General features: G+C 38.7%; 1 protein-coding gene and 1 long non-coding RNA gene across 4 annotated transcripts; one reads left to right on the forward strand and one right to left on the reverse strand.

Annotated features, from left to right (window-relative positions):
• Positions 1–1,131: 1,131 nt before the first annotated feature.
• On the reverse strand, positions 1,132–87,482 carry LOC127021048 (uncharacterized). 3 transcript variants are annotated; one of them, XR_007767154.1, is made up of 5 exons: positions 87,363–87,482; positions 66,089–66,217; positions 65,081–65,225; positions 61,064–61,232; positions 1,132–1,226 (listed from the first exon to the last, which is right to left on the reverse strand). It is a non-coding gene; the product is annotated as an uncharacterized LOC127021048 (long non-coding RNA). The 3 variants fall into 3 exon arrangements; XR_007767155.1 differs by lacking the exon at positions 1,132–1,226 and adding an exon at positions 57,650–57,768 and having other exon boundaries at positions 65,186–65,225; XR_007767153.1 differs by lacking the exon at positions 1,132–1,226 and adding an exon at positions 57,650–57,768.
• On the forward strand, positions 76,191–79,404 carry LOC127021047 (cytochrome b-c1 complex subunit Rieske, mitochondrial). The gene is given in 3 exon segments (XM_050903965.1): positions 76,191–76,371; positions 76,374–76,403; positions 78,598–79,404. Coding segments are annotated over 3 exon segments (819 nt in total). The 5' UTR covers positions 76,191–76,193; the 3' UTR covers positions 79,209–79,404.
• Positions 87,483–144,179: the final 56,697 nt, after the last annotated feature.

Raw genomic sequence — 144,179 nt, forward strand, 5'->3', positions numbered from 1 at the left:
CGTTAACATTTATGCTACTCCTATATGACCATACAACGAATGGAAGAAGAATATGATTATTCATCATGATATGTATTTTTCAGATCTCTGACATAGAATTTATAAGCATGAAGGAAAATGCAGTTTGCAAACTGATTAGGTCAAATTAAAGTGTTTACATAATTTTACAAACAGGAGACTGTATCATATTAAAACATTAATATGCACATGTGTTCTTTAAATTTATATATGCAGCCAGTGCTCTGGCAACTAGTGATACAAGATTTCTGTATTCCATGAATTGCTGTGAAATGTTCTACATGAAAGAATAACATCTCTAATTTTACTCTGAGGATGAATGATTTGTCATGCAGAAATGTCCATTAGATTTAACCATTACTAAAAAACAGGGTAATAAATCATCATTTTGCATCAAATGAAGAAGCAGCACCTTTCTTAGTTTGGTTGTTCAGTCATAATCATGATAAATGGACATTCTAAGACAGGTGAATTTTAACAAGCATCCAATACGCTTAGATTAATTAGATTTTGTTTTCTAGTTTTTGTTCTCTCTTACTCTATGAATGAGGGACTAGAGTTAAAAGTAACTTTGAATATACAAGTATTCATTGTTGCATTAAAAAGCTGTCTGTTCTCACAAGGAGTCCTACTGAAGTCAATGGGACTTCACAAAAGTGCCGGTAGGAGAACATGACTGAGCAGTTCAGAATAGTTACTGCACCTTCCTTTAAGTTTGTACATCTCTGCCAGTGATTCTCCACACAAGGAAACATGGACACACAGAGCATATAGAGAACACAAATGCATCTAATATGTCTGAGTAGTCTAATTTGTACAAGAGGATTAGCCCTTGGTCTAAGACTTCCAAATATCAAACATTCAGTTCCTCTAGTTCTGATCATTCTAATTTTTCTTATAGAAAAAAAGGACTTGCTGAGAGAAACCTGCATTTCAGTTTACCTGTGGGGTCTGTCTCCATACGTTCTGTGAAATGAAACATAAGTAAACCACAAAAAATACCCAGCACCGTCATAAAGAATATCATCAGCACTACACAGTTGCAGCTAAGAAAGTGTAAGTACTTTCAAAATACAGCTGTCCTACCTTCCAACAAGGGCTTTCTGATACTGACATCAGCTGCTGCTAACTGGTAGCAGATATGTGATCCTTGCTGGAAATCATTAATCCAGATTCTTATATATTCTGCTTATACACATGTATTGGTCCTGTTATAGAAACAAAAAAGACAATTATTTCCCTTTTCAAAAAACGTCTCCATCTAAACATAACCATAAATCTTTTGCAGGTCTACTTTATTTCACAACTTGTTTCCAAATGGGGTTGGGGAGAGTCCAAGGTCTCCCATATCCTCCACAGTATCTTCCAGAGTATCACTGCACAAAAACTGACACCAGAACCCACTGTCTCAAAAAACCCTTGTTTGCATGCTCTGGAAGAAAAACTGTGGGGGTCCTCATACCATAAGCATCTTCAGTAATGATCCAAAATGTAGTATTTAAAGTTGCTATAGTAGTTAAGATTGGCTTTTATCCAAAGCATTCTAAATTCATCCCCCCATATCCATGCATAATGATTGTTTTAACAAGTGCAGCAAAACTGACTGGTGGCTTGCAACTTGGTCAGACTAGGAATGTTGGTTTGTTGGGTTTTTTTTTTTTTTTTTCAATGAAACACACATGCCAAATACAACTGAGACCTTGTTACCAAAGTTCAAGCATCTGCTCCAATATAAGTAGGAGCCAAAGGTTTTCAGAAAGAGAAGAAAGAAACTTAACACAGGAAAAAAATAGCATATTCCTGTAATCTTGAAAACAAATCATACCAACTTTTATGAAACTTCCCATAAGAAACAAAAAATCATCCCGAAACATACATATGGAAGTTTTCACTATGAAAAACTAAATTCTGGCAGGTTTCTACACAAGTGAAGCCAGAAAATTCTCATTTTACTCCTAGTGGGCAATGACCTGTGACCAGAACTCCTGATCACTACAACACATACTAAATAAATAACAAACGGAGTGTCAATTAACCTTATCTACCTACAATAAGCATGAGTATTCTGTAGCTCTATTGTTATGCTTCAGCACATATGTGAAATAAGGGGAAAATCTTTGGCTCTACAACATACCACTTTGAAAGCAAGCTTAGTGTTTGAGTCTGAATGAATTCTATTAAGAGGGCAATATTCTATTAGGAGGTCCGAGTGTTTCAGCAGTAGTGGGAGAAACAGTTAAGAGGGTATTAGAACAAAGTAAAAGAATTTGCATGATCAGGCAGACCCATCTGAGCTGAAAAAACATGGAAACAGAATCAGCTTAAGGCCCTCATTCTCAACAGTGCTCCAGGAAAGCAATTTGTGGGGACAACCCCATTTGTTTCTCCTGGACATGGCAACTCATTGCTCATTACTTTTTTATCAGAATGTGTACTCTGATTTGAGTGGAATAATAATTTAAAAAAATAATCGTATTTTATAACCATACTTTTAACATTTAACATACATATTAAGTTCTTTAGAATTTTTTGTTGGGCTCAAATTTGATTAGCAGTTCATAAGGATATACAGTTCTTACTTTTTGAAGGCTAATTATGTTTTCTTGTGGGGGAAAAAAAAAGAAAGAAAAACCCATGGAAACATACAGCCTTGGGTGAAGGATAAAGTTAGGGAAACCTATGATTCAACAGGAAGATAATGAGTGCAGAACATGTGAGTTGCTTCAGATTGTACAGGGATACTGAAAGGGCACTAGGGTAGTAAGAAGCAGAAGAGATCAGAAATTGGAAAAATTCATTTAATGCTAAGCATAGTAATGTCTAAATTGGAAAGCAATATACCAAGGCCAGCATTGCACAGAGAAGCAAAAGACTTAAAGAATTATGAAGGCTGAAAAGACCTCACAGGAAGCCCTGTGTAGTAGGGTAACACTACGTCTGTGGCTTTATGTGCCTTCCTGCTATCCTGCTTCTTTTCTCTCCTCCCCTGGCTCTTCCCTTGCCATTTGTAATATATTTGCTCCCTTCCCGCTGGAAGAAGCTTCATTCAAGGCAGTCAATGTTTTAATTTGTACTGGGATGACTGGTGCAATCCACTGTGACACTCAACCACAATCTGAGTGGGATGCATTGCTACTGCAATGGGTTAATGACAGCTTTACAGAGCCATCCATTGATACAAAAGATAGAAGTGTTTATAGCTGCTGGTTCTCCTAACCAGCTGTTTCAACAGGTTGCTGGAGACCTCTAAAACTTTCCTTCCAGTCTTCCCATTTTTAACCAAAATCCACTGGGCTTTTCCTATTCTTCATCCAGGTCACTTACACCCTGAACATGCCTAAAAATTTTGGAATCTATGATATATTGTATTCCAAAGCCACCTCCCTATAGGCAGACACCACAGACATTTATTTCATACAAGCAGATAAACATTTTTTTCCCCTTCAATATTGTAGAGTCTTATTGGTACTCACTGCATCATTGAATCACTGTGGGATGGGAAAGAAGAACAGGAACAGTAAGTAAAAGAAAGCTATGGGTGAAGTATCTTAACATTAAATCCAATTTCTTACAATGAAGGGATATACAGGACAGCAGCTCAATAAATCAGTGAGTGAGCAAACACATCCTTGCATATTTGGCCACTCAGAGTTTTTTTCCAGGAGCTGAGGAATGACAGTCAGCAGGTATGACAACAAGTATGATGACATGAAAGCCTGAATGAGCTACTGTTGGGGAATTTTATTTTAAATGTGATAATAAGTAACAGTTGTGATCTCCCAAGTGAGATGTTCAAAAGAGTTCATTGGGAAGGAAAAAAAGCAAAACCAAAACAAACAAAAAAAGCCCCACTGAGCTATCTTCAAAAAGTTACATCTGCCGAGCCTGGATAAAATGTGGAAGGGGCCTGGCATTGATATGGGAATTGAATTATTTGTTTTATTTGAGCTTTATGGAAGAAAATGGAATCTAATGCTTCTTTCTATCTACCAGGCGATCTGTCAGTACAGGAAGAGCAGAGTCAAACTACTGGCTTTGCTGACAAAATGTTCTGTGTATTAGTAGCAAGGAAGAAAAAACTAATATCATGCCAACAAATGTTCTGACTTGAAATCACCAGTCACAGAAAAGACTATCTTGGAATACTAATTATCCAACAGAAGAACAGAGATTGTCCTATTAAATACAGTGTTATATACTGAACAAACGTGAACGGAGCTAATTTAGGACTATGCCAAAGGAGCAGCCAAGCAAAATCCCTCAGGCACTATTGAAGATTAACGTGGTCAGCTGAGTCAGAAAATGTCCAACAGAAACAAAATGGAAGAGAAGGAGAAATAGATAAGTTATTAAAGAACACTGATGAGGAACGCATTGTCCTGGACCATAAGGAAAAACACTGTTAAGCTTCACTTATAATGAGAATGCGTTTAATCACTTATACAGATATATAATCACCACCTATTCCAGAACATTGGCTAGAGAAAAACATGCTGGAAGCAGGCCAGCTGCTGAAGTTCCTGGAAAGCACTACATAGCTTTTATTGCACACACAACATAAATATTAAATAAAGAAAGAAGAGAGCAGGTCAGACACCATTTACAGAATTTCCTTTTGAAATTCGTTTCATACATGGATTTCAAGGGTTTTACAAAAATTGCTTCATTTCAATGTGAATTCAAAAATAATTAATAAATAAAGTGTACATACAAAAAGATTGCTGTAGGAACTTCACCTTACAAAACTAGCTCCAGAGAACTCCATGATCTACAATCACACTTTTGTAGTACCCTGATGTTCCCTTTTTTCACATATACTACATGATCCACACTGGATGCCTAAAAATCCAGAAAACAACCCTGACAAAGAAGAACAGTTCTTGATTGCAGTAGCTTAACTCCTTAGGAGAGGGACCTCGAACCCCTTTCTTATAAACACAGGTCAAGGAAATAATTTCAAGGGTAAATCCCGACTAAAACTGCCCTCTTCCCAAACTTGTGTTTTCTTTTCAATTATACTGATTCTATGATATTTTATATATATTCTCTAGGATATATTAGCCAGAAGAAACACTTAATGAAGTCTGCCTTCCCCATATTCGCTTATTCAGATGATGATGTTTATTAAAAATATTCTGACTAGGAGTTAATACTGAAAAGCCTACCAGCTCTTCCAAAGAGCTTCTTACAAAGGACTTAATAGCCATGACCTTCAGCAGAGTCAAACTCATGAGCAACCTGAATGGCAGGACCCTAACAGGGGACTGATAAAACAGGCTTTCATTTTGCAGAAAGCTTTAAGGGAGGGAACTGCCCATTCTGACACCAGTTTACCATGGTGTCACTTAAAAAAAGTTTAAGACTACAAATCTAAAATACAGAAACTCAGTAGTTCATACTTTTTATACAGGAAAGATGTGAATTAAGGTCAGCAAAGTGGTACTGCCACTGGAAGAGCAAAAATAACAACAGTTTTAAAAATATAAAATTAAAAAAAAGCAAATCCTCCCAAAACCTAGACTCTCCGGTCAGCTTCCGTCAGTTCTTTCAGTATCAACTGATGATACACTGAGATGAGCAAGAACACTTGGGAAACACCTACTATACAATAAACTTGTTTAGACACCTGCTCAGCCCTTGGCTTGCAGCTCAGGGTAACAACAGAATTCACATTACCCCAATGCCACAAGACAACTGATTTAAACAAATCTTCTACCACTGATGGAGCAATTAATGAGGGCAGACTTGGCTGGGTACATAGTTAAACTCAAGTTATTGGGGGGAAAAAAACCTTCCCCCTTAATAAAAAGTTATATATTACTAAGAGACAATACTAGTATTACTTTAGGATAAACAACTATACAAGAATCATGTTATCAGGGCATGTAACATACACAAACACTAGGATTTGTACATGTTATAACTACCAACTTGTATTAGAGATTAACCAATGCTTTCTTCATCCACTTCCATTTAACCCACACACTTCATCTAAAACATTCTAGATGAAATAAGTCAGGTATGTAGCATATTTTTAGACATATTTATATTAACTTTTTTCCTCAAATTAACCTTCTGATGAAGCAGACAAAACCGTTTGTAATTCATTCTTATATATATATACACACACATATGCACAAATACGCATGTATACACATATGAAATGTCTATAAAATGTCTTTGACAACAAATGGTAGGGTCAAGCATGAGATGAGACCTCATGGCAGAAGCAAATTCCTGCAGAAAGTCAAGATCCTTTTATTTTTTCCATGAAGATCTGAATGCTAGTCTAACAGCACTGCATCAAAGAAACTCCTCCCATTTAGTTCTTTTATCTCTCAGAAAGGTAGGAGATGTCCTTGGGCCTGGTGCAGGTCTGACCCTGCTGCAAACACGCAACAGAGCAGGGCCTGTGAAGCAGCCATTCCCCCGGCAAGGCAGAGCCCTGGCTCCCGCAGTGTGACTGTGGCCAGTTGCTGGCCTTGGTGGTGGAGGTGAACACACACAGGTGAAGAGCTTTCTGGAGTGCAGCACACAGACTCTCATCAAAATAAGTGTTACTGGTGCTTCTCTAGGGACTAAAAGAACTTTTCTCCAAGCACAGGTCTAGGTCTACAAAGCTCACCTTTATACATCCATTTTAAAAATAGAGGGGGTTAAAAATTTCACCATCAACAAGGCTCAGATATGCCATTTTCAGGATTTCTTGATTTCTTAAACTGGTCCATTTTTAGCATCTATATAACACACTGATTTTTTAATCTTTAGAGTCCCAGAACCATTTGAATAAAGCAATACTTCTGCCACTCCAACTAACATCTAAGACCTCAAAGTAATATATTCCATGTCATTCAGGAAAAATAAATATATATAAATCCACCAGATATGAAATTCCTGATGCTAACATTAAACCAGAAAAAAATGCTGTAACTTGACAAAGCTAAATGAAAACCAAAGCATCCCTCTCCAAGGCAGCTAACAAAAAGGCAAAAGTCCTCTGCAATTGACCTTAACGAAGTTACAGTGCTGGTGTATTAAAACAGACAAATCTATCTGAATAGAGTTTCATGGTTCAGAGTTACATGTGCAAAAGTCATGAAAATAAGAGTTATTCCCACAATTGTTTAACATGGTTCAGTGACTTCCTCACACAGAGGGTATCTTTTCCTCTCCTTCAGCTAGTGCTATATCAACTGTACACACACGTATATATGAGCAATGATAAGCAATTATGTAGACTTTATAGTGACGACTATTAAATGAGAATTCTGACTTCAGTTCAGCAAAGTAATATTGCTTTGCTAATTAACAGTACAAAAGGCTTAGAGATTTCTTCTGAAGGGAATGCTGAGAAATGAAGCACATGCTGTTGTCGTAGTATTTAACACTGCTGTTGGTCTTAACCAAGGACATGTAAGTTTATTTTATCTATGTTAATTATTATGAAGCTAAAAAAATCAACCTGAGATCCTGCCCTTATGCAAGACAGCCTGTATCATAAATAGGACACTTATGTCAGCCTAGATATTTTATGGCACTTTTCTAACCCCAATTATCTATAGCAAACTAGTTTGAGAAAATATCAGGATCAAGGGTATTGGACTGTTCCTTAATGATGAGAAATTTCACGAATTATGACATTTTAGGGTACATATTTACTGCAGAGTTCTCCTGTATAATAAGGGCTAGAGCTTTTCTCCTCTAATTCCCTTCCATCTATAAATAAAACCCTTCCACCCAAACTTAATGATGCTTTAAACCCCGATAGCAGCTTGACTGGGACTTTCACTAAAACTAGAGGATATTTGCAAGTCAACAAGTTGAGTGAAAAGAGGAGCGAGAATAAACATTTCTACCCTGATGCCTCCCAAACGCTGTCAGTTTAGCGCCTCAAGCACAGACCTGGGCTGACTGCTCAGACCTTGTCTACGTTAACCTACGTGGCACTCTCTCATGTTTGCTCTGTCATAAAACCAGAAAAATGTCCTGAAAAATTTCAAAAAATGTTTACCCCACAACCCACAGAAGCTGCAGTCCAAGAGTCAGGGCTCTCTGAACTTCACACCCTCAGCCACCACAGGCAAAACTCTTACAAATAGTGTTCTCCACGGATGAATACAGATGTATTTGTGCATAAAGCCCCCCAATGCAAACTTTTTCTTTTATGAAGACATGTTCCAAAATAGAGTAAAAAGCCACACGCTGGGTATAATCAGAAGATACTATTTCCACTGAAGACATCAATAACTACATTTTACCACTAGACAGTCTTTTGTAAAAAAAAAAAAAACCAAACAAAACCAAAACCAACCAAACAATTGAGGCACACGTCACTCCTTCTCCCCAAATAAAAATATCGCCTTAAAATTTCACCTATGCATTTTAAGTCTGTGTCAGCGTGAATGTAAAAGAATCTGAAAGTCACAAAAATCTACAGCTTCCAACATCCCAAAACAAAACAAGCTTTTGAGATATCTCAGTATATTAAGGCTAAGGAAAGGCAGCAGCAAAACATAAAGAATGTCATGCACTTGCCACTTAATGTAGTATTAAAGTTGTATATTTATTCACATACAGGAACTGTAGAGATGGGAAAAGGCTATTTGCTAATCCCAATTAGGCCAGTGTGAACCTGACAGCACACATATTTGTGATTTACATCAATGCAAGTGCTATCAATAAGTGATAAAGTGATTTATTATTGGGATGCTCAGATAATTCCCCAAATATCAACTAATAAAAGTATATGTATTCATGAGGCTTCTATTAGTAATGTTTCACTGTACTTTACATGAATTAGATTAAAAGCCTCTCCTTCAAACCTTTTCTGAGTAAATGCTCTCTTTCCCTCCATCACAAGAAGTAATAGATGGAACAAAAAACCCAGACAAAGTCTCCAGAGCCAAAGTTTGCAAGTACAAAAACCAACCAAGCAAAAAAACCCCACCTCACTGGACTATTCTTGTATTTCCTCTGCAGCTTCTCTTGTACACCCAATTTAGAGCGACTATAAACTAGATAAATCCAAAGAAGAAAACGCAAAACAAACCACCCAAAGCCTACATGTTCATTTCAAAGATCTATATAGAAGTGTCTTGTTTCACACCACTACTAGAGCTGGCAGCATTAATAATACTTTATGCTCATGTTTGCTTTGGTGTCCCATCCCCCCAGCACACACAAACACACTCCTCACCCCTGGGAGCAGTCAGTTCACTTTGGCAATTCAGTGATACATGGATACGTTTCTAGAATCCTGAGCCTGCTGACAACAAACTAGAAAAATTGATTACTTTGATCACAATAGGTGCATTTGCATGACTGAATTTTTGATTGTAGCGACAACTGTTAAGTCAGGATCCACGAAGCAGAGCAAAGTAATGGATTAGTCACCACAGCTTCAATTAATGGTTTTGGTTCCCAGTGGCAAATCAATGTCCATCAACTCTGATTTTCTTGTCAAAAGCAGGCAGGCAGGCAACACCATCTATAGCACTTAATTTACAGATCTTGTAAAATCTTGGAAGCAAGAATTGACAGAAACATCTGATTTTACCTCAGGACAACACATAAATTATATTCTGCTCTTCTGCTTCATCTTGAAAGGTTTTGGCTAGAAGGGTAGAATAATTCAGTATTGCTGAGTGCAGAAACAAGCTCTGGGTAATCATTATCTGAAATACCAGCTCTAAAAGAAATACATCAGCTTCCTCTTTGATTTGGACTAATGTCTACTAAACAATTTTAGTCCAGTAAAATTAGGATACACATGGCCTAAAAAAGATTTGCATGAAAGAAACTGGGGGCTGGAGAAAGCATTGCACACGGAATCTGCAGTGATGGTCAGTTGTTTTAAGGAGCTTCTCAAGTAAAAAGTACCAGAGAACAAGAAGAAATAAGACAAAAACTCACACGTCACATTTTATTTCCACATTAAAAAGAGAAGAGCAGAAATATAACAGAGGCTAGAGGAAGCTTTAGGGAAAAAATATTAAGTGCTAGATATGGTGTCATATAATGTAATTGAGCAACTTGTTCATTGGTAATAGTAGTTGGAGTGAGTCATCTTACTACAGCATACTTCCGCATAACAACTCATTTGTGTACAGTAACAGAATGGTCCATGAACCAGAAAATTATGAAGGACTGTTTTCTCTTTGGCAGTTGCTTAAGTTAACTGTAAAAACATCCAAAGACCTCACACAAATTTTGTGGAAAGCAAGAGGAACGGAACTCAACACTAAAGAGCAGGCAATGAACAAGCTGAAGGGCACATCTCAGAATTCTGGAGCTTCCCCAAATGGGAAAGCACAGCAAACTCTGCACAGTTTCTAGTGGTGCAGCTCTCAGTCTAAACACGCTTCAAATATACTTGACACAAATTTCTTATTACACTAACATGACAGAAAACCACCTCAGCTTTCTCACATGCACATTTACCATAAGCATCTCCTCTCTGACTGATGCAAGTGGCCAGTGCAATCTTCTCCTTAAGCAAAACTAATGCACAGTGGCTTGCTGGGTTTTTCCTCTTAACTATAACAGAAACAGGACATGGAACTGCTTTACAGTCAGGATAAGGCAGAAAGAGGAAGAACTATGGGAGCAAGGTCATGTTTTAAATTATTTTTTAACCAAGCAATGCACAATTCCTAATAGGTTGCAACAAACATTAAAATCATTCTTTATCCAAATAAAGCCATAAGTAACACTGCTAATAAAGAACTGCTGAGCTAAATCTGCAACGATAAATAGTAAGAAATATCAAACCCCCTCTGGTTCTAAGGTAAGACAACAACAAAACTTGATTTGCTTTGAAAAGGACTAACTCAAATCCATAAACTTCCATTTTAAGGAGTTCATATCTATAGTGTCTCAGAAGTCCTTGAAATAAGTGAGTTTACAGTGATAAACTTGGAGTACTAGAGTTCTGCAACAATGAAAACTAAAGTGCAGTGACTAAAAAGGATTTTTTTTTTAGCTCTGCTAGAAAACTTCTAGCCCTGACGGTAAAGCCATTTATATCCCATTTTCATAAGTGAAGTGTCAGCAGAGTTGTTCTGGTAGAAAAATATGCCATTTTTGCCACATCAGTACACTTCTATTTGTATGAAGTCCCTACTGAACTCAATGGGATACTTGCCTAAAAAAATATATGGGAAAAATCACACTTTTCTGTGTCCTAGTGGTCAAATTTGTCTTTTCTTAGGAATACTTTTTTTTTTTCTATTCTCTCCTGGTTAGCACCAGTAGCGTACCAGCTTTGCTCTTCCATCTTTCCAGGTCAACCTTTATAATCTCTTGGATCTTTCACACAACCAACCTTTTTTCCTATTTTCATAACAACAGTAAAGAGATGTGCCTTAGGCAGTCATCACTTCCAGGCTGAAAGTTTACCAGCAGAGAAATGCTTGAGCTGGCAACAACAAGCAACATCTGTAATTAGATATATACTTCTGCAGCCTTTTGCAATGGAGAATATGTGAGTCCATGAGATCACAGTGAATCCTGCCTAAGTGGACCTTGGCTCAGAAGCAAGCCTTGGAGGTGTATGTGGCCATCGCAAATGGCAGACAGCCATATCAGAATGCAGGTCCACTGAAATAAAGCACACAATGTTTTTATGGTGTGGCTCTCACTCTAAAGCAATTTCTTTTTTCTTCTTTTTTTGTCCTTTTTTTTTTTTTTTAATTTCCAATGGCCCATGCACAGTAAGAGTGATGCATTGCTGATCTAACAAAATAACGACTCCTGAATTAGACAAGTTTTTTTCATTGCTCAGTCCTCCCTTAGACTTGGCTTAAAGTATTCATGTAACAGCATGTTTTACCTCCAAAGTACAAAAAGAGGAACAAACCCTACTCTGTTCTGGGCTTTTTTTGTTTTGCTTAAACTAGACAAAATAATCTTACTCCAACAGACTGAGAAGACCATCTCATCACCTACTCTATAGTGACAGACAAGGATATAGACTGCACAGAGTCCTGTAGGATGGTGTTTGTTGATCTTTGTAAAATCCATACAAAATTTCTTGACTAGTCTTGCCATGGTAGCTTATCATGGATGTCATGCATAACGAACAGCAGTTACGCAAGTGCCTAACTGGTGTTTTTACAGAATGCTTCCTGCTATTTACATCTGTTTCCTTTCTTCTATTTTAGCCCATTACTGTTTATTGTATCTGCATTGTGTACTGCAAATAATCTTATTTCACTAATTCCTCTCAGATATGCCCTGGGCTATTGTCATACTGTGCACTCACTTTTCTTCTGGGCTGTACTAATTCTGTTCTCCTGATAATACAGTGTGACCCCATAATTCATTGCTTAGGTGGATTTCATTACTCTATACCTTTTCAATCAAACGCTGTTCTTACAGCACCTCATTTCAAGCCTCTTTAACAGCTCTCTACTCCAAACACTCCGATCTTAACGATAAAGGAATAATACATCAATTCTGAAAAAATCTTACCTGTGCTAGAAAGGCTCACACAGTACAGGCAGAATTCCTACAATTCACGGATGATCTCATTTTGCTTCTCTGTGATAATCAACCACTTTTTAGTTGTTGAAAACAATGAACTCCTGAACAGTTGAGAAAGACTGATAACAACAAGCTACTTTGCTACATAACAGTGTCATGAATCAGGTCCTGAGTCTGCAAACTCCACATGACTCCTGCAAAGTCAGGCTCAGGACTGGAACTTTTGTTAAAAGTACTTTGAGAGTGAACAGGAAATAAATAAGGAACTTCTAGGGGAAATGTCTTTTGATCTATGCATATTAAATAAATAAAAAAGATTGAAGGATTTGCCTCCATTCTTTTCTGTTCAGTGCTTAAATTTGGTTTATAACGTACTTAAGATTTGAGCACATATCTAAAACTAAGCACATGCTTAAGTATACTGCTGAGTCAGAATCATAAGAAACTATTTTTACTTGTATTAGAAATCATCCATTAGTCTGAGTCACTATACATTGTGCTAAGTTTATAGAACTGCAGAACAAGAAGGTGTTTCCAATTCCCTTTGCAATAAGAGAAATGACAGATGACAGAAAAATACATCAGGAAGTACAAGAAAATAATAAGAAATTTCATAATTACTTGTATCATCTTAAAGTCTCCTAAAAAAAAAAAATATTGTCTATTTGGTTTTTTTTTTAATTGCAATCAGTAGCGCCTGTTCCAATAACTTGTTTCTCAGTCTCTATAGCAAGCATTTTCTAATTAATGAGAAATACATTATCATCAGGACTAAAACTATCATTTATCCAGAGGTGAAACATGTTAAATACGAATTGCCCACAGGAGTTCTATATTCATGGAGTTTAAATGGTGTGGAAATGCATTTTAAGATAAATCTAAACCAAGACTTTAAAAATTATTTATTCCATCAAATAAAATGGCAAGAAGACCTGTATTAAAACAATTATTGGACTGTTATGTTTGCAAACTTGATCATATACTTCTTAACACAATCTGAAAGATTTGCCTCTCAGAAACTAGCACTCCTACAAATACTCAAAAATGTGCTTAGAAAGGAAGAGAATTGCAAAAATAGAATAAATTTGTTAATGATACAGAAGATCCAATATTTCACTGATGCAAATAAATGCATCAATAAGAATGTATCCATATATATAAGCACGCACATACACACACATATAACTCTTAGATGGTATGTGAAGATATACTAGCTCTTGAACATGACTGTGTTTCTATGTCATCATCAGAAACCTTTTTGTCACCAGCGCTGACGTTGTTGATAAATTAAAGCAAGTCAAGGTCAGACCAGATAATCTAAAAGGCCCCTTTTGACCTTAAGAAAAAGAAAGTTTAAAAAAAATTTTTAAAAGAAAATCTATGAATGTCAGCTTTTTGTATTTAAAATTGAATTGAGGGTTGTTTTGTTTCTTGTTTTGTCTGCTCTGGCTCTCTCCCTTTCTAGAGTAGACAGAATAAGCTGAAATGGCAAAAGCATGTCTACGTTGCTACGTAAAGAAATATATTCAGGCTGGACTTTAAAAAAAAAAAACCACAAAAACAAAAACAACAAAAACAAACCACAAAAAACAACAAAACTGTAGCCTGACAAACTAGCAAGTTTGGAAAACGCCACTCTGAGAACTTCCAAACTCATAATTCCATTATTTCAAGGCACAATACCCCCTGCTCTGTTATGAGATGTACACCTGCTCTATGGCACATAAAAAGAATTTCCTGCAATATCCACCACACTTCTCATTGTGAGATCTTATTACAGCCCTCGGAAGAGCTCTGTTGAACTATTTCCATTTTGTATCATAGCAATCAAAATACAGTAAAAATGAGAGGCTACAGTCTATGGCACGGAACACACAAATAGTCTGAAGAAAATCTCAATACATCACCTGCTCCATCTCCTGTGCTATGGGGAAAATCAAGAATACCGAAGACAACCCATGACACATGTTTTCTTAATATCCCCTTAAGAAAAACTCTCTAAGGATTCCCTACCACATACCTAGGTGCCTGCTTCTACTGCTCCACTATTTTCACAGTGGAAAAGGTTTTTTTTTTTTAAATACCTGCATTATATCTTCTTTCTTATAATTAAAGCTGATTACTTCTTGTTCTACCCTCAGAGAATACAGAAAAAAAGAAATCACAGTCTTCTTTGTAGCATCTTTTACAGACTAGATATTTGTTACTGTGGTCTCCTTTAGCCGCCTTTTTTTCCTAAGAGCAAAATAATCTAATTTCCTCAAGCTTCCCTCAGAGGTTAAATCTGCTGAACTTCTCATTTCTATTTTTTACTTTCATATTTCTCTCATTTTTGTATGTCTGTCTTAATGGGTAAAGCTCAGGATTGCACCCATGTTCTAGCTGAAGGATCAAAAATCCCAGGAAAGACAAAGCAATGTCCTCCATGTTAGATACAAAACTCCAGTTAAGACATCCCAAACTAAAATTAGCTTTTTTTCTCTTTGGTAACAGCACTGCATTTTTGCCACATATTCCATATATTCAGTTTACAATATGCTACAAACACCAGATCTGTTTTTGCTGACCAGCTGTCAGGCCAAATATTCTCTGTTATCTGTGTGTTTCCTTCCTTGCACTTACCTGTTTGATGCTTGAGTCCAGTTCTCCACTTTAAGATCATTTTGAGTTCCAATTTCTTTCCTCCAAAATACTTGTGAAAGAGCCTCCCATCCACAGGTCATTGTGACCCTCTGCATTTTTAAGTTTATTCTTGACTCCATCAACAAAGTCAGTGATGCAGCAATCATAACAGCACGGCAAAGCTTAGAAGATCCTGACAAACAGAGATAAGCCCTAGAGATTCTCAGCAACGTAGGAGCAATACCAAAAATTTTGCTATGCTTACATCCTTAATTTTGCCTTCAGAGCAACAAACTAGGTCCTCTAGTTTTATCAAAGGAGCTCACTATACACAGTTGCTTTTTCTTGATTAGAATACTGGGAACAGCCTCACAGCTGGTCTGAGTTATGAAAGCCTCTTTAGCTGTAAATGGATGCCACCTGAAAGTCTGCCCTGTCCCTGCTCTCCTTAACAGGTAGGAACTTTGCCTACTCCCCACATCCAAAATATATGAAAATTGAACTTAATATCAGGAAAAAAATCTCTTGCTTCTACAAGCTTGGTAACTTGTTGGTGTTTTTCTCACTAAATTTGTAGTCACCCAGAAGAACTGTTTCTATAAAAACAAAGCAACCTTTACTTAAATGTACTGATTTCAATGGGAATTACATGTGTAATGATTGGCCTACTGTGTATACCTGTTCCAAACACTTTTGTTAGCATAGCATGAACTTAAAAAAATACACATATCACAAAACTGAACAATTCATGGGCTGGTTATTCTCTCCTGGTTTACACCAGAATGTCATTAGCTGGCTTACACTGGAAGTAGGCCTCTAATTCATCCTCATCAGAGGTTACTCTGGTTTCCAGCTTTTCTAGGAGCCTCCTGTTCATTCCTGTGCCTCTCTGTAAAAGCTGCCCAGAAGGATACCATTGCTTTCTGAAAGCCTGATTAAAATTCTACCCTCATTTTGCATATATTGGCAAAGAACCTTCTGATTTAACCGACTTTTACTGCTAAACAAGGTCAAACCCGTGCTGATTTACATGAAGAGTTGCATGCCCACTGTCACCTCCCAAACTATCCACTCCTTCTCACAAGGTAGTTAAACAATTCTTTTGCATTAAAAAGCACTCTGTATAGATAGGGAACAAGACAATTCCACAAAAGCACACATGTATGGACATCGTGTAAATATTAGTTAGCTTCACTCTGAATGTTATAACTGCTGATTGGCTTAAGATGTTGTCACAGATGGCACTTAAGCTTTCTGAAACTGGTACATTTAACCACTGCCCTTTACTTTAAAAAGTGTACAAGGACATGCTTCCACCAAAACCAGAAGCAAACATAAGGATGAGGCTTGTATGTGTGAGTTCTGGGCAGGGACGGGTAAGAAAGAGCTGAGGTGGAGAAGAATAAGAGACTAAGGTCCATCACATCTTTAAAGAGCGTCAGCCAGAGGATGCCTTGAGAGAGGACTATAAAGACAGAGCAGGTGTTGCAAGGCTCTAAACCTCTGTTGCTGCTTCTCTAGTTCCCTCTCTCGATCTCCTTTAGCCTTCTTTTTTCTAGATCAAATGTATCTAATTGTCTTGAACTTCCCTCTGAAGCTGCATTTTCTGAACCTCTTTTCTGTTGTTTCCCTTTCATATTTCTCTCCTTTGGTATTTCAGTATTGTGCATTTGTGTTCATTCCTTCTCCTGTACATGCTATAATCCACAGATGCTATTAGAAATTACAAACTCCATCATCAATTTTTCTTCCTAACTGGAATAATCTACAAAACTGTGCATAGCTATCAAAGTGGGACTCCTGATAGTATTAGAAGCAAACATAATTAAGACATTGTTTATACAAGCACTGAACTGCAGGAGTAATTTTACCTGCACAAGAGCTACGAACTTGTCCATTTTAATAGGTACACTTTTATTGTACTTCATCTGTTATTCTAATTACTAACCATATGGCTAAAGATGAAACACACTTGGTTAATGACAGAGCTGTAAAGAGATTTTCTGTTTCTTACTCAGGAGCCTGGATTCGTAGTTCATTCTTAGGGGCAAGGGTAAAACTGAGTTTTGCTTTTGCATCCATATATAATGCCTTTGAAATGGCTCTTCAAACTTTTGGTTATTATTTAGCCCTGTGAATTATACACTAATCGGATGGGATGCACATGCAATCGCGTTTTATTCATTCACTTTGTTTTAGAAATAACAAAGTAAGTTTAAGCCTTTATGCTACACTCATCCAATAGCTGTAAGAAAAACTGAGGTCAATTGTTCATCACACTGTTCCTCAGACAGCAAATACGTTATTGACAGAGTCAGCAAAAACTCTGTCCCCTCAGATACTGGGAGAGAGACTGAGCACACACCCTATTATTTATTCCTTTATCAAAAAAGAAAAACCTTCAGAGATTTCCCACTACATGCAACATGGAGAACAGCATTGGCATCAGTAACCATTAGAAGAGGAGTGAACTTTTCAATATAGCTATTCTATATACTGGCTGTATATGACAGTGAATGACATTTGCTTCTTTTCTATGTCTGAATTCAGGCAATTTTAATGTACTATTGTATTGTATATTTTAATATATATTGTTTTAAAAAAATCTCTTAAAAACTTTTGAAATTTTTAAAGCTATATGGGCAAATTAAGAAAAAAAATTATTTTAACAAATATACATACACCTGAAGAAGAACTCACAATGTTGACTTTACCAGATTTCACTGTACCCCATTATGCTGTTGGTCTATTTCATTCACCTGTTATTTAAAATGTAACATCCATCTATTCTTATAGATAATAATACAACATTAAAATGTCCAGATTTGATGTACATCTATTGCCAAATGCACTATATCAAGAAATAACATGTAATATGTGTTTCATTATTGTGGAAAGTGCAGCAATTTCCTTATGAATATTTATGTATTATTGAATAGCTGGACCAAGATGGATCAAGATTTTTATTAAAATTTTTCCTGTTGGTTGCTTGGGGGAGAACCATAGTTCCTAATGGCAGGACTCCTTGTGCTAAGTGCGGTACAAAAACAGTGTAAAGAATTATGTCTTTTCCCCAATCTTGATACCAAAACAAGAAAACACGAGGTGAAGGCTGAGGACCATAAGACAAAACATACTGGTTCAAAATTACTTCAATAGTATAAACAAGATTACTGGTGAGAGAAGACAATTTCATAGGTTTTATGGTTTCATTTGGGGAAGGTGATCCAAAAAAATGTCAGCAGAGACAACAGCATTTGAAAGCGCTTAGGAAGAAACAAATGGCTGATCAAGGTAGCAACATCAGTGGGGTGGAAAAGACACATGGGTAAGCTGCATCAACAGGTATGTCAGCAGAACATGGGTTAAGATGCAGAAGATATTAAACAAGCTTCTATTTGGTGTAGGATCAAAGCAGAACAAGGGAAAAGACTCATGGAGTTTCCCAGTCCAGCTAAACAGTGGGGACCAAGTTTATGGAGCTCAACAAACGGGGCAGGGGCAACACGGATGAGGAAAATGGCAGAACTGAACAAAGAAAAGTCCTTCTAAGCACAGGATATGAAATAAGATTGTTGTTGTAAGCAAAACTCTGGTCACTGGATACATAGGAAGAAGAAAAAAAAGGACCAAAGGTAAAGGAGTAAAAGAAACTGAGCTAATACACAGAAAAATAGCCCAATAATCCTTTACACCTGTGCAGAGGGTGCAGGTGGTGTCCATCACTCAGCAGTGAGGGAATTCAGCACAGGTATAAGCAGCTACCCCAGACACAGATTATGGCCAATCAGGCATACGGCAATTACAAGGCCAGTCCATCCCCACTTGCTTTTTACCTTCACAGGTATGCTTACAGTAAGACTGATATAAAAAAAATTGTAAAAACTATCTGCACTTAGGTAAAGAACTCTTGTAATGAAAAAAGTAGGAACCTCCATATTATTATCTGGAATACTTTCAAAGCTGTCAAAACACATGCTTTTGACCTGTAAGGTTTGCTGAGAAACACTTCACAGAACAGTACCAGTTCTCCGTAAACAGGCTTTTTATTGCAGCTATACTGCAGGACAACTGAAGAAGAGAATATGGCAACAATCGGGGGCTCTTAAGGGCATTGCAACTGTTATGTAAAAGAAAAACTGTAAATGGATTTCCTTGCTGCAGTACACTTTTAGTAGCAGAGATGTGTACTAAGGTAGAAAACTATTTGTCTCTGACTGCAAAAGCTCTGTATTATTTTTCTCCTCTATGCCAGGGTGGTGACCTTTTGGATACAGCCTTAAAGAAAGCACTTTCTAGAAACAGACTATATCAGTCTAGAAAAGTCTTAGTGTGTTACCCGTATTATCGATCTCATAAAGGACGAAGAGAATTTGATTACTGTTTAGAAAGACTCAAAATTCATTCATCAGACGTGTGTATGCATATATAGATGCATCTCTATAGGCATACGCATACTCAGCATATATACTTTTAAAATTAATCTTACCATTTCTACATTTCAGTTTAATTTCTCAACACTGATATATTTGATCTTGTGACTACACCTAAAGAGTGTTCTTTTGCACAATAATTTACATGAGGTGACAAGCAAAAAACCTGTCAAAATCTTCACCATCACTTCAAGTGACACACATAGAACTTGCCTCCTTTTGCAGAACTGGAGTGATTTCATCTGCTAACCATCATTATATTATAAGCCCTTATTAGGTCTTGGGCTAAACATAGACAATGTGCATTGCCAAGCCATTGTGCCAGCTCTTTGTAAAAGAAAAGTCTCTAAAAGCTGATCCTGTTACTGTAAATGCATGAGCTTCTAGATGTATTATAACACAAATTTAATATAGTATAAGAAATAAATACCACCTTAAGTTACAGCCAATTTACCCTGTGTTCTGCCATCCTGCTCGACATGGCAAGTCAGCAGGATGTGGTGAAGTCGATATTTTATGGAAGACCTCTGAAGAACTGCTTGCATCAGAAACACAGTGCTCAAATATTGAGCGTTTCAAGATTTCATTTTTGTCTGTGAGAGATAAGGGTGAACAAAAACTTTTTTTCATCTTCAAGTGGAGGGTAATAATGATACCAGGCACTTTCTCAGGCTCTTCTGTTCATTGGAATTTGGTCTAAATTAAATGCTTCCAGTAGCAGACATGCTCCAGCAGCATACTGAAGTGACAACCTCTGGATGAGAACCTGAGCCTAAGCATTTCTCTCTCTACAGTGCCTGGCACGTAATGTTACTGCATCATGCCAAATTCTGTCCTGGTTAATTATGTTTTGATTTCCAAACGTTCTCTCCACTGCTCCCTCACTGGACACCACTCTGTTCCCCATCTCAGAGGGCTATGTAATGTCACTGGATTTCTAGCCAGTTCCTGTATTTCATTCCAGAATTAGTCACATCAAAAAGTTACTTACACACTGGGCTACAGTAAAACTAGGAATTACAGACATGTGAAATATTACTATTCTGTAGGATTACAGGTTTGGAAGTGGAGTGAAAAAATACAGCCACATTTGAGTGGCATGTCATAGACTAAATAACCCAAGATTAAACACAGTACAACAGATACTGAATCCACATAATCTGTATGTATCTGTATCTAAGCACAGGATGTGCCAAGTTTCTTTTGCTTATCGCACAGAAGAGTCAAATAGTCCCTTGAGAAGTAAATTTGATGCAGTATGATTTGGTTATAGTAAAAGGATTAATCTGGGCACCCCCCTGCTGATCATTAAATCCAATTTATCACAGCAGATACAGATCTATAAAAGAGTTAGTTTTCCATATCAAATGTGTGCACATAAGCAAAATTCCCACCTTGTGAGGACAGAGTACATTTTTCTAGGCATTGCAAAGTTCCTAGATCAATCTGATTGCCAAAGTAGGTCAATCAAGTTATAATTGACTCTAACCAGTACTCCCTTATCCTGCCAAATATTTCACCTGCATCCAAGTCAGCCTCAAAGTAAATACAAATTTTTTTCTCCTTCATGTGAAAAAAACCTCACCCCAAAATCACAGAAAATCACTTCCATTCACATGGCTACAACAAGAAAAAAAAAAGCCCAGTCAGTACAAATGAAAGAAAAGCCTGACAACTCCCATACAGCAAGGTTTGAGTCGAATGATCGCAGTGAGCATGACTGTAACTACGCTGGTTATGGAAGTGGACAATGGAAAAGCCACTAAGGGGTAGGTGCTTCTCCACGTAACCAGGCAGCCACGCTCACTTGACACCAAAGGAGTTCAGCATTGACGGAGTGAAGAAAAATGCAACTCTTTACGTTTTAGTTCAGTGAAAAATAGTCCTGCTTTCTCTTTCCTTCACCACCTGTCACTTTGCTATGTGATCACCCATGACATTAAAAAGCAGAGGAAGAGCTACATTCTCAAAGCCAACTGCTAAATTTAGCTACTTCTGTTAACATGCCACATGCTCGCAGAGAGAAAAAAGTTTATAGTGATGACAGGTGGAAATAACTCCAGCAAAGAGTAAATAAACCCAGCATCAGGCACAGTTCTCCCTCTTGACTTCGCCTCCAAAATCAGCTGCATCTACAAGGAGGAAATGCCAAACCACCCACCATTCTGCGAATGTCTTTCATCTGCTTTGCAACACGGGCAGACTCCAGCTCTTTCCTGCCAACGAGGAAAGAGAAGAAATAGCATTGCTACACATACGGCAACAGCGTCTGTCAGAGACCAGTGCAAGAAGAAAAAGCAGAGACCTTGGCCAATTCCCCGCAGGGTATAACCACACTGCTGTTGCAGAGGTACAACAAGCTTGCCTGGACCAAAGCGAGCCTCAGGGTTGTAACTGTATCTGGAATCATTGGAAGGAAATCCACACTCTCCCATGGAAGTCATTCCTCCCCTCTGGTCATTCAGGGTTTGCCCAGAGCTGTACCTGGGGTAACGTGTCCTTCCACGTCTCTGTGGTACAGAAGCTGCCACAGCCTTCGCCTGCTGAAGAAAAGTCCTTCCCCAAATCGGGTACTTTGCTCCAGCGTGGTTGCCATGATGGGGAACACTTTACGGTCCCCAAGAGCCTTACGTATACCTTGGGGACAAGTTCTTTTGCAGGCTTACATTTTCTGCTTTGTTTGGCTTTGTTACCTCCAAAGAAATAAACAGCACCCAATTTTTCAGCTTCCAACTACTAGATTTTGAAAATACCAGTATAAACATTATAGTAAATCAATGAGTTATTCTTGTCAAGCTCCCATTTACAAAAATGCTTGATTAGTATGTGTCGGGTGTCCGTGCCCAGGTGCTGGCAGCGGGGGCTGTAGGAGGGGCTCTCTGAGGAGAGTCCAGGGCTGCCCCGTGTTGGACAGGGCCAGTTCCAGCCGGTTCTGCAGCCGCCCCAGCGCCGGGCACAGCCGAGCCCATCAGCAACGCTGGGGGCGCCTCTGTGGAAATGTATTTGAGAAAGGGCAAAACGCTGCCCGGCAGTGAGGGGAAAGTGTGAGGAAAAGCGTGAGGAAAAGTTAGAGGCAAAGTGTGAGGAACAGCCCTGCGAGCACTGAGGTCAGAGGAGAAGTGGGTGGAGGAGGGGCTCCAGGCCCCAGAGCAGGGATTCCCCTGCAGCCTGTGGGGAGACCACGGGGGAGCAGATACCCACACTGCAGCCCGTGGAGGGCCTCACGCTGGAGCAGGCTTGTCCTGAAGGACTGCAGCCCTTGGGAAGGACCCAAGCTGGAGCAGGGGAAAAGTATGAGGAGAAAGGAGCAGCGGAGAGGAACTGTTAAGGACTGACCACAACCCGCCATTCCCCATCCCCGCTGCACTGCTCAGCAGGGAGGAGTTGGGAATGAAGAAGCGGATTTGAGCTGGGGAAAAAAAGGGGGTGGGGAAACAGTGGTGTTGCAATTTGCCTTTGTTTCTCATTATCCAAATCTATTTTAATTGGCAATAAATTAAATTAATTTTCCTGAAGTCGAGTCTGTTTTGCCCATGATACCATAGAATCATATCATAGAATGGTTTGGGTTGGAAGGGACCTTAAAGATCATCTAGTTCCAACCCCCCTGCCATGGGCAGGGACACCTTCCACCAGACCAGGTTGCTCAAGCCCCATCCAACCTGGCCTTGAACACTTCCAGGGACGGAGCATCCACAACCTGTCTGGGCAACCTGTTCCAGTGCCTCACCACCCTCACAGTAAAGAACTTCTTCCTTACATCTAATCTAAATCTAAAACTCTTTCAGTTTAAAGTCATTGCCCCTTGTCCCATCACTACATGCCCTTGTAAAAAGTCCCTCTCTGGCTGTCTTGTAGGCCGCCTTTAGGTACTAGAAGGCTGCTATAAGGTCTCCCCGGAGCCTCCTCTTCTCCAGGCTGAACAACCCCAACTCTCTCAGCCTGTCTTTACAGGAGAGATGCTCCAGCCCTCTGATCATCTTCGTGGCCCTCCTCTGGACTTGCTCCAACAGGTCCATGTCCTTCTTATGTTGGGGGCCCCAGAGCTGAACGCAGTACTCCAGGTGGGGTCTCACGAGAGCGGAGCAGAGAGGGAGAATCACCTCCCTCAACCTGCTGGTCATGCTTCTTTTGATGCAGCCCAGGATACAGTTGGCTTTCTGGGCTGCAAGCACACATTGCCAGATCATGTTGAGCTTCTCGTCAACCAACATCCCCAAGTCCTTCTTCCTCAGAGCTGCTCTCAATCCATTCTCCGCCCAGCCTGCATTTGTGCTTGGGATTGCCCATGTGCAGGACCTTGCACTTGTTCTTGATGAACTTCATGAGGTTGGCACGGGCCCACCTCTCAAGCCAATCAAGGTCCCTCTGGGTGGCATCCCTTCCCTCCAGTGTGTTGACCACACCACACAGCTTGGTGTCATCGGCAAACTTGTGAGGGTGCACTCAATCCCACCGTCCATGTTGCCAACAAAGATGTTAAACAGTACCGGTCCCAATAGTGACTCCTGGGGGATGCCACTCATCACTGCTCTCCACTCAGACATCCAGCCGTTGATCACAACTCTTTGAGTGAGACCATCCAGCCAATTCCTTATCCACCGATTGGTCCATGGTACCGTGATGGTACCTGGCAAGTGATCTCCCTGTCTTTACCTTGATCCATGAGCTTTTCCATCTTATTTTCTCCCCTATCCTGTTGAGGGAGTGAGAGAGCAGCTGGGTGGGCATCTGGCAGCTGGCCAAGGTCAACCCACCACATAGTATTAGGTGGAAAAAGTATGATTACAAGAGTGTAGGGCCCTCTCTGTCAATATTACATGAAGTTTTTCTGGTCAACTTTGTTTCATTTAAGCCTCACAGAAGGAAACTACATAGAAGAGATCCTCCAAGAAATAAACCAATAACGTTTGGTATCTTTAAGTGTCAGAATGCTGATGGGGCTGGTAGCTGTCATCGTAACTGACTTTTTGAATTCAGATGTAAGTAAAGAACTTAAAGCCTTCTACTGTACAAAACTCCATGGCCAAGACAACATAGTGCCCATGATGGCATTGGCATATACTGATTTCTGGAATTCACTTCTCTATATGATGTGGTAAGAAGGCAAGAAAGCATCAGTTTTACCAAAACTTAATGATTAATAGTTAAAAAAAAAATGCTGAAAATTATGCAGCAAAAATTATTAAAAGGAAGCAATTTCATCATACTGCTTTGCTTCTTAGCTTAACTTTGGATGTGGAAGAGAGCCAAAGGAGAGTCATTAGTCTCTGTACTAATCTGATACATTTTTTTACCTTCCTGGCCAAGGCCAACTCTGCATGATAGAACTTTGCCTTTAAAAACTAGAGGAGTTAATTTTCAATCTTGATGGCTGCTAAGATAAACGTTCTAAAATAAGAGATGTTGCTCCTGGCTGAGCTACTGCGTTAACATATCTAATATGTGAATTACCCTATTCATCTCAATAGGGAGTTAACTCTGGGGACTAATGATGATAAGCAAAGAATACAAACAACAATGCATCAACACTGCATTTATGTACCTTTTCTCTCTCTGCAATACATCTCTCTGCTTTTGAAACGCTGAGCACCTGTGATGCAGCTCAGGAGGAAGCCAGGCTCCAAGGGGTCCAGTTCATCCCCAGCACAATGGCAAGCACTGTTTTTTTACTTCCCTTCACAAATTCAGTTGACATTTAGGAGGATGGAATGACGGTTTGAGCCCGTTTCTGTCTCTGCCTAGTGACTTGCACTCTCCCTGGGCCCCCGTTCCAGGTAGCTCTAACAGGAGGCTCTCTGTCTTGCATGACAGTGTAAGAAGTGAGAACTTTTCTGTTCCAAACAATGAGGTATCTTTGCAGGGCCACACTAGACTCCAGCCTTTGTCATCAGCAGGAATGCATGTGGACTATGTTTGCAGTCCTTCCTGCAGTGTCAATGACATGAAAAGTGTCATTCTGTCTTCTTGCAGAGAATGAGTCTGACACACCAGTGAGAGCCAGAAGCATACAGATCAGCAAAGGAAAACATCTGAGGGTCTACGTTGTAACTCCTGCTCTATATGAATTCCAGGATGGATATATGCAAAATAAAAAGCAATGAGATGTGCATTTGATAGACAAGAAGAAGGGAACAAACATCTGCCACTTATCTAATTAGCAACTGGATGTGACTGTTGTTTCAGAGATCTGTAGCTGAAAAGCCCTTTTTATTGGTGTAAGAAATGCCTGTATGTGCATTAGAGAAAGCAGTTATATCATGAAAGATTTTGGAAAAACTGGCACTTTTCTGCTGAAAGCATCTGCACTATAAGTAAAAGTATCATATATTTGTTTAACTAGCTGGGTAAGAAGGTAATATATAACATCCCTGAGATCATCATTAGAAAACTTAGCATTTCCTGAGGTACAGACGGCATTTAGAGCATAAGGGAGAGTGACACTGGCCACCTCTTCTCCAGGCAGGATGCAAGCAGGATGAGACAGCCCTGCAGAAATTAGCAAAGTCCAAGTGTTATCTTCCCCTGTTCTCAAAAGCCTGCAGAGTTCACGTGGGTCAACATCACTCAGTAATGCCAGCTGCCACAGCTTGGGGGGCCAAGGCAGACTCTGATACAGCACACAAACCAGGGGCAGGTAGACAGGGCTGTCTGATGCAAGACTCCTGCTCCTGCAGACAAAGCAATAAAGTAAAAAATCATTGCTATCACACCCAGGGAAAATTTTAAGGGATTATGAAGAATAAAGACATTTTAATGTTATGCTTTGAAGGCTCACATGTATTGTGGAGGATTGGAGACATCTGGAAGCAGATTGGAGCCCATTATTCAAGACTAGGAGAGTATTTGACCATGCATACCACCACCCCAAATCTTATCTGCATAGTATGCGCCTTATCTGCAAGTGACATCCAGTCTCATCCAGCACCAAACCCAACATCATCACTGAAAAGAACCCTCAAATCCAACAATTTAGTGCAGAAAACTTTGCAATCAGCTGCACTTATGGGTTTCCCTCTAATGCAATCAGCAGATATGGGCATATTGCAGTGTACTCTGCAAGAGTATTAGGCAGAAAGTTACTGCATTTGCAATGGCTCTCAGAGGAAAAACAAGGTGGTAAAAGCCAAGTGGTAGCATGGGAGTCTGTTCTCTTTAATTAGTTAAACAAACTGTTTGAAAAGCTTCAGGGAAATAAAGACTTCTTTGCTGTTATGCTTCAGGCACTACCTTCACCATTATTGTCCAGAACCTATTGCATCATTCTATTAAAGCAACATAAAAAATTATTTTAAAAATCCATAAGAAAATCCCCAAGCCAAATTGAAAAGAAATCTTTCCTTCTGACCACTTCTTTCCCAGACACATCTATCAATTGCCTGGAAAAAATGGCCTTGCAATTCAATCCAAAAACTAACAAACCTAATCTAAATGCTACCAGACTTGGTTGCCCCATCAGGATAAAGATATACCAGGGGTCTTTCATTAGAATGGCCAGCCACCTGCCCTCTCTAACAGAAGTACTAACACAAGCTGAAAGTACCACCCAATCAATCATATCACATCCACTCTTGTATACAGTAGTTCTTTTTAAAGTAATGACAGCCATAATCCATAGGAATTATCAAAAAAAATAAATCAAAACCAAGCTCTTTATGGTGTATCTGAAAAGTAATAGAAGGCAACAGAAATTTGAATCACAAAGCATGTGTGAAGCAGATTTCTTGCAAGACATGCTGCCTAATAAAAGGGTTATCACAGTTGCCCTGGCTGGGTTCTCCCAGTGGCTCTCAGCTGTCGGCTCTGTCCCCAGTGGAGCATGTTGCAGCACTCCAGCCTCATGACCTGGAACACTGTGACAACCTCCACATCTCCAACACAAAGGTCTTAAAAGCAATACCAAGTGAAGGAAAAACTGCACCTGCTGCCAGCCCCCCTTGAGCATTGAACAAGGCCACTCATACGCTGCATGTCTCTGACAGATTCTCTCCACTCAGGAGATCAGAAACCCTCACTGCCATTTAGTCTAGGTGCTATTAGCATCCTGTCAACTGCCTTGCTCAGCCAGCCTTCAACCAAGTAGAAATCTCCTTCAGACACTATTTAAATCCAGATTACCATCAAAGGCAGTGGATAAGTAACTGCTTGGAGTTTCAGTTTACTTTGTTTACTAGGTCTGGCAAAAAATATGAGCAGGCGTAACATTTGACATGCAGTACATACTTATGTTCATCTGTTAATGGCTCAGTCACTTAAAAATCTTTGTATATGCAACATGGTTTACAACTACTTATATAAAGATTAATACAGAGCTATACATAGAGTACACTAAATTATTTCCTCTAATATTTTCTTCAGATATTAAGTGCAATCAAGAAAATACTTTCAAGATAAATTGGCATTTGACAGGGGAAAAAATTACTCTTGAATCATTAATAAAAAAGAAAGGATATTATTAAGAAAGAATTGCTTTCAACCCTTCTAATTATGACCAAGCAAATACTTCATAGCCCTGAAATATTTTGGATCTGTAGCAAGCCATGAGAACGATCATTCTGCCAAGACTGATCATCTGCTGAAATCTGAGACATAATTATGGTCAGTGAAACTCCTAATCTTGAAAGACCTTAGATTTAATTCTTTACACTATCAATCTCTCTCTCTGGATTTCTCCATGTTACATTTGGCATGATTAACTCTAAGTGGGGGATAGGTCCGCAGAATTAGGTGCCTTCTGAACTGGGACAAGGAAGGATTATTCAGTGCCTCATATAAGAGAGACATCTTCAGCGTTAACCTTAACCTCTTGTGTGCTGGGATGTGAAGCAATGATAGAGACAAAAATCCATTTCAGGTAGCTTACTAAATACATAAGGCAGGCAGGGGACTGAGCAGATGCCTGAAAACTCTGTACAGTCCTGTGCATGCACTACACATTGCTGCCATTAAGTCTGTACTGGATGTTGGACCAGTTTCATCAGAGGGAGCAAGATAGGCCAAGCCAAGAAAGGGCAACTTTTCTAACCATGTCATTGGGATCCAGCCACCGCAAGAGATGACAGAATAGTGCAAAAATGACTGGATATAGCTGTGCTACCACCAGTAAGCCACGCTGACATTCTAGGTAGACCACTTTAAGCACACCAAATATATATAGATAAAAACATTATTTTTGGAGGACGTTGCTGGCAGCAAGGACTAAACAGAAGATTTGAGCTAAATTATCCAGATCTGGTAACTCAAACACTGTAGCAGACTCACAGCTCCATGTGGCTGGGCACCAGAGGGAGAAAGAACTACCATGTCTTCATGAGTTACTATCTCTCTAACACTATGAGAAGCTGACGTGCGATAAATTATATTCCTAAACCCCATGGTTACAAACTAGAAGCCTGAAGCAGTATCTTTGATTTTGGGAAATCAGTCTAGAATGCAGGTGGACTCATATTCTCCATTCCAGATCAATCCATGAAGTCTGAACCCTACATCACTCAAAGTGAAATGCAGCCTTTTCTGGTAACGATTACCTCCTCTTGCAGATTTCGAACTATAATGGAAAAAAATAATCCTATTGTGACATTATCTCATCTGGCAAAACATTTCAGCTTTGTCTGGCAGGCATGACAGAAACAGTTTTTGCAAGCCTATAGTGCTCCCTAATTAGAGTCTGAATCAAAATCTGGTTTTATCACTTAATGACCCTTGGGACCATCCCTGATTTTTGCATCATTTTGGAAAGTGTTTTTATGTTGTTTTCACAGAACCATCCAACACATATTGCACAAACAGCTAAGATGACAGAGTATTCTCATGACAGAGAATTTAAGATGACAGAGCATCTTGGAGCATACAAGTATATTCCAAACTGTTGCCGTATGGTTTTTTCCTAATAGCAAGTGTCCTGGTTTTGGCTGGGATAGAGTTAATTTTCTTCTTAGTAGCTGGTACAGTGCTGTGTTTTGGATTTAGTGTGAGAATAATGTTGATAACACACTGATGTTTTAGTTGTTGCTAAGTAGAGCTTATCTTAAGGATTTTTCAGTTTCCCATGCTCTGCCAGCAAGCAGGTGTGCAAGAAGCTGGGAGGGAGCACAGCCAGGACAGCTGACCCCAACTAGCCAAAGGGATATTCCATACCATAGAACGTCACGCTCAGTATATAAACTGGGGGGAGTTGGCCAGGAGGGGCGGATCGCTGCTCGGGCATCGGTCAGCGGGTGGTGAGCAATTGCATTGTGCATCACTGGGTTTTTTTCTTTTTTTTCCCCTCTTCCTTTTTTGTTATATTCCTTTTCATCACAATTATTATTACTATTATATTTCATTATTATTATTGTTAGTATTATATTTTACTTTAGTCATTAAACTGTTCTTATCTCAACCCATGAGTTTTACTTTTTTTTCCTCGATCCTCCTCCCCATCGCACTGGGAGCAGGGGGGAGTGAGGGAGCGGCTGCGTGGTGCTTAGCTGCTGGATGGGGTTAAACCATGACAGCAAGAAAAGGAGGCAAGGGCTTCTTTATAAGAAGGATCCCTCTATAAGTGGGTTATAGTTCTAGCGAAGCACTTCCGCAAACCTGATTTAAAACATGAACTAAATCTTAAATGAAAGTAATTAGCTTGTCTCCATCTAGCTCTAGTGCACATTTAACAATACTAAAGCTAGAAAGACAGTGCACAGGGTACTTGGACTGTCTGATAGATGCTTTTCACCAGAGCAGCAAGGGAGAATAATTTTGGGGTACTCTTTCTGTGTTTCTTCCTATTATTATTAGTCTCTGCAACTGTATTCTAGTGGGTCCTATTATTTTTTCCATCTCAAATACCACAAATTATTACATTTACAAATTTAAAAAATAATTTTTAAAAGTCCTCACACGTTCTACTTCCTAATTTAAAACACTGCATGGGTGGTTGGACGTCTGAAATTTTGTTCTAGTTGTAAAAAATGTACTGGTCTTTTCTCTTTTTGTTGGGAGTCACAGAGTGTCTGCAATCTGCACTGGATTGATTTGATATTGACAAACGCTGAATTATGAAACCCTATAGGTAAAAAGAGGTTCAACATCAATGTAATTTAGTAGCTGCTACAAGTGTGTGCCAGTATGAAAATACTCATTTTGGCAATCATGCAGTAAAATAATCAATATTTAATATTATTACTAAAAAATATTGGCAAGTTATATCTTCCAGCCATTTTATACATTCAGGTAATTCCCACACTTATTTCTGATAGGAGAGAAAAAAATTATAAATAAATCTATTTCATTCCAAATACCCATTTGAGGAAATTCATTTTGCAGAACAATATAGTGTAGCATTTCTGAAATTTTCTCCCCAAAAGTAGAAATTGAGATCTTAGCTACACTACAGGGCTAACTATTTTGCATCAGAAGAAAAAATGGCTCATTTGTAGTAGGAAGGTTATGATCATTAATCGGCATAAATATGTAGAAAGCTGTGTTATATATGCCTGCGCTGCACTGGAGAGAAAAAAAACCCACAAAACTTCATATCCCAGTGTTATGGGTCATTAATTTTTGAGAGCAACTATCTCCGTCTATTAAACCCCAACCTATCCCCTTTTCTCCTCCCTCCCTTCAATTCATCTAACACGTGATGTCCTTCATGTAAATCTTAATGGATTTATTGACAAAAACGTTTTGGACTATTGGTGAACTCTGTTATTTGCTGTGGGAGACGATTTATTACCTTGCAGGTGCTCCAGGGGGAACTCCATTGTTTGGTGTGAGAGGGGAGCAAATGGAAATTACGGTGTTCGTTAAAATGGATCACACAACCAAGAATCAACCTCTACCTCACTCATGTGGATGCTGATTTTTTGCATTTCTGCTACACTGAGCTTATCACAAGAGAGTGTGCCAGCAGCTGCATCTATGATATTCAGATTCCTTACCAGAGCTGATGAAATGTCTCAGTAATTCAGTATTTGCTTTTTGCTTCCAAGTGACAAGAAAAAAATGTATTGTCTGCACTCACCGCTTCTAACCACTGAAAGCTTATGTTCACAAAGAACAATTAATTTCTTCTCCTTTCTCACCCAAAGACATATTAGCTGTTTTTTCTTTACAATAAATTTAAATTGAATTTAATAGAAATTTCTTATTAACTTTTATTTACTTTTCCTACTAAAATACAAAACAAAAACCCAGCTATTGATTCTTTACTGTTTTGAAATAAAACTGTATAAGCTTTTTTCTTTGGTTTCAACAAACAATTCCAAGCAGGGACTTTTGATGAAGAGTTAGTAATTCACTATCTTATTGTTAAGTACTATACATATTTTAGCTCTTGCCTGCAGAAATGTTAAGAGATCTGTCAGATTCTAATTCTGAAAAAGAAGTCCCAATATTTCCGAAGTATTTCAGCCTGGACTGAAGCTCAATGCTGAGGTTAGCTCATCAAATCAGCCAACTAAAAGAGTAACATCCCTGACAAAGCAAAAACATTGGATGGTCACAAACAAGCTTCAGGTCTAGAAACAAAGGAAAAACACAGTGAGACTAAAAGCTGGGATTTTCCACAGAAGAGAGGCAGGATCCTGTGGGAGACACGTACAAAACTGGTGGCGACCAATTATGGTTCTGCAACTCCAGACTGTACATCACACATCCCAGTGTGGGAATGTCACAGCCAGTGCCTCCACACTGGGGCCTCTCACTGCATGCAGTCAGGACTGAATGCCTTCAAAACCATCACCCGTCCCCTTCACAGAAGCAACAGCAGTGCAGCACAGAGGCATCATCGTCATTTACAAACAGGTTTAGATGTATCATCAGTCTAGCCCTCTCAGGCCACAGCTTGATATTAGTTAATTTTCCCTACTGAAAACTTTGCCAGAAGGGTTTTCGATGATGCTACAGATGAATCCCAGTGGCAGCCCAAGTATTCAGCCAAGTGAGAAATCCTTAAAGCACAATGGTGTCACTCCTGCGAGCCTAAGGTAAACACAGCTCTCAACTCTGGACAATGGGGCAAACGTCTCCTGGAATTTGGTTTCCGAATTGCCTGGTTGGCTGATTTGCTTAATATTAATGCAAGCCCAAAGGAAAACTTGACACCAAGGCTCTCTAGCAAAGGCTGCAAGGTATCCGATAGCTGGGCTGTCAACCGTAGAGACAGGAGCATGCAGTCATGCTCCTTCATTCTTCCATCTCTTGGCCAGACAGACCCATCCCTTCTCTTGCACTAGCTCTCATGTTCATTGGGACTGAATTTAGTAAGCAAGAACACTTTTCTTTATTTTTGCTGGGTTAGTCAGCTGAATCATTTCAAAAACATTCAATTAACATCAGAATGAGAACAAGACAGGCAGGAGGAATAAGAAGGAAAAGGTTTTTTTTCTTCCAGTGTTGATAAAGCTGTTCGACCATCTTAAGTTCTGTCATGTAACTTCACTCACCCCCAAACTATATAAAGCCAGACACACTTCAGTGTTTTTCCAGTGCTTTCAGCCATTTTCCAAAATGCCTTTTTGCTGCTAAAAGGCTCTTCATCACTGAAAACTGCTGGTAAAAGAGAAGAAATGCAGGTATCCAGCTAGATGTGCATGATGATAAGCAAGCGAGTTAAAGGTAAAATTTGCATCCAGATTCTGCATAGGAACAAGCTCCACATGATTGCTCCTGGTGGGAGTAGTGTTTTTACTCACTTCAAATCATGGCCTGTATGAAGGGTGCTATTTTCAAACACACTTTCACTCATTAGTTGGTCCTGGGTTCAGGCTTGATAGATAATACTCTCTGAAAATAGTCACAGAAGGTACAAACTAACAGCTCTATTTATGCTTTTGCTGGACACCTTAGAAGTGGATACAAGCCATTAAAAAAAACCCCACACCCAAAAAACCCACTTTTGGTGTTCCTTAAGAGGTTAGGCTGCCCACACAGACACTGACAATGAGAGAACAGCTGAGTCCCACCCCGGGAAGAAAAGATGACATAGCACTCAAATGTCATGGGGAGGGATGCCAGAAAAAGGACAAAAAGGTGGCTATAACCTTCTAACAAGTTTAAGGTCTGCTAAAAAAATTCAAGTCCTGTACCTGGTAACTGCATGAGAACAGGGCATCCAATATCTGTTCAGTGACATGGTGACTGACATGAACATCATGACTGGCAGCAGAAAGCAAGTGCTGAAAGTACCTCTCCCCCAAGAGAAGTTTGCATCTTGCTCCTGAGCAGGACTGTGCTGAGCTAAGCTGTACCATCCCACCCAGCACAGCTCAAGAGAAGGAGGTCACAGCCCCAGCAATATTTTTTGATCATATTTCTCTGTGGAGTTATCGAGTCCCACCTTTTAAATCATGGCACTGAGAGCATAAGAGCTTATCATATTCATATTAATGGCATATTTAGTGCTGCCACCAGCTCTTTCCTATTGAACAAGAGCCTCTAAACTCACAAGCCTTTTGCCATTTATCTGTTTGACTCTCAATGAACAGCAAATTAAAAATTGCACCACTAGGATACCAAGATACCAGAAACTTCCCTCCAGGCACATCGTCAACAAAACTGCTGAAAGTAGTGCAATGAACAGAGAAAAGCTTCAGACTCCTGTTTGAATCAGCTTTGTGTCTACGTAACCAGATCAGAAGGAAGCAACCACATGAGCAGTTAGTCCTCAGTCCTGAGCTGATCTCAGTGCTACCTTGACAAAGATCTTGTTGACAAAGCAGAATAAATGGCTGCTATTCGAAGTAGCTCCCTGAGGGAATGGGTACAGTCCCAATTCTCATACCTGTCTGCTGATATTTTACTACAGGATATGTTGGCATCTAGCAAAGGTTAGAATCATTTTCAGAATACTCAGCTCGTGCTCATCTGCAAAAGACAGATTAACATGCTATACATATTCAGTGAAAGAATATTTTGACATGTCTATTTGTGTATTCAGGAGAAAGGCTAGAATAGAAATTTTCATGCTCTTCTCCCTTAACAACACATTTTCCAGGGTCCCCTGCGCTACAAGTTCACATGACTCAGACAGAGGAGTAACCCTTCATCCCAGCTCTGACAATGGCTAGATGCATGGGCTGCAGGCCACAAAGCCTGCACCACAGCACTCTTGTCATATAATACTAAATCCAGAACAAGTTTGCCAAGTCAAAATGGACATCCTTTAAAATGATACCATATAAAGTGTTTAGTGTCATTAATGGAAAGGACCACAAAATAAATTCAGAGATGTATATATCACCTATTGTACTTAAACAGAGTAGAGGTATCTGCCCACTTAACAGCAGAATTTCAAAAGGTTACTATTGCACGACATATGCTAAGATACAACAGGGATTAAACTACACACTGCTACTGAAAAGTTTGGGATGTGTTTTTAAATTAAAAAATGTGATTGTTCACCTATGAAGCCTTAAGTTTTGCATTTTCAAGTGTCAATTCAGATTTTATGTTCCGTCATAAATCTAAGCCATTTGTTCAGCTACATGGCCTCGTGCACAGGTTTTAAAACATCTTTTTATGCAAGTGTCCAGCACATGGACTCCAGCTAGCCTGAAAGACAGGAGTTAAGTAACACTCATAATGAGGTCATGAAGGTTTTATAATTCTTACAGCTACTCCTCCTTTGAATGAAACTATTAATGAAATTATAAAAAATTAAAAAGCATTCAGCTCACCAGTTGCTGCACTTGTCCAAATGACAGCTTAGTATTCATCTATTATCCTTCACAGGTTGCACAAAATTCAGGAGGTAGTCAGATAGAGATCTAGAAAACTTGGAAAGTAAAGTGTTTTAACAGCTTCAAGCTATTTCTACATTGCCATGCTATATAGATATTGCTGATAAAAAGAATGCCATATCAGTCTTTCAGCTAATATGAAGTTATACAACTGAATTGAATATAAAAATGAAAGTCTTAGTATCTGTCAGTTAAGCATTAGCCTGAGTTAGTCTCAGAAGAAGATTAAAGTCTAATGGACTGTCTTGATCACGCAGATGTAACGTGAGCCCAACTCAAGCTTGCTTTGCTATAGGATTTTTTTTACTTTTTTTTTTTTTTTAAGCCTATCCTGGGGATTTGTTGTCCTGATATGAATTGCTGGTTGAGGAAACCATGTTCCTGGTCTCAGCTATAAGACTGTATTGCTCCTACAAAATCTAGGAACAATGTTACACGTTCTTGAACACCATTAATGGCACTTTAGAAGCTTGTTCACAGGCTGACAAAGAAAGAATCAAGATTGAGCCTTTTTTCTGAATCAGAAGAGAGCAGAATCTTCAAATGCAGTGGCAGCCAAGAAACTGATGACTCTAATCCTGCTCAGTTTTATTTCAGGAGCTGTTAATATAATTGTAGTACAAATATTTGATGTATGTAAAATAGTGTAAAGTATTACCTAGTTGATTTAATATTTCTGTGAAATCTCTCAAGTCACGAACTGATAGAACATCAGCAAACAAAGACAGCAATGATAGAAAATGAGGAGATGGCAGAGAATAAAACAGTTTCTTTGCCTCAGTGTTGATCATACAGCTGTCCAGCATGTAAGTCTCCTCAATGGATTCTTTTTACAGTATACCTGCAGAGCCACTGATACACAATTGTGGTGCATCTGCTGATAAAGTTGGTTGATTAGCCTCAGTTAACTTCAGGTAAAAGAATTAGTGAAGACATGCAAAGAGGGAACTGACACCCAGACTGACACACAACTATGCAAAGGCTAAAGATATATTCTGCTTCTTCATCTGCACTTGATCCTTTGTCATTCCAACTTCATCACATTTATTATCTATGCTAGCTAGATGCTATCAATACATTCATGCTTTCAATTTACTCTCAAGACAAACCTCCCACAAAACAAATGTCTGGGGGAGATAATACTACTAAGTGTAGTGTATGGGAAAGTAGGTAGCCAGAAGATCAATTACTGGGTTTAAAAACAGATCAAGAAAAGAAAGAACAAAATATAGGAATAAGCTTTCAACAGTCTGGTGAAAAAACACTCTGTTACAGAACCTCTGTATATTCCATAATCATCAGTTATCTGGGAAATGGAACAAACATTCAAGTGTTAAATGAAGGTGCCAATGGCAGATAAACACGAATATAAGTCCTTCTTAAACAATAATACAGCATATAAATCCTCAAGAGGAACATAGGAAAATGAACAGTGAAATCAGTCACTTGGTGAAAACCCAGGCTGGCAAACTTGTATCATGCACAAAGAGCGAGTGTAGACTCAATTTAGATAATTTCAAGTTTTCTTAGAATCTGTAATCATTCTGAAAAAGTGGTGCAGTGTGACCAATGAAAAAAGCAAAATAAGAGTGGCAAATACTTGCCACTTTTGAAAATGCCACCAACTGGAGAAAGCAGTATTTCTTAAGGATTATATAGCAGATTTTGTGTCAAACAAAATATATTGCTGTACCCTTGAGGGCTTCAGTATACCAAGTTGCTGTATGTGCCCCTTGACATTGTATCAGGACAAGACTAATGCATAGGCTAGCCCTGAACACTGGGTTTTCTTGAAGTACACATAGACATGTTTTTAGGGAACCAGGACCCTGGAGGTGACAACAGACATGCATCAACCCACACCCAGCCTGAGGGATTCTGGCAATATATGTTCCCCAGAGAACATGGCAAGTGGGGAAATCCTAATACCATTTGAAACTATCCTCCCCGTAAAATCACAGTTGTTCTTCAACTGGAGTTAACAAAAGTTCATGTAAAAGTATCCTGAAAGAAAAAGACGTTTCAAGATTAGTAAGGCTGTTAAGCACCTTTAAAAGACTCATGAATATATTAATGAGAGATACTGAAATGGAATAGCACTGTGTTTATTTCCATGAAACACAGCATTATAGCAAAGGGTGATACTCACAAAAGATACCTATCTATCTTTTATAGGTGTGAAAGGCCTACTGTACATTTTATACAGCATGGGCACCTTTTAGAGTAATGCTCAGTTTATGTACCTTTACAATGTCTTTACAGATAAAAATTATATACAGCCATCTTCACAGTTATAAACAAGGCATTTACGGCAAAGCCAGCAAACTTTCTTGGAAGGATTATTCTATTTCCACATATTAAATATCGTCAAAAGAGTATTTAATTTGTACTATTTCTTTACAAACACAGCTTCTTTGGCTAAGCCCTAGATAAACCAATATATTTGTGAAGCAGATAATTTTTTTAAAAGGTCAAATATCAAGGACATATTAAAAATGTATCCCATTTTTCAAAAGGAAGAAAAGTCCTAGCTAAGTGGTTTGTTCATCAGCAGCACAGAAAAAAGTAGGTAATGATATAGCAACACACAATAGTAAAAACCTCTTCTTCAGTTAGTGATGTGATCTCCTACTGATTTATGTATTATTTCCCTATTTATATCTTCCTCCAGAAGATATTATCAGCTAGAAAGATATCGTTGAAGAGCTTCTATGCAGAAGCAGATTCCACACCAAGTATTTGATGTGCCACAGAATTCCGCATTTCCTTTCCATTGCAGGTGCTGCTCCTAACTGACAATACAGAGTGACAGAAAAGACCAGTCCTCCTGTTCCCTTGGCAAGCTGGAGATCTGCTGCTTAGAATCCCTCTGGCCATCCACAATACGTCTACTCACTCCTCAGCTCTGCATTCACAGATTTTAGTATCTCACAGAAGTTACACACAAAGACCAATGCTAATTTCTCTTTCTCACATGTGACAGAAGTGTATGGTTTTAGAATAGCAGACCTTGTGCATGCAAACAAATAGCTTCTTACTCATTTAGTCATAGCGGTAATTCAATTATCTGTTTCCTTCCTTACCTAGCTTGTGTAAGGTCCCCAGCATAAGGGCCCAGGCATTGCCAACGACTGCACTGGTAGTGTAGTATTTTTAATGCTGTGTTTGTTATCCATTCAAAGCAAGTACTAACCTCAAAAGTTGGATGTACTGGGGCAGATTCCAATGCACACCATTAGCAAGTAAACTGTTAATGAACTTACTTTCAGAGCTGTTACCTCCTAATAAAGCAGCTCCTCTTTTAGGGCACAAAACAGTATCGCATTGTCAGGCCTAAGACAGGCTACTATGACCAGCTGTGACCCTTGCTGCAGTTAATGTCACTTCCAACCATGATTATACCAGCACAACAATGGCAAAATACATGAGCACAATGGAGACTTCAGTATGAGCTGTCGAACCCCAATGAAGAAATCTACCTAATGCAAATACGACCTGATTAAATGATACAGAACTTGCTTATTCATCCAAAAGCTCATGTATTTGAATTAGACTTTGTACACGACTACCATCTCAAAATAAGCCTTGGGATAATACTCAATGTTCAAGTCACTGCACAACAAGACTTAATAACATACACATTATTTCATGTAACTTTCTGCTTTTTAGTAGTACAGACATGGCAAACTTAACTTCATCAGACAAAATACTGTTGTTATCCTTAATACTCTGGTATGCTCCTCTTATCAAGCAGTCTGAACTCCCAACAGTATATCAATAAATGAGAAGAAAACATCACTGGCAATTTACTGACATTTGTGACAACATGCTGATTAAGAGTAAAAAAATATCACTGACATCTTAATGTCATTAATGTTTTCAACTAAATGCTTAAAATAGAAGCTCTCTATATAACTCCTACATAGCTTTATCTGAGGATGCCGGGAATTCACTATAAACAATTACAGTTCCAATGAATCTGCTGTAATAAATCTGGACATAGCATGGGATGGTTAACTTTGCTGACTTTCATATTTGAGTGAGTTTCCTTTTGCACTGAAGAACTCACTGGTAGGAGAAACCTGGTTTATAAGCACTGTTGGGGGAAATACCAACATCATAACAGACATACTTGATAATTATGCAGTGAGGGAAAAACAAGAATGAAGGTGCAGTACTGGGCAGAAAAACAAAGTTATGTTTTTACAGAAAGCTGTTGGTGTCTTCCTCTTCTATTACAATTCAAAGCTCATAATTTCTTTGCTGGGGTTTTCCACTCCTCTCTTGTTAACTTACTTCTTGTATCTCAAGGCCTTTCTACTCCCCACCACACCACATGGATAACAACAAAAGTGCTGCAAGTCCCATGGTGGGACAGTTTAGTCTCTGAAATTTGAGTTCATAAGAGAGCAGTTCTACCACTGCAAACTTCCCCAGGCTGCTTCCAGGGCATCCCACGCTACCCAGAACTACTTCTGAAGATGGAATACTAGTTCTGTTATATACAGCTCTTTCCATCTTATGTGTCTGCTGACAATTATTTATTGAGTACTACATTAATAGTCTTCCAGACTCATGTATGCCTCTAAGTAATTATCAGAAGTAACAGAAAGGTTTAGGTCCCCACTATTGAAGCATAACCTATCATGAAATCTCAGAAGAAAGATTTTGAAGTGGGTACAAAATTAGCACAGATCCCTTTTCCCTTCTCAGCTGCTTGGAGGAAAACACTTCACCTGCAGTCACAGAGATGAAAAACATCTCTAGCATTCAGCCAAAGCAAATTATATTTTGAGATATATGTTAATTTGTAAGTAATCTGTTTTTACAAAGGATTAAATTGTTTCAAAATTACCAAAATGAAACATTTTTATTTTCTTAAATAAGATTTTTTTTTTTTCCCTCTCCAGATTATCTTTTTTTCCCCTCTCCAGATTATCTTTTCAAAACCGTCATCAAAATTCTGGTCTTCTACTGATCCAAGAAAAAACAGAACAAAGGAAGGAGATTGTAAACTATTGCCCACCCACCTCTGTTAGATACTGTTCTTAGATACAGTAGCTAAGCATCTTCTTTAATGTTATTACTGTAACTGAAATCTCAGCAAATATGTCAATGATTTCTAAGATACCATCCCAGGACTGTACATTGTAGTTGGATTCATTTGTAATAACGTTTCTTGCTGCCCTTTTACCAATGCCAACAGAACATAAAGTATATTCTGTGTGACAAGAAGGGAATGACTTTGCATAACTCTTTTTCTGCCCAGAAAGTACAATAGATCAAAGGGGTCTTGAATGGATCATCCATTCAAACAGAAGTATTAAACATATTACTAACCCGTCATTCCTTGTTCACGCTTCATGACTTGTTACAATGTTTTTTTACTGACTCTATCCTCTCTTGGGTTTTTTGTGTGGGTTTTTTTTTGGCAGGGGGTGTTGGGTTTTGGGTTATGTTTGCAAAGATATTAAGTACAGAAACATGGTAGAACTGCTTATACGTATACCAAAAGAATTTCACATGCTTGGCATTCTCATTTGACCACTTGTCATATCCACAGTATTGAAAATTTCCAAGGAGAAGCCCATTTGTAATGCTGGAGTCACAAAGAAGTTTAAATGTATAAAACAACACATGCTCAGATAAGTAAATTATAGAACAAGAAATAAAACCCTGAAGTCATAGACGATGGCACTCTTCTTCTGACAAGTATACTTAAATAAGACATTAAACTTCCTTATTCTTATAAAATGTATCAGGAACATTGTGATTAGCTTAATGGAAGTAAGCTATGACAGATTTTGGTTAAAAAAGATACAATTTACACTGTGGGGGAAAATTATTTTCTCTATAATATTTTAGTTTAGAGATTCTGTAGAAACATGTAAGTCCAAATGAGGACAATTTGACCAATAATGGTAATCCTGCTATTTTTATAACTCTTACTTCAACTGTATTCAGATATCTAATATCTACAGAAGGAGGTGGACACTGCAGAACTTCAAAAAGGAAATGCAGTTTAAAAGATCCAAAACATTGGTTTCCTTTTCAGTGATTTCCAAACCAGCATTTAAAAAAAAAATAAAAATAAAAATTATTATAAAAACCTTTTGCCCTGCCAATCTAAGAAACTTTATTTCTTGGACAGACTCCAAATACTGTTAAAGTTGTGCATCACTGAGATTAATAGTGATGTAAAGGGAGTTGTGAATTTTATTACGAGAATGTACTGATGTATTGTCTAGGGGCAGCAATTAAGCACTGGCAAGTATTTCTATGTCCTAATTCCTGGTAACAAAAATTCAGAGAGCTTGAAACTAGTACTTGGGTAGAATATAAGGCTTGATACCATGCACTTATTTGACCTGGAAATCAAGAGCCCAGTACACAATCCTAAGTCCTTATACGCACAACCGGTCTCTCCAATCATAGTACACTGAAGTTATTTCTGTGCACTCGAGTTTTACCTAGAAGAGAATCCTGCTGACATTAAAGTTCCTTTGCACAATTTGACATATTACTTTGATTTTGAAAACTCATTTTGCTGTCATTTCATCTCTTACTCCAAAACTTCTTTGGGACTTAAATCCTTTGCAAAAGCCAACCAGCTGGAAAAAGGATTTCATATCTTAAGAGCCACAGCCACACATAGGCCTGCCATGCCAGATGCCTTATATAGGGCATATATATTCCTCACCCTTCTGCAATAACATTTCTCTTTTCTGACATCCACCTCCTCCTTCACTAATAGTACAATATCACTAGGCAGGGAACCAGGGAGGAGAAATAAGGACTACTGTCCACTTTAAATTCATTGCTTGCTCATTGCGTGTTACCTAGTAAATGAAGCATAAATACACCCTTCACACAAGAACTTTTGAGGATTCCCTATGCTCTTCTGTAGATACCAATGCAATCTGTAAGAATCTGGCTGGTACTGGGCAAGAGTGAGGAGAGAGTCTGGGACATCACAGGGATGTTGCACAAATCGGAGACATGCAGTGCTACTACCTACTGCAAGACAGAAGCACAGACAGCTTCCATGGGGCAGCACACAATAACCAATATTTATTTTGTTTGTTTTGGATCATTAACAGAGAAGTCAACATATCCCGCACACACCAGCTGTCGGGGGCTATCTAGAGAATGCTTCACAGGACACAGAACTGTAGCACTTAGAGATAAAAATGAGCCAGTCCAGGCCTTTTCAGAATAAAATTGTTTCTTACACAGCCCCTGCCTACGGCTTGTGCAGCTTAGTTTTAAAAGCCCCTGATAGTAACAAAGTACCTGATATTCAAGCTTACCTTTCCCTTTTTCTTAATTTCAACTTGATTCTCCTAATTATATTACCATGTACCACACTAATTGATGTTCACACATGGCCAACTCAGCTACAGCTGGTCAAATTTACTATGTCACACACCTACCACAATTTGGGATTCCTTAAAATTCCAGTTGTGTTAGTTAAGCATTGCCTATAAATGGGAAAATACAACTACACTATTTTCACAGTTCTTTTCCTTTTTCCAATGATTTGTGCTAAAGGAAAGACAGGATCTCAATTTGCATTTACCTGTTTCCACCTCTTCCCCCCACGTCAATTAGCTCAAACTACCACAGATGTATTTAGGCACCATCATAAGAGAAAATCCCCATGAGTGGAGAGAAGCCTTCCACTCACATCCCAAACACCCCCACACCCCCCACCCTACCTCCAGGCATCTGGGATAAATCTACTAGCAGTTTTGTTTGTGACACTGTTATCAGATAATGATAGTGCATTTCACCAAGAAAAGAGCAGTCTGCAAATTAAAAAAACCCACATAAATATCTGCATTACAGTCACGGTAATGTATTCTAAAATGAGCTACAATAATTCTATGGTACTAACATCTCCCTCACTACCAATATAATTGTTTCACAAATTTAATGTATGATTGTGAGCTTATGTGACATACCTGCAATGCAGGGAATTGCTAGTAACCAGGGTTATATGGACAATCTGTATTAAAGCACAAACCTATCTCATGCTAATACCAAGCCACAGAAAATTTCTTCCTCTGAAAATTAAGTTACAAAATTCTTGTAAATTGTACAAAGTGATAGGGTTTAAACAGATGACCACTTACATTCAATACAAATACCTTGCAACTATACTACCAAGCCAGCACCTTTCTTTCTCCCTTCGTCTAATTAGGAAGAACACAGTAATCTCCATTTTAGTATGCCAAAGGACACAGCACATCTCGGAGAGGTGCAGATTGAGATAAGGTCTATTCCACCTACACCAGGAGACAGGGAGTAACCAATATAGGTTAACACAGAGCAATCTTTGGAAAAAATCTCTAAGCATGCTGACAAGAAAATGACTTTTGCCTGAGGCAAGCAGGTGGTTTGTGGGATCTCCCCAATCACTTCTTCACCTCTCCATATTTTCCTGTGAAAATATGTCTGATCAGAAAATTTTCTGATGTCTCCTCCGTCAGAACAGCTGTACACAACAGGAGACTGGTTTAGAAATTCAAGGCATATCAAATGAGAGCAGCAAGGCCATGCTGATTTGGTGAGTACTGCATCTATCTTAGCGCCATGCAAATTCACAAAATAGGTCATGATCTAACCCAGGTTACACAGGTTTCTACAGACTCAAAATCAGGCAGAAGAATCACAAGGCAGAAAGCCCACAGGAGGGAAAGGTGCAGCATGACGCAGTGCTACTGCCAAGGAAAACCAGAAGGTACCAGAGGATAGATTTTCTTCACTACAAATATGTTGGTCTTCTTCGGTAACAAAAAAGTAAATAAAATTTATTTTTGTTTACCACAAAAGGCTTGTATTGAACCAAAAATGAATGAAAAACATTATTAATGGTTCAGTGGGGTGGCATTCATCTGATAGGAACTGTAAGTGCACTTGTAAGCAGGCTTTATTCATCCCAGTACTCACCAGGCTACTCGTACAAAGCCATGCAGCCACTGTGTCTTTCCTGGAAAGCTGTAAGGCTTTCTCTTGCCCTCGGTGGCAGGCAGGCAGCATGGCCTCCTCCAGAGCACTCCTGAGCTCCCCTCCCCAGCAGCCATGTGAATTCAGTTAGCACAGGGAGGACCAGAAGACCATCTCCTTGTACAAGAAAACTCTCCTGCCACCCTCTCTGAGACATTACCATGTAGCACAGGTTCCTTCAAAGGCACTTAATAAGAACACATTAATCTCGTTTACGTCACCAGCAATTACTAAGATTTAGATGGCAGCACTTGAGCACAGACACCAAAGTGCGTCCACTGTTCACACCTCGGAAGGACAATGCCCTGTGGGGTAATCTCTATCTGCACACCCACACCCTCACCCTGGGTTTTGGGTGTCCGTGCCCAGGTGCTGGCAGCGGGGGCTGTAGGAGGGGCTCTCTGAGGAGAGTCCAGGGCTGCCCCGTGTTGGACAGGGCCAGTTCCAGCCGGTTCTGCAGCCGCCCCAGCGCCGGGCACAGCTGAGCCCATCAGCAACGCTGGGGGCGCCTCTGTGGAAATGTATTTGAGAAAGGGCAAAACGCTGCCCGGCAGTGAGGGGAAAGTGTGAGGAAAAATGTGAGGAAAAGTTAGAGGCAAAGTGTGACGAACAGCCCTGCGAGCACCCCACCTTAGGAGGGCGGGAGGCGAGCTTTGTGGCCCTCCTTTGCCCTCCTGACTGCACCCCCTGGAGCCCCACTGAAACCAGAGGTAAGATGACACCAGAGAGGAGACAAATGAGTCTTGCAAATGTAACAGAGCAGCAGGCTCCATTTTACTGGGGAAGAAGGGAGACAAAACTTCTCCTCTCCCTCTGACAGGAGCTGACGCCTGGCATGACACTATTGCAGGTCCTCTGCCTGGTCCTGCCGCCTTCCACCACAGCTGCTGCCAGCCACGGGGACACTGCCAGTCCAGACATATGGACAGAGCGCTGGTGACATTCAAACCCATCTCTTATATGGTAAGCTCCCTAAATTGTCACACTCTTCAATTTCCGCATCTTTCTGAAAGTAATGCATCCAAGAAGCAGACAAATGAGCACATCTTAATTTAAGATCACCAAATAATTTAGTAAGTAATCACGAATACCTAAGGAAAGAAAAAGCAGTGCCCAAGCAAATTCCAGCACTCAAACACACCGAGTACTGTATTACACCACACATCACACCCCAGCAGTAAGAAAAAAAATGACAAAATCCAGATTCAAAGGACTTTGCGACAGTGTCTGTGAGTACAGCTAAATAAATAATTCTGCTAATCAAACACTTTTAGCATACTCACTCCCCTAGAACTATTTGCAGAGCTCTGAACTGCTTGGGTGCTGGTCAAATGGTTTTGAACACACAAAAACCAATCTTTTTTTTTTTTTTTCTTTCATTTTTCCAAAATGCTTAAGAGATTATGTTAATATTTAATAAACTACACCTAAGACTCAGTAATATACCACTCATCTTTTGCATTATATGGCACCATTTTTATTGTGCATGCAATATTTTTAATTTACTTTTTCATTAAAAATGGCAATTGATATTATACATTATTACAACAGAGGAAATATTCACTATTTTTCCTTCATGCAAATGAGATTTCTAAGTATTAAAGAAATTTGAAATTTCTTTATAGATTTCTGATTACTAGTAGTATTCATTGCCATTGAATTGTATGGAGAACAAAAAAGGAAGAAACCAATTCACCCTATTGAACATGTCCATAAATCTACTATATTGAAATTAAATTCAAGCTGTAAAACACAAATATATTTCGCTTCAGGGAAAAAAAAACCCCGGGAGGCTGAGAAGCAGGATGAAATTTTTAAAAATCATGTAAGAAAAGAAGTGATAATGAAATGAATAAAAACATAATAATAATAAGCATACTGGCCTGTACTCATTGACACAGGGAATACCTTAAATCTGCACAGAACTGCATGGGTCATGATATAGTTCCCATCTATACAGACTATACTTGGGAAATTGGGATGCCAAGGGAAAGTAGGGCGCTTATTGGGAGGACATGAAGACAGAGCAGGCAGTTAAACCGCACAGTCACCCCATGAAGAAAGGTGGAACTGGGGGTTCCAATTTCAATTTTGTAGCAGGATCCCAAGACTTAAACAAGGAAAGTGGTGCAAAGCAGATTTTGCCTCTTGAACCGCTCTAAGCTCACTGAATCCCAAAAGAGATGGACACCAGGAAAATGTGTAAACATGTGAGTCTCATGCAGTTAGGTATTTTTGGTATTTCTGGGGTGGCAATACTGCCTTCAACTACAGATTCTTATTTAATACACCGATTGCCAAACATATTGGGCTTTGATTTATCAGAGATGATCTCACAATTCTGCTGGGGTGGGTTCTTGTGCTGTGGGTGTTACAGTTGACACAATGAAATTGCATTTGCATCTGAATCATCCACATTTAAAGTATTTTTTGCGGCTCCGCTTCCCTAGGTTGTGTCTCTAAACAAGAGCAGTTCCAAGTGTAAAGTTTGGTTTGGATATCTCTGAAGTTCAGAGCTGCCCTGAACATTTAGATTCAAGACAGCTAACATTTGCCTAATATATCTTGATAAAATGTTTTAGTAAACTCAAATTCAAGTTTTTGTAAAGGTCTATTGGCCTTTGTGTTGGTCCATTCCTATTTTCAAGGCCCAGCCCATTCACTTGTTTTTCATGTGCAGTTCAGACACCAAAGTAGACTGATAACAGTTTCTGACTTTCAACACAGTGTTGCTTTAAAAAAAAAAAAAAAAAAGAAAAGGGCAATTTTAATTTTAAAATGCAATCTATCATTTGTGTAGAACTGGCAACAGCATGGATGTAAAGCTAAAAGAAAATGATCAGACCACATAAACTTAATAATGTGGTGCTAGCAAGAACATTTAATTGATTTACAGTGCAGCTCAATATATAATCACTATGCTATGAGTAAAGCTATAAGGTAGCCCATCAGTTCTTAGTGGACTTCCTCAAGAGCTTCATTCACAAGCCTATTAATTAGCTTGGGTCCTTCAGTGGCCACCATTCAGATTTAAATCACTTGTTTCCCATTATGCTGTGTACTATACACTGCAGGCCCATAAAATCAGGTATTAATACTTCTATCAGCAGGGCTTCTGGAAGTCAACTTTAATTATTATAGGTGAAATCTTCCTAATCCTTGAAACCAAAAGCAATTAAAATACAATGTAGTAGTAATTCAGGGATAGTGTTAAACACTGGAGTATGTTATGGTCAAATACCATAAAGTTTATTCCTCTTAGTAGGAAAGAACATTTAAGATTTTAGGAATTTAATATTTTTAAAAATGCCAGAAAATGACATGTTTTTTCAAGCAAATTCAGACAGTGAATTGATAAATTTAAGAGCCTTTCAAGTTCTTTAAATGCTGCATTCTTCATCATATACCTTCTAGACTTCGTGATTCAGTTCACATGAAAAATAAGCCAGCACAGGGCTAAAACTCACAGGCATCTTTGCTAAGTGTGTTACATGCACAAAATAATTATATAAAATTATATTTAATTATTTTTAATATTTAGTTGTTCATTGAAATTGAATACTTCCATATAAAATGAATTATTGCATTACTTAATGCCATGTTCCTCACTTATATTTGAGCATGGCTTTGATTTACATTGCAAACTAAGATCTACAGATTGTCAAAGTCAGCTTCAACAAATAAAAAAAAGCAGACAGGACAGGATTAAACAATAATATACCAGTCATAAATCAAATGCTCTCTACACTCCTGTGAAACATAAACAGCTGTTTCCTGGGTTTTTAAAAACATACTATGATTTAAAGCTCCTTAACAATTTGACAAAATAATTTTATAGCACTTTAAAATATTGCCTGCAAATGAATCTGACAAGCAATGAAGAAAAAATATGTTCTCAGTACCATTTCAAATCATATTTGTTGTGCCACACAAACAACAAAATTTAGAATTTCACTTTTAAACTAGAGCTACATCATCATCTGTGACTTGTGATACCTAAAAGAATACCAAAGAACAGCAATCTTTCAGACTCGCATCCAGCTCTGACTGAGGTTCACATTTTTTTCACTCACATTCCCTTGTCTAGTGTTTAGCTGTTACTTATTTTTTCAGTGAAAACACTACCACAATAGCAAAATCCCCCTTTTCATCAGCCATGCTAACCAAAAAATATTAAAAATCAACAACATGGAATCCCATACCTCCAATACACATACAATAGCTTGTGTAGGGATTCAACCTTGCAAATTATCCATCAGATTAGGATTTAGAAAAAAATTAATAATTGATGTTGTTAATAAGAACTTCCTTATTACACTACATAAGATAGAAAAATATAAACAAACATCTCCAATGGTTTACATTATGGTATAAACCTTCCAACAGTCAGAGTTAAAATTGAAACTGAAGCAAACAGGCACTGTCAAGCTACCCCACTTGGCTATTACTAGACTTCTTGCACTGTCCTGTGAAGCAGCTGGTGCTTGCTGCTCTTGGGGCAAGGACATTGCCCCTCCACTACCATTGTTCTGATTGCCTCCCATTCTATATTCTTTAAATCTATCTTACTGGGGAATGGTATGCAACAGCTAGAGAAATAATTTAATTTTATCACTTACATGAAAACAGAATTTTTATCACTTAACTAAAAACTGGATTTCAGTTGCAGTGAAAACAACAATTCATTGAGTCAGCACTGTGGTAAAGAGAGTAAACCTTACAGATGAGAGGGAGGAAAATGCTTATTGCAATACCTCTGACTTATAGAGGCTGTATTGCATTAAAACACACTGCTGAGTAGCATTTAGGAAACGCTAAAGAGAGACAAATTGAAAGAGATAAAAATCCATATCCTGTTATCCACATATCTGTTATCCACAGATAACTCTCTATCACAGTGTGGCAGGTTTGGGGCCAAAGGCAGAACTGTTAAAGATACTTTGAAGATTACACCAGATTTTGAGATTCCAAAATTAAAACACTTCACAGTACTGACTACCATGAAAAGTTTGGTTACATTTTGCAAACCATGTATAATAAAGCTTTGTAAATTAATGTATAGAAGTACATTATCCTCCTTAAAGTCAATGAAAAGCTGTTGAGAAAAGCCTGACAGTTTCATTCTACCTACAGCATTATTAAGCAAAACACTTAGCAGATGTAGTAAATAAAAACCACATTTCAGTAGCTGACAAACCTCCCTTACACTGTGTACTAGTGCCACAGCTTTGTCCGCGTACATATTTTTTTGGTTTCTTTCACGTGTAATTGTAGTTCCTGTTCACTAAGAGCTTTGAAAATCTCTGGGAGTCTTAGAAAGCATAAAGTTATTAACTGGGTTGTCATGTCAGGATTGAGACTGAAGGGTAACTCCATCTTTCCGTATGCCATGTCCTATAATAGAAATATGCAATTCTCTATTTCAGTAATTGCTTTGTTCAGGGACGTTGAAGAACAGTTGTATTGAATATGCATCTATTTACAATATGTCAGTCAAAGCCTCCAAATATAATAACATTAAGCTCCAGCAAGATTCTCACAGGGCAATACTTCTTAGTAAACACTCATGGATGGATTTTGGAGGCTGTTTCTCTTTGCAATAAAGAGCCAAGGCTATATATATTATCACTGTTCACAAGTAAGGTCTAGGACAGCTGATGTTCCTTTTTAGGTGACTGCATGAGCTCTATTTCAGAGCTTTGAAGAAAAAGCCACAGACCTTGAATTAGCTCACATAATCATTTTGACACTGCTGAAATCTATATAACACTGCCGAGATATTTCACTTGTCCTGTTCAGGTGGAAGAATCCTGAAGCCTGGAGTAGTTCATATACCATTTCACATGCTTTCCATCATCACCTTCCACCTTCAGCAAAATAATTTACTGTCTTTCACTCTAAAGGTTTATTAATTTGATCAAGGGCAAAGGAAAGGTAGTATGTTCCACCAGTTAATAAAGTTTATAAAGCACTAGGGGATCTACTTGGATGAGAATCATCACAGAAATGCAAGACTTAATCAGACCAAAAACAGCTGCTAATGCCAGAGAGATGTAAAACTCATTTAGAAATTAGAAGGGGTGGCTGAGCAAGCAGACAAAATTGAGAAGTTCTATTATGAGACACAGGTGCAAAGACTTTTAACCTAAGTTAAGGTTACGCTTTTAAGGCTTAAAAAGAAAGTACTGTGAAATGCACCTGAGGTGAGTAGTTGAAAGGATACTGAGACACAATGGATGTGCTGATCATAAGAATTTACAAATGAGGGAGTAGGAGGTTCCAGCAGAGGAAAAATATTTAAAAAAAAAAAAAAAATGTTTAAACACTGAAGCTCTATCAACATTATAAGCTAGGAATTACAATAGAAGTGACAAAATTAGAGAGCTTTAGAACACCACTGTATAATGCAACGATGATTGAAAGAGTAACCTGCAAGCCAGTCTGAGCAGACGCATCAGAGGTATGGTTGTGTGTTCAGAATGGTTCTGGACTACTAGTCACATGCAGACTTAATAACAACATATCCATATGTATAACAGCATTCATTTGTCAATAATGCACTAGTATTCAAAAGGAGCAAATGAATGAAAACACTAACTTTACTGCACTTCAAGATAACTCCACTGGGTTAGGTGGGGGGTTTTTTGTAAATAAATTGGGTGATGTAACAAGTGTTATTGCAGTGCCATCTAGTGCGAACGAGGCGTTTGAATGAAGATGGCAGATGGGTGAAATCTCTGCAGCCCACAGCACCACCACTGCCTGCCCAGGAAGGGGAAAGCCTCTTCACTGGGGCCATGGTAGCTAGAGGCCATCCTGCTTCTTGCTAGGAGTGAGGGGATCTGGCTCAGACAGCAATTAGAAAAATATTTCCATTCTTGCTTTTGGGTGAATTGTCACTCTGACTATCAGTGTCACACATTTAGCATTTTTAATTATCTGGACTATGTGCTGGGCTACTTTTCTCCATCATAGTCGCTTGCTCCTCCCTCAGTCACACAACTGAGAAGAGCTTTGTGCTGACAAACAGAAAATGCTCTGAACGTGAGAAAATATAACTCTGATTTACCTGAATGAGAAAAGGCTATCATCAGCTTAACAAGTAATAGTCTGTGAAATACTCGCAACAATTCCCAGTTCATACAGACTGGTACTTGGGCTCTGGCCAGCTTTGTACCTGCAAATGCTCACAGATATAGGAAGCCTGTTTCTCTCATGATACCTTAAATATTGATGAGGTGGTCGATGCATCAGGTGACAAGCTGAGAACAACAATAAGAGAAACAGTGGTTAACTGTGAGTGTTGCATCCGTTAAATTCTAAAGTGAACCTCTTAGGCATACCCCATGGGAGTTTTGCAAATTCTTTGAGGAGGAGATACAAATTCCAGCTGCTCACAAAGCAAGCCTGGTTAGTTACTGCGCATGCAGGTGACCTTGGGGCATCTCAATCAGATCCACAGGGGAACTTCATGAAGGAAGAACCGCTCCAAAATGCTGGCTTCGTTACAGAATCTTCTATTCCATCTTTTGTAAAGACAGATTTGGGTCCAAAATGAGAATGTCTGTTCATATCTTTGCCATGCAAATGACAAATACTCATTAAATTCACAGTAGCTTCCATGTGAACCCTGGAGACAAAGTAGTTCTAAGGCACAGCTGCCATAGAAGTTTCAGAGCAGTTTTGTTCATTTAACTTCCTTCAAAATTATACAGTCTTGTATAAATTTTGTAGGCAATACAGAAAAGCGTACTTCCTATAAAAATTCTGAGAGAACTGCTTTGTGACACATGGGCTGTCCCTGCTGCTTCACAGGGAAGGGCACCCAAAACGCATGTCTTGAGCAAGTACAGGAAGTGCAATTCCACTAAGAGTGCAATGAAAACACCTCCTAGCAGGACTGTATGAACAAGCTTCACTCTCTTGCTATACCCACTGCTGCTCACTTTTTGATGTCAGAGCTCTGCAGCCTGAGAGATACAGGCAATGAATCAAACCTGCTTTACACGAAATGAGAAAATTCCTCTTGAAATCACAAACCACAAATCAGGAGCAGTACACTTGTCTCCTCTCGTGCCTACACACAAACATGCACCCATACACGTCCACTTTATTTTATAAGAGAAGTAAATGATACAATTACTACCTGCCTAACAATCACAATGCATGCAGAAATGTTTTCTATATTGCTTTACTTCCTTAAGGTCTTTCATGGAATGATCATTCATAAAAATAACATATCACCCCAACATGGTTTTGTTGGATGGTCTCAATGTCCAAAAGCCAAAATAAAAAGAGAAGACATGTTTGTTTGGATCTCTCTGATCCTGAGCTGGCCAGAAACTTGCTTTAGGCCCTGCTCAAACTACACTTGAAACTATCCTTCCTGGACGCAGGGAAGAAATCCAGCATTTTTGTTCTTCCCTAGCTCCTTCCACTTAGAGATGCTGTATACAGAGGTCCCACATAAATCCCAAACCCTTTGTTTTGCCATTTATGGTTCCCTAGAGTCATATTACAATAGCTTTGATTAAAATACAAACCAAGTGAGTAATTGCAGGCTTTTTAATTTTAAAGTGTCAGTTTGTCATTGTAATGGATATGTTGGAACATGAAAGTCTCTTAATGAATTAAAGGAAATGCATATTTAGAAGGACTTAAAACTGCCCATGACCAGCAACCTCATACACTCACACAAAAATCAGAGAGGGAGAACAACTTTTCTTGTCGGTGATACAAACCCCAAATAAAAATGATGAACTGTATGTCCTCCTGACTGCAGCTCTCAAAGTGCCCTGTGGCTTCACTGAATATCATTAGGCAGAAATCTTGCACACTTATTTTGAACAGGCCCTTCCATCTATATGTATCCATAATGCTGGAAAAAAGTTATTTTTACAACAGAGTTAAATAGAAAATAAAAAGGAAATCACTCAGTTAATATTGTTTGTCCCCGCCAATCTGTAACATCTCATCTTAAAAGAAGTAATACTTACATTTCAGGGATGTTTGTTTCCAGGAAGCAGATGCTTGTTTTCCCTTCTGCATGTTGTTCATTATTCAGTGTGTGTTTCACAACAGACACAGTGAGAAGCATATTGTAGTGGAAGTGCTGGAATACCATTTTTATTGTGAAGATCTAATGAGTAGATCTAATCGCTCTTGGACTACCCCTCTCATAAGCAGAATAAACCCAAGTATCGTTAAGGAAACTGATAAATTTTTCCTGATGCACACTCCAAACATGTAGGAAATCCATTTTGACAGCTGTTGTAAATAGCAAAATACAGTGTTGAATATTTTCTGTTATTTAAAGGACAGCAGAGTAAAATAATCATTAGGGATGTGCACACATATTACAAAAGTAATATTGGCTGGTAGAGAGCATTTCATAACGGAAGGACCTGCTCCCATTCCATCTCTGCTACCAATCTTTTAAAGCAACAATAGGGAACAGCAGAACTACAATGTCACTGCTGCAGTCATGCCACAGAGTATTTATGCATCATTGTCAATACCGCTAGCTATTATTCTTCAAATAACATGTACTAGATTAAACTGAATTGTAAAATAGAACACCACTTTTTCCTTCCACTTTATGCATGAAAATTACATACACATGTGTGCACACAGAGTGGCAAATGCAGAAATGAATGCAAATTTTATCCCTTTCAGGGAAGGCATTTCTGGGCATTGGAAAAGGAACAGAGCTTTTAAAAAAAAAAAAAAAAAAAAAAAGAGAGAGAGAAGAAGAAGAAGAAAAAAGACCAGAAACAAAATATGTTTTCCCACATATTCCAGAGCTACCAAGACAGGAGTAGAGCTTTCTTCATGGCCCATTGCTCCCCTCCCAGTGTCTCTTGGTGTATGCACATGACTTGTAAAGATTTCTGGGTTTGGTGGTCTCTGCTTTCCATGGCAAAGCAATTTCTCCAGCTGAAAAAAGCAGAAGATAACACCACACTAAGCTGTTTAATGCAGCTGTAACTCTTGCTTAGACTTCCTTGGCAATTTGCCAGGTTGTGCTGTCAGAATGACTCAATTTTTTTGCTGATTTTTAACTTAAATCCTCAGACGTGACAAGCACCTGCAATTTGTAATGATTAGAAAGTGGGAAGTATTCAGTAACTCTTCTATTCCAGCCCTGAGATCATAAGCTTACTCCACACTCTAAAGATTTTAATAGCTTTTCCTTAGCATTTATGCATCAGCCTTTTAGGAAAGCATTTTCCATTTCTGAGAGATGCACCTCTGGCTGGACCTAGGCAAACAGAGTGGCAGGGCAGGGTGGCACTGGATTTAGAAATGGGAAATACACATTTATACTCTGCATCTTCTTTCCACAGGGCTCCTCCCAACCCTACTAAGCATACTGCAAGATGATGACATTCTGCTACATTCTACCCACATCCCAAACCCTTCTTTTTGGATTTGCAGCTCTTTAATAGTGTCAACACCACTCCACTGTAGCCCCCAAGTTTTACTGAAATTGCTATTTACTCACATTGATGACTACATCGAATAAGACTTCAATTCAGCAAACACTTGTGCACCCACTTGATTTGAAGTATGCACATGGTCCAATTGACTTCAGTGAAGTAAAGCATATGGATAAGTGCAGGGTGAGGACTAAGACTGAACGCAAAGTATGTTTACTGGATACTGCCATACAATCATACTTAGTATTGCTTTACTTATGGTGACTAAACTTAACTAGATTTTTGTCCACAGGAACATCCACATCCACACCTCTTACACCAATTACTCTGAGCAAAACTATTAAATACAGTGTCTGTTAAAATGATCCCTTCACAACCACTAATTTCATAACTCTTGCAAAAATATCCCAGTCCCGCAATCACTTTTATTTGGCAAACAATTTCTAATACATAAAGGAAATAAATATACTTTAACAAATTTACCTCCCTTCACTTGCATATGTTTTTTTGCTAAAAATCAGCCCTTTTCCCAAAACCAGTATGTGTTTGATAAGCATAAATTGACTCTGCTTCCATTTTTTAGCAGAGGGATGTATGTTAAGAAATAAAGATGCAAGCAATTGTTCCTCTTGCTTGCTATTCATTGCTCAAATACTGAAAGTCTCTTTATGAATAGCATGAATTGATGTTCTTGTCAGTAGCAGTGGTATTTACAGAATGTATGTTACATTAAAGAGGAAATTGAAAGTAAAGATGTGATTCCACTAAGAGAGACATTGAAACATGCAGACTATCTCACCCTTGCAAAGTCTGCTCACCTTTTGTCAAGATGTTTTGCTTAGTATTCATAAACCTTTTGTATTTGATGTTGACTATTTAAATCAGTTATTATCTGTCAAAGTGGGTCTCTGCAAACATCTGTGAGATCAGAAAGAAATAAACAGCAAGTTGTTATAAAGCATAACAAAACCCTGGGATTTTTCATAAGCTACAGAAAGTTTCCACCATTCAGCTAAGGATGTTCCTTGTGGGAAACACAGAGAAAATGTTCTGAAAGTGAAATACAGAACTAAAACAGCTAGTCTAATTCACTAAAGTCTTTCAGTGTACCTAAGGAACTACTATAGGCTCCATTAGCATAGCAGCTTAGTGCCAAATGCCATCATTAAAATTGACGTAGAGCTGATCATAGTGCACACTACAAAGGTCCCATCAATACCAGTGAGCACAAGAGGAAATCTCATCTGAATAAATGTATCTCCACGATTTTCAAGCTGGTGGAACTATGGTGGTTAATTCCTTCCCAATATTCTTTAAAAAAAAAAAAAAAAAAAAAGAGTTCATTTTCCTTAAAGTAATTCCTGAACTCATGAAAGGAGAAGAATGATGCATTCAGCACATAGTTCTTAGGGTGCATAGAAAATGATCACATTTTATTATTTACTTGGAGGTCAATAAACACTTCTAGTTTTACACCCCCACAGCTACTGAAAGTACAACCAAAACTCACAACTCATAAAATCCAAATTACATTTCCTTTTCTCCATACACAGAAGCACAAAGCACCAAAACATACCACAAAAAAACAGCTGGAATCTAGCTTTCTTTACATTATCCAAAACATCTTTTTGAGGTGCTCTTTGACCAAGGGAACACGGGAGAGAATTCCAGAGCCAGACACCTCAGAGCAGTGTATTTTGTCAGCAGTGCCCTCTCCACTCTCAAGGAGAAACCAACACCCTTCCCAAAGGAAGGAGGGAATCAGTTAGTTCAGGAGATTGCTGAGGAGCCTTGCACAGACTCACCATAGAGAAAAAGAAGTGTAAAATAGGCCCTTTTAAACATATATTTTGAAATTATGGACTTGCTGACACAGACCACTTAACAGAATTTACACAGTAGATGTTAACAAAATACATCTCTGGGTAACCAACTCCCTCCACCCCAAAATACCTAAGTAACAGAGTATAATCAGTAAAAGAAATGAATTAGGGAAAAAAAACAAAAACCAAAACAAACAAAAACAAAACCAACCAACCAACCAAAACTCAAACCAAAAAAAACCAACAAAAAAAACCCAAAAGAACAAAACAGGACACCGGAGAAAGAGAGAAGGTGTAGTTATTATTTTACCACACTGTATTTCATCCCAAAAAAGCTATTTCGAAGGACTGCTGCAAATTTAAAAAAAACCCCAACCTAATGATGCTGAATATATGCAGCAGGGGCCATGCACAAATGGAGAGATGATGCCTTTAACAGGTTTTTCTGTTATGGTTACATTCAAAGCAGACAATTATGCAAATAAAAAGAAGGAAAACTCTGTAGAGGAAAATACTTCTCTTTCACAGGAATGAAAATGAAAACAGTATTAATCATATGGCTCTGGAGAATTTGGTATTAAGCACTACTACTGACAAAAGATAAAAAACAATAATTCAAATGCATTTCAAGTGTCATAATACATCCATTAATATTCTTTTCTCTCAAATTTTACATTTCCCATTTCTTTCCTCAATGAAATGGGAAAATGGCTTATGAGGAGGGATGGAAGGCAAAGAAAGCAAATCAAATGGAATAGCAACAGGTAGGTAAAAAGCAAGCCATGCTTCAAGCCAAGACAGCTTCTTGAATGGATTTATATTATTGAATAACTGAAGTACTGTGCCATGATTTTGGATAGATTTGCTGAGGAGTATACTCCCAAAGCCAAATGGAAAATGCACAGTTACCCAGAAAATATCATAAGAAATTGTCCTAATTTGTCCATAATAATGAAGTTATCACGCTACAAATGCAAAAATTTGTATTTTTCAATGAAAACACACTTTTTTCTTTTCTTTTTTTTTTTTTAAGTATGCCTCAAAACTTCATACTTTTCAGCAGACAGTTTCCAAAATTGGCACTGGCAGGCTCATACATCTCATGGCAATACTTGGTAAACCGGACTGATGCCTAAGACACACTCCCTTTTGGTTGAGAAAAAGAACATAATTTTCTTCTAACTGGACAGCGAAACGATGCACAAGTCAAATGGTAGGATACCTGCAGTCAGTGCAAGAAACAAGAGAGCAACAGTAGAAAAATCATGCTACTTTTTTAATAATAAATCTGAAATGGAGGCTCAAACTGCCCTTAACTAGAGGGTTAATTACAATATCATCCAGAGGTGAAGGTTCAAACCCCCTTTTGTATGAAATGGTTGACAAATATACTCCAGTAAAAATGCTGTTCTGTTCCTACCAGCACTTCTGACAATGCTGTTATGGAATTCTACCTTTTTCCTCCTCAGTTCCTCAAGCAAGGTGTTCTGTCTCAAAATCAAGACAGGTATCTATACATATTCTCTCTCGCCATCAGCCCTGCCGATACACCTAGACATGTGCATCAGTAGCATTCATTCTGCACACCGAATCCGGCCCTTGTTCACATCTCGTCTTCAAATTGTGCACTCATTACTCCTCCGATACCTTATCCCTTTCGCTGTACCCATATCGATACATGTGACTGAACCTATTTTCTCCTTCATACACTGCTCTTCAAGTTACACTGTAAATTGGAACAGTTTGTTTATATAGCCATCTCCCTTTCATATGCTGCTCGCTGGCCCTTATATTTCAATAAACTACTTATCCAACAGAAATGGTACAATGGCCTTTCTCAAAACTTACCTGAAATCCCCAATGACCAGAAATCTGTACAGCGACATGTATTTGGAAAAGAGGTTTTCCAGGACTTTTCATACAGCCCAAGTAAAAATTGGACATTGTCCAAGAACAGTTCTTGCAACAGAGAACACAACCACTAATTTAGGAATGTGTTTTTGTTTTATCAAACCCAATATCTGCTTTATAAAAATATGATTCCCCTCCTACCAAGCTGCTGACCGACATATTCTGTTTCTTTTCACTGAAACTTAGTATCATGCTGTGTTTTCATGTTGAGATGAAAATTGGAAAATAGGTATACAGGTTTATTCTGTCATCTTGACAATCTTTTTTTCTTGTGATATTTTAATCCACTTTCCATACTTCCAACATTAACAACTTCTGACAAACTTTTCTTTACCCATGAAGATAACATCCTCATAAATGACCTTACACTATGTCTGAGGCTTGGAACATGAATTTATTTCCTTTCATCACTTTGTACTAAAAAGGAAGAAAATGAACCATTATTAAAAAGGGCTTTCCTCCCCTCCTTTTTAATTCTCCTTAGGAATAACAGTTTCTTTCCCTTTTATCTTTTCATTCGGAACTACAGGTACAGTCCTATTATATCACTTGCTGATGCCTTTAAGCATAATATTTCAGCTCAAATGCATTCCTTAAATCAATGAAAATGAATTAAATTAGTACCTGCAGGCAGAATAAATTAAATAAAATGTACAATAATACAATTCTTACACATTTTTCTCTGTGCAAAAACATTAATATTCTGTGCCTGACATTCAAATAAACAATTTATCTGACTAAAATGAAATATCCATATTTTCAATTTTTTTTACTAACATTTAAGATTTTTTTGAATTACAGTATTCCAAGAGAAAATATAATAATCTATTTTCCCACAGAGAAAAGGAAGGCAGAGGATTCTCATTTACATTTTAAAGAATTGTACCACTTACAAAAAATACTGGTTTTCTAGGACTGAAAAGTTAATTTCTTTCTTTACCCACAGGACATTTTTAGTAGCAAAAAGTTTGTACACATCCTGGTCTCTGCCTGAAACATGATTAAGGATTTGAATTTCTGATAAATAGAGTTATCCAGAAGAAGCAAGGCAGAGCACACATACACATTTAAAATGAGACACTGAATATTGAGTAACATTGTCATCTGCAATTATTCTAGATAAAATTGGGATTTGCATCAGTTCTTATTGTTGTGTTCAGCATCACCTCCAACATCCTTGCTTACAGATTCTGAACTATGTGTTATGAACTTCTCAGTTGACCCACAACAACAAAAAAAGCATCTTGATTCAGAATAAAGGTCAAACTGCATTAGAAATTCCTTAGTCAGATAAATAAATTGTGAAAATGAACTTTTTCATTTTCAGTAGTCCCAAGGGATACTCCACTGTTCCCTCTTTCTTCCTCCAAATTATCTAAAGGGAAAGGGGTTTATGCATCTCCCAGAATTCATTTTTCCTTGGAAAGACAGAGAATACAGAACAAAAATAAGAAAAGCTTTCAGACTTGCTTTCCTTTGCTCCTTTCTGCCTGAAGTCTACCTAATTGCCTTATTTAGCCCCAGCCTCTAAGCACCTCATGATTTTTCATGTATTAACAAGGCACATTCCTGATGAGGCACGGAGGCAAAGCAATTTGCCCAAGCTGCCCATGGATTTCTCAAACTTCAGCCTAATGTCATAGCCAACAGGCCATCCCCTGGCTTTGCAATAACTAAGAACCCAGAACGTTTTTCAAATGTTCATTTTAAGTTTCATTTTAGCATGGCTAATGTTGCCTACAAGAGGACTTATCCTATGCGAGAGTGCGAGGAATCTTTTGCTGACAAACTCAGTTGATGACAGCTCTCCAGAGTCCACCGATAATACGTCTGTGGACAGCCAGAGACTCCCTGCTGGGTATCAATGCACAGCATTCATCACCCTGCTGCCAAACAGGGCCTGGTGTAGTGAAAGAAATCAGAAACTACATCCTGGCCAAAATGAAATCAATGGCAAACACCTGTTCACTGGCAGGCCCCCGACTAAACCTCACACCTGGAAGACCTTCCTTTTGAATAGAAAAAAGACAGTGTTTGTGGTAAGCTATTTTTTAAATTTTGGTGGTGGTACTCTTTTCAAAGACCTGTGGAAGCATCTACTAATTTCAGATGATGTCACATACAGAAAGTGAGCACACTTTTTTCCCCTAGGATTTGAAACAGACTAAAAAGAAAAATTATTTCCTCTTATTTTTTAATTAGAATTGCCTGCCCCCCAGCAGGTGGAAGGACACTGCCTGCAGGAGCTTTTTTGTTGGCTAAAAACTTGGTTTATATAATCAGCATGGTAATTAGTGAGCTCTTTGCTATTAAAAGGAACTCATTACTGCTATATTTTGCTGATTGATCCATACTCATGAAGCAATTTAAAAATGTAAAAAGCATTTTGTGAACCACTTAAAATAAAATCTTCAGTATGAATATTGAGAAAATGTAACTGACAGTTGTCTTTGACTAAACTCCAATCTATAATTCTCTAGCAGTTCAAGCAAATCTATGTGGAACTGGAAAATGAAAATAATTACCTTAAGTCATATATTGTTCTCTGCTACTTGTCAGATTTCCTTTGCAAGGGATGGGGCCTGTTAGATCAAGTAAATACTCACCTCAGATTCTGTGACACTTTCACAGGTGATCTTGCAATCAGATAAAGCAACCAAGTTCCTACACAAGTAGTTGTAGAGTCATTGGATTCCCCTGGATGATGCCACAACTTGCAGCCATGCTGCTCTTTTCCCTGAGGGCTCCCAGGAGGCTTGCCATGTCCATGAAATCCTATTAGTCACATGGAGAGATAGCCTTCTGAGAAGCAGCTTGAAAAGAAAATCACCTTTACTCAAAATTAATGATTAGCATGGATCTGAAACAGTTATAGAATGAGTTACTTTCAACTTTGTCCTCTCTGCCAAATTTTCTCATGCTTCAAAAAGAATTGATAAATTATCCAACAATTTCTAATATTGAAATGTAAGAAGGAGGGAAAAGAATGAGGGAGAGATGACAAGAGGGTGGACACATGTCAACTGTTCAAAGGATTTCCATTATTCAGGAAAATCTCAAGTGAAATTCTGCCTCCAATGAAGTCAACATACAATTCAGTGAGCTCAAAAGTGCCAGTATTTCAGCCTTGACCTACTGCTTTGGACTCCATCCCCTAGTGCTTCTAATAAGCAGTCTGTTCCTTTCCCCCTGACCAGCTCAGGTGCCACTTCATTTCCAAGCTAGCTGTGGCTCTGAGGTTGACCCCATTCTTTTAGGCATAAAAAAAAAAAAAAAAAAGGGTTCTTCCATCGCCACGGCAATCCAATCTGGTATTTACAGGCTCCACTACAGCGCCAAATACTTTTACAAACTGAAAGGACATCACTAGTAACTAAATGAATACTTTTTTTGACAGGGATCATAAGTAACTATGGCTGGCCCAATTCACCCGCTATTAAATTAAAAAGCAGACTTCGGTGAGAGCTGGGTCAGGCCCTAAAATCATGCAGCATGGTCACACAGTACTTACAATGGGAAGGGAATATGGATTTCAGCTCAGACATTCATGAGAATCAAGGTAGGTCACTGTCCTGGAGGGCACGAGGACAACCATATCACTGTTCATGTACTTCTGGGCACTTTACGTGGACAAGTGATCTCCACGACTTACTCAGATAATTTTCATTCTATGCTCCCACAGACACACTCTCCTGCCAGCATTAATACTACCGATGTGCTGTTTCAGAGCAATTCCCTTAAGATAATGAATTTCAATATTTAAAAGTCTATTTCTCTACTCTGTTCCTTCCCGTTTCCGTATTTTGAAGAGGAAAGGATTATGCTATTTCAGCCTTTGCTCTTGTTTTTTTAGTGCATTAAGTATTTTAGGCTCTTTTTTCCTTCCACAAAGATGAGTGCTTATAACATTCATTTTGCTTTAAGAAATTTATTCTCGCTTTCAAGCTGCGGAAACAACTCTTACCGAATATTATTTTTATCTTTCTTGGAGATGGGTGATTTATTTTTAATTGCTTCTTTCGGTCAGGATGCTGCTTACCAGTATGCCTACATTTACTGTGTTAATTAATTTAAGCTTTTTTAAAAAGTAATATGCCAAATCACTTTTTTCTCCTGGAAAGGGAAGTCATGGTAGAGAGAGAGATCAATTATTAATCAGCATTAACCGAAAGTAAAAAAAAAACAAGAAGCATCTTAAAGACTCAAGTGCTCTTGAGTGAATGAATTTAAACCAGATTATACTTTTCCAGCAGAAGCTCTCCTAGGAAATTAAAGCACAGGGAGATGGAGGTCTAAGTCCTCAGAGCTATTGAGGTCCTCTATTTTTATTTCAAGGCAAAAAAACCCCCACTTAAATTTAAAAAAAAAAAAAAGAAGGAAAAAAGAAAAGAAAACAAGGAAAAGAGAAAGAAAAAGAACAATCTCCAAGGTTACACAAAGATGTACATGAAAACAAAGACCACAGCCAGCTCTTCCAAATATTAAACTCCAGTTAATCCAACTCCAGCTGTCCATCCCCTCAAAGTTAATAATATATTCATAGAAGTACAGGATCCTAAACCCAGCAGAATAAATTGTATCATCTACAGATTTCAGTAGATGCAAGTAAATACACCTTTCGTTATTTCCTGCATTTTAATTTAACAAATATGAAAAAAGTACATGCAAAAACCCTGGAAAAACCCCACTGCTTCTCAATCCTACATATTTATTACATGGATCATAGGGGAGAGGTCATAAACACCCATAAACCGATTTATAGCCTCTTCTGCTAAGAAACAGTGTATTGAAAAAAAGCCAGTCCAGAACTGCCTTGAAAATGTGATTCAGTGATCTTGTATTTACTATTTTTTATGTAAAGCATAAAACTAGCTTTTAACTCTAACTAATAACATTACTTTTGTCTTTTTATCCTGTATTTGGGAAAGTAAATTTAGACATAATACTATAACTATCACGCTACCACTGAACTTTCTACCAGAGAATAAAGTCAGTATACAGATAAGAGTTCATCCATTTCTATAAATAAATAAATAAAAATTAGTATAACAAATAACAATTGGGAATTAAACTCTCCTAACAGATTAATTCTAACTTTGCATAACTAATGTTCAAAACCAGATACGCTAACCATCAGCAAACTCTTGAGTGGAGCCACCACGCGTGTACCCTGCGAGGAGTCCTCCCTTTAACACCTGCAGTGAAATCACTGCTCCAGGTGGTGCTGCCTGCGCAGCTCTGCACCCAGCTACGGTCAGGCGGCTTCAGACCAGGGTAATGGTCGATACAACAGCCCATCCCTGATAGCAGACTCTGCGGTGTCAGATGCCCAAGAAAAAAGTGCACAAACCGTGCTGAAACTTTCCTCGATACAGATCATCTTTCACTTTGAAGTACAGCATCAAACCTAGAAATGCAGTCACTTCTAATCCTGGGATATGCTGCTGAGCACCAGCCGTTTCCCATCACTTCCGTTTCCCCAAGATCTGCTTCAGATCAGATCCCTAGAATTCTATGATTTGTCAGTCCTCATCTATCTACTGTTACCTCCTGATTCCTTATGTTTTTAAAACTAAAGTAGTGGGGGGGGTGTTTGTTTTTTTGAACCAAGGAGAAGGCTGTTATGGAATCAGGATGACCACATTTGTAACAATGTAATCAGAATTAATTTCCTCTCTCTTTTCTCTTTTCCTGCCCTTCAAGAGCTTGCCAGGACATGCTTCTGTGCCATATATTGCTTTATTTTCCTTTCCATTTTAGTCAGTTTGACGCCAGAGGCAGTTTTCAACTGGACAAACTGTATTTTCTTATTTTCCTAAGAGATCTGGTCAACTATGTCCTACAGGATCCACAGTTTTATTCCAGTTTCTCAGCGTATCTTCTGTCCCTCTCAGACTATCTTTTTTTGCCTGTTTTAACTGCTGTTTGGCTACTAATAGGCAAGTCCCTTCCTTAGAAAATGTTACTCATGGGCCTTCATTGCTGTATGAACCAAGTATCTGAATGTGAACCAGTCTGGGAAACCCATGGGCTTAGGCCTGTACTAATACTTCCATGACCTACTCATTGCTACAGGCCATAGCCTGTAGGAAAGAAAGGGGATATGGTAAGAAACCTAGGTAAGAGTAATGTAGAAAGAAGAAATCATAAGCTACAGCAGCATCATTGATCTGTGTAAGAAAAAGCAAAGCTGAGAGCACGTGAAATGCATTTTCCTGGAACCACTCTCTCCAAGAACTGAAAGCAGAGAGTGAGACCACAGACCAGAAGAGGAAAATCAGCTGAAGAGTCCTGCTTCTCTGGGAACAACAAGCAGGTCATTCTTCTGAAGATGTTAGGGAGAAGTATGTCAGTCCAGCTGATAAAAGGAGATTAAGGAAAAAGTCAGTAAACGAGAAGTTTTCCGTAAGTCCACACAAAGGAATCAACCAGGAAAAAACATTGTGAAAAATGGCTCATCTCCTAAGTATCACATGTTAACTCTGTGCCAGTCATCTTGGTTTTTAATTAACTAATTTATTCATTACTCCAGACTAAAGTGACTTTTATTACCAAATGAGTCTACACTATCAGCTGAACTGATTTCCTCTTTTATCAAAGAGTTTTTATCTCATGGACCTGACCTTGTGGACAGAAGTCAATCTGTACCAACAGGCTGAGTGTCAGAGCTGTCCCCAGTGTGGCTGACAAAGACAGCACAAATGTGACCACTAGGAGCTGTAGCTTACTTTGGGGAGGTATTCCAGTACGGCAGTACAGTCAATTTTCCTGCAAAGACAAACCCGAGAAAAACATTTCAATGAGGCTTATGTTGCTGTTAAAGAACCAAACAGCATCGCCCTGTTCACACTTTTAAAAGCTTCTCTGCTTATAGTGTCCCCAGAGTGAAATTCTGAAAATATAAAGCAGCATTTTAGAATCCCCAGTTTTTCCTGTAACCAGCATCCTTGCACATACTTGCTGTGTCCGGCAAAACATTGGCTAAAGTGAGCCTAGACAGAATACAAGACAACTTTTTTGCTCTGAAGTATTATTTATTTTAAATTTAGATAAGGAATAAATTATTGCTAGTCCTACTACACTATGCTCATGCTGTTCTTTTCATGCTATTCTTGATACTAAAGAAGGTAGTGCTATTTTTTGAAGATTTTATATGGGGGGCATGAAGGTGCCCCACATAACCTAATGATGGCAAAGGGACCTATCCGTTTGGGATTAGTAGAATTGAGAGCTTTAACCTTACACTGCTTTCATTCTGGACTGTATACTGCCTACCAACATTTCGCCTGCTCCTTTGGCACCTCTTTAAACTCTTAATTTTCAGGACAGGTAGCAATATATTCCTTTGGAAACATGACACAGCTTGTACCATCTACTTTTTGAGAGACCCTTGCAACAGTAGCAACTTCTCTCCTTGCTCCACATAAAACTAATGAAAAATGGGTTCATGATCAATTACTAACATTTCTCTTATATTGTATTATCCATTTTAGAGCAAGGCAGCTTCCAAGGGCATCAGTCTTGTTTTAAGAAAGCCAGCAACTTTTTGCAGGGAAAGGTCATAATACAGAATTAGTGACGTACCTCAGTGAAGGATACTTTGGAAACTAGACCCTTTTATAATGTATTACCTTTTGTCTCTTCAGACTTCAGTACACGAGTGAAAATTTCAGATTTCTTCTCTCCTCAGGAAGTATTTGTCTTCATCGCAATACCATGACACAATTTGTCACCGTTCAGCGTAACTGCAGTAACTAAACCTATTTCAAAAGAAAGAAAAATGAAAGAGACTGTAGCAGTATACAAAGAAAAGAGAACTAACATGAATGGAAAGCCAGTACCAGGCCTCCTTGTTCTAGCTAGTACAATTAGTATTTAATGCTAATAATTCATATCTCAGTAAGACACACATACTTACCACTGACAATAATGCAGGCTCCAATAACACGGGATAAAATTATATGCATGTGTTTACATAAACACTGCAAATGTCACCCTTTTTCACCTCCCTTCACAGATAACCCCACACCAACATCATTAAACTAATTTATATCTCTGGCTAGAGAAAATGAAAAATCCTTCTGCAATTTTCCATTTCCTTTCAATGAGCTTTCAGTCATAGTCTACATTTTTATTCACGTTAACATCCTTTGCTAAATTTATAAGGATATGTGTTTCAATAACTGAAATCAGTGTATTTGCTCTCGATTGCACTGTTCATTTCAGATTAGTTGTTTACTTAACTGAACAAGCATTCCACACAAACTTGTGACAACCAAGATTATCATCCAACCCCCTGAGACTACCCACAGAGACCCACTCACTGAACTGTTCTGAAAGTTGAGTTTAGCAAATTAAGAAAAATATTTGCATATTCAGTGACATAGGAGGTACCTTCTACGTGCATGGACATGCAGTGGCTTTGTATAATAAAATTAATATTTCCTGTATCTACTGAAAAACTCATGTGTCCTCGTATCCCACTGACCTATTTAACAGACACATTGCACAGTTATACTTTGATCACCCACCACATATCTAGATCTTCTTCCTTCTTCTGTCACTTCCTATGATAGACCTATAATTTGTGGTAGAAACCTTTGATATGAATCTGTAAATGACATTGTATGACCTTGGACTTTGTACTACTAAATTTCATCCTAACTTTTAAAGTTTTCTGATTCCTTACATATTACATTCCGATTTTTCCCTGAGTAGAGAATGCTTTGTAAGTTTGCCTCAGCAGATTTCATTAGTGTATGTGTACTTCTTGCACCAAGGGTCACTAAAATATGAAAATATGAAATATAACCAATCTGAAAACTTGGAGGAACTCCACTGGTGACCATTAGGAACAGCCTCAGTAGCATGATTATTCTCCTAACTATGCATAAAAAGACAGGAAAAGGCTCTTATTTCTTCATAGAAGAACAGAAAATAAGGCATCACATAAAAAAACAACAAGCAGAGAATAAAAAAAATAATCTTTTGCATTATAGGCAAGTTTCCACAAGCTACTATTGAAGCAAGTGCTTAGTAATAGTCACAAGAACATTTAGATGATTAAGACTACAGTGTGCAATTAGCTCAGTTCAGGTACTTGTTATACACGTATTGTTCCCGATTCCCTGAGGCACACAGAGATCAATACCACAGTTTGAGACCAGGGCCAGCTTTTTTTTCTCAGCACGATATTTTTAAACTAGATGCTCCTTACAGTAACACAGATTTGCAGCAATCCAGCTGAAACCAAGGGAGATGCATATGTTGCAAACCAGTTACAATTTATTTTAGAATCAAGTCCTACAATTCAACTTAAGCATTCAGATGAGAAAAGGCTACAGGTGAAGTCTCTGCACACCTATTATAAGGGGAGGAAAGGGAAAAAGTTATGACATGTGGACACTTTCATTGCATTAGCTCTTAATGGTATGGCTCTTCATTGCCAACAGCTCCAAGTATTACAAAAAGCTCTTACTTTGCCATTATCTGCTTCATGCTGGTTTTAAGCTGGTTAGAAGCCAAGGTCCAGCAACCTTGCATCAGGGAAAAGCTTACAGGAGAGTCTAATGATGATCAAGATCTGTACTATACACCGTGAAATTGACAAAAAGTTACTTCCTTTGTCACTCTTTATGTTGCCCTTCTTATTCGGCCACTTCACCCAAGACAGGTTTCATAGTGGCATATATATACACATGTAGTAGCAGGTGAGATTTTTTGGCCCTGCATCAAGCAGCATATTTAGCTCTGGTGCTACTATTCCCTTTCCCTACTTCTGCTTGTCTTGGTCCTAGAAAGATCTTTATTCTGACTAATCAATAATTTAAGACACTCTGAAATGTTATAAATGCTCTATTTTTGTAACATTTATGCTTAATTGTGCAACTACGAGAGATCTGTTAGCAATGACAGAAGAGTGAGTTGTTCCAGCATGTACAGCAAAAGCTTGAAACAACACCTGGGTTTTGACCAATAGAAACTGTGGCAGTGCCATTCAGCAGACTGGAGAAGAGACGGTCACTCCTAACCTCTTTCTATCTACAGTTGTGGGGAGAATTTCTCCCTCACCCCACACAAACACTATCAGCTGAGCGTCAGACACAAGGTGGAGTTCTTCAGATGGATTAATTGTAATAAATACGTAAGCAAAGCAAAGGAAGTTTGGATTCTCCTTTGTAAAGCTTTTCAATGTTTAGTCAAAGGTGGTCACGAAGTTGAAAACAGTTTGGTTTTGTTTCCATCTGCAGGTATCATAAAAAGCAAAGAATACGTAGTAGTGGAGGCCAGCTGTGAGACAAACACATGCCCTTCAAGAGGTAAAAGTGTCAGGGATTTTTCAGGAAACGTGAAGACAGAAAGCAAGAGAAAGGGAGAAAATACTTTCCCTGAAGCCGAGGTTTGTACTAGATGTCCTTGGTGATGCTCCAGGCAACTTCATTTAGCCTTCAGCTGCTGCCTTGCCGAGCAGCCTTTGATGTTGCCCCAGGCAATTATCATCTAGCCTTTGGCTTCTGCTTGGTTGGACACCTTTTGTTGCCATTTCTGATTTGTGTGATCAGATCTTATCAATTTCACATATATATGACTCTTTTTGTCCATCTGGACAATTATGTAAATCTTTGATGTAATCTTAGGCTTGGTCTTTTTATTTTTATTTAATTCACTTCACTGGTTTTATTTTCTTTCCTCTCTATAAGAAACTCAGAGAATCTCATTCTTCCTGCCCAGTGGAATGCCTCATCTGCTTTGATTTTTCTACTCGTTTTTTGGGCAGGGAGGAGAAACACACTTTCTTTCTATTTCTCTCATTTTATACTCAAAACGTTGAGTGCATGTCTGCCAGAGCCAGATACTCCATGCCCTTCTGCTCAAGGAAATATATCTTGGCCTTATCAAGCAGGAATGTAAGAGGTTTAGAGTAAGATGGCTGCTAAAGCTGTGAACTCCTACCTATTACTCCTGCATTAATAGAAAGAGTAATAAAAAGCTGCTATCAGATTTCTTCTTTGCTTATGAGACTTTAACTTAATTCTTCCTTGACTGGGAAAAAGCTGAATTTAGATTAGACTGTAGCAGTGAGGTATCATCATTTCAGCTAAGTTGGGGAGTGGGAGAGGAATGTTTGACCAACCAAACGTTAGTAGATTTTTTCTCATTTTTACTACCCATTTTTGATCATCACTTTTCATATACATTCCTTTTGATCACATCTTGTGACTTTTCAAAGCGATAGGCCAACTTCAAAGAACAATAATGTCTACGTATCAAAAGGTCTCCATAATTTTAACCTTAAACAAACTGTATTGCATACACAAATCTATCTTCAAATTTATTTAGCAGCTTCCCTAGTACCACACCACAAAACAGAAATCACTGTAATGAATGCTAATTCTGCAAAGGAACTAACTGCAGACATTTAGAGCCACTCTAGCAGTCAACAAACTGGAAGGCCTCATCTAATGCCTGCAGGCTGCAGACCCCGAAACACACCACTACATTAAAGATACATCCCCTGTTTTGGAAAGTCTACACAAGAAAATTACAACATAGCTATACAAACAAGGATTACCATTAAATAAACAAGTATGAAGTACTCTTGCTAGAAATAGCTTTTAAAGGAAAGGCTATATATAGTGGAAAGAAAGCAGGAAACTCTTCCATTTTAACTTCCAGAAACTTCTCCTTGCTCAGTTCACTCCCAGTTTGTACATTTGTGCTCAGCAATGGCACCATGCAGGCACCAGAGCCGCGTGCTGCCATCACGCCCACTCTACAGGTCACGGCAGCAACGTTTGGACTGTATTTCACAAGAATGCCTAAACACTTCTATACAAGCAGCTTTCCCTGGCTCGTTAATAAACACACTAATATGAAAGTCTGAATGTTACAGAGTCACAGAGTCAATTCAGTTGGAGGGGACATTTTGAGATCATCTAGTCCAAACCCCCTGGCTCAAGCAGGGTCAGCAAGGGCAGACTGTCCAGGACTGCGTCCAGTTGGGTTTTGAGTATCTCCACAGATGGAGACTCCACAACCTCTCTGAGCAACCTGCTCCTGCATAGAGCTGGACTGTGTTACATCATCTGCACTCTCCCATCTTATAGACGTGAGATCATGCAACATGACTAGTGGCAGGGGGGGGAAATCACCTGGGCCACATGGCACTTGTTCTCGGTCATCCTCTACAGCACAGCCTGAAAAACCTCACCTTCCAGCATGATGAAGCAGGGCATACCTGCTTTACTAACAACGCTCCACAAGTGAAGTTCAGTGGTTTGTTTTTTGAATAATCTTATTCAGGGAGAAACAAAATGCTCACCAATGGAAAACCAAAAAGCAAATGCAAACCCTAAAGTCTCAAGTTTAGTAGCACTGACTTTTCAGAGCATAAAAATAACGCAAGATGGCAAAGAACTCAAAGAAAGATAACTTTCTGGTAAGATCAAATTACCCGGGGTGACCAACATTTTAGCAAAAAGCCAGCCAAGTTCTGCAGTTAACATCTGAAGAAAACATAAACACAAGAATAAAATACTATGTAAAGAAAGGCACTGAAGCACCACTGCACATGCCCAAAAGCATTATAACAATATGCTGCAACTATTTCATAATACTGCAACCCTGACATCTTTTAGCTTTTGTATTAATGCAAATGAACTTTTAACTTAATTTAAAATGACAGGAACATTAAGGAGTATAAATTTTCCATGAGGCTAACACTCTTGTGAATGCACAAAAGCAATCGCAGAGGTCTGTTTAGATGGTTTACACAATACTATGTTGGCATTTAACTTTCAGATTTGGCTGGAAAACACGTGCTCAGTATTGATGCTCGGGAACACAAGCCTAACAGCAGTTCTCAAAGAAACACCTACACACTGGAATATGCTTAGTCATTTTAAAATTAAAATTACTCTTTTTCAGACTCTGATAACAGAATGTGGTGCCTTTTTTTGCTGAAATATTTTCATGTTTTAATCATCTTCTGACCACACTGTAATTTAAAATCAGTCTTATGTCTTTAAAAAATTTACAGCCATGTTTTCCAAAAAAATGACGGCTATCTCATTTTGTCAAAAGTCTCTAGAAGTAGCAAGCACATTTTGCCAAACATCTCTGGGAATAGCATCCAGTCAGAAAAATGTATCATTTGGGATGAGGCCACGTCTGCCCCACCCGAAACAGCTGAGCTGGGTTAGCAAATTCGAAACGTACATCACTGTCAAAACTCAGACTCCTTAAAAAAACCCCACAAAACAATAACAACAAAAAATCCCCCAAACCCACAACTGGTAACAAACCCTTCTACAAATACTAGCTCAGATCCTCAGCCTCATGGTGAAACACCAAATATCTACAGCATACCAATATTTGATGGCCCTAGTAGAAACTCCTCTTGTCCTGTTAGAACTTAATTGGTTCTGATCAGATCTTTACCATGACCATAATTTTGTAATCTGTTAAAGAATAGAAAATAAGATCATGTTTCTGTAGCTCTTTTCCTTTTAAATGAAATAAAGTTTGTAAAACTTGTGCTGTTAAAATAGGTCTTCCTAGTTTTCTCTCCCCCTGCTTGAATACTGTTTATTTCCACCCCTACATTGATTCATAGCCCCAGTAGTTTCTACAAATTACCTTTCCTCTAGAACATTATTATGGTGTCCTACAATTACTACATCACTACTAACTACAGTTACCAACAGTACAGTGCGCTGAGTTGGGTAAATCATTATCTACCCAGGCTTAGATATCACAAACTTGCTGGGAAAGAAATAAATTATAGATCAATACTACTGCAACTGGAATGATCCATCCCACTTAATTAGAACTACCCTATTTCAGTACATTTCAGACAACAGTTAAAGAGATTCAGTGAATTACTTACATGAAAAAGTCAAACCCTTAAATAAATCTTAATAAGGCCAGTCCCTAAACTACCACTCCCCAGAGACAGTTTTTTTTAATGCACTATCATAAAGTAATTTAGTAGTAACACCATTAGCAACAGCTGAATTTCAAAACAATAGCTCCTTATACAACCAGTATGAAACACTAAAGCTTCAACAGCCTTGCATGAATGGACTAGGTTGACTAGCTGAGAAATTGTGGTTAGATTTCAAGAAAACGGTTTAGCTCAAATGTCTTCAGAACATACCTCTGCATCAAGTTTATCCCGCATTTTGGGAAAATTTTAGAAGCCTGAACTAGTTAAAAGGCTTGACTGGAGCAGGTATGCACCTACTAGCGTACCCACCTAGTATCGAACTAAATCTTACCTCTGGAAGCTGTGACAAGTCAAGCATGAGACTGATGCTATAAAGTAAAATAAATTTGAAAAAAAACCAAACCAAAACAAAAACCTCACAGATATTTATTTATTCACTCTAGTTGTTAGTGGAAGAATGGATCTGTCCTTTCATCCGGGATTCATCTGTGTGATATATCTATTGTCCTCTTATCCTTGCAATTAACCCAAACAAGTTTTGGGTGAGGATAGCATCCCAAATTGAGTGGTTACTACAGAGAACTGGAACCTTGCCCAGAGGAAGGACTGCGTTAGAGAGCTGGGCTGGCGCTTCCAACAAGAGCCCGAGACACTCGTTCTGTTTTACAGTGCCGCTGCCCGACCAGAAGCCTGTCTGTATGTCAAGGCTGTAGCTCTGTGGAGGCAGCCAACAGCTTCCGTTGCAAAGGGAGGAAAGACTACTATAGCATTCTGCTTTCTTGTCTCTTAAAAGCACTACCCTTCCTCAGTGTGAATGGCCTGTATCTGCCAAGATTCATTTTAGGAACTGAACTACCACCTCCAGAATAGCCCTTGGGAGTGGATTTGGTTTTAATTTGCCTGGAGGATGTCATTTGCTGCTTGTTGCACGGCAGAAGGAGCCGACAGCAGCATTGTTTTGTTTCAGATTATTTTTCAGTGCAGTCAAAAGGGTGAAATCACACATATTATCTAATTAAAGAAACCAAACATACAAATGAATCTATATTTCTTTCTTGCACGCTGCTAGCATATCATCTTGTAAGATGTACTTTTAAAAACGAAAAAACAATTTTATTTCCCTTTGAGAAGCTCCACAAAGTAATACCATCAACCATTTTAGGACTACCCTGGCAGGTCAAGCCAAATCTATTGCTATCTATCAGACCAGATATAGAGTATTCTTAACAAAAGAAATATTTAAATCTACCAAAATATTTTCTTTAGTATTAGTATTTTTAAATACTTTGATTTGCCTGTGTCCACACAGGGACAAGCAGCGTGCATGGCCAGAAAAAAAATAATTCTAGAAACAGAACTTTTTATTTAGCTTTCTGCTGCTCAAGAATACAGCAGGAACTTTTGGAAAACAATCCATTCTATCTTCAGGAAAGCAACTTTGTATGTTCTTCATAAATAATCAAAACACTTCAAAGATACCCAAAAAGTACTGAAATTTCTTCCCTTAATGGAAAAGCATTTAAGGTATGTAGGAGGGGAGGGGCGAGGGTGGGGTTTTTTTTACACTAACCACACAGATCCAAAGGTACAACAGTATGCAAGCCTCCCATACCATTCACACAGCTGAATGAAACTGATCTGAGCGCAGATCGAAATTGGACTCAAGTGCTTGCATCTCTGCCTGTGTTTGTGACTGAGAATGGAAGAAAGACATTTTTGGCAATAATTACAGCTGCTGTGTTCCTTCACTCTCCTAATCACTGATGATGAGAAAGAGTTTCTGGTGAACTATTTGACGTCCCCAGCAGTCTGAGCTCCAGACTGAACGTGCTGATGAGCAATGCAAAAACACTGAAGCTGTGGCAGTTGGAGGCTGCCCACAGAAATGTGGTTATAAACGTATTGTAAAACATGCTTTGCATTTTTCAAACTTGATATAAAACATATCACTCACCAATTGCCTATGACAAGCTGAAAAAATTTAAGTTTTTTCCCACTTTGCAACTGATCCAGCAGGACTACGAAAAGACAAAGAAATAAATAAACTAAGAAAAAAGAAACAAAGAAATAAAAAGGGGCAAAAATGACACACTGCACAAGGAATAAGAGAAATGATAAAGGGCACGTGTTATCCCAGAAGCGGCATAGTTTTCTTTCAAGTAATGTTTCTGAATAGTATTTACACACCTCCAAATCATATAATAACAAGGGAAGAGAACATGTTAACCTCTCCAAGGTGTTTTGGGATCACACTGCTTTGTTTAAATGAATGTGTCCTGCAGAAAAGGCACAGGACCACTCACGTGTCCCTGCAGTGTTTCCTGAACCCTTCTTTGAAATGTTCGAAAGTTCAATAACTTAAATTTGCTCGCAAGTACCATCAGAGGTATTCTAGGATGGGACTTCAATACACTTACTGTCCTTTCAAAATATTAAACAGAAATACCTCAACAAAATAAAGAATTACAGTGAGAGAGAAAAAAAGTATGTTTGTAACAGTGCTTAACTGTTTTGTGTGAAATGAGATAATGCCAAGAAGAGGAAAATCAATAACCAAAGCACTTCACGTGAACAGACCTTCCCGGAGTACCAAACCCAACACTGACTCTGCAGTTAACAGCACTAACAAGACAGCTACAGACTTCCCCAGCCAGTCCCAGACCTGGCAGGAGACAGGCGCGGGTGGGATAAGCCCCATCGCCACCCCTAAGTTACTCTAACTGTACTAGAGAGGAAGCCGGAGATTTGGACCCAGGAACTCTTACAGAGAGCACGAGATGAAACTCATACCTGGGACACAGAGATATTTTCAGACAGTAGCTTCTGAAAAGAAAGTAACTGTCATGTATTTGGGCTAATCCGATACAGAACTTGTTTCCTGATAATGCCTAAAACTCCGCAAAGATCAAGACCCTTTAGTGCTTGACGTTGTACGCAGTTACTGAAAGTACTCTTCACCCTCGAGGTCTAATCGCTGAAGTAAGTAAGGTAGCCACGCTTTTGGAGGAAAAAAAAAGGTACCTTGAGATTAAAAAAAATGTTTGGAAGATGAAAGGTTAAGAACAGAGCAAGGAATTAATTCTTACAGTTCCTGACGAAAAGATAGACAATACTATCTCAGTAAAAGAAAAGTGTCTGTCTCTGCTTGCCTGCCAGCCTCACCACATCAAAACCACACCAGACTTGTTACGCATCACAACCCATGACACCCATTGCGTCACCTACACGCCGTATCCCCCCTTCCACAAACTCCACCAGATCCAGCCTGACGTTAACCCCACAACTTCACGATCCCATTTTGCGTCACTGGACCGGGGCGTTCCCGACCATTCCTCCTGAGCCCCCTCGCCGTCCACATCCGACCCCTCCGCGAGCACAGCACTTTATTAAACAAACACAGCACTTTATTAAGGTGGTTTCCCCACTCCCAGCCCCGCGGCTCAAGGGCTGCTCCAGCCGGGGAGCTCCCGCAGCCCTTATCTTCGCAAGGCTCCCTCTCCCCCGCCGGGCAGGTGCCGTCACAGCAGCACCGAGACGCTCCCCGGGAACGGGAAATCCAGCGCCGCAGCACCACCTCCCCCTCAGGGCTGCAACACCGTCACAGGGAAGGGCAGGCAGGAGCTGCGCCACACCCTGGCGCCGTGACGTATGACGCTCTCACGCAACGGCGCTGCCGTGACGCCACCAGCCGTGCGACAGCGTGCAGGCGTGACGTCGCCGCGCGTGCGCAGTCCCCCGCCGCCGGGAAGGTCGCAGCGGTGACCGGCCCAGCAGCCGCCGCCACCGCCATGTTGTCCGTGGCCGCCCGCTCCGGGCCCTTCGCGCCCTACCTGTCGGCCGCGGCGCACGCCGTGCCCGGCCCGCTGAAGCCGCTGGCGCCGGCGGTGGCGCGTCGGGCCGAGAAGGTGCCGCTGGACCTGAAGCGGCCTCTGCTCTGCCGGGAGTCGATGAGCGGCCGGTCGGCCCGGGGGGCCTCGTCGCCAGCGCCAGCCTCAACGGTGCGGGCCGGGGGTCGGGACGCCGCGGGCCGGGCCCTGGGGAGCCGCTCGGGGCTGAGCGGGCGGGAGCCGGGCCGGGGGCTGAGGCGGCAGGCGCCGGGACACCGCACGAGCTCGGGCAGCGAGCCGGCAGCGCTGCCGCCTCCGTCGGCGCTCCTCGGTCGCCGCTCGGCCTGTGCCCGGCGGGGAGAACAGGGGGCTCACCGCAGCGGCTGGCGACGGTGTCCTCCGAGCTCGAGGTCTCGCCTGGCAGGCTGGGGGAAGCAGAGTCGTGAGTTAGTTGAGAGGTTCTGGCTTTTGCCTTTTTTTTCTTTTTCTTTTTTTTTTTTTTTTTTTTTTTTAAGTATTTGATTGCAAGGTGTCATCGTTACGGTAACGCGCATTTATGACTATAGAGTTAAGGGCATTTGAAAGCCTGCTTCCTTTTGATGACTCGCGGGTGGATATTTATTTTGCAGTTAGGAAGATGCAGGAAAATTCTGTTTAGTTCTATAAGGTATTTAATTGAGGGGCATCAAAGCAGAGATGTGCAGTGAGAACACACGGTGTGTTCTACTGTTGCAGAAAAACAGCTCTAACAGTGAATTCACTCTGTCAAAACCATCACTGTTTCCTTATTTGGAATTCCTGTATTTCTCCCCAGTTCATGTAGTGTTCAGAAAAGCATCAGCCAGGAAAAGTTACCCCCAAGTCGTTCTTGCAGAACCTGACTTCCAGCCAAAGGGCAGTGGTTCTCCATGAAACAGGCTGATTTGCATTTCGTGGAGAACTCCTGCCCTGCTCCGCTGATGCTGGGCATGTAGCAACAGTTCGGTTCATACTGTTACATAGGATGTTCATATAAGTCTTGGAGATGGCAGTGCCTTGTGGAAGATGCTCTGTAGTGATTAGAACTACATACTTCACCTGACCCTCAACTGTAAAGGATATGTTCAGGTGAAAATTCTACAAATCTATAACTAATGTAGCTGACATCTGGTCTTATTCTAGTTTTAATTAACATCAAGCACGCTTTTCACTGAATGTAACAAATTTTTAGAAATTAATCATATTGCTTGTTACTAAATGTGAAATATTTTAAGTTTTGATACTGAAATAAATTAGCATGGTTTACTCCCTCAGAATTTTGCATTTCAGTTTAATTTCTCTGCAATTAAAATCCTACAGCAAATACCTTCTCTATGCTGAGTTACTTGTAAATAAATGTAAATGTTTTCCCCATTATATTGCATATAAATCCATGAAAATTATTTTAAGTACTTTGAGAGAATGGGTTTTATTAACTTCTGTTAACTTTGTGCCATCTGCTAGAAAAAAAAGACTAGTTCTTTTTCAAATAACAGAGGTTGCACTTTGGCAAGTAATATATTCTGTCTTTGGTGTGTTCTTTTCTTTGGCTTATAGATTGTCATTGAGGGAAGCAGATTTCTTTTGCTGGAGAAATGGAAGGCCTCTTAGTAGCCATCACATCTTGTTAGTTGAGTACACAGGTTTGACATGGGGTTCCCACTTGAAAAGCTTGGGAATTGAATAGTTATTAGCTTTATCCCTAAATCCTTCTATGAAGTGAGCCTGGCAAATAGGGGACTGCAGGTTTAAAAATTATTTACTGGGGCAGTTAGCTTTGACAACAGCTTAATATAAAGGGGGATGCCTGATACTGCATTTTTAATCTCAAAAATGCTTAACCACACACTTAAGATTATTAAAGGCATAGAGGTTAAGTCAAAGGAAAGCACAAAAGTGTTAAGCTACAGATGTGCAAACGTTTCTAAATCAAATTTCTTCATAGCAGTTTTTTTCAGGGAAACATTTGAATGGAAAACAGGTCTGTCTTGCCTTAGCTAGTCATGGTATCCTGCAGAAGTTTTTCCTTGAAATCTTCTGAAAAAACAGTTTACTTTAAACCCCGAACTTCTCACAGATTTTTTTGCGCCCTTATCAGGCTTCACGTAATTTTCAAAGAATCGGTAAAACGGTTTCACAAATCACCTGTTCATCTACTAAAAATACCTTCTGGAAACCATTTTCTCACAACTTAAAGTTGAAATGCATAATTAGCGGAATCCTACCCAGACTTTGGAATAACTTTTACCCGTTATTCCAAAAATGCAATTAAAAAAAGTATAACTTAAAATACATCATAATATTTTTTACCTGAAAGTGTTGTCATGTCATATTCTTTTTCTTGCAGCACCTGCCAGTGTTCGTTGCATCCATAATGATGTCGTGGTACCTGACTTCTCTGCCTATCGTCGTCAAGATGTGCTAGATGCCACCACATCTTCTCAAGGCAGCAGTGAAGCTAGAAAAGGGTTTTCCTACCTGGTGACTGCAACAACATGTGTAGCAACTGCATATACTGCTAAGAATGTTGTCACCCAGTTTATTTCCAGCCTGAGTGCCTCTGCTGATGTGCTAGCGTTGTCAAAGATTGAGATCAAGTTATCTGACATTCCAGAAGGCAAGAACATGGCTTTCAAGTGGAGAGGGAAGCCCCTTTTTGTGCGTCACAGAACCCAGGCAGAGATTAATCAGGAAGCTGAAGTTGATTTGTCTAAACTGAGGGATCCGCAGCATGACTTAGACAGAGTAAAGAAACCAGAATGGGTCATATTAGTAGGTGTCTGCACTCATCTTGGGTGTGTACCCATTGCTAACTCTGGAGATTTTGGTGGTTATTACTGCCCTTGCCATGGGTCCCATTATGATGCATCTGGCAGAATCAGGAAAGGTCCCGCTCCCTATAACCTTGAGGTTCCAACTTACCAGTTTCTTGGTGATGATGTAGTGGTTGTTGGCTGAATAATGAGGTGCTTGCTCACTTTCATGTTCCTGTGAATGTACACTCAAAAGGGTTAACTGAGATTCTGGAATACTGTAAAACCAGATGATCCTAAAAACATGTTAGCTGTGTAGAGTCTCAACCAGAAGTATGTTCGAATACTTCCCTGTGTTCAATTTTAATAAAAACTTGGAGTGAGCACTTGTTCCTGACTTACGATAACGTGTATTTATTTGTGTACGGGCTTCTAGTGTGTCTAGTCAAAGAGATACTACAGCAGACCCAGCATATGTTTATGGAGCCCTCCTGAAGGGCTGCTGATTCAAGATAGACGCTGAACTACAAAGCCGTTGTTTCCTTCATACCACATATTTTCCTTATTTGTATTTTGTTGTTGTTGTTTTTACTGCATTATGGGAAGGAACGTCTTCTAAAAAAGATCTTGCTATGAACTTCTATGAACTAAGATCTTATATGAACTCCAAAACAGTGTTTGGAGTAAGTGTCAATATTGAATCCTATGAGATGTAATCCTTTTCCTTCCAATGGTTTTGTTTGTTTGTTTTCAAAGGAAGTGAATGAAGAAGTACATAAAAACCTACCGAGAAAGGAAATTCTTTTACATTGTTCAGAGGCAGCTTATAATTGTTTAGCTAGAATGATAGCAATGTAATTTTATGATGATGTGGACAAAAATAAGCATGTCATGTTTGAATTATAATTTTTTTACTTGCAGATAAGGCTTGATCTTATACATATCTAAACATCAGATCAGGTGCTTAGGACACTGGAAAATTTGTGACACTTTTCCAAAAGAAATGAGTTGAGAAGGAAGTAAAAAAAGAGAAATCTGAGTTTTACAGAGGGTGAAAAATAAGTCTAAGAACCACTTAGTCTGGACTAAACTTTAATGTTAAACATAGCAAAAAGTTGAGATGCCATCAGAGATATTTTAAGACTCAACGATGTGTGTGAAAATTATCGTTTCATATTGCCTATAGGCAAAGCCAAATAAAGGCCAAAACTTTGAAACCTCTCTTACCTTGATGCTGACTCTGAAGGCCTGGAGAAACAAATGCAGCCTGAAATAGATCTTTTAACCAGCATTGGTCCTGCCAGTACAAAACAAAGCTAGCAATTAATTGCCTACAGTACATGAGGAGAAACAAGGTTTGCTGTTTCCAGAAGAACCAAATAAACCAAAACAAAAAGAAACCGAACTATCTTGTACTTCCAGTTTGCTTCCCATTCTTTACTGCTTTTCTGTGAACGCTTCTGTCTTGCCCTGCGTTAATGTGCTCCCTCCAGTTGCAAAATAGAAAATACAATCCTCAGGATTTCCTGGGTCTGGAATGTTTAGCCTCACATATACCTCATTGAAAGCTGTGATGACAGTTGGGTTAAAGCTGAAGTTTTAAATAGGATTAATCAGAATATTGATGCATTTGGCTCACCTGTTCTCAGACAATTCAGTGCAAAAAAGACCATAGATGACTACTACAGTTGTTCTTAGGTATGCATTTTACACTATTTCATAAATTTGAGCTTTACACCTTATTACTATGTCCACAAAAACATTCTCAAGAACTTTTTTTGGTATAATGAATCATGCTAAACCAGTACTGAAAGAGATGTTCCCAAACTTGAATCTAAATAATTGGTATTCATGTACGTGCCTTGTGTTGTAGGGTTGATCTTTCCTCAAATTTTCCATTTCAAGGAAAAAAGCTTAGTAACTCCTGAAGTAGCATTAGAGCATTGCTTATCTGCTCTCAAGTGGCTACTCTTACTTCATCCTAAAAATGTTTTTTAGCCCACAAGTACATTATTTAGGCCTAATCTTTGTTTACATAATCACTAAGTAACTGCGGCACCAGTAAATTTGCCCCCTGTAAAGCAAGGAATGGCCAGGCCAGTTTCTGAGTTGACAAGTGAACACAGTGAAAGCTAGAGTAGTTATGTCACAGCTGGGCTTAAAGGGTCATGCATAAAATTACTTGCACAGAATAAGCTTTTACTTAAATTACATCAAACTGACTGGACCAAATCTTAACAATTACAGCTAATGCAGCACCATGACACTGAACACGTTTGAGAACAAACCGGCAGCTTTTACTGTAAACATGAGACACCAGCACTACCTTTTTTCACCAGACTGATGACATTAACAGTTGGAGAAGCTGAAGTATTGCTTATTAGGTAGTGCAGATCTGATAGTGTCCATCCTCTCTTCGGTTCAAGACTTTGTTCTCTTTATAGTGGCAAAAAGATTAAAAGCTCATTCCTAATGGGCCAAGCGTGCCTTAGAAAAGAATCAGGTTTTACTAGAATTTGAAAATCAAGGTAAATAGTTAACAGCCTCAAATCTCCACTCAGTTTGGTATTACAGGTATGGGCGCAAATTAAAAACCATGAAATTTCATGCAAACGCATTGTAATAGTTCTTTTACTGTGAAGGTTGCCAAACACTGGAAGTTGCCTGGAGAGGTTGTGGAGTATCCATGGACATACTCAAATCCAACTGGACAGAGTCCTGAGCCACCCTGCTTGTACAAGGGAGTTGGACTAGATCATCTCAAGAGGTCCCTTCCAACCTCAGCAATACTGTGATTTGCAAGGAATAATGTCTAATTATTGTATGTCTTCTCTGGGACCAGAAACTCCGGAAGGCCCAAACTCCCTAAGGGGGAAGCATGACTCGAGCAAAGGTAAACCTCCATGCAGTGATGTGGTGATTGCCAGTAATGAGCTTATGATTACCTTGTGGGCTAAGATGTCTTTGGAAGGAGCTCTCACTACTGCCACTAATTACAGACATTACCACCATACAAATGGGTAATGTTACCCTTTTCATGGCTAGTGTACCCCGTGGGGCTGGAAGTACCAGTGTTCCAGTACACAGAAAAGTACCGCTATATTTTATTAAATTCTGAAGATTCATTGTATTCATAAGAAGCAATGGCTTGCTGGGCTTTACTACCTCTCTGTATTTCCACTTTGACTCCCTCCCCTTCGCTAATGGCCTTGCCAGGGCTCTACTCCTAATGTCAGATCCTTTTCTCTTAAACTGTTTGCCAGTGAAAACAAAAATCCAGCTCAGAGATTTCACGTAGCTAACAGGGCACCTTTCCTCTTCCAAAAATGTATGAAGCCCCACTTCCCTCTTCACAAATGGGGTTTCCTCATACTTGTGTAAGACAACTCTGTGCTCTGTGCAGTTTTCTTTTTGAGCAGCAGTATGAAGTCACACTTTTCCCTGTCTCTTATACTGTCAGCCATGTGATCCATCTGCTTTAGCCAGCCAGGCCGGCATCGTTCGCTGCTGTTGAGTTGACATGGTGGCAGGAGCTAAAAGCAAGGACAGTTTGATGCTGGTACAGGCTTGCCAGGTTGATCAGTGTTGGGGCCTGACATTTTTTAGCAGCGAAGCTGTAAAGCACAAGCCTATGCCAGAGAGAGGAGCTACGTTGCCTGCCTTTCATCTGTATGCCTCTTACATATGAAGCAGCAGCCACGTATCTGTTTCTTCTCAGCTAACTGCTTTTTCTCCTTTAGAACAAAACAGTCTTTATGAAGTTGCTGAACGGAGTTCATGTTTATTTAGTAAAAAAACCTCTTCAGATAAGGGGCATAAAGATACTAAAATCAAAACCTAATTTTTAATTGACATTTCAAAAGCTTTGTCTTTCCTTTTCTGTATCTTTAGAAGAGGGACAATATTTTTACTGGTTACTGCTGCCAAAGGAATAATTAGTGCAGAGACTCTAAATGAAAATTCAGAATATTAAGTCATTTTCATAGCTATCGACATGCGGTTTTTTAACCCTTCTGATTTGTTAGGTCCACTTGTTGGAATTGAAGACAGTCTCGCACACAGCCTCTGTAAAGGCATTAACGTATGTTCTTGCAAACCAAATGAGGCAGCGTTCTCAAAGGCCATGTTGCACAGCAGCCCAGTTATCAAGGACACCCTTGCTACTGATCACCAAAAAATCTACATGAAGAAGAAACTATGAAGAGCATTCCCTAAGCAGTTCAGGTCTATCTGAGGAACACAGTAGTCAGTTCCCCAGTTAAAGGAGCCTTCAGCATCTGAGCAATAAATTTCTCATCAGTAGAAGTGACAAGTGACAGAACAATAATGAGCCTTCTCCAACCCTGAAAAAGTAAATAATTTATAGATGGAAGGAGAGAGTTTAAAGCTACTGAGGTTGGGTGTCCTCCATGGATAAGATTTTCTCAGCTACCTACAGATGTTTATTTTACATGTTAATTGCTTTTATCCTCCACGAGCTGGTAGCACTGTTCATTATTCAAACGATTCACATTCTAAGCCAATTTTGGTTATTTATAGTGTTGGGAAGCTCTGGCTGTGATCTGTATTAACTGTGCCAGATTTCCTGCTTTCAAGTAATTTCTTTTCCTTATGTTTCAGTAATAGTTTTGAAGAGATGGCTAAATGAAAAATAGCTTTCATGTTCATAATGCAGGTGATCCTGTCTCTGAAGGACTTCAGCACATGTCCATTAAAGTCTTGCAGTTTTGCTGACCAGTATACGTTTTGCAGTTGCTATGAAAATCCAAATTTTCTCATCATAACCTTTTAAAAATGTGCCATTTACGCAGACTCAGATCAAAAGTATCCATTAATCTGGGGCCTGGTTTGATACATCTAGAATCTGGTGCTGTTCGGGGTGGTTCCCCAGGCTATAGCACCTAACATATTCAGAATAGAGTTCCCACTGATTCAGCTACCATTAAAAGTACTTGACAGTCCTGCAAATCACAATCTTAAAAGTCTGGAAGAGGAGAGAGAAGTGTCATGACGACCTGCAAAGAGCTAGAGGAACTGCAACATCACACAGGAACCACAGCACAACCAGGGATACACCTCACGCCTCTCGAGTGTCATTCCAGAGCATCCTCCCTTTCTTTTCCTGCAAGCTGGGAATTCACCCCTATGCAACTACAGCAGCAAATGAAGAGGGAACAGCGTCCAAGAATTATTTTTGTCCAAAACCCAACCAGTTAGTTGCAAATATAATACGCCACACTTAACAAATTATTTAGCATAATTATGACATTTTAAAAACTACTGTAACAACATCAATTATAACAGCCTTTATTCTTGCAGAAAATATTTAAGTGGGTTTTTTTTAAAGGAAAATACAAGAGCTTTTATGCACTAGAAGCAGGGGAAGAACATATTTGTATAATTAGAAGGCTTTATCATAACATGGACACAGAATGATGTCATGTGAAGCCTACAAGGAAATATTGATCTCAACATTTCAAAACTTTTAGATCTCAGCTGTGATTTCAACTTTTCAAATGATACCAGTGCATTGTACTCCTAGAGAAAAACAAAGTACATATATGTTCTGCTTGCAAAGTTGGTAACTACTCCCAAGATAAAATGACACCCTTTCTGCATTCTCATACTCCTCCTGGGAATCAGAGGCAAAACACAACAAGGTAGAGTGCTCCGGTGGATAATACTATACATGCTCCCTGAGCACATACAACTGGAGCCAGGCAGGCTCACCTTTACAGCCCGCTGGATTTGGTTTGCATTCCTGCCTAGTAAGATGAGTCTGCCAGGATGCAGACAAGCTGAGCCAGAGCGGCATTGGGCACAACCTGAATCTGGCATTTCTGAAATCTTTAAGCTGTAGAATACCTTGTCATTCAGTTATCCTAATCCAAGCTGCCATCAAACCCCAAGATCTTCAGTGTTAAACTACAGCCTATAAACCTTCCCAGCTTTGGTTCCTGTTAACTACAGAAAAGTCCAACAGAAGATTTTCAAGATGCGAGTAGTATAAGCTTATTCACTAATAAAATAGTAAAATAAAGAACTCAAACAGATTCCTACAATTTAGCAGTATTAACCAGAGACTACAATGTGGTCTGACATAATGCTGATATCTGGATATATTGAGCCAGAATTCCATCTGACACCGGCTTTACAATAAGTGTCATTCATTTCAGGGACTCCGTCTCAATTTATGCAAGTGGCAGTCAGTGAAAATTTAAACCCTTGTGTCCAGCCTATTTGGTGAACAACCCACAACCTATGTACATGCAAATATTAATTCTAATGTATAATTTTCTTTGTGCCTCATGAAAGAAGAAAACTATTAGATTGCTTTCTCCCTCTCCTTCTCAAATGGATTCAGACAACAGAAAGCTCTTGTAGTTGAAGCAAGCAGACAAGTACAAGAAATGGTGTGTTACCCATATTAAAACAGGCTCAGGGTGTTGAAATGTGTATATGGTTCAGCTGAGGCACCTGATTCTGCCAGATGAAGTTACAGGCCAACCCTACAGAAAGACACTGAGATTTTAAGTCTGACTTGGATACCATAAAGCCCCCCAAGAGGAGTCTTTTGTTGACTACTGAGGAAGCCAGGTTTGGGTAGGTGGTTAGGGTGGATGCTTGAAGCTAGTAGTGCAACCATTCCATTAACTTCATGCTCTTACTCTGACTGAGCATCCCCAGCAGATGACCAGAGTCTGTGTGCTGGGTTCTAGGAGAGACCATGCTGCGAGAAACAAGGGCAATAACTAAGAAATGTTAACCAGCAGCTACATTTAACATTACTTAGCCTTAGATATTTGTGTTTTAAAGGGAGAAATTTTACTTTCCACATATCTAGCAATTTAGCAAGACAATCAGCTATAACTGAGAAGTCAGACAAAACTAATAAACTCCTAGTGAAGAAGGAAACGTCATCAAGAGGAATGTGGTTTCAGAAAACAGTTTGGTCATGCTTCCATCTCCTAGACCCAGCCACTGCTAATACACTTGCCTTGAGGTGCACATTATCAAATCCTAGGCTGGTAGAAGTGGCACAGCTAGGTGCAATTTCCTCATTCCCATACCTACTGGATGTGTTGCAATCATTTGTTGATAGTGTTTGCAATGGAAGGCGGAAAAGGGGGCACTGAGGACTTCAACAAGGCTCACTGTATTTAGAAAATTTGTGTAGGAATTGTAAGAGGACAACAGCTATGACATGTAACACGTAACAGTCCTTAGGTGAGCAGTTGTATTAATAATAAATTTTCAAAATTAATGATGCTTCAATTTATTAAAGCTTTCATTCAGATTTTGTGCATATTAAAATACAAAATAAAGCTATAATCCTATTTGTAAGCAGCTAGAGTACTATAAGGTGATAAGTAATAGCCTCCATGGATTTATCGAGAACAAATCATGTCAATGCAATCACATTTGTTGCTGTAATAGGATAATGGGCCTTGGAAACAGGGGGATATTAGCAGTAGCTATCAAACTTTTAAGTAAGATTTTCACGCCATCTCACAAGACATTCTCGTGTCTACTAAGAAACCTGATGTAAGTGGAAGTATTGTAGAGGACAACTGCTTCAAAAACAGTCCTTACCGACGAACTACCAACAGTTCCCTGTTGGACCAAAGAGATGTGCTGTGAGGAGTTCTGCAAGAATTGTTTGGGTCTAGCACTGTTCAGTATATTTGTTAATGAACCACATGTCAGAAGAAAGAATAAGCTTTATAAAGCTTGCATATGGTGGTAAACTGGGTAGAGCTGCAAACATTGACAAAAAAGGATTAGAATTAAAAATAATCTTGACAAATAATGCTCTACAAAGCTAGGACATGTTGTGATAGGAAGTAATAGCTAGGTAGCACATCTGCAGAAAAGGATCTGGGGTTATAGAAGATCACAAGCCGAAGATGAGTCCACAGGACTATAATGTGATGAAAAAGGCTGCCCTGTTGGGATGGCAGCTTGTATGGAAGATGTGAAAACCCATCCTACTTTATCACTGGTAAAGCATTACCTGAAGATGATGTGTAGCTTGAAGTGCTTTATTTAAAGAAAATTGTGGCCCAACTCGAGTAGTATCCAGAGGACTGCAACAACTATGCTTAAATTCACATATGACTGAAATATAAGTGGAACAATTGGAAAAGCTGGAGAAGACGCAACAACACTTTTAAAACTATTTCAAAACAAAAACATAAATAGATAAACATGAGCTATCCTTGGTTGGGTTGGGTTTAAGCCAAGAAATAATAGGCTTGAATTAGAGGCAAAGAGATTTAATTGAGACTTTGTGGGGAGGAAAATGAGTCCTTCCAACTGTAGAATATTTAATAGTTAAGAATAGTTGAAGATAGGATACCTGAAAAGAGATGTGAAATGTCCACACTGGAAATTGTGAAGAACGCTTGTCAATAGCAGCTCAGGCATAACTGATGGGGCTTTGGGGACCTTCTGAGGTGGCTTCCAGCTGTACACCTCTGTGAATCTGTGAAAACAGAAGAATTGATGGTTTGTAACATTTTTAATGCATCATATTTTATCTTTGAAGATTAAAATCTGTGGGGATAACATATAATGTTGAAATGAATGGGATTCTTGATACAGGAATAGGGTAAGCTGAGGAATCCTCATGCTGAGGGACTGGACAAATTAATGGAAGAAAAAAATGACTGATTACAAAACATTCCTCTGGTCAGGAATTTGCAAGATAGGGAAAAATTTGAGGGAAATATCACTGAATGCATGCTTTATTCTCTCATTCTTTCCTTAGTATCTGCTTATAGCCACTGTTAGAGGTAGGATACTGAGCTATATGGACTTTTTGTCTGACTCAGTAGAGTTGTTCTTATATTGTTTAACATCCTGCATCAACTATGACTAGCACCTAATGAAATGCAAGAGAGAAACAACAGATTATAACTTGGCTTGCTTAAAGAAAACACAGAACCGTTGGCATTTATTGTCCTAACAATTGGCAACCATTTTGTGTCACAACTGTGATATATTTTCTTCATGAACTATTTAGCATTATAACATTTTAATAACCTCAAGACATTAATTATGACATTGCCTTGTTCTAGCAATGCATACTCAAAATGTAATGTACCATATTGTTTACTACATGCACATATTTTTTTTTCAGCACTAAAAATTTAAAATAAGCAATTCTAGAATTAAACCACATTAGAGATGCATATGTTACTTGGTTTTACCTAGCTTTTACAGGAGCTAGAAACATGAGACAGGGGAGACAGTCTTTTCTGTCTATAAACGGCAGTAGAATTAGTAGGGGAAGATAACTTCCACCTTTAACAATATTACATAGTACTGATGTCTTTTGTCAGCCAGTTACAGAATTAGCAACTGTACTATGACTTTGTCCTCTCCCATGCCAAACAGAAGTTACACACCTAGAGGCAGAGCTGGGATCAGAAGGCAAACAGTACAAATGATAGTTGGTCTTGCTACAGGACTTAGCATGAGCCTGTATTTGAGTTATCTTTAGTAAAAAATTCTATAGTAAAAATCACCAATATGCAGATGTCTGTGCATGATTTCCTGCAAGCAATCTAATAGTAGTGTTGGACAGAACTGGTTTACTCCCACCATGTAACATGGTAACAGAACTCCAAATTTTCCTGTGAGCCGTCACATAATTTGCAAGTAATTGCAATATATGTCAGCCTCTAATTCCTGCCACAAATAAAAAGTGCCAGCTTCCTGCAGAGATCTGTTGGTTTGCGCAGCCCTAGGACAATCGAAAGAGCATTGAGAAATACATAATCTCCTAGCAGGTCCAGGAAATTTTATATGTATGGGGATTTAATGGTTAAAAAAGGGTACTTAAATACATAATGTAAACCACTTGAATATATGTCCCAAAAGGATAGACTTTGTGTGTACAGAAATTATCCTCCCTTGTCTACGTTTGAAGAAGTTAAAGGAATAGCAAGAAGCAGCTAAATGAGGTAAGTTTTATTTCATAGGTTAACAGCACTGGGGCTTTTTATTAGTCTGTGTTTGGACCAGGGGGAGGAGGAGGATACCAAGCAGTTTATTTTGTAACCATAGCTGTTGTGCATAACTCATGTATATTTAGTGACTGATGACAACACCCTTTAGGCAACATTGCTATTTGGAAAAAAAAAAAAAAAAATGGAGCTCTCCATTTGGATTGCAACAAGCATGACAAAGCATTTCAGATATCAGTCTGAACTGTCACCTGTAGGACATCACCCCTACATGCAGAACAGCCTGTCAGTTGTGACAGGCTACAGCTGGGTTTTTCCCTCTATTTTCAGTTCCAAATGGACTGTAATTTTGAATTAAACACTAAAATATCAGGAGTTTCAGTAGCTTTTCTAGCAGTTTGCCTGGAATTGTATGCATCCCAGAGGTCCAAAGTACATTGCCCAAAGTACGTTGAGGTTCTGTGCAAGCTAGAATTTAATACACACAAGATGTGGCTCATAGATTTCCCACTGAAGTACCTATAGTGGCATAACAAATTCTGACTTTGCAATTATTCTTTCCCTATAATGACATCAACTTTGACTGCCTGATAAGACTGCGTATTTAGGTCAATATGTTTTTCTTTTTACACTTGTAATATGCTTTGATTTAGATATTTTTATTTGGACTTTAATGTTTCCCCAAGCAGAAGCCACTATTTACTCTTCTCTCCAGTTCTTTTAATACCTCTGCTTCAGACTACAGTACAAAATAAAAATATCTCTCTCCTACCCACTGTACTTGACACCGATTATAAAGATGAAAACTGCTTCAAAACATTTGTGTTGCTTCTAACTAAATAAAACATTGCTATTAGCTCCTAAGGCATATCTGACATTGTATATCTGATAGACAAACTCTTGTATTATGGTACAACAAAAGAAAAAAACTACCTATACATATATGTATTTGTACATGCAAATGAGTGTATCTCAGACTCTTAGAATGCAATAATTTAATCTTTACTAGGGTATTTTCTGTATTAGCTTTTGGAAGGTTGGACATTCATCCAATAATTTTTTTTTAGGCCATAATCACAGTGCCACTCAACTTGTCCTGTTCACGTTTCTTAACCTACCGGAAGAGTGGTTCGTGATCATTTCATTTAATTGAATGTGACAAAGATCTTCTCACCTGGTGCCAATCATTTTTCAGAAACATTTGTTTTCGAAGACAGTTTCCTATTTTGACAGATAATCTGTCCTTACTTATAATTCATATCAATAGATGCGGGCCATTCTTAAATATAGTCTATAAATCATCAACCTTCTTCAGCATGAATTTCTTGTCATCTCTAGGCTGCTTCGCTGAGGTCAGTAAAGATTGCCAGTACTATTTATCTTCCAAATTTTTCTCCTCTCTACCTTTTCAGTTCATTTCATTTCCCAGGCAAAAATACTTCCACTTATGCCAGCAGGTCACCTGCTCTGCAGTAGGTATCACATCCATCAGCTTCTCTCATAGACAGGAGTGACGCTCCACAGGCTCTGCACTGCGAGCGCACTTACAAAATCTGGGCCCTTCACTTCAGTTGCACTCATAACCCCAGTGAAAAACACAAGGATTGATCAACTGGGTAGGTTAAAAGAAGTCTGGAAGATTAGCAATAAAATCATGGAGTCATGGTCTAGCTTGTGGTTATGGATTAGGCAGGCTGTATGTCCAGAGCCCACCAGTCTAGAAATAATTATTGTCTTAATTAATCCAGTGTTTTTCTACAAAGGAAGCATAAATGTCTTCAAAGAGATCTAGAGTCAGCATGAAATACGTTGTTGTTATCAAAGCATATAGCACACAGGAGTAGGTATATCATCCTACAGGTACAATGGTAGCCTAAATCTGTCTCAATTTATGTACTAAACTGAATAGTGCTGTAGAGCTTCAATCTTAAGTGCCAAAATAAATGCACCATGAACAGTAATGAAATACAATCTCCTGATTGCCAAAGCCCCACTGCATACAGCATGGCCAGTCACAGCCTCTGTACCTTTGGTGGAGAAGATTTAGCAACCTACAAAGAAAAATCTCTTGAATCTGTGACTGCATTTCTTCCCATCAAGTTTGTGATATTTAAGTCATTTTCCCTTCCATTTACCTTCCACAAAGCTCAGAGGCAGCAGAAATTGCCTCATTCTGTGGTTTTTAGCTGTCTTTCATTCATCAGTAGTCTATCATCAGTATGTTTCTCCCAGGTGAGATATAATCTATTAACATTTTTGGCAGCTTCTTGTGTGCTGCTTTTTTGCTGTCTTAACCCAAGTAAGCTTTAAGGGAATGTTTTTTAGCTGATTTGTATTTGTTTGGACAATACAAAACAGTTTTCTCAATTTTCTTCTGTAATTAGTTTTATCAGTATCAGTTTGTTCTTCATGAGAGAGAAAAAATCCAGACATTGCACATATTTGGTCTCTATCTTATATTCTTTAGACTTAGTTGCAAAGCCATTCTTGCTTCCTGTAGAGCTTTTGGAAACATCTACATTTATCTGTTGATATTTCTATTTTGAAATAAATTACAACAATTAAATAATACTGAAGTCCTTGACTAGAATTATCTTTAGCAACTCATTTAACTAATGTTTATAAAAACACTTTCATCTAAGGATCTTAAAGACTGCTATTACCATTATCTTCTAAGCTGCATCCCAGTTGCACTGCAGTGTGTATTCCTGAATGACACACTGCTTTGGAGTCTTTAAACTACACAAGAAAGTCATGGCTTAGGGATGTTTTTGACAACTAATTGTAGTTTTTGATAAAACTCTTCCAACTCACTCTGTGAGAACATAAGTCTCAGTATTTTCATTACTCTTCGTTCATATTTTATTTAGGCCAAGATTAGCTTGTCACTCACTCGTCTCCAATCTCTGACTCCCCAGTAATGTCCTTCAGTGTAACCACAGAAGCCCCTCTATGTGCAGCATAATTTATTTCTGTTTCATTTATGTACTAATCTTTGATATATCCAACTCATTCTGCCAAATGGTTATACTTGTACATAATATTTTTCATATGGTTTAAAGTCACATCTTTCAGCTGTGAAAAGTAATTTAGGTATGACATATCTACTATTTAGACACAACTCTAGGTATTGTAGAGACGCTCTTGTCCTTTCCCCCATGACCATTTTAAGCCCAGCAGAATGACACCGTCTGATAACGAAGGGCAATACTCAGAATACAGTTACTTGCAGAACAGCATGAGTAACCTGAAAAACCGATTACAGTGATGTAGTCCACCACTAGCCAGCTCAATATACAGGTTATAGTGGTTCATATGCTCTGCAGATTCTTCATAGACTCTCACCAACGTCCCACTGGGCCAATACATTTGATCAGTGATTGACCTGAATTTAAATTCTTTTAAACTCATGTTTCATGCAGTACGAATCAGAGGAGAACAGTACAGCAAGAAGAGCAACTGACAGAAATCTTAAGAACATATGTTACAAGTAGGCTACATCATCTGCCGGCGTAGTATTTAACACCGTCCCCTTTCTCAGCTTGTAAATTGTAATTGGATGAGTCTCTTCACACAGAGAAGGAGAGTAAGTGGGTGGGAAGATGCTCAGGAAGCATTTTACAGCTCTGTGATTGCACAGGAACCTGATTAACACTGCTCAAAACACTGCTCTTTTAAAGACTTATTTAAAGGAGCAGAAGAGAATTTTCTGGTTTCAGGATGAAGCACATCTGGCATAACACAGACACTGTTCAGCTACTGGTTAAATCTTTCCAATGGACCATTTAGATCATCTCTCAAATTAAAAGGGCAAAGAAGGTATAACAAGCATGCAGAGAAATCAAACATGAAGCAAAAGAAAGGAAATATGGAACATGATATCGTTGCTTCAGAATGTGGGGAAGGCAGAAAAATACAGGTAGTTTAACAAGTGGAACAGAAAATTCATAGAGGAAGGTCCATCTGTGCCTTTTGAACACAACACTCCAGGCTCACTCTCTGGTTCAAGAGAAGCCTACAGCAGATGACTGCTGGAAACTGGGACTGTAAAGCCAGAGAAAGGACAACTCTAGTCTTGCATGTTTCTTGTGCTCTTTCCAAAAGTATTTGCTACTGGTTGATGCTGTAGATAGGGTGGGCCAGCCGTGACCCCATACAGTACTTACGCTCCAAGGAGAGCGAGGAGCTCAGTCGCACTGGTAATTATCTCGGTGACAATAATCTGCCCTTCATTTTATGATATCTGTGACGAAGCAACAGACTTCTACAGATTTATTTAGGGCTCTTTGAATAAAGTACCCTATATATAGTGGGTGACAGTTACCAATAATGTTGTTGTTATTATTACTGTAGAGAAGATTTCAGCGTAAAAATGTTTTTAGAGCCAAGGTTTATACAGCCTGATTTCACATTGCACCTCCTACACTAAAATACTCCACTGAATACAAGAACACAATAATTCTAAGATACACTGAATCCAGAGGTTTGAATAGCAACTGTAATGGCTCCCTTAGAGCCAAGCCAATTCCAGAGCAAATATATAGCTCACATTTCATCTCCCAAATGAGACAGGAAAAGGCCAGTAAGAACATTCCTTATAAGCAAAAAGGTTTATAACTGAAATACAGACTTTTAAAACTTGCATATATTTTAGATTATTAGTACTTAGCTGCTCTGTAATGAAAGCTATGGTCAATAAATATCTCTGGGCAAGATAAGGATGATCTTTGATATACCCAACAGCTAGGAAGAATATCAGCATGGATACTATTTGGGTTTGCATCAATTCATTTTTACTGTGCTCTTTGGCTAGTGTTCTGATCCTTGCTACCCCGAATACCACAGGTAGCAGTATCCGAAATATCACAAACTTCTCTGAATTATTCCAAATTTTAACTGCAGTAATGAGATTGGCTTGTATCCATCATGGTTTACTTTAACGTCTTCAAAGTACTCCTTTTTAAACAGAGGCTGTCACAACTATAGCCAACATGTAGCCTTTAATCAAAGTAGCTAGAAAATAACGCACTCATTTGCTTAATAACATTTATTGCTAGTGTTACATACTGATGCACCATTTCATTACAGAATTAGCTAAGTTAGGTCAATGTATTATAGAAGTTGCTTATGAAAATGATTGAATAAACTTCGGACCAATCCCGCAGTACAGCACCAACCTCCAGACTAAGTGGGAAAAAGACTTCATCTGGTAATACAAGTTTGTAGGAACTAGTCCAGTGTTTTGAAAATAAAGGGTTTTTTTTAAACCATTCATTATTTAATCAAGCCTATTTACCTTAGAATGATTATCTACTTATTTAAATCTTGTTAATACAGTTATTATTCTTCAAGCATTTATAAAAAAAACAGGTAAGCTATCTGGTTCCTGTAAATAATATATTAATTAAATTTTCTTCACACAAAATAATTAATTCTGAACAGTAACACTGCATTATAAAACAATTCCTAATAAAACATGCTCTAATTATAATTCCAAAGCTCACATTATTTTTGAAACTTGTGTTGGCTTTTTGATAGATTATAATAAAAGCAAATTACTATATGTTTTAATAACATAGTTGTCAAATAAAGCCATAATGCCCAACTGATGACTAACCACAATGTATAATTTCCCCATAAAAGCTAATTGACAATTGATTTTCTTAAACACTGAAAGAATTCATCATGATTAACACTATTACAATGAAATACAAAGGAATTAGAAAAGATTTATCTCTAATTGAGCATTTCTGCAAATATTAGACCTACTGAAGAGAATAACAAAGTAGGTTAGAAACACAGCATCCTCTTCCCTAGTTCATAGACAGAATATGAATTACGAGGATGTAACCCAGGGGCTTGGTGCTTTTTTGTAGGTGCATCACGGTTTATATACACAGTAGCGGCATGGCACATTGCTGTCTTAGCACTCAAGCTCTGTCAACACGCTCAGCTCTGGGATCATCATCTCGTCTGCAAATCCTCAACGGGATTTGCTCTCATAAAGAAAATTTGAAAAAAAAAAAAAACCAAAAGAAAGAAGAAAACACTAACATTATGGAAAACATGAAGATGAAACCAACAGAAGCTATACAAATAATTTTTAAAGGTAGTTGATGTGACAGCCTCAGCTGCCCTCTAAGCGCAGTGGGTGGATTTCATGCTGGAAGGGAGCTAACAAGGGAGGCACACAGTTCCTTGCTGCTCTGCATCAGCCCCGTGCAGGAGGCATGTGGCCTCAGGGGCTTGGAAAGAAGCTGTGGAGCTGTGCTGGAAGCAAGTGGGCCAGTACCCAGAATGAAGCAAGGTAATATGAAATGGAAGCTAATGAGGGAGACAGGCAAAGATCCCCACTGCCCTGAATATTGGATAATTAGAGCAATAAATTTTTCCATGCCATATTAAATACAAAACAGGAAAGCCAGTGAGCATGATTATTATGTATCAGCTTGTCTAAGGACCTTTAAGCAGTAATTAAAATAAAAAGACATTTACCTGCCCTGCAGAATTTTTGGTGTGCAGCTCCCCAATGTCATGGCGACAGGCGATTCATGTTCTCCACTGAACTTAGTAGGGTTCTCATGGGAAACTTTAAAAATTTGTCGTGGTGGGATATGTCAGAAGGTACAAGTAGCATATAGTAGAACACAATAACAAGCTGAAAGGCTATTGCTGTATGAGCACATGGCAATTTAGTTATGCACACTCAAGAGCGCTCTGTACAGCCCGGAGAACCTGCAGCCCAAGGGCAGGAGGATAGTGGGCTGGCTTTTAAGCTGCTTTAGCTTCTTCTTGATGCTTTGATACTAGAGGAGCTGCCAGGGTCTTTTGGACAGCGCTTCTATCCAAAATATTCAGATCTTCCCCAGTATTTAAGTACAAATCTTTTGCTTTACACTTTTTACAGCGTGCATTTCATTCCCAGCTATTGCAATGTCAACTTCTTTTCTACAGTAGCAGATTTTTCCTTTTTTTGATTAAAATTAAAACTAAATGAGAACGGATGTTGCTTGTATTACTAAAAAGAAAAAGGCAAATGAGATTGCTCCTGTGCTTTAATGAGAACATAGAAATGGTAAGCTGAGTCATATAAACTAGAGCAGTTTTGAGAGAGATGTCTCAGTTCAGTACAACTATATAAAATTAAAGACGAATATAAAGTCAGCTAACAGTCTCTAGTTAATTAATCCATCTGCATTTACCATGGTTTTACCATGTACAAACAAGTAAACTACAGTTTTAAAATTACATTTGTTTTCCTTGCACCCAGAAACAATCATATCAGTTTAATGGAAGAAAAAGGCATGAAGATTTTTTTCATGCTTTTCATACCTAACACATTGTGAAGCAGCCTAGCCCTGCAGAGAAGGTCTAGGAAATTCTGTCATTTGTGTACACTCAGCTCACCTGGACCAAATAGCAGAAATGGTTTCACTAGAGAAGAAACTATTCCTAACCCACAATTTTCTTCCCTATCGATTTCAAAACTGCTATGGAATTATTCATGACTTCCTCAACAATTAGTAGGAATGACCAGATATTTGGATTTAATATCCAGCTTCCAGGTGGCAACTAAGGAATTTAGCACCCCGTTTTTCATCTACCTTTGTGTAACTAAGTTGACTCTGACAATGAGTCTAATCTGCTCCCTGATTGCTTTATCCTTTCCCTCATTTGGTCTAGTCAAACACCACTGTAAAAGTCCTCTTCCTGGGCCCATCCCATCATCCCTCTTATTCGTTCCTCTGCTGATCCCCCCCCCCCCCCCGAAGAAAACTCCTGATCTCATCTTAAAGAATTTACAGCATTCTTTCTCTACTTGAGCTTTCATCTCCCTTCACTCCTGTCATGGTGCATTCCCTTCCAGATCCCTTTTCTCTGCTGCCTCCTTAGGGCTGTATCACAGAGCTCCAGGTAATGTGCAGCATGTGAAAGAGCAGGAAGAGGAGAGCTGGTAAGACCATATATCAGGAGCTTTGGCCTATTGCTGGATTTTCAATTGAAAGAAGCAGCTATTCATCAACATGCGAAATTGCACATGAACATATCAGCATTTACAAATTCCTAAAGATACGGAAGGCTCAGCTGGTGGGGAATCCAATGTTCCTAAACTGCCAGATATCAAGCTGGGAGTGTAAGATGTCTGGAAACCTCAAACTAGAAAGCCAGGTTCCCCCGAGAAATTGGTTTAAGCCACAAACATTAAGGTATCCATCATCACGAAGCTGTGAGCCTTGAATCCAAACTTGGAGTCGTAATTTGATTCCCAGTGCAACAGTTCAGACTTTCTGGCTCCCCATTAGCTCTAGCAGATTGCACTGGAGCACAGAGCTAAGCCAAGCTGGTCAGAGCCTAGAAGCCATATTCTACGTTATTATGTACAAACACATCAGTCAAATTATGTATGTATATGAAACAAACAAAAAGCGCCTTAACCAACTCCATTTAAAAAAACCCAAACTGGTAAAATAACTTAAAGAATGCAATTATTCAATGAAATCAATCTCAGCATGCAATTTTGAGATAATAGGCTAAAATGTAACAGAAAGCACACCATTGCCTGTTCAAAAGCTAGTCTGATAGGAATGCTAAACTGACAATAACACAAACTACTAATAATCCATTTATTGTCCAATATTCTATAATGAACAGTTAGAATGGTCAGATCCTTTGGAAAAAGGTATAGGGCTTTGTATAATGCACTAAGTATAAAACCATGATCCTATTTACTATTTTCCATAAAACAAGAATATGAGAGCATTTGCTTAAATGGAAAGCCACACATATTTTCCTGAGCTATGCATAAGTGGATAATGACAGCCAGACTTCTAGACTTCCTCTCCCTGATCAGTTCTGAGGAACTGCCTTCAGTATGAAAAGTACTAAGTAATCCACATTGGTTTCTCTTCTTCGTATGTACTTTTGCATCTATCTGTCACTGCACCTGAGGAACTGCACCTGGTTTAAATCTAGCATTTATGACAAATACTGAGAAATACTTAAAAAATAAAGCAAAACCAAAACACAGCACAATATAGGAATTGCTTGTGGATGTCACTGTCAGAAAACAGTAGCAAAGGGAGCAATTTATTAAGTTTAGTTAAAAGGAAGCCAAACACTGAAGACTAATTCCATCCACGTAGAATAATATTAGCTATTTAATACTACCAGTCTTCATATTTCAAATGAATTACCAAATGAAATTGGGAGAACAGTGTTTTTCTTTATTTGGCAAAAGGAAAAATGTCCACTAAATAGCTTGCTTAGGTAGCCTTTCTGTATTCCTTTATTGGAATCAATGCACTGATCTTGCTAGAAGTACAGTGTCATTATCCATGGACAAAACAAGAATATCCTGGATTTGCATTAAGTTGGGCACCAGCTATAGTTTGTGTGTATGTGCGTGTGTCTATGCACATGCATACGTACAGTTAGAGAAGTCAGTCATTTAACACAAGCACTGCTCGTGTTACTCTCATACTGAGGGGTGAATATGTGTGCAAATAGGAATTTGTAGTTTGAGGACATGGTTGCATGTTTTTACAAGAGGATTGCTGCCCTCTTGAAAAAAATCAGACCTGCTATGTCACATGAATCACACGCGTGACAGTCAGCACCATGCTTGTACATTTAGATTTTGTTTTCATTGTTCCCTGTAGGGTTTTTTTCTGGCTATAATTAGAGTTAATCACATTTCAAAGTACCAAGATAATTATCTCCATGTCAAATTAGCTATTTTCAAATGAAAGACTATTTCTGCTTAATTTTTCCCATCTTGAAAGCAAAGCAGTGATCCCCAGATCTTTTATGTCATTTCTTTATGAACATCAGGTTACGATAAGCTACTTTCTGAACGACTGCTTGAATGCAATTTATTTTACATAGCTTTGCATAATAAAATGGCATTTTAGATAACTTATTCAAAGGGCAGATACTAATTCTCTGAAGATTTCATTAAATCACTCTTTTCATGTTAAATTAATGTGCCAAGTTAATTTTGGAATAAACAAACCAAGATATTTAATTGCTTTGTGATAAATATGTACTGCTTGCTTAGAATTTTATCATGCAGTTTTACATTTTAAAATTCCATATATTTCTGTATGTCTCGAGAGATTTAAATTTATATATTTACTGATACACACAATAAGATGTGTTTAATAAACTGGTAACCCCATGTGCATATCGGACAATTTTCTCTTCAATAATTATTTTGTATCCTGTGTTTTCCTAAAATATGAAAAAATGACAGAATGGGTTTTCTTGGAAGAAGTCAGTTCTAAACAAATTGAGGGGGAAAAACTGAAGGATAATGATCAGCTTTGACAAACGGGAACTAACGTTAAAAAAATGCAGCTGCACAAGAGCAAGACAGCAAAACTCAGAACTGAAGCCAGACTTACTTTACCTCAGATTTCACAGGACCACTCCCCTATTTTTCCCCCTTAAATAAATGTAAAGGTGTGCTCCAAAACTGCACCATGCAACATACACTTAGTTGGAAAACTAGCTTAACTGATTTTTGAGTTTGAGTTTCAGAAAATGGTCAACTTTAAGTGCACGCAGTCAAATCAAAACATTACACGGCCCCTGCTCCCATTTTTAAAAGTCCTAAGACACTCCATGATGGTTATTCCATGACTGATCCTGCCAGTGCTGCTTTCAACCTGTATCACTGGGTAAACAAAACCAGCACCTACTAAATCTGTGGTTAGAAAGATAAGTATGCACTGCTAAACAGTAATTAATGCAGCATCTTTAATAAGAGGGAGATTTCAGTGAGCTTTACTGGTATAAAATAAGCCGGCAGTCCAGCAACAATTATTTACTAACACTCTTAACAAGGAGAAAGATTTGACTAGAGATTTTAGAGCCGAAAGGTACCTTTGACAGCCATCAGTAATTATTATTATTGCTGTAACAATATGGTTGGATACATACTTTATTTCTTGGTAATATTTCATGTTACTTTTAAAGCATAGAAAAATCCATTGCAATACTAATATTTCATACTGATTTATGCAAGCATAATGTTGGAATTAGTACTCTGATGTTTTCTTCTGATAGGGTTGTAAAACATTCTTGGGTGTTATTTCAGATTTTTTTTATATCTTTTCAAGAAAATTATACTCAGCTAGAATAAATTATTTCATTTCTTCAGTTACCAATGAATAACAATCTTCTCATTGAGAATAGCTTTTCAGCATGTACTACAAACTGGGGAAGGAACACCCAAGTTGAACTGTCGTATCGATACTGATAGCACATTTTTAACTAGAAAATTAATTATTTCACAGTTTTCTAGCTGAAATGTTTCTAGTGAAACCTCTATAGAGAAAAAGGGTGATACTTGCTTATATTTATGGAATTATTTTTCTGTCTGGAAAACAATGGACGCTGATCAGTTGCTGGATTGATTCTTAGTAGATACGGGGTCTAGGAGAGCTTCCCTTCCTTGTGTATCCATACTCATCCAGCTGATTTTGCTACAGTCTCTTTCGCCAGGTGAGGACATGAGAGTACAATGCACCCAGCCAGGAGCACATGGGAGAAGGGAGCCAGAATCTCATCATCTTCCTGAGATTTATGTCGTCGTCATTCTCCTATGATCTACCAGCCTCTTAGCAGCTAATGTAGTACTAAAACTATCCATTTTACTTTGCTTTTCTGTGTGACATTCCCTGTGCTCCAAGGATGTTTACCTCAGTAACACAACGCAGGGAACGCCTAGTTGATGGATCACAAGCATACTAAAGCATGATCTACATGCCAATCTGCTCTGTTCTGGTGTTTTGGGGTGTATTAAAAAAGAGCAATGAGTTTCACAACTAATTGTCCTACATTAATAGAAGACAGCACTCGGTGTAAGTTGCATTTGTGAAAATTCAGTGAATTTTGTTAAAAGAAAACCATAGAGCAGAGACATTTTATGCTTCTTAATAGGATACACAAAAAGGTGTTTAAGCTCTTTCAGGACAAATATAGTCAGCATTATGATCGACAGTAATCCCCTATCAGAAAAAAAAAAAAAATCAAAACATGCTCAATTTTAAGCACAGACTTAAGCCTCTTTAAATCCAAGAGTACTAGAGCTCACCAAATTCAAACAGTCAGTAAACTAACAACTCAGTATAATCTAAACATCACTGAAAGTGAAGTACCTGCCCAAGTGCTTCATTGACTCTGGCTGAAATCATGAGTATGGGGAGCTCACAGCTAATATCACCTTAGCTTTTGACACACATATTTGTACTCCTACAAAAATAAAGAAGTATTTGTCAAAACATTTTTTTCCCCAGTGGTAGAAAAGTGTGCATGCATGTTCAAAATTTGAGGATTATGTGAAAAAGCAAAACCAGCTTGTTCTCCATTTTCCACATACTAAAGCAAACAGAGTGCACTCTAAGTGGAGTACACCTATTAGAGTACAGCTTATTCAGATAAATCTTCAAAGGGTTAAGCCCCTGGTCCATTTTCAGTGGTTTAAAATTCTCTTCTCTTAATTATAAAAAGTCACTATTTATCTGAGTGAAGAGGAAGAAGGAAGAGTGGATGGTCAAAGCAAAAGCAGAAAGTATACATGCTAATATGTGACCAGGTCCTGATCAGCATCCAATTGTGAACACAAGCATTTCTCAATGGGATGAAAATTTGATGATAGGTTGCATGTGCAATTGAGCAACACAAATACCTTATTCTCAGCCGCACTAAGGGCCAAGGCTGCACTTCTGAAAATAATTATTTTTTTGGAATACACAATTTTGAGGGTCATTGCCCATAGATTGCTGAAAATGCTCTCTCTGGGAATCTAGATTTATTTGTTTGGCCATGAGTTTCTATTTCACAATGCAAGATAAGGCCTATTTGCTGCTATTGCCCATCACAATGTAATCAGCTTCTGTTATTATCATTGGTTTATTCATTCTTCTGTAGCATACTGTGCTGTGCTCAAGTTCAATCAGAAGAGATTTATTGTAGGAATGACTTGTTCGTTGCTTTGCTTGCTTCCCCTCCTCCCAGACAGCACAGACATGGAGGTATGTAGGTGGGCTACATTTTAATGGTTTTCTAACCCTAAATTGATGTAACTTCTGGAAAAGTCTTTAAACTGATGCCCAACTATAGTGTCTAATTCTTGTTTCGCAGGGTAGCATTAATATCTAGCAGTTTCTGCCTCTTCACATTAACAGAAATTGTTTCAATGCAGGGTAAACAAAGTGAGAAAATGAGGGCACTGCTGCCTACATATGGGAAACGCTGCCAAAGGCAGCAGGCCAGGGCCAAAGAGAAACTCAATTCTCCTGCAAGCAGTCACCCTGTGGAGAAGGTTAGCTGTAAGATAGCCTGGCTGAGCACACTACAATCGTAGCGTAAGTGGAATTTTCTGCTGTAAGTTTTATAAAACCGTAAACCTTCTTGCCTATGTTTACAGCTACCCAGGCACTTTTTCCTATTACCAGAAGCACTTCAGGGGTTTGCTAATGCATTGGAAGCACCTTTCTGATAAGCCAACATAAATAGCTACAGCAATAAATCAATAAGCATTATGCTACTCCATGATGTGGAAGGGGATCATTTCATTATGCTGATAGAAAAAAATGAAAAAACAATGCACATTATAATACTATATGAAGTGCATTTCTATGTACAGAGAATCTGAGGTATATTATACCTCGATAGGAGAGGAAAATAATTACAGGATATGATACTCACCGAAAGCATTCAGTATCGCATGATAACAGTCAGGATGGGCTTATTAGAGAGGGTTGCATTAGAAGACAATATGCCTTATGAGGAAGATGGAGGCATTATTAAAACATAACGCACATGCAGAGTGATGTATGCATTACACAGTGACAAGCTAATGCTTCCCAGTAAAATATATTGTTTTAAACAGAACTTTAATTATTTAATTTCCTTGTTCAAGTGTGCAAAGCTCTAGCCAAGAAAGCATCTCCTTCCATATTACTTTAAATAGCACCTTTCTCCTATCTAGATGGTAGCTCCTATTTAATACTCTATTGCCACCAGAAAAAAAAAAAACAACTAATTGCATTAATAAAAAATTAATTGCATTAACAGGTGTTTTTTAAATTTCTTTAGTAAAATGAAAATTGTGCTTGAGAAGTTGGACCAACATGTTAATGGTCCTACTTTTCATTATTTGTTACATTTGTTCAATAAAATTAGCCTCTTCCTTTAATTAAACACATTTTATACTTTTATTGCCATTGCATAAAGTCCAAAAGTCACAACAGGGAATACATTATTGAGCCATTACACACTTCCTAGATGACTGAAAGCACTTAGTTTCACCTCAAACATCACAATGCTCTAGAGAAGGAGAATATGATGGTGACTATTAATATTAACAATCACTTAGTATTGTGCTTTTGCATTGACAGTCTCCCAGTGACTCCCACCAGCTCTGGATCCAGCTCGCCATACCCTGCAACTCAACCTCTACTGGCAGCTTGTCCCCCTGTAGAGCTCCTCTGCACGGGGAGGAGTGTCCGGTGTCCTGTGCTGCCAAAGCAGCTTCTCTCCAGCAATGGGAACAGAAGCTGGATTTTGCAAGGCCCAGCACCAGAGTCAGGCCTCAGCTCAGTTCCAGAGAGTCCTTAATCTTGAGTAAATGAAATATTAGGGGAAGATAACACTGTACCACAGGCTTTGCGCCCGATTCAACCAAACTGAACACTGAAATGCAAAAATAAACTTCGTGCAAGCTGTTCTTGCCAGCCCCACAGAATACACGAGGTCCAGAAAGGGTTTCCTGAACACTGTAGAAGGCTATTCCAAACTATCACATCGCCATAAAAGGAAGCAGGAAGAGACAAAGGTGGAGAACATTATCCAGTTTTTGTTTAAGATGCCTAAGTCCCAAGGGCATAAAAAACCACACAGTCTACCTAAGTCTGAGAGATACTCAAAGAAGTATTTCAGTGTGAACTTCAACATGTAAAACAAGCTTTACAGGACAGTGCCATAGGCTTGTAGTAGCTCATCTCATCTCAGTACTCCTTTATTTTCATTATCTGAAACACAGTGCTTCCAAGGCCTTTCCTCCTCTATTGCTTCTTTCTACACCAAAGTCTGGGCACTATCAACATTTCTCTCTGTACTAGTCTCTACGTTTGGGATGGTTAACCAAAACCTTCTTACAGAATCTTGGGGTTTTTTTCTTTTTTTTTTTTTTTTGGGTCTCCCTTACCAGACTCTGTATTTCCTTTGGCTGTAGCACTCGTGAATTTTCCTCTGTTCCTCTTCAAGTTGTCCATTAACACTACTCATTTTTACAGCCTCCCACATCTACCACTCAGTCTTCCAACTGAAGGACCTGCTTCCCATCACATCCCCTTCTATTCCTTTCACCTGCCCACAAATACTGTAGATATTTGGACAACCACAAGAAAGCTGCATTTTCTCAGTCACATCATTAGCATATGGGCTGACTAGGAGACATGACAGAAGTAAAAGGAAGGGAAATAATTTCAGTCAAATTGTTAGGACTTGGTTTTGGTTAAAAACAGAACCTCTGAAAATGTCTATATCAATTACAGTTTAATCTCCTTTGCAATCATTTACAATTCCATCCAATTAAGGTAGTTTTTGCAATATACCTCAAAAAACTTCCTATGTGCAAAATTTCCCTCTATTTACGTTCCCTGGTTCTAAATGCTGCTGCTCTATTGATTACTATAATTCAGCTCTAATTGCACTTTTACAAAGCAGAATGAATAGATTACAGTTGAGCTAGGAGAAAGCCAAACATCAATTATTAACATAACAGAGCTGGCCTTTACCATGTCTGTATTATTTACCTTGGGGAGTTTAGGAACCTGCTGAATAATATTTATTCTCGTAAATTAACCACTTCAAAATATTTGTTTCCATTAAGAAAAGCAACCAGACTAATAAAATACAATTTCAGCAAACGCAAACAAGCCCTCAGTGTCTGTAACGATACGTGAAAACCCAACACTTTCTCAGAAGGAGGCAGCCTTGGTATTTCAGAAAGCAGCCTATATATTCTTCACCAAGAATAAACACAGCTGGTTGATCTCCAGATTAGCTTGCAGCACAGGGTCTTTGGTTACTGTTTCAGTCATTGTTATTATTGCTAGGCTATTTTAGCCTCGACAGGGATCCAAACAGCAGTCTGTTTCAGTAAGGAGAAAAACCTAGTCATAAGGCTGGTATTTCCTCAGTGCAGTTTTTTTATATTTACAAGGCAATCACTAAGTCCTGTTTCCCAGCCCCGTTTTGGCCAGCACAGTGGTCATAGCCCCCCCGCCTCCCCTCATTGCTGGCTCTCTCATTGGTCCTACTTCTTGCCTGTGCATCTTCTGCTTCTTTGCTCCAGCCATCTACATTTCCATTAACAGTAGTTAATATTGACACAGTTTATACTCTAACCTTATGGCCTATAGCTCCAGCCAATGATTTGGCTATATTGATTTTTTTTTTTTTTTTAATATATATATAGCGCTAAGCAAGGAAAAATTTAAATTATTCCTCTAACCTTTGTCTCTTCTCTTTGGATACTTCACCTGCCCAAAGAACAGTCTCATCTCTTTTCTACCATTAGTTTGGTCACCTGCAGAATGATCTGGCTTAGTGCAGTGCCTGCCTGGCCAAAGCACAGGGGCTGGCAGTTTGCAACCATATGCACAGACCCACCAAGAATTTCACCTTAGGAGTGAATTTCAGAATTGTCCACAGGCAGATGGTATTAGCCACAATTCCCCTTCAGTATTTAACCGCTACTTTGAAGGCGGCTCACACGCTGCATAGATTCTATGGTTGTTCTGTAGGTAGAAGTGAATTTCTTCCAGTGAATAAATACTGTGCTTAAAAGCTATTGTTTCTCGAATAAAAATAATCACTAAAGCTAATTCTGTAAATTTCCACTGTATCATAAGAACTCACTGTACAATAATTAATTAGTTAGCCATTTGCAGCTAGGGCTGGAGGCATTCATCATCTTTCCAAAAGCATGCATATCACCATCTGTAACATCCACTCAGTGTTTTGGCTCTGAATGAGATAAAACGTTTAACACATTGGCTGCTAAAAGTTAGTAGATTTGTTACAGAATCATAAAATGTGAATTCTGTTGTGCTGCTCCTTTGAGAGTACAACCCCAGCATTTGCCACTATGGTATAGTCTCTCATCAAAAAGCCTGGAGGGAATCCAATGAAATCTGTGCACAATATTCAACTGCAAAGAGTGTTAATCCAGCTCTTTTCTCTGATTAGAGGAAATCAGCTCTTTCTACCCATTAGGCATCTTTTATCTGCTCCTGCAGTATAAATGTTTTTATTTCTTTTCAATTCTTTGGAAATAATATCGGTGCAGTAGTAGTCTAGTAACTGTGTATCTGTGATAAAAACTTAGGGCAAGATCATACCTAAGAAAGAAAACAAGATGCTCCTCCTTCTTTGATTTACCCAGGAACTGATTAGAAACCCTCTGAACAACACAATCCTTGGATGTGAGGAATCTCATCAAGGAGGAGCAAGGAAGACTGATAGCTCTGGCTTGATTAGATCCCTCTCCCCAGACATCCTGTCCCGCAGAGGGTTCCTGGTACCTCCAAGCCTTCCAGTTCTCTCCTCCAATGTATTGATTGCCAGGGGCCCACAGGCTATCTACACCCCCCTCCACATCTCTAAATGTGTTACAGGCAGGTTCCTGGAGCTGAAGATTCCCTTACCTCATTTCAGAGTTAGAGCTTTCCAGAATATAATTCCTACTGTGCAGATAAAACTGTGCTGCTTGTTCCTGGACGTGTAATTTTGAATTTGGCTGTGCTAAAGCCCAAGGGAACTGGTCTAACCAGTGAGCAGCATCAGCAAGTGCTCTGTCCTCGATACGTACCTCAATCTTGGGTCATCTACAAATTTTATCATTGGCAATTTTTTATTTACTTCACAATTATCTGTAAAAATGCCAAGTAAGATTAATTTTGATACTAATTCACTAAAACATCCACTCATTGATTCTTCATTAACAAATATTTGTCATGATCTAAGGGTCTGGCAGTTCTTAAAACACTTATACCTGTTTTAACAGGTTGTTAAATGTTGCACAGTGCTAGTTTCCCCTAAGAAATCAAAGCTTAAGCTCTGTATGTCAACCAATCTCTTCAAAAGTTTTTGAATTTATTGACCAATTTCACAGGTATTTTATAGTGCTAGAGACCTGAAACTTGTTACAATCCTACAATTTCATGAAAAGCAGTAATAAAAATAAGTAACCTCTTCTAAAAAAATGTCTCAAAGAACATGGTTCAGGGATGAACTCCACTCCTTAACCACCAGAGAAATCACACAAGGGATCAAACTCAAGACAAAAATTTCATAGGAAGGCAAGTTGCACTGGCTTGACTGTACACCAAATCACCTGATCAACTGGAATATTGTGCAGTGCTGTCAGTAGCTATCAACTGTACATTTAAATAACTATACAGGTACTTTGTACATAAAGAATGAAACCAGGTTTGAGAAGATCTATTTTAAAAACATAATGTAAAACACATCTATAAAAAAACCCACCAACAATTAAGCTCAGTCAACCAGAAGTTCTCTCTGCCAGACCCGTATGTTCATGTGCTCCCTTTTTCTTGCTACTTCCCTCACATGAGATATCATTGGCTTGATCTGGACATAAGCTTTCAATGCATCCCCCCCCCCCCCCCCCCCCGATTTTTCCCACAAGCCTTGAGGTATTAAACAAATGCATCTCTGTTTAGTGAAAACTTTCCCTTTCCTTCAAGAAATAGAGATGAAATCCACTCAGATAGGAGAAAAAAAAATGAAATACTTTAGTCTTAACATCAAAAGAGACAAAAGAACAGTGGAACACCCATTATTTCATTTATTTAAAAACAAAACAAAACAAACAACCCTCCCACCCAAAAGCCCCCAACAAAAACCCAAGAGATATGTCCTTTTTTAGGCAATACTGTACAGAGCCTTTAAAGACACCTGTGAATATTCACTTTTTCACATGATGTAAACCACCTGTATTGCAATATAAAAGTAGCAGCCTGTTATATCTTGAACAGATATAGTGTTATTAATAGCAAATTTCTCCTCCCAAATGAAGTCCTCCCATGAATATTTATCTACATTCAAATAGGAATGTCTCTCATCTCTGAAAAGAATTCATGAACTTTAATGGCAACTTCAGACAATTTGATAGGTTTATATTTCCCTCAAGTAAACAGCTTTGCATTAGCATATGAATGTTATTGTCTATCCTTTAACTTTGCCAGACACTGACCACTTTGTTGCATTTTTAATAGCTTATCCATGAGTTTTTTCATTAAACATTTTTGATCTAGTGTTAGCTTTGATATCAGCTTGAGAAAGAATTTTGCTTGTTTCCATATCAGTGAGCTAAAAGTTACCTAGATTACCTAGCCTAAATTAAAAAAAAGGCCTTACACATCTAGACTTACTTCTCTGTTATAACACAGGTATCTGAGGAAAACACAGTAAGTACCATGAACGATACAAAGATATTAGAATATGATCTGCATGTAGCATCATCCTCATTCTTACTTACTGCAGTAGTTTTTTTTAAAAATCAGAATGCTTATTTCACAGAAAATGGTACTTTAACATGTGTTTTTTCTGAATCCCCGGGGGAACTTAAGTTACATGTTGTCCTGGTTTCGGCTAGGACAGCGTTAATTTTCTTCCTAGTAGCTGGTATAGTGCTGTGTTTTGGATTTAGTGTGAGAATAATGTTGATAACACACTGATGTTTTTAGTTGTTGCTGAGTGGTGTTTATACTAAGTCAAGGATTTTTCAGCTTCTCATGCCCAGCCAGCAAGAAGGCTGGAGGGGCACAAGAAGCTGGGAGGGGACACAGCCAGGACAGCTGACCCAAACTGGCCAAAGGGATATTCCATACCATATGACATCATGCCCAGTATATAAACTGGAGAGAGTTGGCTGGGAGGGGCGGATTGCTGCTCGGGAACTCACTGGGCATCGGTCAGCAAGTGGTGAGCAATTGCATTGTGCATCACTTGTTTTGTATATTCTAATTCTTTTAGTATTATTATTGTCATTTTATTATTATCATAATTATTTTCATTCCTTTCTGTCCTATTAAACTGTCTTTATCTCAACCCACAAGGTTTTATTTTTTTTCTATTCTCTCCCCCGTCCCACTGGGTGAGGGGAGTGAGCAAGCGGCTCCATGGTGCTTAGTTGCCAGCTGGGGTTAAACCACAACATGTGTAAATATGGACTTACATATAAGAGAGGAGAGACATGGAGAGATCCCTGTTACATCTTGGAAGACCAAGGATCATTATTTATTTACATCTACCCATTATCTTTGCTATTATTAATGAACAACATGTGCCTGATATGAGTGATAGACAAAATTTTTCCTGTGTGAAGACCTCAAACATGGTAATTACTAAGGGTCACTGATGGGTCTCCAGCACCAGAAGAGATTCTGCTCTTCAAGTTTCCTATTAAAAGTGTATATTGAAACTCCTCCTAAAGGGAAAATACAGGGATGAAAAGATCCTTCCCTCCCAACTTGTTTAGCTTTTATTTTGACCTTAGTTGACTAACCTAGAAAACAGCAAATAAGCTCTTTTTTTTTTTTTAATATGAGAATATCATTATAATGAATTGAAGACAAGGCTACACTGGACATCTTTCATCTAAGTTAATGCGCACACTCGGATTATAACAAGTCTATAGTTTTACATGCTTCATAAAACATCTCTTCTAGTCAATGTTTCCATCAATTTAAAAAGTGATTCCTAATACTAAAGGTGTATGTTCTTATATAACATGCTTTGTGCCACATTGCTTCGAGTCTCAGTCTAAGGAACTAATGAAAGTGACTCTTTCCCACAACAAGAAGTCCCACCTAGCAGACCTAAGCCAACAGATGCCTCAGAAGGTTGAGATAATTAGATAATCCACCCTGATATAGGAAGGGATTTGCATGCATTTGTTTTTACACCTGCTGTGACAGATGTAGCCCCAGAGCTTTCTTGGACTAACTCAATTATTCATCATCATCTGTTTATCAGTCTACTTGTGTCTGAAACGAATTTCAGAGTAAAATAAAGCAACAAGGAACTGCTACCTCAGTGGACTGAAATTGTTCATATGACTGCTTCAATTCCTGATTTACACAGGGCAAATGGGAATTGCCATGCAAGTCAAGCTAATGGTCCATTTCATCCTTTGTCTTACTGTGTTCTAGAAAGATGCTCTACAGTAGGAAATGGTGGGTAACCATTTAGAGAGACAGGTTTCCTTCCTATCCCACCCTCCAACTGAGACACTGTGTCTAATTAAGTGTGAGAGTTTACATCCCTTCCAGAAGAAAGTCTAGAGTTGAATTGTGTTGGTAACTATTATGACTTTGGCTAAGAGCCAACTGCAGTCCCTCTTTAAGTTTTTCACACTTGCCAGTTTCCCCTTCTGCTTAATATTCCTTCATTATTTTTAGTACTGGTCTAGAAGTCAATCTTCCAGGATGTAGATCAGACATTGCTTACTGTGAATTTTTGTTGGTTATTTAGCTGTTCCCATACTTTAAAAGTGTCCTTAAAATCAGTAAAATCAAGGCAAAAACTTGATAGAAAGGCTTACTGTTTTCCTAGTTAGCTCTACGCATGTACCTGGAGAGATCCAGGGTGTGTTCAGCTCTCATAGCTGTCACTACGTACTTTAACTTTATGTTAGCAAACTGTTGCACTCTAATATGTATAGATAGTAGGAAGAGTGAAGCAGCTAAAAGCTGAAGTCTTCTATAGTGATTTGAATTAAGAGTCTGTCACCGTCTGAATTATTATTACTGTTACTTTAGGAATTACATTGCAGCATAAATTATTATAATAAAGAAGCCTGGCAATTGTGATCTTAGCCAAAGTGCCTGAACCAGGTTTAGCTTGCATTATGCCTTTTGGGCCACTGGGGAAAAAGAAATTCAGAGATTGCTTCTATTTGGAAGAGGAGCTGTGACAATGCCAAATACTTCTATAATTAACTGCTGTTTAGCTATGGAGGCAATAGATGCCCTGTCCGCACCTCTGAAGACCATGACCTTCCCCATGGCACTCCCACAGTTTCTCACCCAAGCATTCCCTTCCTGGGGTCCACACTCCCAATGCTTGCTCTATCACTGTGTCTGGTTTGCCCAACTCCCCTCTGTGCTTGCTCTCTCTTACAAACACACCTCAGCAGAATGAAATCCAGAGAAAGCCTCATGCTCCATGTGTACACCACAAATACATTTGTTTGAAACATGAGAGATGCCTGTGATTGGGCTGAAAGTGGCAGATGTGTAGCTAGTTGATGTTATAGAACAGCACAATTATCAACTGTTTTAAGAGAAAAAAGCAGGTATTCTCAACCCATAACTGTACTTTATCAAACCATAAGAAAAATCAGACAAAAGCCAAAACAGGAGAGTCTCCACAACCAGACTTCAACACACATGGTCCCCCAGGAGTGACGCTGAGTGTGAGGGGGTCCCTCCTGCTTTGACAAATGCCTGTGGATGGTGGCAAGCGGCCACTTTGCTGGCTGTGGCAGGGCCTCCCGACAGCCATCTCATTGCACTGCTTTCACCCAGCCACTCTGCCGTGGAGAGAAGAGTGGAAGGAAGCCACCATTCCTACCAAGTGCACGAGGTACAGCACAAACACCCGCACGATGCTGCGACTTCAGCAGGCAGGCTTGGTGCACACCATGTGGAGAGCTGAAACACTGCCTGCTTCCAGCCTGTGATGAACCTGGAAAGTCATACCCCAATGCCACCACCTCTGCTGACCTCCAGTGTGCTTGAGGGATTGGGTTCTCTTTTTTCCACTCCTTATAGCTTTTAGGGAATATAAGCAATGAAACTAGGAGGAACTGGGTCACAGCTGTACCTAATAACTACTTGTGTGACTCGCTGATAACAGCAGCAGCCCCACACCCCACCTAATGCAACACTGGAAAAGTGAAGAGATGCAACAAGCAGAACTGGATTGTGATCCTTAAGCTCCCCCTGCCTGCATCTGCAGGCGTGCGGCAGCACTCGCTTAGCTAAAACGGCCAGAAAACTGCTTCATGTGAAAACTAAACAAGGGAATTATTTCCTACTTGATTCAGATTTTCCTCAGATGTCTGGGTTGCGATTCCTTTCCCTTTGCACCAGAAAACTCAGTTATTTAATTTACAAAAGCATGTGTCTTGGCAAATGAAATGCAGATGCAGCTAGTTTTTCAGCAGACGGATGCAACGTTTTTACTGTGCCCCAAAGGCAAACCAAAACTACAACAGAGAACAACTGAGCATAATATAAAATTCAAACTCTAAATAAGAGAGAAATAATCTTGGCAGCAGGTTAAGTAGAGTTGAGTGACTAACAAAAATGTGGAAGATTAAATATGTTTTAAGGAGAATTAAAGATTTTAATTTTTTTCATATTTAGAGCTTAGTTATCTTAGTTATATGTACTTAATTATACAACTTTTCTAATTCTGGGTATGAATTTTAAAGTCCATGTAGGATAAGTCATTAAAAACCACAGTTCGAGTTACAGTATTTAATTCTAGATTGTCAGCAATGCAGGCTTCAGAAAATACAAAGCTTTCAGGTGAAAAAATGTCACTGCCTTAGGATAGGGCCAGAGTTTCACTTCTGCATGCAAAAATAAAATAATCTACATAATTTGTTTCAAATTGCTGTAACATGGCAGGATGTGGAGAGCATTAGAGTGGACTAATTTCTTTACAAAGTAATATAAGTATAAAAAAGTGGCATCTTACTGTATTTTTCACCAGGGAAAAACCCTGAATTTATTATTATTTTTATATGTTTACCTAGGCTTCACCTTAGATCATTTATTGTCTGAAAAACAATCTGTTAACATTTAATCCACCCAGGGCCTGCCCTGCATTACTTGTGTTTCGTTCCAAAACCAGCATTATGTGTTGATTGGAAGGCATATAAAACTATGTTTGTACAGCTGATGTCATTTTTCTCCAGCATGTGTCTGCACAGTTCATACACACCACCACCACCACCAATTCACAGGTCTCTCTACAAAATGTGTCTGGCAAGAAAAGCTTAAAGAACATTTAGAAAAAATAGAGCAAATCTTCACCTTTCACAGCTGGGTCTCGTCCAGTAGATCTGATTAACTGGTTTGGCAGCCACTCTACCAGAAAGCCACGTGCACAGCGTAATGCAGTACTACTCTACAACTTTATCTTAATGTAAGTCATGAGATTGTTTACAGATAGCAAATGATAGATACTCTTAGTGTTCAGTTCAGAATCTCTTTCAAATAAGCATTAAAATAATGGCTGTTCTCTCTTCTACAAAACAGATCCAGGCATTGCTAAGCCCCCAAGCATAAGAGTGAAATTCACCCCGATGCCAAGGACCTTCACTAAGACTCATGCGTAAAATGGTGCCAAGGCCTTGTACTTCCATCAAGCATTTTTTCCAAGGCAGTACCTCAGTATGCAACTCCAGATGTATATCACTGCTTAATACTATTCTTTCAAAATCTGTCTCAAACCACATTATATGCACGTGCAAATTTTTTGGTTCACTTTTGTGCTTCACACAAGGGACAGCTATATTTGAACGGTGGTTGAAATGACTCCTTTATGTGTGCTGTGTACAAAGCAATATGGCATCTTGAGTAAATTATTTTTTCATAGTCTCACATTTAAAATGTAATAATTCCAAGGAATAGGATTCGTACTCAGGTCCATATGGCCTGGTTTACCATTTTTACAGAAGTATTTTTTAAAAAAGAAAAACCCAAAGTAGAAATTAATTCTTTAAACTGTCCTGTTCCTTGTTTTCTATCCAACTCCAAAGACCTTGAAATATAAATAGCACCAGAGTAGTCCAGGCACTGAAACATGCACTAACTCTTTCTGCAGGCATAAAGAAGAGTTACTCACTTATGACAGGTATATCCATTTGATCATTACCTGGAAATATTCAGAACATGCATCCCTGGGAGACAATGCATCTTGCTAGGGCTGAGGGCTGTCATATTTTATGCAACTCATGTTTTTAGTGAATCAAGATTATTACATCCACCAATCTACGCCTGAAAGCGGAATCATAGTAGAGAACTAGGCTTTAAATTTTCTCATTATAAGGAAATCAACAATTTTGTTCTGGACCCAGAATCCCCCCAAAGCTACAAGGCATTCACAGTAAGTCCCCTAGTACAGCGCACTCTGCTACAGATCTGTTATATACGTCATTCTTTTAGCTCCAGAGTTTTCTGAAACTCAAGTCCTGTTACATAGGGATCATACAACTTGGGTAAAGTAGGAATTTGTCTAAGCCAGGGCTGGATGTGGCCATAATATGAATGATGAACAGCCACGTGGGCTTTCTCCATCCCATTCCAGTAGCACGTAGCCTGCAGGACTTGCAGGTGGCTGTGCTTGCAGTTCCCTGGGACTTCACCAGAAATCCTCATTTTCACATCCCGCACTCCACACCACAGAAAAGCAGTATCACAAGAAAGTTAACACATCTGCAAAATACCTGAATCCTTTGTACAGGCAAAGACAAACCAACAGGACAGCACACGATAAGGAGCAGCAATACAGGGCCCAATCCTACTTTCCAATATGGAAACTAGGAATCCCGAGTTCCCAACACATTAGACCTATTTGATCTCTAAGGAAGAAAATAACAGATTCTGCACTTAGCTTTGTGTTTAGCAGCATTTCTGTCACAGGCTCAGCAAGTATTCCTGCAAGATTCAGCACTGACTAGCTAAGCTGTACTCATGTTAAGTAGCAGAAGGGGAATGGGTGGAAAGAATGTTATCATTGTGCTGCACCTCTAGACTAATCTAATCAGATTCTCTCTCAGGATCAGGTTGTATATAAAAAACTTAGTCTGGGTTTACCAATCTATTTAATCCATTGTCTCCATTTGCATCTCCTACCAAATCACATTGTTACAGCAACTGCACCACCTATGAATCCCTGTCAGGCCAGTTACCAAGCACCACATGATCGACCTCTCTTCCCCACCCTTGCACTGGAAGGATGCTATGGTCTTGCCAGGGCTCAGCACAGCCCTCCGGCCTCAGCACTTCTGCATCCCTTTGGAGCAGTGCTAGCACAGCCACATTGTTTTTCCAGAAACAACTACCTTCTACCTGTGGAGCCACCTGACAGCTAGAGGAATCAGAACAGGCTTTTTCATCTGTGTCTAGCTCTCTCGTTCATTCCTTGGCTTTATTAAACATTTTAGGTGGTATAAGCTAGGTCTGCTTAGAGAACCACTGGTTTCAGAATCCCTCTAGAAATCAGCCGAGATCTGATGGCACATCTGTCCCTTCTGCCCTCAGCTCTCCCAGTTCTTCATGTGGAGTCACAAACTAGCATATATAACTGCTTAACTACCTATAGGTTTCATAAAAATATCCATTGGCTACTTCCATTTGGGAGTTTGCTTTTCTTCCCCTGCCCTGTCCACTCTCTGCTCCCTCTAGCCGCCCCCCAGTAAGCTGGCAACTCCTTCAGAGGGAAAGGGTTTGCTCTGGCAATCATGTCTCTTTAACAACACTTAACAACACTGCATAAATGCTTGGAAAAATATGGAAGAAGTGTTTACAGTAGCTGCATATCATGAGAGATTTATAGGCCTATTAAAAATTATTAGGCTTTGCTTCTTCAGTGACAAAGCTGCTTTCATAAACTGCTCTCGACAACTTCATATCCAGAGTCTGCAGGATGTATATTTTCACATTTTCAAAGTGCCATATTTCCTTCACCATTAAATTTTTTGTTTTGTTGTTTAAAACAGCAATTCCCTAACTCTTCTGACCTAGCAATTCAGTTTAAAAATGTATGTTACCCTGGAAACAGTTTCAAATGGACAGCATAACTATAGGGACTGTTGTGAGTAATGCTGCAAAGTGTTCCCAAGTGCCCAAATAACTAAGATGTACATGTCACAGATCCAAGTATGCAATTGGGCATTGATCATTGATTCCAGTTTCAATTGCTGATACACTTTGATTGGACTCAGGGACCTTATTCACAATGGGAAAGTCTTTACCCCTGAATGGGGCAAGCAGAGAGGCAAGACAGTGAAAATATCATTTTCATATTGGGTATAATATCAGCTCTCACCCTTCCCCCTCTGACCCACGAAGAAACAGAAGGGTTAGTACTGTCCTTTCGTACTCATGATGGCCATGATTCCTTCCTTTAGCATCCACATATAAATTCCCAAAGGCTATAAGGAGAAGTCTGAGATCTCTCTGCTTACTACAGGATCATAATCTTAGATTTTGGTTCAGTTGATTAAAATGAGAAAACCATTTGCAAATGTACTTTGTATTAGAATTCAAAAACATGGAATCATGGCTGCTCTAATACATGAGACAGATGATACAGTTGGACAAAAAGAGTTAAACTCAGGAGCAGTTTCATAATTTCATTTTAATCTGCTCAAGTTAAAAAAAGGAAAAAGATCAATATTTTCAGAATTTTGAGCTGAAGTGATAGACTGAAATCACCCTACTCTCCAAGTTTCATTTGGGTTTGCCTAGGAAAAGAATTGCATAAAACTTGCTCAGCATAGAAAGCCCTTTGGAATGGGCCTTTTTCTACTAACAAAGGCAGCCCTTTGTGTGATACAGACATTTTGAACAACAAACAAAATTACATTAAAAAAATCTAGCTGGAATCTATTACTTGCTTCCATGAATGATAACAAATCACAATACAGTTGCCAAAAGAAAGATTGTTTCTATTTCTAAGGAGGATACCAAAGCTCTGTATTTGCTGTCAAGGCATTTGCAAATATTTCTGTCCATCACATCCCTCGAGTCTTCAGTGCTGGACAGGTACTCTAGGTTATAGACAGCAGTTACAGTTAAACTGTGTTAATGAATTAAACACAAGTCTGCACAGAAGCAGTCATGATTTACATGATAAAACGGTCAGGTAAAGTCTCAGTGGTAAATCACGATGAGAAAAAATGGTTTATTCAGGTTAATCCTAGTTAAACCATATCAATTTTTCAGTGTATCCCAGTGGTCTTTTTTACAGAAAAGATGAATGTGACCTGAATAGAAGATGACTGATTTCAAACCTAGCTGAACCCATTCACAAGAAGAGGTAACAAAATTCCAAGCCAGCAGGCAAGAGACAAAACGATTTGAAGTTTTCCTTCAGACTTTCATCTCTGTGATACGTGGCCCCCATTGTGCAATCTAACCCACTAAGACTATTTAGCAACACCAGCAAATCATCACTGACCAGGAAAGTAATTAAAATTCAGCACTACCCCTAGCATTATCTGCTGTTTGCTATTGGCTAAAACAAGAAAGATGCTGCAAAAAGAAATGCTGCAGTACTCCAAAGCAGTGGAGTTTGTAAGCAGAATGACAATGACTTTCAAGATACTTTGCTATTAAACAACTGGGTGGGACCAATTCCTTCATTTTTATGGAGCTGAATACCACCTAAAACTGAATGAAGTGGGGCATCATTTTTTACTGTAACATCTATTGTTCCAATGCTAATCCACTGGAAGAAAACTATCAGCCTGATATTATCTGATGTGCATCCAGCTTCAAGAGAAGTTCTATTTTTCCTCTAAATGCAGAGGAAAATAAACATCTCTAGAAAGGTTCTCCTGTGTGCAGAGAATATGAGAACAAACTCTTTTTTCCCTAACTAGCTACCTTGGAATGGTTTAGCATCAATGAAGAAAGTGAGATGACTCATAGGAATAATGATTTTTATGGGTATAAACACTATGCAATCAGGACTGGAGCCCACAGGCTGCATGTAATTAATCCTAGTAAGTACACTGAGGAGACATGGAGTTTCTCACGTGCATGTTTGCAATATATAAACCCACACATATTTTTTTAAAAATTATTATTATTTTAAACACTGTAGACATAAAAGTATGGAAGCTATTCTGTGCTGTGTCCTAGGAATTACACTGCATATGAGATCACAGTTGTGAAACAGACAGCTATGCTTACTGAATGCTGTTAGGGCCAAAATACATACAAAGTCAGGTTAACAAAAGAAAGCAATACCCAAACCAGAAACGTTTGCAATGGGATTTTGAGACTTGCAAAAAGTGTTCCCAGAATATTGTCTGGAATTTTATAGAATGTGGAAAATCATGTCGGTTGAACAAACTACCTTAATGTCAGGAATCAATCACTAAGTTCTAAAGTAAGACCTTAGATTAGATAAATACAAGGCAAAGTGACACCCCATGCTAATATTGTCCATATGCATGGACATTAAGAATGCACACCATAACAAACATTAGCAACTAATGCTTCATAGCAGCTTCAGATACGTTCAGTTTATTTTTCTCCCTGCCTGGAACGCATGCTCAGTTATACCCACTTTTCTACACACGTGCAGCAAGTTTTTTTGACTGCACATGTTGGACCTTTCAATACAAACTTTAAATTATAGTTAGTGGCACAATTGCCGTTTGTCTCAGCCAGCTAACAGTAAAAGAAAGAGAAGCAACACCTTTGAGATTTCAGTATTTTCACAAGCACGAGTGGTGTCCTCACAGCATTAGATACCAGCAGTAGTGACCAAATGATCTTGAACAATAATTATCTGCGGTCAAAGCTGAAGCAGATAATAGAATTAAATGTTCCATTTCACTGAAGAAGGTGGGTGGGTAATAAAATCCTCTGTGGGTTTAAATGATGAACTGTCCAGGAAGAAAAGAAAATAAGGGAAAACCAACTACAACAGCCAGACAAGCAGTAACATAATCTGCAGACAAAGATAGCACAAAAGTGTGGAACAGAAGACTAGAAAGTGTTTACTTCCCCCCCCCCCCCATGTCACGGTCAATATGTAGTACACCAGCTATGTATTTCAGATGGTCCACAAAAAAATTTCATGCTTACATGGCTTTGGGCTACTATTTAAATAAGTTAAGCAACAGAAGTTAATTTAAAAAATCCAACAGTCTAAGCCAAGGCCAAATGTGATGAGATCTTGCAGATGGCACACAACAGCCCTGACCACCCAGCACCTGGATAACATCACTATAAATGTGCAAGTCTTGAGCAGAATCCGTGCAAGTCTTGAGAATAATCTGTGCGAGCCTACAAGGAAGGGACGAGAGTGCAATGAGAATGCACAGCCTTTTATTTCTTTAAGCACTGTGTGGTTTTTTTCCCCATCTTGTTTTTATTCTAAACAATCCTTTTTTACCTATTCCCATCTGAGGCAAGTGTTCATAATCTAATACAGGACTTTGTGGGTAGCTTCCCCCCCCCCCCCGCCATGATTTCTCCCACACTAATTACAACAGCAACTAAAGACATAAAGGGGAAATTTGTCAAACATTATAGATCTTCCTTTTTCTTTCTGAAAAAGTATTCTTCACAGAATATAGTATCAGATTAATACAGATATGGTATCCCTAATAAATTACAACAAGTAATTATATCATGGACACCTTCAACAGCAGTACAATTATTTTTGCATTGTCTGCAGCTAGTAGTTAAGAATCACAGATAAGCTATTTCTAGACAACTCTGATAAGACTGTGGCTTTATCTGAGCCCAGAGATATCCTCTTTCCCTGCAAGTTGCATACAACTCAAGACCTGACAGATACATGTGTTAGAACCTTTTCATAATTCCAGTAATGAAAAATAATTATAAAGGCAGTCAAGTGAGATTTGCGATGCCAGCATTTTAAAGTAACTTCTGAATACACTAAAAGCATTGTCACTTATCCGTACCCTGAGTCTCTGAAGAACTATCAAATGGATAAATTTTCTTAATTACTCCATCTTCCAACTAAATGTCATCAGTGCACTGGAAGTTTACTAGATCCAGTTTCAGTTTTCATAACCAAAATCTTTACAATCTTAAGATGGCTTCCTAATTCCACACTTCAGTAACTGGACACGGTGCTGAGCCATAAGGGATACTCATGGCTATGTCAAAAGCTCAGCTCAAACACTGGATCAGCCCAGTGCAGAAGCAGGAGCAGCAAAGCAAGCATGGCAAGAGGCCTGCCTAACCCCACCCATCTGTGTTCAAACTGTCTCTATTCCTCCCAGGTTATGTAATCCTGCTTTGACCTCTTGTATGCTACCTTTCCGTGTTTGAGTTTTTTCAGGAGCTTCTTGTTCATTCATGCAGCCTCCTGCCACTCTTGCTTGACATCAGGATAGACCACTCGAGCTTGGAGAAGTAGATCCTTGAAAATCAGCTAGCTGTCCTGGATCCCTCTTCTCTCCAGGGTTCTATCCCATGGGATTCTTCCAAGCAGGTGCCTGAACAGGCCAAAGTCTGCTCTTTTGAAGTTCAAGGTTGGAATCCTGCTGTTTGCCTTTGTCTATTGTGTCCGGATCCTGAACTGGACCAACTCACAGTCACTGCAGCTAAGGCTGTCCCCAGCCTTCATATCCCCAACCAGTTCTTCCTTGTCTGTAGATATCAGGCCCAGCAGAGCATCTCCTTTCATTGGTTCCTTAATCACCTGTGTTAGGAAGTTAGCACTGATGCACTCCAAAGACCTCCTGGCTTGCTGGTGCCCTGCTGTGTTGTCCTTCCAGCAGATATTTGGGTGGTGAAAGTATACCATGAGGACCAGGGCCTGCAAACATGAGGCTTTTCCAGTTGTCTGAAGGCAACTTTGTCTACTACTACTTCCTGACGAGGCGGTGTGTAGCAGACAACCACCACAATGTCACCCCATGTTGGTCTGCCCCCTAACCCCGACCCATAAGCTCTCAGCTGGCTCATCACCTTGCCCAGGCAGAGCTCCATGCACTCCAGCTGCTCTCCCACATACCAGGCAACTCCCCTCCTCACCTTCCTGGCCTGTCCTTCCTCTCCTAAATTCTGTATCCTTCCTTTGCAGCAAAAATTACACAACTAAGTAATTTTGTTAATAACACCACCACCACCACAATAACTGCCTAAACTGAAATGGAAAGCTAAAATTATGGGATTTGGCAAATTATAATCCAGACAAACAGTTTGAAGCATTAAAAAAATTATCTAAAACTTCAGCTGGCTAATGACTGATACAGCCTCACACTAACCTTGAGAGGTGGCTATGGGAATACAATGGAAGTTACAGCTGCTGAACCAGTTACTGGAACACTTTGTAAATAAAATTTAGCTGAGTAGCATGTGAAGGAAAAAGTAAACTTCACCTTTTGAATATCTGAGTAAAGCCTTTTATTATCAATTGTCCTGGTTTCAGCTAGGATAGAGTTAATTTTCTTCTTAGCAGCTGGTACAGTGCAGTGTTTTGGATTTAGTGTGAGAATAATGTTGATAACATGCTGATGTTTTAGTTGTTGCTAAGTAGCACTTATCCTAAGTTAAGGACTTTTCAGTTTCCCATGCTCTGCCGGCAAGCAGGTGTGCAAGAAGCTGGGAGGGAGCAGAGCCAGGGCAGCTGACCCCAACTAGCCAAAGGGGTATTCCATACCATAGAACATCATGCTCAGTATATAAACTGGGGGGAATTGGCCAGGAGGGGCGGATCGCTGCTGGGGTATCGGTCAGCGGGTGGTGAGCAATTGCATTGTGCACTTTTTTTCCTTGAGTTTTATTTCTTTTTTTTTTTTCCTTTTTCTGTTATATTCCTTTTCATTACAATTATTATTATTCTATTTCATTACTATTATTGTTAGTATTATATTTTACTTTAGTTATTAAACTGTTCTTATCTCAACCCGTGAGTTTTACTTTTTTTTTTTTCCCTGATCCTCCTCCCCACCCCACTGGGAGGGGGGTGGTAGGGGTTAAACCATGACATCAATATTGCCACAAAAGCAAACAAGTGTTAAGCACAGCATCACAGAGCAGGAATGCTGAGCATGTAGTCCATGCAGACTCATAAATATTCATGATTTGCAAAGGAAAACAGGGGAAAAAGGGGCTCGAGCAAAGGGACTACTATTATTACTTACCAGTCACTCACTCCACTTCTTTTCTTCTGCAGTACACAAGCTATTGCAGCAGTTTGGTCATGCCTCCCCTGAGCTCCTGAGTACTTGAGTGTGCCACACTCATCAGCTCACTTTATTTTTAAGGAAAACTCCCCCTTTCCACATGTATTAAGGTGACCCCTATGCTCTCTCCTAATGAGCTGTGTAGAAAACCAGATATTTATCCTAATTAAAGGACAAGGAAAAGAACATAAGCATTTCCCATGCCTTAATTCTAGATACCACTTTTTGCAGCTATCACCCAATTTCTAATTGTGTGAATACTAATACAGCAAATTCACAAGTTCTGTAAATTTTTTTTTTTTAAATCTGATCTTCTAAGCAGGGTCAAACTCAGAAGGACAGAGAGGAACACAAAAGCCGTCCTGCTTTTCTTAGCGAGTGACTTGTAATCAAGGTAGTAAAAAGAAGGAACAGCTTTTGCCAGTTTATGTTCTGCTGGAAGCACTGAAGATTAAATGCCAGCTCCCGTAGTCATGGAAAGTAAGAGAAGCAAAGCAGCAAATAATGCCAACCACTGCCCGTCCAGAGAGCGGCCTCATAAGCAACTCACACAGTAGGTGAAGGGAGCTGAAACTGCACCTTCTGACACAGAAAAGTGAACACAAAACAAGGTACAGACTCACTCTGTGGCAGCTCCAGTTAGAGACTGCACCTTATACTTCTTGCTAAAAATTTAAGAATCAAATCCAAATATTTTACAGTGTAAAAATCCTTTAGTGAAAATTGATTTGTTAAGACTAGTGCTCCTCATATAGTGATAATGTATGGGTTGCACTTCCCTCTGTGAATCTCACATTGCTTAATAAAGGCTCAAGGAACTGAGCCTTCCAGCTAGAGCTGGTCAGAGTCTGCAGTTCCTGGTGCACAGAAAATTTTGAAATGAACCAGCTTAGGGATATACCCTACAAAATTAAAATCTTAAAATTGCTTTCTTCATAAAATAAAAGCTCCCTGAATACTTCATTCTGATGTTGCTTCCCTCTCCCTTTATATTGTAAATTATGTCACAGCATATATAGTAATATTTTTAGATTGCAAATTAAGCATAGAGCTTGTCAAAATTCCTTAAAGTTATTTAAAAAAAAATTCAAACTCACCACTTTTTTAGACTATTTTGGTATCAGAGAAATAGCATTTTCTAAAGAAAAAAACCACTTTATCAGGATTTTTTTTTTTAACAAGTTTTCTCCAGCATTGACAAAAACAATAATCCCAGGCTATAAAAGCAGGCCCAGAGAAACAAAAAACCACCACATCTCCCATTGTAGGTTCCTATGCACAAACGAGCAGTCACCACATAGACCTTTCACCCAATCAGCTGCATTGCCTACTGGTATTTCTTTCAGAATAGATAATTATTCATGCCCTAACTAGACCAAGAAGCACCCCTCTGAAAATGAGAAATTATTCTTCATCAAGTTTTATTTCACATACTAGAAAGAGCACAGCAGTAAATATCTCGCAGACAGAGATCAAATGTGGAATAGTGATGCTGTGTTTTGTTTACGTGGAGCTCATCTGCTATGCCTTGCTGAGCAGCAGCTTTAAACAATGATTTCAAAGTTGAATTTGAAATTATCAAATTACCAAAGTCAGTTTTCATGGGTACACGTGAACCATAGGTACATACCAGAAACGCAAATAGGGAGAACTCAGATCGTGCACCATTAATTTATTTTCTTGCCTGCTTATTACAAACCTGGTTCAGCCCAACAGGCCAGGTCACAACGCAGCTGCTCAAATCCCCACTGCTCAAAGAAAGCGGGCAATGGACCCTTCTGCTTCTTTGGGCAGCAATGGTAACTTAAAGCCTTCATAAAACTATGGCTGTAAATTATAATGAAAGAGGACGATGCTGAGGTAGGGGGAAAATGAGGAAGCGACATGGGCCACAGACTCCAGCGGCTGCTCCGTGCGCAGAGCAGGATAAGAGACTGCTGGAAGTGCCAGTAGCGCCCATAGTGCCGCAGTGCCCGCCCTCCCAGTGCCTCAGATATGCTCATGCCACCGTCCCTCTTTTCCCCAGGAGGCTCGTGTCTGGCATCACTCACGCATAATTATTCACAGAAAAAAGAAAATCACACTTCTGCTGAACTGAAACCTTTCCAGAGCACTGTAACGTTACTCTTATTGATTTACCTATTTAAAGTAACGTCAGGATTTTGTCATTAATATTTGATTGCTATTTTTAAACCCTTACAAGAATTGCACAGACCATAAAAAGGTGTTACAGTAAAGCACCATAGGCAGAACAGCATTATCCTAAACCACAGGGGATGTTGGTTGCCGCTATCTTCTACATCTTAAAGCTCTCACAAGGTGTCAAGACACCATTACATCATTGCCAGGACCTGACTTCTCAGCACACGTGGATTTAAAAATGAGTTTAAATAAAAAGACTAAAAGTGGCAGAATAAAACAAAAATCTAAAGTTACAGACATTCTTAGAATAAAGAGTAGTATGATGTGTATTCATTAGTCAAAGTAAATCAACGTGGTATGCATTGAGGATTTACACGTTTTAGTAGGACTTATTACAGTGAAAGGCTTGCACATAAGAATGTAGTTATAAATGAAAAGCTCTGTCTTGTTTCTTCAAATTCAAAGAAAAATAGATCTTGGGGTACTTTAAAAGGTGTGCATTACCCCAAACATATTTACTATTCTGAAAACATAACTCACAACAAAAGCAATCGTGCTTTTAGAATCAAGGAAATCTATGAAGAAATCTCATCAATGAATTTATGCAAGGCCTTATACACAAACAGAATTAAAATGCATTGGCTCTTCAGAGTACAAAATAAGTTAGAAATGGTGTCAGAATAACACAGCCCAGAAAGCTTATTAGCAACCTATCCACACTAATGACCTAGAGGCAAATTCAAGCTGCCAGCATAACTGCCCAAAGAGTTGGCAAATGGGCCCAGATGCCTTTGACAGGGAAGCATCTCCCATAGTTTGACATCTGACACCTTGGATCATCATCCCAGAATGATATGTTTGATAGAAGGCATTCAAACATATAGCTATGTTATTAAAAGCATATGTGTAAATATGCCAGTTTTTACTTATAGAACAGGAATAATTTTTGTATTAACTTTAGATAGAGGTGGTATTGCTACCTAGACTAAGTAGCCTGATTCATCCTGACGTGCGACCCAACATTATACAGTTTGTAAATTTGGTAGGCTGAAGTTTTCTACCCTGGGTATCTGCCACAGTCTTTGCTTTCTAAAACGTTTCAGGTATGAGTTTTGAAAAACTTCTGAAGTGAATTTAGGAAAGAAATACATTCTTTATCTATGGTAAAAGTGCTCACAGCTTTTCTATTGAGATGTTCTAGTCCAGTATACCTGTGACCTTTAGCAGGGACTTGAATTTTGGCTACAAGTGATATCCTGGTTTCTGTGCAGTTGCTTTGGGAGAATTTCTGAGTGACAAATGTGGCCAAATTATAAACCTCTGATTCCTCAGTTTTTACCTTCACAGCATTCAAAATACACGAGAATCAGGAAGATTCACACTTACTGCATTTTCTAAATCAATACTACAACTTGAGCACTAATTTATGAAAATCTAATATAGAAACAAAACACTATATTAAAACTGAGTTATCACCAGGGATTAGAGCAGGACTACAGGAATTTAAGACCAACTAATTGAGCCCCAAGTAGGTCACTCTGCAAGTACTCCTGAAATATGCAACAGATCCTGCCCCCTGAATAACAAACAAGGGTTGGCAGAAATACTGGAAACTCTTGCCAAGTTTATAAATTCTCGTGTCTCACTGAGGTTACAAAGCACACAGCTCCCAACTGACAAGCTGCATACCCCTGGGTGTGATAAAATTTCCCATGAAAGAGAAAAGTAGCTGTGGTAGTTCGACTCATTTCTCCAGTTCAGGGTCAAACCCTCTCTCCTCCTGGATGTTCACAGTGTGTGCAATGTCAGTGGGAACTTACACACGCATCCTAGAGTGGAACTGAGTTTTAAGCTACATAAGAACACCACGTTACTGTCTATTATCATAAAGCCTGAGTCTGCTATTATATCCACAGTATAAATAAGAATAAACTCCTTTGAAGTCAGTGGAATCAAAACTCTAAATGCCAAGAACAGAATTAGGTCCTCCACTCTAGGCTCTTTACCACATGGGCAGAAGTGAAGGACTGATAGAATTGTACATATTTAAAAAAGTAGTCAGCTTTAAGAATTATACCACCAAGAAAGCATGTTAACAAAGTCATGAAAGACTTTTCTATAAAAATCTATTCAGCAGAGAAAGGAAGGAAGAAAAGACTGACACATTTATAGTGCTGTGTTTCTTCATGGCCAGAAAAATGCAAAATGAAGCAGGAGAGATTCTTTGTAGTTCATATGAAAGACAGCATCTGCCAGAAAAGATGTTCACTGGTAGCAGAGCAGTGGAAGTGTCTTTTGACAATTCTGATCAAGAAGTGCTCTAGTTAGTATTCAACATGGTCATGATGATAGATTAGATGAATAATTTTAGTTCTTTGTCAGGACTTGGATAATATCTACCTACAATACATCTGTATCAGTGCACTCTTAATTACTGAGTAAAGGACAGATAGAACAGCACAAAACTTTTCTACACATCCTTTATGCTCATAATGACAAGTTCATGTAAATTATGGCATATATAACAAAAGCAAACACTATGCTTCTTTTCATTATCACTCACTATATGCATGTAGCATTCTGAAGAGCTATAGGGAGAGGGTTGTTAAACAAGATTCATCAAATTAAAGAGTAAGCTGCAGGATCTGAGATGATAAAGGTCTGAGGACTGAACTTTTCATTGTGCATCTTACGGTAGTTATGCAGAACAAGCAGCAAAATTTAGATTCAGTCTACTTGTAGATAATTGATGGAAAAGGAGGTTGAGGGAGTAATAGGGTGACACAAAGACATGAAATCGTTCTGCCAGTTCTTTCCCTGCTTTCTTTAGGATTAAGGCTTCCCGTCTGTCCAAGCTGATGAACAGCAGAGTGCCCTCTGTATAAAAAAAGTTGTCTTCCATTATTTCACATCTGCTCTGTCTTTACATATCCATTTAGTCACTTCATGCTCCAGAACAGTGCTTTTGCTTTGGCAGGCAGTCATCATCTTAAGATCATCTGTGTTTTTATTTAGCATTTTCCCAACCATTTCAGGAGCAGAATAGGCTTTTAAGCTGTTCTCCTCCAGTTTGGCTTTTGGTCTTTTCTCATAAATTTTAGGTTTGTTCTAGTCTTGGAAGGTGGCTTTGTGGGCTGCAGTATATAATGAGAGCTGAAGTAGACATTACGTGCACTCTTTAGAGTTAAGGCTCTTTTGTGCCGTTCCTGTGGAGAATTGGATCCGATGATTTAAATCCTATGCTCCTATATTCTAGATTTCTGCCATTTTAGATCTCAGCATCTTGACTTGTTCCTTTCCCTACAGCCTTATAGGTTTGCCTCAGAGAAAGACTATTTCCAAAGAATTCTAGATTATGTTCTCCATTTTAAATCACTTACTAGATTTGCTGCCACTGAATATCATTTCACTTTAATGTGTGCTTCTTAAGTACCCTAATATTGTGTATGCTCATTGCTTTATTGTTTATATAGGAAAACCCAAATTAATGATCAACATATCTGATGTAACATCCCAGATGCTTGGTACAGAAGTCTGAAAAATAGGAGATGAGGTAAGAAAAAACCAAGATAGTTCTGAAACTGCTGTATTATGATATTATATCTGCTGTGCATTTGTGCAATAGGAACTGTTGCACATCTCCCAGTGTGCAGTAATTGATACAGTAAACTATTGGACTGGAAAATTGCTACTGAAAACATATAATCAACCTTTTTGAACTCTATAAACCCAGAGAGATGCGAGATGCAATTCTACTTCCTCAGGTCATGTACGACTAGTCAGTTTAGACTTCAGCCTCAGAAAATGGAGCTGAACAAGTTGCAGGCAACTGCTCTTAGAGGTAAGTTTGTTTAGAATTTCATCATCCTATATATGTAGCATCAACTCTTTCTGGACTCTTAAGTCTTTTGAAAGTATATAGACCATGCAGTGACATGGGAACTGCAGATCCTGATAATTCCCCATCACCCCAGAAGTATTAAATATATAGAGAGAGATTTTACATATATTCATACATTAAAAAAATTAGAGTTTTGGCTTTTGATTCATCTGACTTGATACAATTCAATCTGTATTGCTTCTGTTTACTGATAGGTTGTGATGCTGTATTGCGTTAAGAACTATTAAAGCACCTCCCAGGTTGAGTTGCTGCTTTGTTTTCCCCTTTGTACACACACTCTGCCAGGGAATTCTTTTGCATCCAAGGTTAAATCATAAAAGGCAATTCATTATTTGGCATAGATAGGAAAAAGAACTAAACATACATAGTTTACTGATCTGTAAGATATTGTCCCATAGTAATGGATGTAAACACTTGCCATTAAAAGGCATTCATCTTCAATATACTTCTATTGGTAAAATCCATGAACTAATGATTAATTGTAATTTGATGTTTGAATACATTTGTGCAATGATTAATCTACCTTTATCATTTTAGAAGATCACCAGGTTAAAATTCCTCTTTTCATGCCAAAGTTCTAAAGTTGACTTAAGATAAGGTTCCTAGTTGGGCTTCCGAACTGCCTTCTTCAGCAATTAAAATTGATTGAAAATATTTGATCAAAAGGTATAGCTTTTGGTTTGGATGTTACTTTTTAATTGGAGTATCCCAATGTCATCAGTAGATACTGAATCTGACCCGAGCAGAGGAACTGGCTTACTGAGGTGAGCACACTTAACCACTGTAACACCTTTGCCCTTTTCAAGCACTAATTGCTTCAGAAGGCAATGACTGAGCCAGCATTTTCAGAATATCGAGTTAACTTCTTGAGATGTCTTAAAGTTTTTCGAAAAGTGTTACGCACCCACAGGCAGACAAAGAAAAAAAGAACAACCAGACTATGTCACAGGAGTTTCATCTGACCCTCAAATCTGTAACAAACTATGTTGTGCTTCAGATCCTTATAGCTCCTGCTATTAATTTAGGAATACGCAGATCAATAGCTCTTGGCAGCATTTTACTATCATCTTAAAGAGAAGCTGCTTTAAGATAGCTGTTCATAGAGTATGGATTTCTGGTTGCAATCTTTATCTTTAGGCAGACCCACACTGAGAAGAGACAATTCTGTTTTAACCTACATCCAATGCCTCTTAATTCTAAAGTGGTCGTCTTGAAAGTATTGCACTTGGTAGCAAATTTGTGATAGGAACTAACTTTTTATGAAGATTCTTAGCAAAAGACTCTTTCATTTGTGCTAAGGCTATTTTACTGCTATCAAAACCTTGCATTATCTCAACCAACTACAACTTGCTGAGTTGAAAAAGCCTTTTTATCTAAAGATAGAGGTATGCTCAGTGTGACAGGTTTCTGGGGCAGTAGAGGTAGAATGAAAAGATCTTTTAAAGATCAGTACTTTAAGATAAGAGTTCATTCAGTAACTCAGCATTAAAGGGTGTTCCCAACTTAGTGCATGGGTTAAAAAAAACTTGTTCACTGCCTTCTGATCCAAACTCCCCACCAAATATTTAGCCTTCTGATTTTTTTATAGCATAATTTTCTGGCCAGATGTCTGCTGCTTGTTAAGCTCATCAACATCTCTGCTAAACAGTTAAGACATTATTGCCTAGTCAGTGCTGGACAATTGTAACAACGGTGAGGCCTGTAGGTGTGCATTTGCAGATTTTAGCCTTCCTTTCATGCATATATTGTAACATCTTTCCATGTTTGCTTAATCTATAGAAAAAATGGCTCTTTAGACCATGCCACATGCTGATGTGACTGGACCAGACAGGATTTGTTCAGATTCTGCTCACGTTTTCTTCCAAACTCTACAGATCATAACTTCAAGATGCATCACGCATATACAGAATTTATGCCCATGTATGAAGTTATCAGAACTTACTTATGAGTAGCTGCATAATAAAAGTGTTCTGGACTTTTGCTAATTTATTTAATGGAAAGCTGTGAATTAAAACTATGAATTTTAATTGCTTTTGAGAAAGTGAGATGCATGTAAAATGAAGATGAAGAGAATACCACCAACTCTATTAAGTTTTGGATGAGGACATCAGAACTAGGAAACTTCCAAGAAGTCAGTTTACTCCTCTAATAGGGTTTATACAACTTTATCCTTATATTAATGCTACCTCTTAATGGGTCAATATAGCAGATGGTAAACCAAAATTTAGTCCTTTTGTGCAGCCAAGGTGATTACAGGGGCTAATATATTCTCCATCTCTCAGATGGTCCACAAGCAGGGTGAAAATGTAAAAATGACATTGTTGCATCATCCCATGGTTGTCAGAGGGGCAGCCTAAAAGGGGGTCCATGAGCTCCCACCAATACATAAGGGCTGTAAACCTGACAGCCTATGCCTGGGTCCATAAAAGGATCTCTGTGCATTTACTGCTTCTCTGACATGAGTCCCACTACAGGCTGGTCACTGGCCAGCATGCTCTCAAACTGCAAGGAAACATCAATGAAGCAGTTTATAGATGGTAGAGCTTTATAGTAAAGTTAGATCATGTTATCTGTTAAAAAAAAGTCTGTATTTGCTATTATGCATGAGCGACATGCTAAGACCAGAAAAGTTCCCTCCACTGAATTAAGTTGATACAGAGGTGGACAAATGAGACTAGGTAATAAGATGCATCATCCTCTCATGTTATCAGCTGAGCTTCATAATACTATTGCATCATGGGTCATGATTACCTTTTTTTATTCCCAGGATGTAACCAGTTCTTTCAGCAGCAATTCATCTTGCAAGTTTGGCCATAAAGCTAGGGTTAAATATACCTTTTATAGATGAACGGTTACATGAATTTATTTTCCTTAAAGCAGACAGCAATACTTCATATTCTATCTCCTCTGCCATAGATTGTGTTAGCAGCTATACTGACTAGCAAGATAGGACACTAAATCTATGTTTAGCTCATAATGACTGCAGATTGCTGTAAGTGATTTGTAGAATGATACATGAATGAAGTATGCCATGTTTCACCAGCAATCAGCTTCTAGTATACATACATAATTTCAAGTGAAGCATATATTTTAGTTAGAAATGGTTAGGAAGGACCAATACAAATTAAAAGTCAGCGCACATAAGACCACCTATATCATCCTAAATTAAATGTTCTATTTAGTACATGCATAACATCAAGCAATTTTTAAGTACTTATTTTAAAGGGAAACAGTTTTCAAATGTTCTAGTCCAACTCTTACTAAAGATAACGTTCAAACTGTTTTCAAAGGCTGCTTGATTTGGATCATAAGTGTTTTCAAACAAAATCCAGGCCATAACATCACTAGCCATTAAGGTGTTTGACTGATGTTGGGCTCACATAAGAATAAAGTAGGGTACCCCAGAGAGGCCTATATTATCCGTAAAAAAACCCACAAAACAAACAATGAAACAATTTGCTCATCATTGCCTCAGACTAGTAGATCCCACAAGACAGTAGATGGTGAAACCAGTACAATTCCTACAATCCGAAGGCCGCTGGCAAATAATATTTGAAGTAATGTAAAATAGCGCTTAAAGCAGCAAGAAAAAGAAAGGAAAAAGGCAAAAGGATGTTAAACTCAAATCCACTACACATAGGTAAATGCGCTACATGTTGATAAGCAAGACTAATATTTGAAGGTAGCTTCTCCATAAAAGAGCTTATAAAATACATGCTCAGAACGAACTGCTTCTTCTCTAGAAGACAAACCTAGTTTTGCTGAAAAGATATCTTCTTCCTATCTTGAGGTTTAGTTGTATTTCTGCTTCTCAATAGTTAGAATTAATTTCTATAAAATACCTATATTAAAGTGGTACAGCAGGAACACTCCTTTTTGTGAACGTTGCAATTTAGCTGATCATGTTGGACAGAACGCCCATGAAGAAAGTGCAAATTCAGTGACTTGACACATCATAACTGGCACAGGAGAAAGGCAGACAGGGTGCAGGAGCACCCTGTGGGGCAGCCATCCCTAAGCCCAGAAAGCCCTCTTGACACAGCGGTGGCAGCAAGTGCACTGACACCACTGGCCAAGCCCCACGCCCGGCTGCAGAGCCCCTTCTCTTCTTGGGAGCTGGCTCGCAGCACTGGCACTGCGCCAGCCCAGCCCCACTCCGCTGCTGGCATGCCTACCCCATGGCTGCTGTGTAAGAGGATGCTCAAACTTTTTACAGTTACTTTTGATTTTTAGCTATGACAAACCATCTGTGGAGTTAATAGAGCACTTCTAAAAATCTATCATAGCTATTTACTATGATATTCCTCTTCAGACTTTTCAAAAAAATAAAGCAATGGAAGCCACGCTGGAGGATGACAATAGGTGCAAATACCCATGCAGCAGCTGCACACACGCAGACTGGGTTTGCAAGGCAGAGTCTTTGCCAAGTGACCCCTGCTTTGCCATGGTAGAAATTCGTCGCCGTTTGGATACCAGCAAAAAACAAGTTTTGTGATTTGCAGCTTTTTAAAACCAGGAATCATTACTTGCCACAAATCCACTGTAACAGGAGAAAAATGTGGTTCGTTCTTTTCTATTTTCAACATCGTCTTTTCTATAGCATATGGCTTACACAATAAGAAATCTGAGTACATGCCATTCACTGTGGATCTGCACTGGTAAAAGTAATTTCAATATTGTAAGGGCTGTTTTAATATAAGATTGATGTAATGTATGGTTTAGAAGGAAATTATTTTAAATTGAGGGCAAGAAGCCAACTGAAGTCATAGCCACACTTAATGCACATGCTGTAGACTGTAAACATTTTTGTCCTCATAAACATGCAGCAATTTAGTTTAAAACAAACTTCTCAGGTAGGGTGATCTTAATCATGTTTTCCTGCAGCATAAAGATTAGCTTTTTTCTGTAGTCTTTGGAAAGCAGTATGCAAGAGTGACCCAATGTGGATTTAAATTAACTGGAGCTGAATTCCATTGATGATAATCTGTGGTTTTAATTATTCTTGTCTCTTCCCAAATGAACTCTGTAGGTTTTCCACCCTATTGTAATAATTTTCTCAAAATTATAATTTAATAAGTCTAGTGGCATAGCAGCAGTGCATAAAGCTGCCATGCAAAATGCTGTAGTTCCAAATACACCCTTGGGTTTTCATTAGTGGCATTTACAACTTGAGATTTTACATTTCAATGGAGGGCAAGAAAATATATTCTCTCCACTTTTTAATGATCTTGAAAAGACACATTCCAGAACTCCAACTTTGCCACATATGTAGTAGATAACTGCTCCTGAAGCCTCAATATTCTGGACTGCTAGCAGGAAAATTCAGCTACTTTTGCTGCCATGCAAAAATATTTCTTGGTTTGAGATAAACAGTTTTATAAAGAGACCCTGAAAACACCAGACATCTAAAGAGATTGTTAAACCTAAGGAGATTTTAAGCATTTTGGTCATTCCTGCTTTTGCTCCATATTGGCTCTGTTTCTGACTTCACCAGAAAATTGGCTCACATTGAAACATGGCTGTGAAACATCATCAGACTGACACCATGCTGACTACCATGGACATACAAAAGGGACAATCACATTTTAAATCCTGCCTGATGTGTGAATCCTCTCACTGCAGAGGTAATGATGACCACCTGATACAATAACAACCATGCACCAGTTACACAGAAAATAATTCACAAAGGATTATTTGTAAAAAAAACCCTCTCTGAAAACTCACCGTAAGACTTGCCCATCCCATAAACTAAATGAAAACACTCAAACTCCATAACCAACCAGTCTTCACCCACTTTTTTTTTCCTCAAGTATATTGCTGTTCCTAAGGAACTCTGTTACATATTTTGTATATATTATTAAAATTTCAAGGGCAGATTAAAATCTCATTTACCCTGACTTACATCCAGTTTAACTTCACTGTGGCAATTCAAAAGGACCAAAGTTAGCCTGCAGTTTTCACTCAAGTTTTTGGAAGAAAATTAATGCCAGTTCGGTTTCTGTGAGTTTCCACACTTAAGTTTTCTTTGGATGTAAAAGTGTTACTATTGTCTGCCTCTCTTGCAGGCACAACTAAGGACTAATGAAAAATTCACTATCTATATTTTTTCAAAATGAATTATGACTTTTTTGCAGATATTGCACATGTTTTTATATATGCATATTATCTTTACATTTTAAACCTCATTTGCATTTAAAAAATGACATTGTAACTTGCTTTTCCTGGGTGTATCACTCTTAATTAATGTTAACAGCTACCCAGCTTTTTTACATTTCTATTATCACTATTTAAAGTTGAGAAGAGACTTCTAATTGATCCAAATTACATATTCAAATTAGCCTTTTATGAGCTCAAGTTAACATACCATAGACATTTTATTCAATTTGGTCCCCAAAATGTCACCAAAGTAATTTGGTTTTAATATATTAATTAGTACAAATTCACAATTATTAAACTATAATAAATTCCTCTATCTGAATATTCCTCTTCAAATAGCACACCAAAGTAACTTATAGCCCAATATGGTGTTATGCATTCACAAGTCTTGCTTCCTTAGGTTCTTTAACATTTATTTATGTTGATGCACTTTTGTTTGCTATCTCACAAGAACTAAGAAATTAGAAAAAGCCATTGGGATTCTCTGTCTAGGGGAGATAATGCCTCAAATCCAGGTGTTTGGGGTTTTTTTGTTGGCTTTTTTTTTAACATTTTATTCACATTCAGAAGGTTGAAAAGATTAAAGAGATAGCTAAATTTTTTGCAAAATTGTCTTATTTTAATTAAAACATTTAATTTTGGAATTTTGTTTTCTTACTTTATAAGTTCACCTACAGTAGGAAGAGCCATGCATTATTCCCTGCCTTCTCAGAGCCCCTCTTTTGCCCCAACGGAACACCTGAAAGATCTCCAGTGCACAAGGAGACAAAGTGGCTCTCCCTTCCCCCCACTGCTACCCACCTACCTTGGTAGCATATAAAGTTAAAAAACATTACTTGCAAGACCAGAAATATATGCCTGTTTACTTTTTAAAGTTCTTTTTTTTTTTCATTCTTTATTACTGTAAATTTGCAGTCTTTCAGAACCTGTACAAGTGATCAGGCTCTGACATTAGTCTAACACACCTTTGCATTTTCCCAGGGCTATCAGACACAATTTCACCAGTTCACTAACTCCTGGATCTAACTCTTCATAACTGGAAACAGTGCTCTGGATAGCTGTTACCTAAACCTGTGGTGTGATTCACTGCAGAACAGCAGTTATTGTCGGGTACACCTATCCAGCCACTTGTATTGTTTAAATGACCAACAACAAAATCCAGTCCTGGAAAACCATGAATCTTTAAAAAACAGATCCTGGCTACAGTCTGGCTCTGTTGATGAAAAGCCATCAGTGACTGGTTTCATAAGGAATGTTTGTCACTACAGAAGTATACGGCTCTAACTGTTAGTATCCTGCTTCTATCTGTGTTCAATTTCAATTTGAACATTTGAGACTAAGTCCAGTTTTCACACATAACACAAGACTATTATTATTTTATGTATTTTGTTAAGCAGTTGGCTTAGCTGAGTGATGGCCTCATCTGCAGGAGTTACCTGCTCCCAGAGATGAATCAACTGTGTTTTCCTCATTAAGTCATTCATCTGCAGAACTTAAGCATACTTCTCTTCACTAAAAGTTCAACTGTTTATAAAATAAGACCTACCATTTTCCAGATTGCTTTCTAGCACTTACACACCATACAATACAGATGAACTTTTTTTCTACTGAATGCAATTCCTCTGTTCTTGCAAAATTAAAAGGTCTGGGCTTTCTATTCTCTAGCTGAAGCATCTGTGCATGTTAATCACTCCAGACAGTCATGGAAACATGGCAGAGGTGTGCAGTCTCAGCTGTGAATGAGTTTGCCTGGAGATGGAACTGGCCAGACTTCTTTGTTCATAGCAAATCTCAGCAGTTTCAAATTTGGCTTCAGTGCAACTTAGAACTAAATCAATTTTTTTTTTAAGTTTATTTCTTAAAGGAAATTCTGTATGTTGTATGCTATAAAGAGGCCAAAAGTTGGAGTTTTCACAGCACAATGTGTCAGGTTCCTCAGGTGCTGAAAGACATTGATATGACACACAACTCTAGTTCTTAGCGAAGGAGTGTGTTCAATTCAGGCATTTTCAGTACCAAATCCTGTGGCCCAGTTACCCTATCTCTGTTTCTTACTAGGTAAGTGTCTGGGGAAAGTGAAGATTTTCTACATCTATCCAGGACTTCTAGAACTTTGGCTCCACAGGCCCTCAGGGCACAGACTTACACGAAGTTCACTATGAAACAGCGTCTAGTTTGTAAAGTGAAGTTACTAAAGAAAAAACTGGTGGTCCCAAATCCCCTCAAAATACTGTCTAGGCATGGACTGATCACCACATTCAATCTACTATCAGGTGTTGTGCGCACACAGACATTAGCCTGGGAAACGCTGGACAAGAGGATGCTGGACAAGTATTTGGGTAGGATTGTTCTGCTGCATCACACTTTGCACGCTGTTGGCTGGGCCTGGGCTTGCAGAGTTTGTGATGCATTTTGTTAAAACCAGAAATTATTATACAGGTGTAACTGCAGTCCACAAAAGAAGCAAACAGGTCTCTTCCCTTCAGTATTTCCTGGGCTACTGCTCTTTTCCTTACAGTATTTAGAGTCTATAGAGTGAGTAAATATGCTCTTAATGAACAAAATCCTGGAGAAAAATGTTTTACTTCAATTAAAAAAGTATCAATTAACCCAGAAGAGGACTTTCAATGGCAAAAATCTTCTATTAACACTGTTGCCATCAATTCAATAATTCTTTAACAGCCCCTTCCAGAGTTTCTGCTCATAACATGAAATTTCTCCAACAGCTACATTAACTTACAGATAAATAATTGACTCCTAAGGAGTTCCTCATTTATAGTATCAAAGAAAGTATGCATAACTTCAGCAGCCTTGTATACCGTTAAAATACATCTGAGTTCAAGGAAAGCTTTTCAAGTTCTCAAATATCTTGACTTTTATGGCAGAATAAGAAATACAAGCAAATCATAGCAAGTTTTCACATTTCTGCTATCACTGGATCATAACAAAGAAAACTACAGTTCTGCCAAAGCAAAGTATATATGCTCTGTAACTGAGGTGAGGGGAAATGTGGAATATATAAAGCCTACAATGCCACAAGGCCAGAAAAATCAATAAAGAAACTGCAACACAGAACGATACATATGTCAGCTGATGTTTTTGAAGTACAAAGGTAGAAAGTTATTTTTTATAAAAACAGCTCAAGTGGAAAAATATACTTCTCTGCCCACTTCAGGATTATATTCAAGCTTTGAGTCATTGTCTTTTTTTGGGGGTTGTTTTCTGAAAAATCTTACTCTTGGGACCAACTCTCAGTCCCAAGATAACCCATCTTGATTTCAACAAAACTTCTCCTTTGTAGACAGCATTGGGGATAACTTTTACAAGACTGAATAATTCAAAAATTTTGAGAAGGAAAAAAAAGTCACTCAAGCATAGACACTACCATAGTGGAAACTGAACATAGCATTTGAATTTATCTCATTCAGAGTTTAAAACTGGTTTTTGCGTCTTTCGTTATCTATGCAGTCTATATTACAAAGTAGATGAAACAATGTTAAAAATAAATCCATCAGAAAACTGTTCAAAAGAAATGCTATCAGATATAAAGCCACTGGGTTCAAATCCATCTTTGGTTAGTGCTTGGTTATGGCTCTCTGATAGTTTCTTGCTGGAATGATTTGAACTGCCACAAAACTCTCTTAAGCCCCTTTGTAGACTCTTATTCTGCTCACTAGTGAGGAGATTCACTAAAATAGTTCAGGAAGATGGGAAGTGCATGATCCTAATGAATAAACCATTTTGTCATCATTGAAAAGTAACCCTTTTGCAGGACAGTAACTGAGCAGGCCGAGAACATAAACATGTGGCATTACAACACACACTGTACCATTTCCACTATAAATATAAATCTTCATTCATCAGTATTATCAAATTTCCAGAAAATCTAAAGTGACTTCAAGAGCTCAAAATGAATCTTCCCCAAAAGTCTACCTTAAACTTTTCTTAGCAAGTTCACATTAAATGTTTTTATTAACTCATTATTCCCAAACTAAAGAGCAATTAAGAAACGGCACTACTCTGAAAGGCATTTAGAATAGACTAGACTATTTCAGTTGGAGGGGACCTACAATGATCATCTAGTCCAACTGCCTGACCAGTTCAGGGCTGACCAAGTTAAAGCATGTTAAGGGCATTGTCCAAATGCATTATGATAGCCTCCAGGCATTTATATACACATAGATATACAGCAGCACTGAAAATATAGCATGTACAGTACAAGTATACTGTATATTCTTACTAGAACAATGCTTTCTGGGAGTCAGCTGAGCAGCAATAAGCCTTTTCAACCTCAGATTTCAGCAGGTAGGTAATAGCAGTTAATCTGCAGTAGCAAAGCTGACACTGATTATAAAATGACACATATTTGATGGTAATTTTATTTCTTATTATGGTCTGTGTTTAAAGTTAAGTTTTCCCCTAGAAACTAAATTACTTTAAGATCTTTCTCCTTGGACTACTTTTGGATCTGGTATTGCTATGAAATATTATGCAATTCACAGTTAAACACATTTATCAGAAACCATACTTGCCTGCTCCCTAGGACTGAGAGAGGCTGGGAATAAGGAGCCTGTTTGCTCCTTATTCCTGATCCTGAGCCCAAGCCCTGCTCTATTAATGTTTCCTGGACTCCTGGGATGGGAAATGAGAATCCCTGTTTTAGTCAAAAAGACGTATACTCATGGGCAATACTTGACTTTGAATCTGGATAAACAAAAATTCAGAGATCTCAAACTTAAGTGACTTTGTTGTGGTCATATCTTCACACATTTACTAAATGTATGATGTTCTGTACCAAAATAGCACAAGAACAAAATGCTCGAGACATTAATTCCTTTCATTTGTAATACATTTACTGAGTGACTGAGATTGCAGCTGTTGCTTCCATATCTTATATGGCTGCATAGATGGGATCTGCAAGGAGAGAAAGTTAACATAGCTATGGTACTTTAAAAAAGGATTAGTCTTCCCGTAGATGCATGAAAGCTGCACCTGGAATTTTAATACCGATCAAAATATTTGTCAGTTACCACACAGCCCATCTGAAGTTCTCTAAGGGAAAATTTACCTTCATCAGACACCTAAGAAAAACAGCATTTTCACAGCACCGGATGTTACCAGAAGGTGTGTTTTGTTTTTCTCATTTCACAGGGCAATCCAGTATGTGTTGTTTATCAATCCAATTATGCCAAAAACAACCTACAGTAAATCTGCCAAACAAGCTTTGAACAGTGAGTAAGCTAAAGATCAGCAGATCTGAACTTTTTTTTTTTAAAGCCAAAAGCTCAAAAGCTGAAATTAAATCAACTTCTTATTACTCAAATTGCCCCAAGGTCTGAATCTCTTTCTATTTTAAAGGGTCTGGACAGGAAAATAGGTTAATTCAGTATTTTGACTGAATATGAGGGTTTATATGTAAATATATATATAAAATTCTAAAACATCCCATTTCATTTAATTAGTTTGCTGTTCCGATACTTAAATGTGTATCAGGTGAACTTTGCTTGTTATTTACTGTAACAGCATATAGCCAAATTGATTTACAATAAACCACTTCTTATCCCAATTCCCAAAACTTGGCAAAAACCCAGGGCTGGATAAAACCCTCCTTCTTGCATTGGTTTCAAGCTAGACTAATGAAGTCATGCCTCATTTATACCAACAGAAAGCTCTGAGCATGCAGAAAAGTTGCATCAGTTTATCTAAAGACATTGTCAAATAAGAAAAGCAGTTGCTGCAAACTCTTACACGTCCTTTTATTCAAGCCAGGTTTACATGAGCCTAATCCACTGGAATTAGCAATTTATGTGTGATTTCTCCTATAAACAATACAGCACCATGTAACAAATTCATAGCTACTGCCATAAACAAACATAACTTTGTCAATTAGATACTACACTTGAGCTAATTAAGAGGGCTTTATTTAACTGGGTGAAGTGCTGCAGTGCTTCCAGGTCTTCAGCTAGCATCTCTACTCAGTACTGCACCAATTTTGCACAGTTGCTGTGCACCATGCAAAAAGGCTGACAGCAGGGCTGATTTGAGGTGGTTTTGCTCTTTCCTCATCTCTGGCTATTTTTACCCTCAACCTCTACACCTGCTGTGTTGCCCCGTCATTTGGTCTGACAATCATTTGGGAGGTTGTAAGCTGCATCAGGTAACGGGTTATGGCTAAAAATAACCTTAGCAAGAAAGGGAGTCTTCTGTATTGGACAGTCACTGAGGGAAGCAGAGTGGTTCAACTAGGACAGACAGAAAGATAGAAAAACAACTAAGCTTTTTGGAAGCACAGTGCATTTCTCAGAAAACCAGATGCAGTGCAGCTCTTGCTGCACAAGAGACCTCTGTACAAGCTGTAGAATCCATTGCTCTGTTTGCCTCAGGAGCTGAACGGCAATTCTATCCCTTCAATTTATTAAACAAAAAGGCAGGAGCGTAAAGAAAAGGTCCTTAATAGCTTATATACAAAACACACTTTTATCCTGATCAGTTTGATTTCATATCACTGCTTTTGATTTATACAAGGTGATTTTTTCCATTCTCATCATGTGTCCTCTTCAGTCACAGATTTAATTAAGATTAGGAAAACGAAAAGGTACTGAGAATTACTCAGATTTTTCGAGACAACGTCTGTAACAATTATTCATTCAGGACTAGCCAGAAAAAATTATGCATATAATACATTTTGAGGGGAGGGAATACAGACCATACAGTAATTTCTAATTTATGGAATACAATGTAATTTTGCACTAGACAAATGTCAAATGTGATTAATAATTAATTTTTGTGGAATCTCATGGCTCCCTTTTCTGGGCTTAGTTTGTGGAAGATATACGTCTGCAGAACCCTTTGGATCAGCCGGCTAAGACACACTAATACATAAAACACGTTACACTTTCTTTCTTAATGGTGACTCCTCACCACAAGTTAAGATCTCAATTTACGTCAACATTCCCTACAGTTTTCTTTACCAAATATAAGCATAATGGTGCAAAGAAAGCAACAGGATAAAATCGATCAAAGTTTTTCCAAGCAACAAGTGACACTGCACCTTTTGCACTGACTGAGGATACAGCTGGACACAGGCTTGGCCAGAGCAAGTTCCTCATAATTTAGGAATCCCTGTTACACAGACTCAGTGCAGCCAGCCTCAGTAACAAGGAGCACAGGTAAACTATTATCCTCTGATAGTTAGTGGCACTTATAGGCAGCATTTAGCTCACTTAAGTATTACTCTAATCCATAAGACTTCATATAGTCACATTTTTGCTCAGAAGGGTTACTTTTTTCTCCACTCACATCATGAAATCATTATTATTCACAGATTCAATTTAGATTAGAAAGAACAAAAGACAGCAAATGTTTGCAAGTGTGCTCAATTAGGGCTACAATAATTCTACATTGTAATACATTCTCACATGGTTTTAAGTAAAGAGGGGAAGACTGTGAAACAATAATTGTTCAGTAAAATTGCCATTTTCAAATTTTTCCTTCAGATGCCTGGTTTGTGGCACAGCTTTTCCCTCCCTTGCAGAGGCTGAACACACCAGTGCTGCTAGAACTGGTGCTCAGCATGGGGGAGCTCAGACTGGGAGGTAATGGGCAGAGGCTGCACCCAGCAGCAATGGGAATGGGGGAGGGAGGTTCAGGGCAGACCCCTGTAGACTCTCTCACACCAACACATCCTCACCACCGGGCAGGATATACTAACTTCACAGAAGAGTGCGGTGATAAGCTTGATAATAGCTTTTCCTGTCTTGCAGCCTATGAGATACAGTTTCTCTCTGTTTTCTCCCCACTGGGAAAGAGATGGCTCTTCCTGTGAAGTGCTGAGCGCAGAGACCATTTCCACAAAGCCTCTAAAGTATGGATGTAACCCCCTTGGTGCACTCTCTAAACCAGGAAAGTAAAGATCCCTTATATTCCCTATCTCCTGTTATCTTGTCCAACGCATTCACAACAGTGGCAGAGACAGGCCACTGAAACAGATCCTTTAACTCCTGCCATTTTTTATATTCTCCTGTGCTATAAAGGAGAGACAGAAATATCACTTCTAACATGGGGAAATGAAAGCTACTTAATACAAGATCAAGCATAGCTGTGAAAGAGGACCAGGAAAGCCACCATAAGTTGATGACAAAAGAAGAAATTTAAGAAAAACACTCAGAAAAAACCCAGAGCAGTGAAGAAACCATAATGTATTATGTTCTTGTGCAAACAGAGCCCCTCCGCCACTGCTGTACACCTTTTCTCTGCTTTCAGCAACGCTTTCCAGGCCTCCACCAAGTTTCATTTGTGTGCACACCGCATGCTGGCAACAGAGATTCTCAGTCATTCCCTGTCCTCACCTTGGAGCAACATCCCAGGGTATCCCCTGGGGTATCGTGTTCACATGAAACTTTTACATCTTCACTTGCAAGGACTTGTACTACTAGAAAGCAGCAGTACTTTACTGCTTGGGTGAACATGGCTATGAGCAGACCAGCTGAAAAGGTCGCTTAATTTCTTAAAATCCAACAAGGAAGACTTTGGGTTTAAACTAACTGAAATATTGAAGATCGAAAGCTAAAATAAATGATCTATAAAATTTAACAAGAGTATAGAAATTAATTGTAGTGATCATCCTGTTGAAGGCCTATGATAATGACAACTGATCAATATGCGTGAATGGGTACAGATACATATAAGAACATGACAAAGTAGTGAAAAGAAAAATAAATCTCTACAGCTTTTGAAAACACATTCACAAAGATTTATCTTGCAAAATCTGTACCAGTTTTACATCCAAATGACTCATAGGCATGTTTTTGTACAACAGTGCATCTTATTGCTCTGCTCCTCCTTCCACACCCATAACAGAAAGAACATAAAATGGAATTAAAATTCCCAGCACGCATTGGACATACTGTGTAATCAGAGTTGCAAACCCAGAAGTGAGTCACAGAAGATATCCCAAAACACCTGACAGCTGACTGAAAAAGCCTAACCTCCAGCCAACACAGATTTGTTAACATGGGTTTTTAAGCATGATGATACTACATGTACATTACTAGCAGGTTAGAGACATTTAAATCCTTCTTAAAGTACCAAAGAGAAACACCCTCAGGAAAAATAATTATTTAATCAGAGCAAGCTGCTTTGCTGTACATTTAAATCTGAAAAATCAAGGTCTTGCAGCAGAATTTTATAAACAAAGGGGAACTGCACTCAAACTGCCGTGGAGAGAAATGCTCATGTTCACCAGGAGCTGAACAGAATAGGCCCTTCACACTGTGCAGCATTGCTGTGTTCTTCTGGGAAAGAGCTGTTCTCAAGTAATTCAAGGTTTAATATTTTCTTCTTAATCTATAATGTTCCGTAATAACTTTCTAGACTTGAACTACAACAAGGCTTTGTAATCTACATACTCACACAAAAAGAAGTTTTCTCCTAACCTTGTATACGAAAAATATTCCTCACTGTCAGTGATAGTGATGTCAGCAACATTTGCCCAGGGAGAAATTTCAAATTGAAAATTTTCAAATCTTCTGTGGAGGAATAATTTGATATACAGGCCTTACACTGGATTTTCCCCTGTAACATTCCTGTGAGGCACGACAGAGTCACCTGCCCATTTCACAGCTGGGAATGCACATCCAAAAATAAAGAAATAAAAAAATTCAGACAGTCCTTCAGAGGGATAGATACTTTTGAGAATCGCATCAGTGTCCATCTATATTATAAGATGCCTAAATATGTTCTCTATTTGGAATATAAGTATTTTTTCCTGTGCTCGCCCAGGAAGTCTGGAGATGAGCAAGGAGCCTGGGTCATTTCTCCAAAAAAAGACAGTGCTTTAAAGCAACAGCCTCCCTCTTGACAAACAGCAAAAAGCAGGTCTATAATTTACAGTATCAAACCTAAATCTGCAGCCTTAAGGATTGTAGCAAACCCATATGCTCTGTGGCTAGAGCACAGAATTTAATTCATAGCACATGTTGAATAGTA

This window comes from Gymnogyps californianus, chromosome 12 (assembly GCF_018139145.2).
Source record: "Gymnogyps californianus isolate 813 chromosome 12, ASM1813914v2, whole genome shotgun sequence".
Classification (NCBI taxonomy): Eukaryota; Metazoa; Chordata; class Aves; order Accipitriformes; family Cathartidae; genus Gymnogyps; species Gymnogyps californianus.